This window comes from Vipera berus (assembly GCF_964194415.1).
Source record: "Vipera berus genome assembly, chromosome: 2".
Taxonomy (NCBI): Eukaryota; Metazoa; Chordata; class Lepidosauria; order Squamata; family Viperidae; genus Vipera; species Vipera berus.
This window is the reverse complement of record NC_138203.1, coordinates 137,155,778-137,267,063: the sequence shown is the minus strand read 5'-3', so window position 1 is coordinate 137,267,063 and position 111,286 is coordinate 137,155,778. Positions and strand designations below refer to the sequence as shown.

The 111,286-nt window shown below is 42.6% G+C and overlaps 2 protein-coding genes and 1 long non-coding RNA gene across 10 annotated transcripts; 1 reads left to right on the top strand and 2 right to left on the bottom strand.

Moving 5' to 3' along the window:
• Nucleotides 1-3,456: 3,456 nt before the first annotated feature.
• On the bottom strand, nt 3,457-6,047 carry LOC308662393. The gene is made up of 3 exons (XR_014025182.1): nt 5,891-6,047; nt 4,504-4,747; nt 3,457-3,531 (listed from the first exon to the last, which is right to left on the bottom strand). It is a non-coding gene; the product is annotated as an uncharacterized lncRNA (long non-coding RNA).
• Nucleotides 6,048-25,019: 18,972 nt separating this feature from the next.
• TSPAN31 (tetraspanin 31) lies at nt 25,020-53,173 on the top strand. 2 transcript variants are annotated; one of them, XM_081319915.1, is made up of 6 exons: nt 25,020-25,620; nt 38,519-38,686; nt 41,340-41,420; nt 42,826-42,966; nt 47,737-47,850; nt 48,630-53,173. In XM_081319915.1, exons 1-6 carry the CDS (start codon nt 25,558-25,560, stop codon nt 48,702-48,704), a joined length of 642 nt encoding a protein of 213 aa, XP_081176041.1. In that variant the 5' UTR covers nt 25,020-25,557; the 3' UTR covers nt 48,705-53,173. The 2 variants fall into 2 exon arrangements, with proteins under 2 accessions (XP_081176041.1, XP_081176040.1); XM_081319914.1 differs by lacking the exon at nt 25,020-25,620 and adding an exon at nt 27,502-27,583.
• Nucleotides 53,174-57,799: 4,626 nt separating this feature from the next.
• On the bottom strand, nt 57,800-81,402 carry CDK4 (cyclin dependent kinase 4). 7 transcript variants are annotated; one of them, XM_081318496.1, is made up of 9 exons: nt 80,340-80,553; nt 79,839-80,004; nt 77,526-77,775; nt 74,919-75,054; nt 74,629-74,796; nt 73,783-73,892; nt 65,652-65,702; nt 64,775-64,910; nt 57,800-58,691 (listed from the first exon to the last, which is right to left on the bottom strand). In XM_081318496.1, exons 3-9 carry the CDS (start codon nt 77,741-77,743, stop codon nt 58,599-58,601), a joined length of 912 nt encoding a protein of 303 aa, XP_081174622.1. In that variant the 5' UTR covers nt 77,744-77,775; nt 79,839-80,004; nt 80,340-80,553; the 3' UTR covers nt 57,800-58,598. The 7 variants fall into 7 exon arrangements, with proteins under 7 accessions (XP_081174622.1, XP_081174623.1, XP_081174625.1 ...); XM_081318497.1 differs by lacking the exon at nt 80,340-80,553 and adding an exon at nt 80,198-80,218; XM_081318499.1 differs by lacking the exons at nt 79,839-80,004; nt 80,340-80,553 and adding an exon at nt 80,601-81,402.
• Between the last annotated feature and the right edge of the window lie 29,884 nt (nt 81,403-111,286).

The window sequence follows — 111,286 nt, the reverse complement described above, 5'->3', positions numbered from 1 at the left end:
GACATTTGCCGCTCCAGGGAAGGGATAAGATGGCGTTTGTCTGTCCCACCTTTCAGGACCAAAACCACCTAGAGCAGCAGCAGTAGAATTTGATTTCAGGAGTTCGAAAGCACGTAAAAAAAATGCAAGTAGAAAAATAGGGACCACTACGGTGGGAAGGTAACAGCGTTCTGTGCGCCTTTGGCGTCTAGTCATGCCGGCCACATGACCACGGAGACGTCCTCAGACAAGCGCTGGCTCTTCGGCTTTGAAACGGAGATGAGCACCGGCCCCTAGAGTCGGAAACGAATAGCACGCATGTGCGGGGGAACCTTTACCTTTACCTTTAAGATATTTGCCACTCAAGGGAAGGGATAAGATGGCGTTTGTCTGTCCCACCTTTCAGGACCAAAACCACTTAGAGCAGCAGCAGTAGAATTTGATTTCAGGAAGACAATTTACTCTGTTGTACCTGTGGGCATCCAGGGGACACAGAGACCTTTCAGAATTTCACTGTTTCTTATTGCCGAGTTGTATGTAGAGGAGACTGTCTGTGTCTCCCCTCTATAGGCTGCCTTGCTTCTAAAAACAGGAAGTTCCTTTATGGACAGACAGACCAGTGCGTCTAGTTTGGTCCTGCTTTATTGGCAGTAGACCAAAAAAAGCCTCCCAAATAGAATTGCTTCTGGCTCATGCCTGATGATCAGGCTGGGATCTTTTACATGGCTTCCAAAAAATATTCAACCCCAGCACTCCTTAATCAATCAGCATTAGAATGTAAGAGCAGTCCTGCTGGATCATATTCGCAGCACATCTAACCCGGCATTTTGTGTCACCCCGTAGCCAAACCGAAAAAAGAAAGCAATAAATCTCTCTGTCATCCCTTCCTTATTTGAGGGCAGCAAACTCCAAAATTAAACGCATTCTATTAAGGTTAGCAAGCTTATATACACATCGGCACATAATAATGCACCCTCGTATTGTACAAAGAAATACTTCCCATTGTTGGTCCTCATCTCTCTGAGTTTAGTTTTAATGGATGATCATGAGTTCTGTTGTGAAAGATGAAGAAAAACCTACATATCTCACACTGTCCTGATTTGCCTTCAAATAAGAAGCCTTGGATGTTGTGCTTCTAATAATACTTAGTTTTTGTTTAAAAGAAGATTTGTCCAGTTCATCTGTAGTGGTAATACTTATTTAATGTTATAATTGATATTTGTGGCTGTATTTTCACTTTCCTAATATTTCCAAGGCCCAATACAGCTTTTTTTAAAAAAAAACCAATAGCCTGATGTTATATTGGAATTTTCATTGAGTTGTCCTCTGTTGAATTGCAATCTTGATAGAAAACTTTAATACCATCAACAAAACTAAACACCTCAGTGTTCACCTTTAATATATAATTTGTGAAACATTTAAAACATAGGTATCCAACCTTTCGGCTTACTTGGGCCGCATTGAGTGAAGTGGAATTCTCTTGGGCTGCATATAAAATATATAATTTATTTATTTTTTATTCCCATTTATATCCCGCCCTTCTCCGAAGACTCAGGGCAGCTTACAATTTAAAGCACAAATCAAATGTGCTTAGCAGTAGCCTTCATTCTATGTATATGCCTGCTTATTAGGGCTTTCGCGCGCCCCCAAGCGGCATTATTACAAAGTCATCTTATTGCCCCCAACAATCTGGGTCCTCATTTTACCTACCTCGGAAGGATGGAAGGCTGAGTCAACCTTGAGCCTGCTGGGATGCGAACCTGCACTAATTGCAGGCAGCTGGTGTTACTTAAGGAGGCATTAGCCCACTGCTCCACCAAGGCTCTTAATTAATGTATGTAAAGAACAAACTTCCTTTATTTTTTTTATAAATCTTGTGGGGCCACATTACTAGTTGTCTAGGGCCACATGCAGCCCACAGCCTGTGAGTTGCTTTAGAAGTATTAGTTCCAACCTCAATCCCTGGGAAAGCCACTTTAAATTCCTCTCCATTTTCAAAAAAAATTCCATTTATTCCTACTCTGTTCTTTTTCCTTAGGATTGCTCAGCCCTTCCTGAATTCTTCTTTTAGAAAGGAAACAGGTGCCCTTCATCTGAGGAAGAATCTGATGCGACAATACTGGCAACTGTTGCAATATTAAGAAGGCAGGGCAGTGCTGGGGGGGGGGGGAACGACCCTGAAAGCTAAGTCATTTTTTCAAAATTGTGCTTGGACTTTTTTAGCTTTGCTAACAGGCGGGCACATTGATAAAATTGCTGAGGAACAGATGTTCTTTCCAAAACCAAAGAATGCTGAGACTGGAGAGAATTTTCTTAGAATGGAATGGCCAGATGCAAAAGGATAGACGTCTCATGTTTTTAATCACAGTGAAGCAAGGGGAATTTCAGAAATCTGCTACATTTATGCACTTCCCAGAGTCCCTGCAGTATTTCAAATGAAAGCTGGTCAAACTAACCAGCAATACTAGCCAAAGAGATAAATAGGCATCCACCATGCCAAGGCTATACGTGAACTAGGACGGTCAGTTTTTCAGTTCTCCAATATTGTGTGCTTTAAAATGTTTCTTTGTTACAGGAATCAGCAGATAAGCATGCTTATCTCCTACTCCAAAAAGCTTCACTTGCTGATTTCTGCAAGTCATGCTGTTGTTAAAGATACAGTGGATTTATTTATTTGTTTGCTTTTGCTGCTCCTTTGGTAATCAAAAGCATGCACCAGAAGCCTGAGAAATATTTTTATCCTAGCATTCTGAAACATCAAAAATACAAAGAGAGAAATTTCAGCCAGTTCTGTAAAATGGGCCAAAAGCCTATCCTACTTTGCCTCTGATTACCCCAACAAAGATATCTGCTTGAATCTTGTTCAATGGTCTGGACAAAGAATACCACGCTTTTTTAAAACTTCCAAATGTCCTCCTTTTGTCTTCCTCTCAGTGAGATTAAGATGCTTCTTCTTACATCCTTCCTCTCAAAATTGTATGTATCCTTCATCTCAAAAAATATGCCATTCTTTGTCAAGGTGGTACCCAGGAATCTTGCACTATAGTAATAATTTTCCAGTTGCTGAACCTAGACTTAGAGTTTCTACATGAATAGAAACTGTGGTATTACTTAGTAATATCCTTTTCCATAGCCAAAGTCCTTTGAAAATGTTTACTTACCACTGAACAAAAGTTACCAGTATATTTATTAAAAATATCATTTTTGCAGATCCAATCTAATTCATTTATATTGTTAAATATGACAGAAGAATTAGTGGTGACTATTCTTCTTTTCTTGGACTAATTCCAGATAGATGGTTCAAAACCCAAGCAGTAAAGACATTTTGCAGCATTGCATAAATTCCTTCTTAGCATTCTTAAAAATAGAAACTAAAAGAAAATAGTGAGGAGAAAACACAGGCTAGTTTCAAGTAGGTATTTATAATTTCTATGTCACCCAAAACTGGAAGGGCACCTGCTTTCTTAGCCACAAGTTGTCGGTGTTCAGGAAAGTATGAACACAACTGTTAGTTGTGCTCCAAATTCAACAACTGTCCTTCCTCAGCTCTGCCTGTATGGAAAGAAACACTATAATAGTTGAAAAAGTTCCCATAAAAAATTTCTTTAACCCACAATACCATCTGGTGTGCATAGTATGTACTCAGTATTGCTTGGTGTTGCTCTTTGTTTCCACTTGGAAGACTGTTTCCTCTCTATCTTCCTTCTGTTTGTTTCACAATAGCAAGCTAGACAACAAGGCTTGGCACGCTGGAGGCAAAGCAAACTTTTGGTAATCTTCCAGCAGGTGGCATCTATGAACAACCCGGTTTTAATGCAAAGAACTCATACTGAAGAATTACCAAGCCAGTATCTTTAAAGAATCATGTTGTTCCCTTGTGTTACCTGAGAACAGCTGAGCAACAAAGATCGGGCAGGCAAATCATAAGCCGTACAAATGAGTGTGATGCTACGCACTCGTTTCAGTATAAAAATCAGGAGCCACCCTCTTCTTTTTATATGGATGGGTAAGTTTCACATTTAAACCCAGAGAATTATGACTGCGATTTGATCTCTACACTTATCTATATTAATACTGCAAATAAAAAAGGTTACAGACCATACAGCAAAGACTATCAGACAGTTGTTTAAACTAATTAATGAAGTCTAATAGACAGTGGTTAAAACACATACAAAAACCAGCTTGTATCCTTTAGCTCTTGCAACACATTCATGTGTTAAAGTTAGAAACTAACATTGGCTGTGATGCTTTTATTAGGATGTTTTTATTATCTATAAGGATGTGCATTGTATTTCACTAAATCCTGGAATCCAAGATCTGTCAGTACTCCTTTGGGATTCTCTCCAAAATGACATATCTGGGCCATCTCAAAACTTTGTAATTTGACACATTAGCATTCACAGAAAGTTGATCTACAAAAAAGAAAAAAAATCTCTGCTACTTTTTTCTATGTATGGGAAATAGCAAAATGGGGGAAATTATGGCACTGATAGGTCTACCTTAGCATCTCATAAGTCAACTCACCAAGAGTTCTCCATTCATAGCTTCTGAAGAACATTGAAGTGGCTGGTTTACTCAAATTGGCTTGGGCGTACTGTATGCGATTTCTGCCATCTGAAGAGGATTGCTGAAGAGCTTGATGAAGGTGTCGTGTGGTATAGCTTCCTAATTCTTATATCTGCAACTGATTTTTCCAGACAATCATTGCTTTTGTTTCCCAGTACTTTCTCTAAATTTTTGTCTTTTGAATTGTAGCATATTCCATCCTCTAAAACAATAACACTTGTTATTATTATTAGGTCTTATTAGACTTTAGATTGCATAGGTAATCTCATTTCTCTTCCCTCTGGCCTCTTTATATAGTTAAGACATAGACACATAGCATATTCCATCCTCTAAAACAATAACACTTGTTATTATTATTAGGTCTTATTAGACTTTAGATTGCATAGGTAATCTCATTTCTCTTCCCTCTGGCCTCTTTATATAGTTAAGACATAGACACCCAGATCATCATATTCCATTTCCAAAAATGGGAGTAAGCTGCTGTAGTTGTCTTAATTGTGCAAATGCATTTCTGACCAGTGTTTAAAAAGATACTAGTGTTCCTTGCTGAATTCAGGAACTTACACAACCAGAAAATGGCTATGGGAAAGCTAACAGGAGGGCAGAGATCGAGCTCGAGGCCTCTCACTTGTGGAGTCCCTCAAGGATCGGTCCTCTCGCCTCTCCTCTCCTATTCAACATCTACATGAAACCGCTAGGTGAGATCATTCGTGGTTTTGGAGTCGGGTATCACCAGTATGCTGATGATACCCAGCTTTTTATTTCGACCCCAAACCACCTCAGTGATGCCCTTGATGTGATGTCCCGTTGCCTGGAAGCAGTTCGGGTCTGGATGGGGAAGAACAGGCTTCAACTCAACCCTGACAAGACTGAGTGGCTGTACGTACCGGCATCTCGGGATATTCAGAACATTCCATCTCTTTCTATAGGGGGTGAGTTATTACCCCCCACAGATAGGGCTCACAACTTGGGAGTCCTCCTAGATTCACAGCTTTCCTTGGAAGACCACATAACAGCTGTGACTAGGGGAGCCTTTGCCCAGGTTCGCCTGGTGCACCAATTACGGCCCTATCTAGACCGAGATGCCCTACATACGGTCACTCATGCACTCGTGACCTCTCGTTTAGACTACTGCAATGCTCTTTACATGGGGCTGCCCTTGAGGACCACTCGGAGGCTCCAACTGGTACAGAATGCAGCCACGAGAGTTGTGTTGGGAGTCTCCCGATACTCCCATGTTACACCTCTGCTCCGTGAGCTGCATTGGCTCCCAGTTGCCCTCCGGGTAAGATTCAAGGTGCTGGTAATGGTTTTCAAAGCCCTACATGGCATGGGTCCGGAGTACCTTAGGAATCACCTGCTGCCAGCGTCAACGTCCCTCCGTCCAGTGCGCTGCCACAGGGAGGGCCTCCTAAGGGTTCCGCCGTTCGGAGAATGACGTCTGGTGGCTCCCAGAGGGAGGGCGTTCTCTGTGGGCGCGCCTGACCTATGGAACCGTTTACCGGTTGAGCTCCGGATGGCTCCTGACCTTCGCTCCTTCCGACGCGACCTAAAAACATATCTGTTTGAGCAATCCGGTCTGGTCTGACGGGTTCTGTTGTAATCATTGTTTTAAGGTAACTATCTTCTGCATTTGGGCAAAATTAGGGTTTAATTTGTTTTCAATATCTGTATTGTCCATTCTGTTATTTATGTCACTGTTCACCGCCCTGAGTCCTTAGGGAGAAGGGCGGTATACAAATCAAATAAATAAATAAATAAATAAATAAATAAATAAATAAATAAATAAATAAATAAATAAATAAATAATCTTACTACCAGTGTGCAAGATTGCTTATTTGTTTGATAGAAACTACTTATCATGTCAAACACAAGGCCCGGGGGGCCGGATCCGGCCCGTGAAGTGGTTTCATGTGGCCCGCGAAGCCATCCTGGAAACAGTGAGGGGAACGGCCCTCACTGTCTTGGCCCTGGCCCAGAGACCCTCCTTCCGCCAGAGACTCTCAGATCTGTCCCACTCCTGCCCAGGCCCCCATAGGCACCCTTGATGCAAACGATGTAGAGCTGGCCACACCCACCCAGTAGGCCATATGCACTCTAGCCACACCCACCCAGTAGGCCACGCCCACCCTGGCCATACCCACCCGGCCCCCTGAGGGCAACCGCAATGCTGATGCGGCCCTCAATGAAATTGAGTTTGACACCCCTGGCTTATCACATCAAAGGTAGGTTTATGGAACTATTTTTATTATCCTACAACTAGCCCAAAAAACTCTGAATCTCTGCCTGAAATTGGTCAGGATGTATCTTCACAGAAAATGCAACATGTGCTTTTAACTGGCATCTCATTTTTGCAAACAAACATGTTTTTGGCCCTTTCCTTTTATAAAAAAAAAATTAAGAGAGCTAAGCAATATTACTGTAATTATTTATCTGAAATTTCTCAGGATTCAGCTCTTTAACGAGATGCATTGCGCTTATACATTTAGTCAGTTCTATTAAAAATACAATTTATAGATTTTTCCACAAAAGTCTATGAAAGAAAGGAAAAGTAATACTTCCAATCTTGTTACGGACCTGGTCCCATGACAAATCAAGCAGTTTCCAAGTGGATATCAGTCAGGGCTGTTTTCTGCCTTGTCAACTTGATAAACAATTTTAATCTTGTTATCAGCAAACACCGTTGGTTCCTGATAGGTAACAGTACTATGAAAAGAGAATTGTATTTTTCTAATTACAGTATCAAATTTCCCAGGACCTCTTGAAAATACACTAGAAAAATCCTACAGTAAGCAAAGTATTTTGGTGATAATCTCTGACTGGCTACTCTACAGTTCTACTTTGCTCCTTTAAAATGAACATTTGAGGAAAAATGAGATAAATTGAAATGACAGTGTAAACAGCATTCCCCAGACCTGTGTTGAAATGTTTTTTTAATGGCAAATTAGAATACAGTACATGAAGATATTATGTCATTTGGGAAAACATTTCTAGCACTTTGTTTCCAGTAGCATTCATGATTTCAGAAGTTCCATTACACTGTCCAAGAAGAAACCTTTGAGGTTCTAGCAAAGAGCAAACCCCGTCTGAAAAAAGAAAAAGTAATTGGCTTAATTTCATTATTCTATTTAATTCTGAACTGGGATAGAGTGGGCCAATGACTTTCTAACCAAAAATGAACATTCTTAAGCAGAGAGTGGAATATTAAATTTCAGAGAGTCCTTGATGCAATTCTAAATCCTTTTGTGGAGCCACTATCTTTTAGATACGTTGTTCATGTGCAAAATTAGGTTAACGTTAGACCTATCTTACAGCGCTATTGTACTGATTACAAAGCAAAAAGCAATTATTAAGAGGGGGTGAACTCTTTATATAGAATAGAGCACAGGTGTCAAACTCGCCATGTCACGTAACGTGTTAATGACGTATAGTGACTTTTTTTGCATTGCCGGAGCTGGGGTGGGCACAGCCTCCATATGATGCAACCAGCCCATGGCAATTTGACACCCCTGGATAGAGAAACAAATGATATATACATTTGGTAATATGCATAAAAAGCAATAAATCAAACAATAAGGGACATTTAAATAGATATGAGAATTAAACAATAGAAAACATTGATCCTGGATAACATTCTCCAAATGGCAAATATGTGGGTTACAACCCCCTATTTTCCAGTCAAGTTTGTATATTGCTTAATTCTGTATTCAAGGACTTCCAGAATACGCTGCTTGCTGTTCAATTTCTGAAGAGATTAGTACTTTCATGTGAAAGAAAAAAATGGTTTGGGTTAAAAGGAAACATGTATTCCTCAGTTTTGAAAGGATGCCATGCTAAATGCTAATATCTCTGATTAAAAAGCTAATACTGAAGTCTAATATTCCGGATAACAAAAAGGTGCCTGTGCAACAGCCAGAAACAGGATTAAAAGTTTAGAAATCATGATGTGATCACCGAATGCAAATGAGACTTAGCAGTATCTTCAATCACAGTAAGTAAACAGGAAGTGTGATATACCGTGCTTCAATTTATATTGTATATATTCCAAACCACTCCCGGATTACATTCAGAAATAATAGAACAACTCCAGAGCCTTTTTGGTTGTGACTCTGACTCTGGAATAACTCCCACCCCCACCTGCCGCCCCAATATTAGAATGTCCTTTCCTTATATAACAACAGCAAAAGTTGCAAAATGATTGGAGGCAACTGTTTGAGGTTACAAGACGTTATATATTGGCCTGGGATGCTATTTTTTTTAATTGAAAAGTTTTACAATACATTTTATCTTTAACAATCCCTCCCCCCCCTCCCTCCGCCCACCCCTTCCTAACCCTCCCTAACCCTCCCCCCCTTCCCCCCTCCCCCCTCCCCGACTTCCCAGAGCTAAATACAAGGTATAAAAGCAAGAAGCAATCATAAACAACCATATGCTAACAACAATAAACTATTAAGTCTATCGCACTCTAGCTCATATGAAATGACTACAAGCAATACTAATATCACATTAAAAAAAACTTATTCAAATGCTAAGTGGAACTTTTTAGTCCCATATTTGTTCTGGATATAATCAATCCACTTTTTCCACTCCATAATATAACGTTGTTGCGAATGATCTTTCAAATAAGCTGAAATCTTTGCCATTTCCGCCAGGTCAGAAACTTTTAGAGTCCATTCTTCTATAGTCGGGAGTTCCTCCTTCTTCCAATATTGACCTACTAAAAGTCTTGCTGCTGTAATTAAGTTCAACATCAACTTGGTGTCCACAACAGTAGTATCTGTAATTATGCCCAATAAGAACAATTGCGGACAAAACTTTATCCTTTGCTTAAATATCTTCTGCATATTCCACCAGATTTTAATCCAAAAAGCCTTAACCTTTTTACAGGTCCACCATATATGAAAATACGTTGCATCTTCGCCACCACATCTCCAACATTTAGGTTGATAGTTCGGATACATACTTGCAAGCTTTTTAGGATCTAAATGCCACCTATAAAACATTTTGTAAAAGTTCTCTTTTAAGTTTTGAGCTTGTGTAAATTTTACGTTCCTCACCCAAATCTTTTCCCAAGTGTCCATTGTGATAACTTCTTGAATATTCTGAGCCCACTTTATCATACAATCTTTAACAAGTTCTGTTTCTGAGTCAATTTCTATCAATGCAAGATATATCCGTTTGATATGTGCTGGACCCTGATTTCTAATTTGCTTTACCAAATTTTCATCAGTCATTGAGAAACCAATTTTCTGGTCTTCTTTCCACCTGGCCCGTAATTGACCATATTGAAACCAAGTTTGAACAATCTTCTCATCTCGTAAAAGATTATACGGCTTCAAACACCATACGTTCCTCTCCAAACTTAAGATCTCCTTGTACGTAGTCACATCATGTTTGAAGCCAACATTTATGTTTTCTATTGCATGTTTCAGAATTGCCCACAAAGGTATCTTGTAGTTTAACTTATGTCTATACTTTTTCCAAACTCTCAGCAATTCCTGTCTTAAAATATGCACTTTAAACACATTATCTACCTTCTTATCATACAATAAATATGCATGCCAGCCAAATAACAAATCGTGGCCCTCAAGATTTAATAATCTCCCTTGTGTCAAATTAATCCAATCACTTATCACTGATAACGCAGCAGCTTCATAATATAAATTAAAGTTGGGCATTTTAAGACCACCTCTTTCACGCGTATCCTGCATAACCTTAAGTTTAACTCGTGGCCTTTTCCCTGCCCATACAAATTTATTGATACCCCGTTGCCATTCCTCCAAATTTGAATCTTTTTTAAGAATAGGTATCATTTGAAATAAAAATAAAAATTTAGGCAAGACATTCATTTTCACTGCTGCAATTCTTCCCAGTAAAGACAATTGCAATTTTTCCAACTCTCCAATTCTTTTTGAATTTTTCCCCATAGCTTTTCATAATTATTTTTATATACCGGTAACTTTGCATTTGAGGGTGACAAATACACCCCCAAATATTTAACCCTTTTAACAATCTCAAATCCAGTTAACCCTTCTAAAAGGGCCTTTTGCGATGCTGTCATATTTTTGGCTAATATTTTAGTTTTTTGTACATTAACCTTAAATCCAGAAACCTTCCCATATTGCATTATTATCTCCATCAGGTCCACAACAGAATTTTCTGGCTGGGTCACCATAACAACCAGATCGTCTGCGAACGCCCTCAGTCTATAATCCTGATCTCTAATTTGAATACCCTTAATTTTTTCCAAATTCCGTATTTTAATCAATAATATCTCCAATGTTAAAACAAATAATAAAGGTGATAACGGACACCCTTGTCTTGTGCCCTTTTCAATATTGCATACTTCAGTCAAACTATTATTTACTATTATTCGGGCAGTTTGTTTTTGATATAATGCCCTAATTGGTTGTAAAAATTTATCCCCAAAATTCATTTTATCTAAAACTTTCATCAAAAATTGCCAATCCAGTTGATCAAAAGCTTTTTCAGCATCTAAAAAGATCAACGCCGCAGGGATCTGGTTGTTCCTTTCCAAAAACTCCACCAAGTCTACTATATGCCTCACATTATTTTTCATTTGTCTACCACTAATAAACCCAGTTTGGTCCCCATGAATCATCTGTTGCAGAACCCTCATCAATCTGTTAGCTAAAACCTTAGCAAATATCTTGTAGTCCGTATTCAAAAGTGATATTGGTCTGTAATTTCTTACTTGAGTAACATCCTGATCTTCCTTCGGAATCAGGGAAATAAAAGCAGTTCTCCAAGACGGAGGCACCCTTCCTCCCCTTTGAATTGTCTGAAACAATTCCCTTAATGGCTTTATCACCTCCGATTGTAGATTTTTGTAATATACCGCAGTCAGTCCATCCGTGCCTGGCGCTTTATCCACCTTCAATTGCTTAATTGCTAAAAGAATTTCTTCTTCTGTTATCAATTGATCTCAATTAATCTCTTCCTTTTGTTCTTGTGTAAGAACCGGGATGTTGGCATTCTTCAGATATACGTCAATATCTACTTCATTAATCTTATCTTTAGCATATAATTTGGAATAAAAGTCCACAAAGGCTTCCTTAATAAGGTCCTGTTGATACACAACCTTACCTTTATGTTCTATTTTATCTATGTTAGAAGCCCTTTGCTTTTTCCTTAACCTGTAGGCTAACCATCTACCTGGTTTATTGGCATTGCAAAAAGTGTTATGTCTAGCAAACCGTAAGTTAGTTGCCACCTGATCAGCCATCAGCTTATCAAATTGTCCTCTTAACAAATTAATAACCTCTTTGATCTTCACATCCGATGGATTCAAAATTAGGGCCTTTTCTTTTTCCCTAATTTCATTCTCCAATTCTTTCCTCCTAACTTCCAAGTTACGTCTGTATTTATTATTCATATATATTAATACCCCTCTCATATAAGCTTTACTAGCGTCCCAAACCATTGTAAGAGTTTCATTTTAGGAAGGAAGGAAGGAAGGAAGGAAGGAAGGAAGGAAGGAAGGAAGGAAGGAAGGAAGGAAGGAAGGAAGGAAGGAGGGAGGGAGGAGATGGATAGATGTTGAGAGCTGTAGATAAGATAATCTTTATTGTCATTTTTTTACTGTGGGCACAATGGCACACATCAAAAATGAAATTTAGCTGCCCGCTCTCAAAGTGAAACACATACATGACACACACCAAAAACATACTCTAAACAACCTATGTATAGACCCACACCCCTACATATACACAACAATAAAATAACAGGGAGGGAGGCAATTGCTTGATCTGCCAAGATAACAGACTGCCTTTGAACTTGACTGTTACATTCACGATGCGCAGAAGGAAAGAGGATTTCTTAGCCATCATGCCTTCCTCCCAGCACCAGCCCTAAAATTCCGATAATTATCCGCTAGGTGTCAGGTGGGAGAGGCAGTCAGGCTGCCCAGCAACAGGAGGCAAGTAGCCAATCACCTCCTTCTCCCCAGAAGAAGGCTGTTTCCTTGCTGGTTCTGTGCAGCCAGCAGGAACTGGCTGTCGTCAGGCAAACCACCTCTGTGCAATAACAAATTAGACTTGCAGTGCAGGAGGAAAGACAACGACAGCCGGCAGATTTGAATGCAAGAAAGATGTAAATGCAGACCCTCCGCTCTGTGGCTCGGTCTTACTATGCTAATAATAAATAAACCTTTATTGTCAAAGTACAACATGTGTACATTGAGATTAGGTGAGCCTCCCCCTGTGTTCCCTTCCCCCAACACAGTGACAACAAACCCTCCATCCTACCACACCATGTGAACCAACAACACCACACACCGGCCTCCCAAGTCAATTCTGCATAAATTCACAGAGATTATGTCCCATTCAAAAGCCTAACAGCCCCCGGATAAAAGCTGTTTTTCAGCCTGTTGGTACGGCTGGCTATACTCCTATATCTCCTACCGGATGGTAGAGTAAAGAGATACCGTCCAGGGTGTGAGTCATCCTGCATGAAATCCAAGGGGCAGTTAATGTGAACAATGTAACAGGTTATTCAGGTGAGGTAGTTGAATAGTGCTGCAGCTGCCTAGGAATAAGTTATATTTGATGAGACTTGGCTTTTTTTTTTAGCAGATAGGAATGGGGTTGCTCTGCAGATCTCATCAGGAACAGCCAAACATAAGCAGGCGGGGACGCCCTTTCCTCTTTTTTTTCCTCCTTATTAAATCTATCACCTTCCTTCTCGGAGGCCAGAACTAAGCCAGAAGGATTAGTTTTCAAGACGCAGGAGTGAATCTCATAACGTGCTAGTAACAACAAAAGGAAGCACCGATCTGAGTCAGAGGCATAGTAATATACTTTTACCTACTGAACCAGTAGCATCCAGATCGCAGCCTTAACGGCCGGTTTTCTTGCAAGCTTTCAGATCCATACGCTTGCATGTCAGCATGGTGGTATAGGAGAGGGTGCTCGTTGTTACTGTGTATCTCAAGGGTACCTCTTACATTTGAGCACACTTTAAATTGGGAAGAAATGGCAGAAATTTGGGGGGGGGAAATGTTTCAGACCTCATATAAAAATAGCACCTTTTACCACACTTGGACAAAAAGATGCTTTAAGTTTTTGTTTTAACTATGATGATGTAATTAAAAGAGAAGATTACACACAGTGAGATAGATATTTGGGTTGCCTAGACCCTAAAAATAATTTTAATTTTTAGGGTTTAGGCAACCCAAATAACTTATCTCACTGTGTGCAATCACAGATATCACATAACTGGTCTTAGGTGAGAGCTTTTTAAAATTTAAACCCACAAAATGGTGTGTTCGACACTCTTTTCTGATTTCCATGTAGAAGTTGAAATTTGGAAATTCTGCAACTGTAAATATAGTTCATAGCAGAGAAAAATTGGACAACTTGATTAAGAAGTGACACAGATAAATTAGTTATATTGAATAGAACAGGTTGTCATAACGGGAAGAAAAGCTACAATTGCTCAAATTACTTTTCTATGCTTTTAATGTAACTACTGTGTTTACTGATATCTAGTCATACTAGAAATGCTCCATTTGGTTAATGTTCTGTCCTAATCAAGCATGCAGACTAAGATTAGGCTGCAACAATTTATTACATATGAAAGCAAAAATCTGCAGGCAGCACAAGCATTTGTACAATTGCGTGCACAGTTAGCAAAGTCCCAAACAGTGGCACAAACAAGACTGCCTGCAGCAAGTCTATGTCCATAACAGTAGCATTGTCAAAACAGTCAAGGAGCTCATGGGATAGTTATTCGCTGGTCAGAGTAGCAGAGCCTCTGGATATACTGGTAGTCCTTGACTTACAACAGTTCATTTAGTGACCATTCAAAGTGTCGTGGAAAAACCCAATGGAAAAGACAAGAGACAGCAATACAAAACAATAATTCTTACTTTAAGATTCAGAGCTTTATTTTGCTAATAATTTGGAACCTAGCATTATAACATAACATCACTTACGTTAACAACCCATTGCAATGAGGACCATATGATATAGCAAACTCCAATAGGACAGCTATAGGCCAATGGCAAATCAATCAGGTCCAGTCCCAACCTTTATACCCTTTCTTGTTGTAAGACTGTAGTCAGATGGTCCACTGACTTTTCACTGACTCCTGCTGACCTTCTGCTGAACATAACTTTCCACATACGGTATATCCATGTACATTGGAACCCGCATCCATCAGCTACTTTCAGTTCCTCTTTTCCCACGGTTATAATACTCATGTTCCAAATATAGATAGAACTATCTACTTTGCAATTTCATATTGCACAAAGCTCAGCAGATTACAAATAATACGTCCGTATTGTGAAACAGTATAGAGTTTGAGTTAAAAGCTTTGTTTTAAATCACTACTGTGGGGCCTATCCCAGGTGTGCTCCAGCCTCATCTTGTTATATGAGGAGGGGACTATATTTTCATCTCGTACAGAAGTTACAACAGCACTGAAAAAGTGACTTATGACCGTTTTTTATACTTACAACTGTTGTAGCATCCAAATGGTCATGTAATCAAAATTCAGAGGCTTGGCAACTGGCATGTAATTATTGACGGTTGCAGTGTCCCGGGTCCTGTGATCACCCTTTGCAATCTTCTGACAAGCAATGTCAATGGGGAAGCCAAATTCACCGAATAACCATGTTACTAAATTAAGAACTACAGTGGTTCACTTAACAACCGTGGCAAGAGAGGTCTTAAAATGGAGCAAAATTCACTTAACAACTGTCTCACTCAACAAGAGAAAATTTGGGCTCTATTGTGATCGTAAATGAAGGGCTACTTGTACTAATTCTGAAGAATGAGCACACTCAAGAGCCAGGGTGAAATGGCCATCTTCGGTGGAGAGGTACTGGCTAGCTGGGACCCTGATTTAGGGCAGCCACCAGGTAAGAACCAATAAAGGGATAATGGCACTCTTGCCAGGAACGGAAGTGTGCCAAGAGCCACTATTTTGTTCTCTATGGTACACAGTGTATCCCGTGGTTGCCTGGGATTAGTTCCTTTGTCATCAGACTGTCTAACCAGCTGCTTTGAAAGATCTGTGGCAGAATCTGCTTCAGGTACTTGATTCTTCCTGATTCCCAAGGCTATCATTCACCCAGTATGTCTGAGGCAGGCTCTTCAGTGTCAGATTCCTCAGAAACCAAGTCAGGCATGTCACTATTCCCCCTCCCGATTCCCCCAGGGCCCCCCTTCTTTCCTGACCAAGAACCTGGGCTTCAAGGGAGAGCGCCAAAGAAAGAGTTGCATCAGCCACGGGGCATAGACTTGTTCCATGTTTTCACACAAGGACTTCTCCGGTCTGTGATTATTAGCCCTACCAGGTAGTCCAAATAAGAAGCCCAACCAGGATTACTAGCTATATTTTTATTGTTGATTACGTTTAACAGAATCCTGCAAGACTGAAAGCATTTCTCCTCTCCTCTCCATTCACTCTCTGGAAAACTAGGGAGGGCCCCTTCTTGAAACATTTCCCATGCCATCCCTCCTTTTGTGGGCTGAGACACCTTTTACGTGCCGTTTGTCCAGTCTGCAGCATTTTCTCCTGTCTCCCAGAGTCATTCCCACATACCATTACAGTAGTCCTTCCAACCTATGAAGTACCCAATGTAGGCAGTCCCAATGATAGAAGGTCTAGAACAGTGGTGGCGAACCTAGGGCACGTGTGCCAAGGGCGGCACTCAGAGCCCTCTCTGTGGGCACGCATGCCATCGCCCCAGCCCCGCCTCTCCCTGCGACCCCCTCCTCACCAGCATCCCCCCCCCGGAGAATCATCTCCAAGCAGCCAAGGACATGGCAGCCAGGCAGCGGGGTCAAGACACTGCACTCACGCCCCGTCACACGCAGATGATGCTGCAGGGCGCAGGCAGATGGCATGGTTGCCATGGCACTGCTGGGCTGCCTGGGCAATCTGCGGTGGGCCTGTGGGCAGGTGGGGGGCGGGGGTGGGACAGGGGTGGTTTTTGGGCAGAGTCTCTAAAAGGTTCGCCATCACTGGTCTAGAATGTATATCAACTCGTATTTGAGTGCCTCCAGGATTAACACAGGTGGCACAAGTTGTGTAGCATGAGGCCATGGGCTCAAGGTAGCCACAAGAGTAATGAAATCAGAAATCTACCTTCAGCATCAAAAGCAGCTTGATCCTGTACACAGTGTTGATTACAGCTTCTATAGCAGGGGTCTTCAAACTTGGTCCTTTTATGACTTGTAGACTTCAACTCCCAAAATTCCTCAGCCACGCGTGCCAGGCTGAGGAATTCTGGGAGTTGAAGTCCACAAGTCATAAAAGGGCCAAGTTTGAAGACACCGGCTCAAAAGGAAACAATGATCTACTTTTAACAAAGGCCATTGCATTTTCATAGGCATTGTCAACATCCACACCAAGTGCTCCATTACCAGGGAAGCCCCAGACTGCCAGTGCTAATCAACAAAGCATTTGCAGACTTCTTGGCATTTTGGATCTGGATCTGGTGGCTTGCAATTCCTGTTTCTGGCCGGAATAGGGAATGCTAGTTGTTGTAAAGGGAAACATTGGGTTGGAAATCAACATTTGCCAAGAAGAGTGCCATATGACTGAACACATACTGGGCATTGTTATAACCTATGCAAAAATTAGTAGCTGCACTCAATTGTCCTATTGGTAGTTTCTCAAGAATCTCTATATACATCTATAAAATGGAAGATGGAGTGCCAATAGCTGGATACCCAGATTTCACAAACAAAATCTGCCTAAATCAGGTAAGTAAATGGTGGGCTGCAATTCATGCGGGCAAAAAATGTTCTGTAAAAAGAGCTGGGCCATCTCCTGGACTGAGCAAAACACAAAATGTGCCCAAGTAGTGTTCAGAGCTTCTGGTGTTTTGAAGGACCCTAAAAACTTGGGCTCTTCACTCAGGCTTTTGGTGAGGGTGACTGAAGTTCCCTTTTCATTTGTTGCCATCCAAATTAGTAATCTCTGCAATCTTTCTTTTTCTTTTTAAAATGTTTTTAACTATTTTATAAAATGTAAAGTGCCCAGAATCAATGCGGCATATAAATTTAATAGATAATCTTTTAAAATTGGCATTTAGTGTTTTATCTATAGAATTCTGGAATCTGGGCAGATCTATGTGGAGGAGAAGATGGAGAAGAGTGGGGTTACACAGGAAAATGCATCGAAAATAAGAGCCAGAACTCCAGTCACCATATTAACCACTAATTAACCTTTCCTCCCTCAAAGGGTAGGACAGATTGTTTTTATACCACAGGAGCTAGAAATGAGTGATCTTAAGTTATTATGAAGTGAACCCTATTCGTTTAAATTATGGGAGGGCAATTTGAGACTCTCAGGCTAATGTTGGGTACTCTTCTACCTAAGTTTAAAACCATCTGAAAGAGTTCTGTTCAGACTATTGGAGAGAGAGAGAGAGAGAGAGAGAGAGAGAGAGAGAGAGAGAGAGAGAGAGAGAGATTGCTCTGCGATCAAAAGAAAAAGGGATATAAAGTGGGGGGTGTAGGCAATGTTTAAGCAGTATTAGATTAAGCTTTTAAGGGTTAACCTACAGTAATATGAATTAAAGGGACGCGGTGGCTCAGTGGGTTAGGACGCTGAGCTTGTCGATCAGAAGGTCGGCAGTTTGGCGGGTTGAATCCTGAGTGCCGCGTAACAGAGTGAGCGCCTGTTACTCGTCCCAGCTTCTGCCAACCTAGCAGTTCGAAAGCACCTAAAAATGCAAGTAGAAAAATAGGGACCACTACGGTGGGAAGGTAACAGCGTTCCGTGCGCCTTTGGTGTCTAGTCATGCCAGCCACATGACCACGGAGACGTCCTCGGACAAGCGCTGGCTCTTTGGCTTTGAAACGGAGATGAGCACCGGCCCCTAGAGTCGGAAACGACTAGCACACATGTGCGGGGGAACCTTTACATTTACCTTAATATGAATTAAAAGTAACACATTTGGAGCATTTTCAAAATTCACGATGCACTGTGTATTTGAGGAAGCAAAATAAAAGGCTGATGTAAGAAACAATAATTCTATTTGAATAGGTGTGATTGATTAATGAGAGCAATCAAGTGTGCTGTAGCAGTTAAGGTGAAGGACTAAAATTGGGACTACTGGGAGCCTAATTTAACACAGAAAATCTCTGGTTGACTCTGGGCCTATAGTTGTGTCTCAGCTCAATCTATCTCACAGGATTGTTGTTGCGGAGGTGGGGGGGGGAAGGAGGGAGATAGCACATATGTGCTGCTTTGAACGCATGAAAAGTGGGCCATAAATCATCTAAAAAGAATGATTTCTTGTCCTCTTTCATTTCAAGAATATTATTGCAACAATTGGGTTTTTTAGTCTAATACAGTACCAGAAAACCTACTGCTATTAAAATAAACTGTTGGAATGAAAAATGAGATACATCTGAGTGGGAGGTGAGTTTCTTCCCTAAGGAGCCTCACTCTGCTGCAGTGAATTCAGGGATTAGTGAAATGAGGCGCTGAAAGGATATTTTACTGATGACACAATAAACAACTAATAAACCTAGTTATTTTGCCTATTCTTATATATTTGGTAGCAGGTGGAAATAAATATTCTCTCTATATATCTATGTGTATGTTCATGCGTGTGTGTATGCATAATCTCAGAAATGAATGCTAACCATTTATATAAGTTGTTAAAAAATGAAAAGCTGCACTTCAGCATATTACTGAGGAATGAGCCAAATTCATTTCTTAATTCTGGCTGAAAATCTCATCATTTTCAATGGGCCTAAACCTATCCTGAATACTAACTTAGAATAGAATAGAGCTGGAAGGGACCTTGGAGGTCTTCTAGTCCAGCCCCCTGCTCAAGCAGGAGAATCTTTACCATCTCAGACAAGTGACTGTCTAGCCTCTTTTTAAAAATCTCCAGTGATGGAGCGCCCATGATTTCTGGAGGCAACCTGTTCCACTGGTTAATTGTCCTCAATGTCAGGAAGTTTCTCCTTAATTCCAGGTTGCTTCTCTCTTTGATCAGTTTCCAACCATTGTTTCTCGTCCTGCCCTCTGGTGCTTTGGTGAATAACGTGACTCCCTCTTCTTTGTGGCAGCCCCTCAAATTCTGGAATACCGCTATCATGTCTCCCCTACTTCTTCTTTTCTTTAGACTAGCCAAACCCAAGTCCTGCAGCCATTCTTTGTATGTTTCAGTCTCCAGGCCTTTGATCATCTTAGTTGCTCTTCTCTGAATTTATGGTAACCAATATTGGCTGCAGTATTCCAGGTGTGCTCTTACTAGAGTTTTATAAAGCAGTACTTGCATTGATTCTATGCCTGTTTATACAACACAGGATTAATTAGTTTTTTTGGTGGTGGCTGCACACTGCTGGCTCATGGTTAAGTGACCATCCACTAGGACTCCTGGGTCCTTCTCACAGTTACTGTTTTTAAGCCAGGTCTTGCCCAATCTGTACTTGTACCTTTGATTTTACCTGCCTAAATGTAAAACTTTGCTTTTCTCCACATTGAAACTCATTTTTTGTTGGATAGGGTCCATTGTTCAAGTTTGTCAAGATCTTTTTGGATCCTGAGTTTGTCTTCTGGTTGTTGGCTACTCCTGCCAGTTTGGTGTCATCTGAAAATTTGATGAGTTCCCTTCAATTCCCTCATCTAAATCATTGATGAAGATATTGAAGAGTACTGGGCCTGAGAGGGAACCTTGTGGTACACCATTGCTTACTTCTCTCCATGTGGATGTAGTGCCATTGAGTACTACTCACTGAGTACGGTTTGCCAGCCAGCTACAGATCCATCCGGTGGTGATGTTGTCTACTCCGCCTTTTTCTAGCTTACCAAGGAGTAGGTTGTGGTCTACTTTACAAAATGCCTTACTGAAGTCTAAGTATACTATGTCCACAGTATTTCGTTGGTCTATTAGTTTAGTCACTTTGTCAAAGAATGAAATAAGGTTTGGCATGATGTTTTTAACAAACCCATGCTGGCTATTGGTTATAACTTTGTTTGCTTCTACTTGTCAGCAGATCTGCTTTTTGATTCTCTTTTCTAGGTTCTTCCCAGGTATTAATGCTAAACTGATTGGTCTGTAGTTTCCTGGGTCCATTTTTTTCCCTTTCTTGAAGATGAGAACCATATCAGCCCTTCTCCAATCCTCAGGTACTTCCCCGGTGCTCCAGGATTTTTGAAAGATGTGGCGCAATGGTTCTGAGATAACATCTGCCAGCTTGTTCTTCAGAACTCTGGGATGTAATCTGTCAGGTCCCTGTGATTTATATTTGTCAAGGTCGGATAGGTGCTCTGTTAGCATTTTCTTGCTTATTTTAATTTTTGTTTCTAATTTGTCTTTTGCAGTGGGTTTTTTTTTGGTATGTTGGGCTACAGTTTCTTTTTGTGCGAAGACTGATGCAAAGTATGAGTTAAGCAGCTCTGCTTTCTCCCTGTTGCCTGTTATTTCTTTGCCATCTTCTCTCTTTAGTGGGCCTACAGTTTCCTTGAATTTTTGTTAATACGTTGGAAGAAACTTTTTTTATTATCCATGATTTCTTTTGCAAGTCTTTGTTCGTTCTGAGCCTTTGCTTTCCTGACTTCATCTTTGCATGCACGGCTGGCTGCTGATAATTAGCCTTAGTTATGTGCCCCTTTTTCCACTTTTTGTATTTGTCCTTTTTGTCTTTCAGTTTGTCAGAGAGATCTTTATGCAGCCATGCTGGTTTCTTGTTGAATTTCTTTACTTTTTCACTGGTATTGTGCTGGTCTGGGCTTTTATGATCACATTTTTCAGTTTCCCATGCTTCTTGGATTGTTTTCCCCTTTAGGGTTTTTATCCATGGGCTCTTTCCTAGGTTCTCTCTGAGTTTGTTAAAGTCGGCTCTTTTGAAATTTAAGACATTGGTTGGATTGTTTTCTATTGCTAGTGTTTGTGTTATATTAAATTCCAGTATGATGTGGTCACTTTTGCCCAAGGTTCTGGCAACTTCATCTCCCTCTATCACTTCTTCTCTATTAATTATAATTAAGTCCAGTATAGCTTTTCTCCTAGTTCCCTCCTCCACCTTTTGGATGACAAAGTTGTCGGCTAGGTTGGTCAGGAATCTGTTTGATCTCCCGCTCACTGCAGTTTGTCTCCTAGTTGATATCTGGATAGTTGAAGTCTCCCATTACTACTGTGGTATGTTTCCTACATACATTTGTTAGCAAAGAGTTCATCTATTTCTTCTGATTGGCTGGTGGCCTGTAACATACACCTATGGTAATGTCACTTTTTTTCTCTTTTATATTGACCCATATACATTCTGGAGAGATTTTATCTTGGACCATGTGCCTTTCTGTAGATGTGTAGTGTTCTTACATATAGTACAACTCCTCTTCCTCTTTTTATAGACCTGTTTCTTTTGAACAATTTGTATTCATCAGTCCATTCCATTCATGGGTTTCATCCCACCAGGTTTTTGTAATGCTTATGTCATACCCTCCCTTGTGTACTATTGTTTCTAGTTCACCCTGTTTGTTCCCCAAGCTTTGAGCATTTCTTTATAAGCATTTAAGACTTTTATGCCTGTTCATGGGTACGTTTCCTGCATCTCTTGATTGTTGTTTGGGTTTTTCTTTTTTCTCATCTCTGCCTACCTCATTGTTTGATTTGTTTTCTTGGGATTTATGATTGTTTTTGGGTTCTAGAGATTCTAAAGATCGGTCGCCTTCCCCCCTCAATTTTAGTTTAAAGCCCTCCTGATGAGTTAGGCCACGGGTCGGCAACCCGCGGCTCCGGAGCCGCATGCGGCTCTTTGAGCCGTCTCCTGCAGCTCCCAGCCGCCCGGTGCGCGCGCACCTCTCCAAATGGAGTGGCACCGCCCGTTCCGAGAGGTGCGCGTGCACCTTTCCGAAGGGCGGAGGTGCGTGCACACCTCTCCAAGCCGCCGCCGTCCCGTCCGGAGACCTGCTGCGTTCGTCAAACATTGACGAACACGGCAGCTGTGCAAACGGGATGGCGGCGGTTTGGAGAGTGCGCGCGCACCTCTCCCAAGCCACCGCCGTCCGGAGACCTGCCGACGTTTGGGGAGGTTTGGGGAGGTGCGCGCGCACCTACGGTCGTTCAGAGAGGTGCGCGCGCACCTCTCGGAATGGGTAGCGGTGCCGCTTCTTGCGAAAGCTGCCGCAGCCCATCTGCAAAGCTGCCGCTTTCGGCAGATTTGCAGACGGGCCGCGGCAGCTTTCCCAAGAAGCGGGGCTGCTGCCCGTTCGCGCGGAGGTACGGATACCTGCCAACGTTTGGGGACGTGCGTGTGCACCTACGGTCGTTCGGAGAGGTGCGCGCGCACCTCTCGGAATGGGTAGTGGCGCTGCTTCTTGCGAAAGCTGCCGCGGCACGTTTGCCGGCTGCTGAAAGCGGCAGCTTTGCAGACGGGCCATCGCTGTCGCGCAACCGGGAACCGGTTCCATCACACATTAAAAAAAGGCAACCGCGCGCGTCCGCGCATGAAAAACCCGTTTTGCGCATGCGCAAATGTTTTTTGCGCATGCGCGTGCATGGACGCACGCACGCGGCTCCCACTTTTTTTATGTGTGATGGAACCGGTTCCCAGTGGCTCTTTTCCTTTTTCGGGTTGCCGACCCCTGAGTTAGGCCAATCTTTTTCTGAGTACATTTTTTCCTGTTTTCGTGAGGTGCAGCCCATCTCTTGCCAAGAGTCCTTACATTTTTTTTTTTTTAAATTCCATTTATATGCCGCCCTTCTCCGAAGACTCAGGGCGGCTTACAAGCTTAGCAGTAGCCTTCATTCTATGTATATGCCTGCTTATTAGGGCTTTCACACACACCCCAAGCGGCATTATTACAAAGTCAGCTTAATTGCCCCCAACAATCTGGGTCCTCATTTTACCTACCTCGGAAGGATGGAAGGCTGAGTCAACCTTGAGCCTGGTGGGATGCGAACCTGCACTAATTGCAGACAGCTGGTACATAGTATGGTAGAATATCAACAATAGATTTTTAAAAAGATAACTGCTACAAAGTATCTCTACACTTACTGTAGGTCAACAGTATTATCCCAATACTGCAGAACGCTAATACAGTAGAATACCTTTCATTCTGGACATACTAGGGGATGGAGAGAAAATAGTTCATGACACAATTGCACTAAACTATTATTTTTCTCTGAGAACTTTCAGTAGACAATTTTCATGGGAAAAATCCATGCTAAATGTTTTGGGAATGGACCCTTAGGGTTGCAAACTGTGTAAAACTGTATCACACTTGTGGTTAGGACACTGTTGTCATTTTTACCAATTCTTGTTAAAGGAAGATATGGGAATGAGGACCACAAAAAACGAAGCAACGTTGTCATTCCGTACGTTGCAGGAATATCAGAAAAGCTCAGGAGTCTCTTCAGCCAACACAACACACGTGCATACTTCAAACCCAAGAATACACTAAGGCAGAAGCCTGTCCACCTCAAGGATAAAATACCCAGACACAAACTGAGCAACACTGTATATGCAGTATACATATACAGTGAGCCATGTGCAGATCTGTACATTGGGGAAACAAAACAACCACTTCATAAATGCTTGGCAAAACATAGAACAAACCCATCAGGATAAGAATCAGCAGTCCATCTACATTTAAAAGACAAAGTCCACTCTTCGGAAGACAGCAAAGTCCACATTTTGGACAGAGAGGACCGCTGGTTTGAAGGAGGGGTCAAAGAGGCCATCTGAACAGCCCTCTCTCAACAGAGGGGGAGGGACATGACATCATCTATCTCATGTCTACAACAGCCTTTTCAACAGTTCCAAGAAGGCTCCACACCCATCTGCACCACTCAGGTGAACCTGATGACACAGATAAGCCTCTCCTTTCGCCCCGCCCCCCACCTTCCAGTCAGAGCTGAAGAAGCTTCTTGGATGAGAAGCCAAACGTCTTCAAAGAAAAACAAGCCCAGCTGCCTCGCGAAAAAGCATCTTTGGTATAAGTGGCTTACTCCCAAATCCAGGCGCAATGGATTTTATTTTAAGTATCTGCGCACTCCTTTCATTATCCTCAGCACTGAATTTATTCGAGGAATAAATTTATACAACTCGTCTTGTAACCGTATACACGAAACGCTCCCTTCTTTTCTGTAAGAACACCTTGAAGCCCAATATCTTTTAAATGTTTACAACTCTCTATTGTTTATATTTTTTAAAAAAAATATTAGCTCAAACATGTATTTCCAAAACTTCTTTAGATTTTCTCATTAACCGACTTATTAAATAGAGTTTACTGAGATGACGACCTACTAAAACAGTAAATGACTTCGGGTTTTAAGGCATCACAAGCATCTTCGATTCTGCTGCAAGAGACGCCATGGGAGCATTTCATCAACGTAGAAAATAATAATAATAATAATAATAATAATAATAATAATAATAATAATAATAATAATAATAATAATAATAAACCTTTATTGTCAAAGTACAACGTGTACATTGAGATTAGCTGAGCCTCCCCCCCCCCGTGCTCTCTCCCCCCAACACACAGCATTACAAAGCAAAAAGATGCTACTTTCCCGTTTGAACGTGTGGATACCACCTAAGAAACAAAAATAAACTCTTTCCCTATGCTATAAAACAAGGCGCGCTATAAAATTCCCCTTTCTCCATTAAAGGCAGCCCATCCTACTCAACAACCGCCCCGTGAAAAAAATGGCAGCTTGGAGCCGGAAGTAGCCGCGACGTCACCTCATTGTTTTTCAAAAGCTCTCTGAGCTACGCATCTTCCGTCTTTTTTTTTTAACTTCAGAACCCGGATGGAGACGACCGACTCCCCAGGGGCCGTAGTTGCGTCTTACTCCACAAGGGCGCATGCGCTTGGGGCGGATGAACGTAGTAGGCGTTCTAGCGAGAGAATGCGCCGAGCCGGCGGGCTGCACTAAGTGTCGGCGCGCAAGCGCGGCGGAGGCAGGCCGGGATTTAAAGGGGTAGTGTCCGCGGGTGCTGCCCCTTAGGGGGGGGGAGTCTGTTCGGCGTTTTCAGAGGCGAGCGGGCTTTGTTCCTCCTGTTTGGAAACATGGTTTGCGGGGGCTTCGCCTGCTCACGCAATGCTCTGTGCGCGCTCAACGTCGTTTACGTGGTGAGTATATGACAACCGGACGGCTGGCTGTTTCGCTTCTTCCCGGACGTAGCTTGGAAAGAAGAAGAAAGAGCGTGGAGTTCCTATGGAGGGAAAGGCGTGGGGGGAGGGCGGGCGCTAGATCTAGGGGGGGGGGTCGAAGGCTGGGCTGTGTGTGTGTGTGTGTGTGTGTTCGTGCGTGCGATGATGGGGGTGGGGAGAACCGTACCCATATTGGGGTTGCTGGGTGCCCCAGGAGGAGCTTAGATTTGGGGTGGGGGGGGCGAGAGATATTGCCAGGTCTTTTTCTGACTGTATTCTTGAGGCTTGGGCGGGCGGGGGGCGGGGGTGGGTGGGTTTAGGGTTGGAAGGAAGGTGGCGGTAGTTTTTAGAGGAAAATAAGTAAGAGCTAGGCCAGGGGTCGGCAACCTTGGCTCTTTTATGACTCGCGGACTTCAACTCCCAGAATTCCTGAGCCAGCATAGCTGGCTCAGGAATTCTGGGAGTTGAAGTCCGCGAGTCATAAAAGAGCCAAGGTTGCCGACCCCTGAGCTAGGCGAAGGGATGACCTCACTGCTACTGTGGCAGTTGCCCCAATCTGGTGACCTTCGTTTGGGTTGGAAGGCAGGTAGTCCTCGACTGACGACCACAGCTGAGCCCAGAATTTACCTTGCTAAGGGAGAAAATTTGTGCCAGCGAATTTTGCCCCATTTGGCAACTTTTCTTGCCACCTTTGTCAAGTGGATCGCTGCAGTTGCTACATTAGTAACATGGTTGTTAAGTGAATCTGGCTTCCCCACTGAGTGTGCTTGTCAGAAGGCGCCTCAACTGTCAGAAATATGAACCGGTTGTCGAGCATCCAAATGTGAATTATGTGACCGTGGGGATGCTGCAAGGGTCATAAGCGTGAAACATCATCATAAGTCACTTTCAGTGCTGTTGTAACTTCGGTCACTAAATGAACTGTTGTAAGTCGAGGACTACCTGTATAGTATAGTCTCCAGAATTTCTAACTAATATGGCTGGAAATGTTGAGGGTGGTTGTAGTCCTCTAGAGCAGAGGCCCCCAACCATTTGGGCACCAGGGACCGGTTCCATGGAGAGAGGTTTTTCCGCAGACCGGAGGGTGTGTTGTTTTTTGTGTTGCCTGCATCCCACAGATGGGGCTTTGCTTGTTTGTGCAGACCGGTTGCTGGCATGCCACAGACCGGTATTGGTCCACAGACTGGGGATTGAGGACCCCTGCTCTAGAGCAGAGCAGATGGAGGAAGACTAAGATTAATGGGTGAGAGAATGTATGGTAGGAAAGAGAGATTTGTTTTGTCTGTCTTTTTTGTGGGGCAGGAAATTATAGTACAGTGAGAAGAGAAGCTATAAATCCTGCATACTTTGTTTGCAAGCATTGTGGGGGAGGTGATGAGTGGGTAATGGGTTGGCCCCAGAAGAGTTGGACTAAAACATATGTCTTGTCAGGGTTGCATAGAATGGGAAGCTTGTGGTATTTATCAAAGAAAATTTGCCTCTGCAAGTTTGAAATCTTGCCTCAAATGTTCCCTTGACCACTGACAATGACTGAACCTTCGCTTCTTGTTTATTGACCTATGTTTTGTCAGATTTGGTAAATAAGTTACAAAGATTATCTGTCATTTGACTGGGTCCCTGGCTACACTGCAGGAACATCTGGGAAAGGTTGGAAAAATAAGAATTAGCAATACATAGCTCAAAAAAGAGCAGAACAGAAAATGACTGGTTTAGCAGAACTTTAATAGTTTACCTTGTACAATGATAGAAAAATTGTGATTTTTTATAACTATATTTTCTATTTAAAAATGCAAGACTGGCATTAGGGATACATAGGTTCTAAGCCATCCTCAGCCACAGAAGTTCATTGGGTGACTGGGCCACTCACTCGCTTGCAATGCAACCTACCTCACGTGGTGATAGGGAAATTGGAAAATGGAGTGCTATGTGTGCTGCACAGAAGGTGGGTCATAAACCTAACAAACCAATAAATGACTTTTCTCCTCCATTTGAGAAAGACAAGAGGCCTAAAATAGATTAAGTATGGATAGTAAGAATTTGTTGGAATTAATATGTACTGCTGTAAGAAGTCTTACAGTGTTGGAATCCTGGGTGAAAGAACTTTTTAAAAGCCCTGAGACTGATGGTTTTAAATGATGTAAGTTGCATTCAGCATCAAAGGACAGAATCTTTATAACTGAGCAATCCTACTTAAAACTGTAAGATGTGGGGCAGATTCTATGTTGGGTAACCCGATTCCATTTTCACAGAATAGACGACTTGGCTACATTTTTCATGCAATTAGAAATTTTTGAAAGCAGAGCTACTGCTCTCAAAGCAGATTGCGTATATTTATTGCTTTAGGTATTTGCCACCTAGATAATGAAAAGTCATGGCCAGAACATTGGGTCTAACTATAATTAATGCTTCATTACAAAACCATGGGATGGTATCTGCTTGACAATTTTTCTAAAGGTAATAGACAGAATAACAGAGTTGGAAGGGACATCGGGGGGGGGGGGGTTCTTGTCTGCTCAAGGATGAGACCCTGGAGATACCATTCCAGAGAAATGATTGTCCAATCTCTTCGTTAAAACCTCCAGTGTTGGAGAACTCGGAACTTCTGGAGGCAAGCCACTCCACTGATTAATTGTTCTCACTGTCAGGAAATTTCTCTTTTGTTGTAATTTGGATCTCACTTTGATAAGTTTCCATCTGTTACTTCTTGTCCTGCCTTCAGGTGCTTTGGAGAATAGGTTGACCCCCTCTCCTTTGTGACATTCCATTAAATATTGGAAGACTGCTATTATATTGTATATTATATAATATACAATACAGTAAGATGCTGTTCAGTACTGATGCAGACGCATCTTGAACTTGAAAGACGGGGAAAAAACAAGTAATGCTTGGTACACTATTTGAATAGGGAGTGACCTTGGCTAGAGGCTTTTTTCGGCATAAAGTTACACATTCTGATTAAGTGAGAAAGCACAGCTCATACATTTTGTTTATATGTGAGCCACCTTCCTGGATCACCCCTACCCAAATTGTCCACATGTTGGTTTTTTTTGAAATTTTAAAATATGCAAGTTCATTCACACAAAGACTGACCCATCTTAGTGGACAGGCCTAAAATATAATTATCAGAAAGTATGGTGAGTAGGAAATCTTTGAGATTATAGTGTGAGGGGAAGGGAGAGAATTAGATTTCTCTTCCCCAAAAATAGTTGTCATTCACAAGCCACAAACATCTTACTCAAGATGAAGGCATTTTCCTTTATGGGCATCTCTGCAGCCGATTTGTACAACTATACGCTCTCCCTCAATTACTTATTTCCTGCTGTCCAATGATAAAATTGAACTCCACCTCTCTGCTACCCAGAGAAAAAGCTAAAATAAAGAGAATGGGATTACTGTATTAAGGAAAAGTCAAAGAAGATGGCCCCACTGACTGCATTTGGACTGGTGACTTCTGTTCCCACACTCATGACAAATACTGAGTAATAACCATCTTCATACACAGTTCAGAGGCATTTATTTATTTATTTTTTAATTCCATTTATATCCCACCCTTCTCCGAAGACTCAGAGCGGCTTACAAGCTTAGCAGTAGCCTTCATTCTATGTATATGCCTGCTTATTAGGGCTTTCACACACACCCCAAGCAGCGTTATTACAAAGTCAGCTTAATTGCCCCCAACAATCTGGGTCCTCATTTAATACTTTTCAGTCAAATGAAGCTATTTGTAACCAACCACATACACACAGCTATGCTTGGGACAAGTTGATACATTGTAAAACTTCATCTAAGGGAGCATTCAGTGCCTTAGTTAAAGCTGGCCTCACCTAAGATTTTTGCAAATATTTTATCACAAAGGCTTTACATATTTCTGCATCAAAGTAAATGTGGTTGGTGTATTTCCCTGCACAGTTTGCTCGCTGCTTTAAGAAAGCAAGTTCCTAGCATTTGTTGTTGCAGTCAAACCCACAAGTAGCAAGCAGATTTTCCTGTCATTTCCACAAATCAGATGAATAGATATAGTCAGTGCTTTTTTTGTAAAAGAAAAAGGTGCCAGAACTCACACATGTCATCCAACCTGCCTTGCCTACCCTACAAGGTTCCATCCAAAAAAGGTGCCGGAACTCCGTTCTGAGCGTTCTACGACAAAAAAAGCCCTGGATATAGTAAGAAATAGTATAGATTATAGAATGTCTAACCCACTTCAGATTTCCAGGGAAGAAATGGCAAACTGAAGATGGCTCCACTAAAAGCAGATCTGACAATTGCAGCAGGTTTAACAGCTGGCGAGTAGACCAGCAAGCTGTAATTGCTTTCCAGATGAGAAAACTTGAGATCACCCACAAGTGCTCCGGACAGTTGCCCCTTGAGAGGAGAATGCAAGATAGGAGTCACCAGCTGATTTAGAGTTTTGGGAGACTAAAGGGAATAGTCATCCTTTTGCTCAAAGCACAGTTGGTGCCTTCAAAAGGACACTGGGTTTTCATACTTCCTTTTCTAATCACTTAAAGAAATTACTTGTTAACACTTTTCAGTTATTGGAAATCTTTGGATTAACAGGTTTTACAGCTCTAGGTGAGTTTCCTTCAGTCCTTAGCAAAAGAAATTTTAAATACGAGTTTAAGGAATTTTTAAAATATATTTTTGGAATAAACAGCCAAAGGTGATTAGAAGTTTGATTTTGGAAAGTTATAAATGGACTAACGATCCAGATGGATTTGAAATACGTAGGATTTTGAAATTAATTATACCAATCCTTCCCCGGAGGAAAATGCTCTTGTTTTGAATTCTCTTAAAAAAACATGATGGGTTCAGACGTTGAAGGTTGAACACTAGAGGAAATTAGAAGCAACTAAAAATTACAGTTAAAGGAGAAAAACATTTACATTTGACCTAATAACAATGAAGCAAAATATTTTAATATTGGAATATTAAAGGATATTTTTGAACAATGGAGTCAGAATGTTAATTTTAAGATAGTCTGCCTCTATAGATAGACTGAGTTTTATAGAGGTTATGAAAGAGGAACAAGTTTTACTGAACAGGATTAACACTGATCGGAAAGTGGATTTAAAAATGGCAGGTTGTAAGCATGATATAGAAAAAGATGCTGCACTGTCCATACAAAAAAAAAATCCTTTCAGCTGATGTCTTAATAACTAAAACGGATATGCAAATAATAAACCAAGAGAATGACCCAGATAATTTTCTTATATTGAATTACGAAAGAGACTTTTGTGATATCTGGAATATTTGTCACAAGGGACTTAATAACTAAAAGGGATATACAAATAATAAACCAAGAGAATGACCCAGATAATTTTTCCTATATTGAATTATGAAAGAGACTTTTGTAATATCTGGAATATTTGTCACAAGAGACAAGGAAAAAAATAAAAAGAAATCAAGTTCTAGGACATTAGGAACTAAAGACCAAGACTGTTAAAAGAAAAAGAAGGAATGTAAAATTAGTGTATTTGGTCAAGGTTAAAATGGACAGTTTTTGTCTCTGGTAACCTTTAACGCGGTGGCTCAGTGGGTTAGGACGCTGAGCTTGTCGATCAGAAGGTCGGCAGTTTGGCGGGTCGAATCCCGAGTGCCGCGTAACAGAGTTGAGCACCTGTTACTCGTCCCAGCTTTTGCCAACCTAGCAGTTTGAAAGCATGTAAAAAAATGCAAGTGGAAAAATAGGGACCACCACGGTGGGAAGGTAACAGCGTTCCATGCGCCTTTGGCGTCTAGTCATGCCGGCCACATGACCACAGAGACGTCCTCGGACAAGCGCTGGCTCTTCGGCTTTGAAATGGAGATGAGTACCGGCCCCTAGAGTTGGAACCGACTAGCATGCATGTGTGGGGGAACTTTTACCTTTTACCTAACCTTTAATGGACTTGCTGATCAGGACAGAATGACAAGGTTCTAAGGATTTGTTTAAAGAGATATGTGATAAGGGAAGAAAAGATCATTTGTTGACTTTTAACCAAAGGCGATAAGATATTAAAATTGGTTATACCTCTGATGAAGGGGAGAAGTAATTTCTTTATGTATTGCTTTTTCTTCATTATTTTTTTCTTTCTGTTTGGTTTTTCTAATTTTATTTGTGCATTTTCTATTTTTCTTTAATTTTTCTCTAGTTTTTATCTTTTAATTGTAAGTTTTAATAAAATTACTGTATTAAAAAAAGAAAATCTAACACATTTCTTCCCCTCTGCTTCCTACTTAGTGCAGAAATTTCAGAGCTGTTACATTCTTCAAAAGATGGCTGTTTTAGTAATAGGTTGAAAATCTCCCACATTGAAAAGAAGTTAGATACTGCTAAGATTCTTATGAGGTTCTATCAAAATTTGCTTGTCAATTGCCATAAGTTACCATAAGACTTAATACTACCTTCTAGGACTAGGTTGACATTTTGTGTATATAATTTATACAGCTACCCAATGTCACAGCAGTAACTCAGTTAATAGAGGATTAAAACCCACAACAGCAGTACAATAAATATATAAATAATCATTTCAAAAATGATATTATAACATGTGCAAGATTTAAAAATAATTCCACTATTCTGATTAAGTGGGTAAAGCACAACTTATACATTTTATTTTATATGTGAGCCTCTTTCCTGGATCATCTCTACTCAAATATCCACATATTTTTGAAATTTTAAAATATACAAGCTGATTTGCACAAAGACTGGCCCCTCTTAGTAGCCTGGCCTAAAATAGAATTATCAGACAGTTTGGTGGATAGGAAATCTTTGAGATCAAAGGTAGTCCTCAACTTATGACCACGATTGTGCCCAATATTTCTGTTGCCAAGTGAAACATTTGTGAAGTGATTTTGCTCCATTTTATGACCTTTCTTGCCCCAGTTGTTAAGTGAATCATTGGTTGTTAAGTGAATCTGGTTTCTCCATTGACTCTGCTTGTAAGAAAGTGGCAAAAAGTGATCACATGACCCTGGGACACTGCAGCCGTCATAACTACGAGTCAGTTGCCCGGCGTCTGAATTTTGATCACATGACTGTGGGGAATGCTGCAATGATCATGTGAAAAATTTGTCGTAGAACGCTCAGAACGGAGTTCCGGCACCTTTTTTGGATGGAACCTTGTAGGGTAGGCAAGGCGGGTTGTATGACACGTGTGAGTTCCGGCACCTTTTTCTTTTACAAAAAAAGCACTGGCTATAATTCGCATGTTTTCAGTGCCATTGTACTTTTGAACAGTCACTAAATGAACAGTTGTAAGTCGAGGGCTACCTGTATAGTCTGTGGAGAATGGAGAGAGTTAAATTTCTCTTTCCCCAAATAGTTGCAGTTCGCAAGCTGCAAACCTCTTACTGAGGATGAAGGCGTTATTTTCCTTTTTGGGGCATCCCTGCAGCTACATTGTACAACCGTACCCCCCCCCCTCTTACTGGTTATTGCATAATTACAATTAGTTGTTACATTAATTCTGTGAAAGTCATTAGTCTTGCCAGGTAAGTCTTACAGGAAATGGCAACCACATGAGCTAATTCTACATTGTCGTAAGGCTACGTTTACCGGTTGAGCTCCGGATGGCTCCCGACCTTCGCTCCTTCCGACGCGACCTAAAAACATATCTGTTTGAGCAATCCGGTCTGGTCTGACGGGTTCTGTTGTAATTATTGTTTTAAGGTAACTTATCTTCTGCATTTGGGCAAAATTAGGGTTTAGTTTGTTTTCAATATCTGTATTTGTGCATTCTGATATTTATGTCACTGTTCGCCGCCCTGAGTCCTTAGGGAAGGGCGGTATACAAATCAAATAAACAAATAAATAATAAGTCTTACAAGTCTGAAAGTACAAATATTGCATTATCCCACTGTTAAAAAGTTTTGAGAAGTTAGGGGGAGTTCCTTCTGGATTTATTTGCCAATTATGTATCTGCAGGCTCGGTCCTCTCTTATCTGATTGTTCCCTAGATAGCATCTTTGCCCCCTCCCCGCCTTATTCTCACATACCATTGCGAGTAGTCCTTAATTTACAGGTTTTTGATTAGTGACCATTTGAAGTTACAATGGCACTGAAAAAAAAGTGACTTATGATCATTTTTCAGTGCCCCCCTGGTCATGTGATCAAAATTCAAACATTTGGCAACTGACTCGTATTTATGACCATTGCAGTGTCCCGGGGTCACATGATTTCCCCCTTTGTAACCTCCTGACAAGCAAACTTAAATGGGGAAGTCAGATTCGCTTAACAACCATGTTTTTAATTTAACAGCTGTGGCAAGAAAAGTTGTAAAATGGGGCAAAACTCACTTAACAAATTTCTCACATGGCAACATAAATGTTGGGCTCAATTGTGGTCGTAAGTCGAGGACTACCTGTACCTCACCCTTGTTCTCTATCGTTCATTATATTTCCAGCATTTTTTTTTCCAAAAAGTGACTACTCATTTTAGGTATCAAAAACTGGAGCGGTACCCCAATGGTAAAGCATCTTGTACTAATTCTTTCTGAGTGCATAAAAGCCTGGGGCTAGGCCTTTAATGCTTTGTGAAAGTCCAGCAGAGTGGAGCCATCCATATCCTAGAGCAAAGGTCTCCAACCTTTTGGGCACAAGGGACCAGTTCCATGGAGAGAGTTTTTTTACGTGGACCGGATGGGGCGTGGTTTTGTGTGCTGCCTGCATCCCGCAGATGGGGCTTCACTTGCTTGTGCGGACCGGTTGCTGGCATGCCGTGGCCCGGTACTGGTCCACAGACCAGGGATTGGGGACCCCTGTCCTATAGAGATGCTGTTCCTTAGAACAGGCACTGAAACAGAGGAGACTCTTAGATCCCACAAGGTGACTCTGCCCGACAGAAGAGGCATGGAGCATGCCACTCCTGCTAGTTCTGGGAGGTGAGTGAGACAGGTGATTCCAAAATAACTTGGTGCTGTGCTGTGTAGGTGATAAAGTAAGTGATAGCCAGCACCTTGAATTGTATCCAGAAGTTTACTGAAAGTCATTGTGGCTCATGGAACAGAGGTCTTTCACGAGCATATTGTGATATCTCCCAAAAAGTCCATGGTGCTGCATTCTGGACTAGTTGTGAAACATCTTCAAGAGCAGCCATACACAGAGTGCGTTACAGTAAACCAACCAGGGGACAACTAAGGCATGAATCACTTTAAGTAGGGCATCTCAGTCCAGAAATGGGTGCAATTGACACACAAGGCAAAGAGTTGTGAAAAGGCCCTCCTAGTCAGAGAAGCCTTCTCTTTTAGCAGAATCCTTGAATCCAGGAGGACCCCCCAAATTGCAATTCCACTCAGAGCCAAAGATGGAAAATCTCAGGATCTGGAAGGTTAAGGTGCTAAACTGTAGCTGCTTGATCTTGCCAGGGTTGAACTGAAGCCTATTCTTGCTCAGACATGCCCCATGGATCCAGAACATTGGGAAAGAACCTTGACGGCGTCACTTGATCAGTCTGGAGCAGAGACATATGATTTGGTATCATCTGTATGACACAGTATAACCCTGTGTCGGCAGCTTCATGTAGATTGTAAACAGAAACCAGAGATGGTTAGAGCTCTGATGAACATTACAAAGCAAGGGCATCAGGCTCAATCTTCCCCAGCCCATCAGCACCAAGAGAAAGGAGGAAAAAAAACCATGTTAACACTGTGCCTCTCACTTCCAGTCCTCTGAGCTGCTCCAGAAAGATGACTAAAACCAATAGTATTGAAAGCTGATGAGAGATCAAGGAGGACCAGGATGGATGTACTGCTCCCATCTCAAGCACAGCAGAGGTCATTGACGAGCATAATCAGTGCCATCTCAAGGCTGTAACCAACCTAAAAGAGGGAGGTTAGAGACTGGATGGAAGACGGTCTGCTCTCTTCTGTGTTCAGTGAATGCTTTAAAAAAGTTAACGTGTCTCTTATGCTTCCTCACTTTAAGCAAAACCTGCTTGCTTCTTTTTTCTTCCTAGGCCTTGCTTGCCTAGGAAGACTAGATTAATAGATGGTTAATTCCCGAGTTGCCACTGCTCCTATTACCCTCACAGTCACCTACACATTACTGTTAGTGTTCTAATTAGCAGTTTTAATTGATTTCAGTGGCTGTTATTTCTAAATTTTGTTGTTTTTAATTATGGAAGCTGCCCTGAGTAACTTAGGTGAGTTAGGCAGCAATATAAATTGAATTAAGTATAAGTTATTCAATAAGTTAAACAAAGAAAGTAAATAAACTTCAAATATTAGTCTATAATGTTTATACTTCAAATAGCAGTCTGTCATTTTGGAATATATTTTTGTGTGTTTAGCTCCTGCTCTTAATTATATCGAGTTTTACCAAACCTGCAATGTCAAAAATATTGAGAGAATTGCTAATAGTGAGTGAAAAATGGGATAACTTTCCAGCCCACAACGTGAATCAAATTTCACCCCTTTTTTTAATAGCCTCACCTATTTCTTTGCAGAGGCGTTTCCGAATGTGAGTTCTAATCTAAGTACACTGTAATAATTATATAGCTCATAACTCTACAGCAGTGTTCTGATATCTGAGGGGCTGCTACAAAGAAGAGGGGGTCAACCTATTCTCCAAAGCACCCGAAGTCAGGACAAGAAGCAATGGGTGGAAACTAATTAAGGAGAGGATCAACCTAGAACTGAGAAGAAGAAAAAAATCCTGACAGAACAATTTACCAGTCAAGCAACTTGCCTCCAGAAGTTGTGGGGGCTCCAACACTGGAGGTTTTTAAGGAGAGATTTGATAACCATTTGTCTGAAATGGGTTTCCTGCTTGAGCAGGGGGTTGGACTAAAAAATCTCCCCGGTCCCTTCCAACTCTGTTATTCTGTTATACTCCATCTTTATATCTAGATCGGGGGTAGGCAACCTTGGCTCTTTTACGACTCGTGGACTTCAACTCCCAGAATGCCTTGTCCTTGTTGTGGCAAGTGTGGACCTGTATGTCTGAGCCATATTTTCTCTTTGTTATACACCTAAAAGACCTTACACTTGGCAACCTTGTTTGAGAAGTGCATTTGCCACATTTCCCTTCTGTGTCCTTTCCCCCTTGTTTGGACAACTTCTTGTGGTTAAAAAAAAGTTTACCTAGTTTCTCAGTAGAAGCGAACCAAGACAGTAGAAGGCAATCAAGCTCAGAGAGCACGAAGGCCTACACAGTAAGATAGCTTACATTGGAAAGCATTTGAAATTGAGTACGAAGTATAGGCAATTGTCAGTTAACCCTAGTAATAGGGGCTGTAATTTCTATCGTTAAGCAACGTGGTTGTAAAGAGCTATATCACATGACCCACACCACTCCTTAATTGCTGCTGTTAAGTGAGGATTGCAAGTCGTTAAGCGAGTCCTGCTGGGTGGTTTGCAAGCAGGCAAGTAAGACGGGCATCTGGTGCTGAATGGGAAAAGGTGTGCAAGTGGCTTGTGCGACACTAGTGCAGTGGACTGCTGGCAGACTGGAGAGAGTGTGAGCAACTGATCAGAGCAATCTGTGAGCTTTCCTGCCGACTTCCTCATTGATTTTGCTTATGGGAAGCCAGCAGGGATTTCCTGAAATAGTGATCGTGTGACCGCAAGACGCTGCAACGTTGTAAGTCTGAGCTGGTTGCCAAGAAGCCAGATCACGATCACATGACATATTGTTATGAGAGCTGGAACTTCAAGAACCAGTTGTCTTCCCCCTCCCAATGCCTTCATAACTTTGAACAATTGCTGATCCAATGGTCAGTAAGTGAGGCTGTAATTCTCTTCTCTTTTGTGGAGAATAGCTGGGTTTGGCACTCATTGGTTGATCCCTTTATAAATTGGAAAGTCTCTTACCCCTATACCCATGGATGGGTGTGGAGGAATCCTTCAGTCTTGGAAGTTAACACCAAGCAAGCTAAGATACTGGAAAAATTAAGCAATTAAGAATGTTCAAATAGTGTAAAACAACTAAGTGTTTTCTTCTCAGCTCTAAATCACTCAACAGCCTTTGTCTAGCTTTCCAATATTCTTTTGGAAACATTTTGAATAATTGAAACATAACACAGTTTGGTGAAAATATAATTTTATGGGTATACGGATGTTAAGGCTGTCCAAATAAAGTAGGGGTGTGCGTGTGTGTAAAGATTGGTTAATGTGAGGAGTCACTCTCTTAATCACTTTGTTGTAATGGAAGAAACTCTACTTTTTTCTCTCTATCTGGGGTTAGCTTGATGTTCTTCAAAAAATACAGTGAGGACAATTAACCAGTGGAACAGCTTGCCTTCAGACCTTGTGTGGGTGCTCTATCACTGGAGGTTTTAAAGAAGAGGTTGGACAGTCACTTGTCTGAAATGGTATAGGTTCTCCTGGTTGAGCAGGGGGCTTGACTAGAAGACTTCCAGCTCTATTCAGGTCCCTTCCAGCTCTATTCTGATTAATTATATTCTGATTAATTAAATGTAAAATACAGCAGCAATAGAGGGGAGACAACGCGGTATCTAGTTTTGTCATGAAAGATTTTGAATGAACAATAAACTGAGAAAAACAAATCCCTGTTTTCATTTCAGATCTCTTTAGGACTCCTAGAATATTTGTGGCAATTTTGTAATACACTAAAACTATTTTATATGATGTGGCCAGTTTTTCCACAATCTGGTCGATGAGAAAGTCTGGTCATGATAATGATAACCGAGCAGACACGTTCAGGCCAGTTCACTGGAATTGGGTTAAATGGATTTATAATCCAAAGGAGGGTAGTTAGTAGTTGCAATGCTATGCTTGAGCTGAAATGAAGGCAGCAACTGCAGTACAATATGTAGCATTTGGGAATGGAAATAATGCACATTATTGAAGAGAAAAGAAAAGCTAAATAGATTGGAATTGTTTTCAGTGTTTCTGATTTTTGCATCTTCTTCCTAACCCAAATCTTCCTTGTTTTCCAGCTGGTTGGTCTACTGCTGATTGGAGTGGCTGCCTGGGGTAAAGAATTTGGAATTGTTCCCAGCCTGAACATCACCGGAGGGGTCATTGCTGTGGGTTTCTTCCTGCTTATCATCGCCATTGTGGGACTCATTGGTGCTATCAACCATCACCAAGTCATGCTTTTCTTTGTATCCTTCTGTGCTGTTGGCAAAGGAGAATTCATGGCCTGTCTCTCAAAGTCTACCTTGCAAAAATAGATACGTGAGAATTCCACCAGATGTGTCGTTGGCATGACTGGAGTTGAAATTGCCAGTTGTAATATTGTGGACTGCCTACGGTGTTTCCCCAAAAGTAAGACCTACCCCCAAAATAAGCCCTAGCTTGATATTTGGGGGTGGGCCTAATATAAGCCGTACCCCAAAAATAAGCCCAGGGAAACAAGGTATGTAAAAAGCGAGAACTTGTGACTGTTTAGATCAGGGGTGTCAAACTGCCGGCCCGTGGGCTGGACGCATCATCCAGAAGCCGTGCCCACCCCATTGCCGGCAATGGCAAAACCGTCCCGATACGTTGCGCGACGTCCCATGATGTTGCGAGTTTGACATGTCTGGTTTAGATCTCGATGAGCTACAATTCCCATTGCACCACTACTATGCTAGATGAGAGTTTATTTAAGGGAGTGGCAGGGAGATAGATATGTTGATGAAATATATTTGTAGGTTTTTCTCACTTTCACTTGGGCGCTTGAGGCTACCAAATAGGTAATATTTTTCTTCTGCATTGAGAATAATAGCTAGCCTTTCCTTAAGTCCATGGCTCTGCTCCTGGAGCTTTCTTCTCTTTTTGTCACGTTACGGAAAATGTGAATGTTGATGAAAATGAGTAGTTAAAAAGTTCTGCCTTCAGGCATGAATTAAAATTTGATGATGATCGAGTCCCTTCCAGCCCTCTGATCATTATAACATGAAGATAAATCCTGTACATATAAGTTGATGAATAAATCTGTGTCTGGGTACAACAGTAGAGCATTTACAGCAAAAAATGTATTATAAAACAATGTATGTAAACTTAGGGGGGGGGGGGAAAGAGGCCACAAGTAAACCTTAATGTTTGAGGTTGCAGTTTTGCTGAGTGGTGCAGTTTTGTTTCTTTAAAAGACTGGGTTTTGTTTTTGTTTTTTTAAGAAAAGGACTTCAAAAGTCATTGAAGTATTTCGAGTATTTCGAGGTCGTAGCATTTGTCTGCAGAGCCTGGTTGTCAGCATTACTAAAACCACAAAAATCTGGGAAGAAGCCCTTTGAAACATTGTGGCTGGTTGTTGACCATTCAAAACCTGCTTCAGAAGCGTAACTCACCTTGTTTTATCCTAACAACCTCCCACACTTCCAACAGCCAATTTCTGGGGGGGGGGGGGTTGTGGATTTCTCAACAGAATTAGGCTGCTCGTGAATGAAGGAGAGGCAGCGTAAGTGGTATCAAGCAACTTCCTTATTTGCCCAGAAAACTTGAAATGAGAAATACTGATGTAAGGCAACAGGAAATGTTGCGGAGACATCGGCACTTTAAACCAAAAATAGTCACCTTTGAGTTCAGCTCAGCAAATAGTTAACCAATGAAGGGATAATCAAGAAAGGGTCCAGAAAAGCTGATGCCTTTTTTCTTTTGCAATAATGGTGGAGAGGAAAATGTCAGCTGCAAAGTCTGGATTGGCTTCTGGATTTTCTGGATTCTGATTGACACACGAGACCCGTGATTGATTTAAGAGTTTACTAATCAGTGGGTTAGGATGCTGAGCTTGTCGATCAGAAGGTCGGCAGTTTGGCGGGTCGAATCCCAAGTGCCGCGTAACAGAGTGAGCACCTGTTACTCGTCCCAGCTTCTGCCAACCTAGCAGTTCGAAAGCACGTAAAAATGCAAGTAGAAAAATAGGGACCACTACGGTGGGAAGGTAACAGCGGTCCGTGCGCCTTCGGTGTCTAGTCATGCCGGCCACATGACCACGGAGACGTCCTCGGACAAGCGCTGGCTCTTCGGCTTTGAAACGGAGATGGGCACCGGCCCCTAGAGTCGGAAACGACTAGCACGCATGTGCGGGGGAACCTTTACCTTTACCTTTACCTTAATGAGTAGGGCAAAAATATCCTCTTGCTGCCAGCCTTAAGAAACTGCTGTCATTCAAATTAGCACTCTTAGCTGAACAGTAGGGGCGGTCCTCGGCTTACAACAGTTCATTTAGTGACCATCAAAGTGACAGTGGCACTGAAAAATGTGACTTACGACCATTTTGAACGTTTACGGCCTTTGCAGCATCCCCATGATCATGTGATCAAAATTTAGATGCTCGGCAACTGCTCATACTTACGACAGTTGCAGTGGCCTGAGGTCATGTGATTCCCTTTTACGACCTTCGGACAAGCAAAGTCAATGGGGGAAGCCAGATTCACCTAACTTGTCAACTGCAGTGATTGATTCACTTAACAACTGTGGCAAGAAAGGTCATAAGATGAGGCAAAACTCAAATGTCTCACTTAGCTACAGAAATTTTGGGCTCAGTTGTGGTCGTAAATCGAGGACTAAGTGTAGTTTATGCTCATGAACAACTTTGATTGTTTAAAATATCTTGTGTACCTGGACTCCTAAGGTCAAACAACGGCATTCCTAATCTTTAAAAAAGTATTCCCAATTTTATAGCCTTCTTGGAAGAATCTATACTACTTTTGAGAATATTTTGCTTCCTGTTAATTTTCTTCATGTAAATATCATTTTATCTGTAACTCAAGTTTTATTTGCTGCTAAGAAGCTCTATATTTTCCCCGAGATGTTCCTTAATTGTGTCTTCAGTATATGATAATTCTAGGGCTAATCTTTGTTTGCCAGTTTGGAATTTCCTGTGCATGCCTGGCACTAAAGACACATAAGCAGGTAAGTCTGCCTTTCTGTCCGAGTTTCATTCAGTTTTTCTGGCATATTTAGTCTGCACCGAAGCAAATTTACTTTCAAAAAACGCCCTTCGTGTTTATTCCCATCGTTTAAACAAACAAAGGGACAAAAAAATGGAGCAACTTGCAAGATATCCCAATCCCATGAGCCAGGCTGAGGTTTGTGACTTCCACCCCATTTGCTTTGATCTCTTAGACCTCTGATACAAATAGAGATGCTGAATGTGGAAGTTGTGATTTGGCAACTTTAAGGAAGGGAACTGTTAAAACCATTCCTTGTTGGGTCAACAAAAGTATAACCATAGGGTAAATTTCCTCTTTGTTTTCCAAGCTTAGTAACAGGAAGACTTTTTTCTTGGCCCAAGCAGCATGTTAATCTTGCATTTGTCTCTGTGTACTTGCGTGTGTGTGTATGTGCACGCTCAGCATGTCCTTCAGCCCAATTGTGTAGCTGTTTCATTGTCTACCCAGTTTAATGCACACACACACACACACACACACGCGCACACACACACACACACCACTGAGTTTCCAGCAAAGGTTCAAGTTGCTGAAAAGATCGGTAGATTAAACCTCATCCCGTCCTTTCCCAATAGTGTTGTTGCATGTTGCATTCACACGGTACCCTGAATCTAATACCTGGGTTGTGAAATATAGTAGTTCTATTCATGGAATGCGCTGTGGCCAAACAAATCACATTAAGCAGAAGATCAGATTGGTTTGTGTAACATGTTAAGGTAATGACTGACTTCCCAAAACATAATGAACAGTAAACTACTGAACCACATTTATTCTAACATGTGGGTGGAACAAATGCAGTCAGCGAGTGTGCTTACTTTCTTTACATTTAATTTCACTTTTGTTATTTGATCCAATTAGGTTTAGATTTTGCGCAAGTGTTCCATAACTTCCTGTTCTTCAGATGCATTAGACAGTTCCCGGAATTTCTTGTGCTATAACCACTTGGAAATTCTGGAGCTGTGCAATGCATCAGGAGGAAGACAGGTTGGAGAATATGCCTGATATGCTGTTTCACAAACATTTCCCTCAAGGTACCTAAGTCATACAGGTGGTCCTCAATTTACAACCATAATCAAGCCCAGAATTATGGTTGTAGGCCGTGCCAGTTGTTAAGCAGGTCACCATGTGACTGCCTGTTTTTGCGTCCTTTTTTTTTACTTTGAATTCAGATCATACATAGTCCTGGGGAAGTCTGCTGTAAATTCAGTTGCTAAGGGACTGGTTGTAAATCGAGGACTACATGTAGAAGATCAAAATTCAGCTTCCTTGGCTATACGGACAAAAATTAAGAAGCCCTTATGTCACGTCACTGAAAATTCCATTTTATGACACTGGCTTTCCAAGTCTTTCTCTCTCTCTTCTTCCAGGAAAGTCTTTTGAACAGTACCTGGAAATTACTGAATGAAAACACCAGGATATCATTGGAAAACAGCTTAAATTGCTGTGGGTTATTCAACAACACTGAATCTGCTGAGCTATTTAAGAGCGATGTTGACAATTGCAGTGCAGTAAGTGTACACTCTGGGATTCTTTGCCTTATGGATGAGATATTTAACTTGTAAAAGATATATGCTCTAATTAAAGAGGTTTAACATGCTGGAAATGATAAGTAAGGATTAAGGTGCACTTGAGGCTTTGAGCATCCAAGGCTGATACAAATCAGCTGTAGCACCCAAGATAATTTTTCAAAATGAGGTTCCTACTCACTGGAATTTGGCCATATCTGTGGCTCAGTAGGGATGCGGTGGCTCAGTGGGTTAGGACGCTGAGCTTGTCGATCAGAAGATCGGCAGTTTGGCGGGTCGAATCCCGAGTGTAGACATTTGGAATTTTGAAAGTATGCCTCATATTCACTAATTTCTGCTAGTACAAAGTATATATTTATCAGAAAGACCTTCCTGCGGGCCCAAAAGTCTATAATAATGAGAACGAAGCATCGGCACTCATGGATGGATGCCAGAATCTGAATTCTCCTCCCCTGAACACATTGTATCATACACAATTCCCTCCCTTAATTACACGTCGTAGATCACATTCTCCAATTAGTTTAACATGCAAAGTTTCACTTCCTTTCTGTAGCAGGGCCATTCCTTATCTTATTAAAACAACCGAGTTAGCATTCTTCTCTCCCCCCCCCCCCCCCCCGGTTCATTGATTGAAAGCAAGGCAGTTTAAAGGAAAAGGCTGCCTCTCATATTGTCAGAGCAAAAACATCCAATGTTTGCAGCGTTGACATATGTAGCATGTGTATGTGTGTGTTATGTGTATGGGTGGATATATTCTCTCTCTTGAGAGCAGGCAACAGAATTTCATTTTTAATGTGTGCCAGTGTGCCTACAGTAAAAAACATGACTTAAATCTATTGCTGCATTAAAAGATGAAGCTGAAGGGTACTGCCTTCCTTTGCAACATGCTATCCTTCCTTTTTCAGGAGCTTTGTTTTCAAGTTAATTAGGACTAAGCAGCTTGTTGTCCAAGACATTACCTTCTAATCCATAAGAAATGGGTTTGTTCATGTAATTACTTTATTTATATACTGTCTATTCCCAAATACTCTGAGTGGTTAACAGTCCAATTATAAAAGCAAATGACATCCAGAAAGGGGAAAAAATAGTCCCAAATTATACATCAGCAAAAATAACAAAATCAGAAATATATATAGAAAAAAGAAAATAAAAATTCATGTAGTTGCAATCCTCACCTTATTCAGAACAGACAGGAGTTGTTGTGCTCCCCCAATTCTAGTTACTCCATATCATTCACAAGTGCAACCAGTGCAGTTTCCATGCTGTACCCTGGCCTATAACTTGACTACCTAGAGTCTAAATAACATTTTCTCTAGATTCTTTGGATTTTCAGAGCCACTATTTTCTCTAGAATCCTTCCTAGATTACAGATCTAAATTATCCAAATCCTTCAAATCAAGTGAAAGTTCTTTGAACAGAGGGCATACCGCACCCTTTTTTCCCCAAGGTTACAGGCATGGGGCCTTACTTGGAGAAGAATTTATTACTCTTCAGATCCAGCTTTCTGCCCCTTTATGGGATAGGCATCCAAATAAGAAGCGGTGAAGCTGACATCCCAGATATTTCCTCAAGGTTCAAAATGATCCCAGGTCATATGACAAGATAAAGTTCAGTCATCTCCATTCTCCTACTGAAATATAACTGCTCTGGAATCTGGTTGGCTATCTACAAAATACCATAAGAATTCCTCAGAGTAGCCATTGAAATGGTTGTGACTACTAAAAGGATCAAGTCAGATTTATTTTTATTTATTTTAAACACTCTGCAGCCTCCATTAGGCCCTTGGGTTAATAGGCCTTTCCCCACTGAGGTGGTGGTTCCATCGTAGAACTCCCCACCAATCAAACAGCAGGTTCTCCACAACAGGCAAAGGTCATGGGTCAGATCCTATTGAGACAAAGTACAAATCTAACGTGATTTTTTTCCCATATGCATTAGGCCCTGATACACGGGGTCAGGTCCATAATTGTCATGGCAGCCATTTACTCCTGACCCGTACCATGAACCTTGTCAAGGAAAGGCAGGCTGAAATCTCCCAAAACTACCAGCTTGGGGGACTCTTACTTCATTTCCACCCCAGCAATGAGGTCTATTAGCTCTGACATGGTTCCTGCTTTGTAGGAGGAGGAATGGTAGAGGAGGAATAAACTCATTCAGCTCAAACAAGGATTGGTGCCTGGCTATTTGCACAGTAATGTCACTTGATACTGCTAGAATCTACCTACCTTCCTGCATGTCAGGACTCTCGCTAGTTGCAAACTCAAAATCTAAGATTGGCAGCTTTCCAAGAGAAGAACACGACCTCCTCCTCCCACTTAGGTTTCAGTGATGCAAACGAGAAGTGTCAGGCATCCTTAATTTATTTATTAAACTAATTTATATATCTGCCCGACTCTCTCATATACCAATTTTAATAGATATTAAATAATAATGGACAGACCTGTCAATAGCAGCAGCCAGAGCCTGGGTTCCAGCAATCTGGCTTTTAGAATGAGAGTTGGAAGTTGGAAAAGGGAGAGTGATGACTGAAGATATCAAGCATTTCTTTCCTGAGTGTGGTTCATCATCACCCTCTTGCCATACTCCCCTGTTGCCTGTCACAACTGTAATCTCATTTCTCCACAATACTCCCACACACAGTGATGATGATTAGGGGACTGGAGGCTAAAATATGATGCTGAACTGTTGCAGAAAAGGATATGTCTGGTGCCAGGGATAGGCAACCTTGGCTCTTTTATGACTCGTGGACTTCAACTCCCAGAATTCCTGAGCCAGCCATGCTGGCTCAGGAATTCTGGGAGTTGAAGTCCACGAGTCATAAAAGAACCAAGGTTGCCTACCCCTGGTCTAGGCTAACGAAGAGAAGAAGCAGGAGTGACATAACAACAGTCTTCCAATATCTAAGGGGCTGTCTCAAAGAAGAAGGGTCAGCCTATTCTCCAAAGAACCTTAGGGCAGAATAAGAAGTAACAGATGGAATCTTATCAAGGAGAGGACAAACCTATAGTTAAGGAGAAATTTCCTGACAGTGAGAACAATTAATCAGTGGAGCAGCTTGTCTCCAGAAGTTGTAGATGCTCCATCACAGAGGGTTTTCAAGAAGAGATTGGACAGCCATTTGGCCAGAATGGTATAGGGCACAGGTCTGCAACCCGTGGCTCCGGAGCCGCATGTGGCTCTTTCAGCCGTCTCCTACGGCTCCCAGTCCTCTGCCATGTGCAGTTAAAAAAAAAAAGTGGGACTAAAAAAGTTCAACCAATCAATTCAAATATGTAGGGTAAGTGCATATCTCGCCTTGGCTCCACTCTTCAGTCAAACCCTGTTCTGCACATGCGCGCATGTACACGCATGTGCACACATTTTTTGCAGCTCCCAGTTTTTCCTTTTGTGAGGGAACCGGTTCCGAGTGGCTCTTTCACTGTTTCAGGTTGCTGACCCCTGGTATAGGGTCTCCAACATGAGCAGGATGTTGGACCAGAAGGCTTTCAAAATCCCTCTTATACTGTTACCTTTACATTCACCCTGGCTTATATCCCCTGATGCAAAAAAAAAACCCTCTGCCATCTATCACAGAACCATAATCAACCACAGTAACCACAGTAACTGTGAGCTGATTCAACCTCCCCAATACCCCATTCATTTTCTACTATGTCCACAGCACACCTACATATCTAGCCTCCTCCCCATCTGCTCCCACAACCTATTCTCACTGGAGGCAAGGAGCTAGTCAAAAATTAGATGCCCTATTGACTAATATGAACCTCACCCAAATTCTAGACCCAACAACATCTCAACAGTTCTTGCGTTGGGGGGAGGGCAACTCTAAAGGAGCTTCATGTTGATGAAAGCTGATTTCTAAATTGTTCCAAGTCACATTCTTGTTCTAGTCTCTCTTCAAAGGTCCAAATCCTTTTAAAGAATCGTTCTCTTCCAAACCAGCCTCCAGAGCAATGCTGATGGTAGAGCAAGTTCTCACATCAAAGTCCAACTTGCAACTCACACTTACTACTGTACCATCGGTTGCCAACTCTGATCACCTACAACTACCACAGTACCTTCTTTGGTGGTCCTCTTGGCTTCTGCTGTCATAAATTTGGGCACCCCAGAGATCAATAAGGAAACTTATCCAGTACTTGAAATTAAGCAGCCCCCAAGAGACTGAGAAAGAGTCCCCTAGGGCTAGGTTGAAAATTCAGGTTGTAATGTTGTATTCTGTTTTGAATAATATCAATAGGTTCATTCTTAAGACAAAAACCGTGTTGCTGTGTTATTTATGAATCCATATAGTGTACTTTCTGTAGTTTTAAAAGTATTTTTCAAACCAGCTCATCTTATTTAGAGCAGACTAGCAAGGATTAAATTCAAAGCAGAATACATACGGGATGTGAATTCCCACAAGCATTTTTGATGCAGCAAATGAGTATGCCTGAAGTGCTTCTTCCAATGTGGTTCTGTTCAGACGTGCTGAACTACATCTTTTGACAATGCTGCCAGGGTGTTGCACAGTTGAGAGTCAATTTTGGCAGGACTCTGTCCATTGTATTTTATTTATAAGTATGCAACTTTCTTCTGTGTAGAAATAACTGGGTAGGATCATCTGCTATTTCACCGGTTAATGGCTCCAAAGGAAGAGCAATCCAATTTCTAATGGGAGTCCAATTTTTGATTGCTGCTAATGGTGTCTGCAAATTGGTAAAATTTCTGGTTGTCTGGAGAATACAGAGTTACACTGCATTTTGTCACCTCATGCAGCTGTGCACAAAATCAAAGTCTGGATGCTACAAATGTGGTGTTGTGCTGATGGAACATGCAGATGAGGCTTTGAAAATCCTTGGTGGAGTTGGACTCTTCTTCAGTTTCACAGAGGTAACCATGTCTATGAAACTAAACAAAAAGTAGGGGCTACTTAGCCTAGGTCATTTAAGTCCTTCAAATATCCCCTGATCTCGGGGAAAGATTTTATTTACTTATTTGTATCCTTGCCTTTATTATTATTAATATTATTATTTACAAATAACTCAAGGCGGCAAACATATCTGGCATTTCTTCCTCCTCTTGTTTTCCCCACAACAATCCTGTGAGGTAGGTTGTGCTGAGAGAGTGTGACTGTCCCAGAGTCACCCAGCTGACTTTTCATAGCTAAGGCGGGACTTGAACTTGCGGTCTTCTGCTTGCTAGTCTGGTGCCTTAACCACTACACCAAACTGACTCTTGATACAACTGGTGGGAGATACTTAAGTCATCTGAGTAACATTAAAATCTAGCCCTTTGATAATTACACATCCAGGATAAGCTATAGTAGTTCTCACATCTCTAAAGGTTTGGTTGGATAGCTACTTTTTAATTTAGTGCTGAAATGGAAAACAATATTTGAATTAATTTGGCATGCTGAGGCAGGGCGTTTTAGGGCTGACAAAGAAAAAAAGACTTCTTTTAGAGCAATGGACCACAACTCCCCAATTCTCAGAAAAGATCACGTTGCCAGGAAAGTTCTATGAATTTAACTCTGAAAAGGGTTCTCACCGCATGTTTGAAAGAGACAGCTTTGATCAGGGCAAACCATTTCCTAACCGTTCGTAAGATAAGCATGTTGGGATGAAGGAATGAAATTTTGTACAGTAATTGGATTTTCCCCTCCCTTTTAGATCCTTGGAGTATGGCTTGCAATGCGCTACAGAAACCAGAAGGATCCCAGAGCTAACCCCAGTGCCTTTTTATAGTTCTCCTACCATTTTCCAGGTTCCCTTTTTAGTTAGTCACTTCTTGCTTATTTAAGACCTCCCATTTCCATCACTCGGTTGCCGACGGCTCTGGCAGGCCCTAAGGAGGGTGAATTTTGCCTTTATGCCAAAATGCTGATTGGATGAAACAGCAAAGCGGAGATCTCATCCATGACATGAAGCCTTGGTGGCATGTGGCAAAGGGATCCAGTACTGGAAGAAAAAGGCAGACATTAGTTGGTACCGCATAAGATAGTGAAAAATCATTTTGTTGACTCATGTGATTGCTGCTCCATAACTACAATCATTCTGGTGTTTTTAAAATTTTTGCATTATTGTACCCGTGTTTTTTTTTAAATAAGATTTTTCCCTAAAGCTGCTTCTCTCCCCCCCCCCGCCTCCCCAAAAAAATTTGTCTTCATCTTGACAAGGTAAAGTGTTTTGTGTTACCTTTTAAGCAGCAGAGGCAACGATTGCCCCATAAAATTACTTTCACCTGGTTTGCCAGCTCTTCCCAATTTGTGTTTCCTACGGTCAAACGCAGTAGACACAAGTGCTAAATAGGAAGCAGCTCTGGGGAAAGATTTAGTTTAAACAAGCATGATGATGTCTTATTTTAGGATTATTGTTGTTGTTTTTTACAAGCGGAAATTGGAAATTTATCTAAATTCAGAATTTACAATCATATACTTAGGCTGCCTCTTTTTAAAGGAGGAAGGTCGTAATCCGCCTAAAACTGACTGGAGAAGTCACTTGCTCATAAATAGTGTAATCACAATTACATCTTTAAAACATCTTAAACTGGCTTGAAAATGATTTCACTGAAAACTTAACACACCTTTGGAACAAAACGGACTTGAGTGATACCAGCCTGAGATTTGGATTCCAAGTTCCTTTGCAATATTTTTTTTCCCTGTGGTGGAGGATTAAGACTTGAAACTGTTGTATGCTGGTGATATAGGTATGTGTTCAGTCGTTTCCCCTATATTCAATGGTTGTGAGTAAGGATGTATGTGAGGATCTTAGCTAAACCCCATTGGGGATTCCATTGTTTGAACACTAGCCTGCCTATGTAGTAGCCCCCCCCTTTCCCCCGCTTCCGGTTTCAGCCCGCTATAATTCTCATATGCAATTTCTTTTGTTCTATTTTTAACAAGGGAAGCTGCAGCTGAGCACAAGCATGTTGTTGCACATTAGCACTGGGCTTTGTATAGTATTAACTGATCTAGATGGCAGCCTAGGAAAGAGGGTTGCAGTGCTGTCGGTCACTTGTCAAGAAAGGTACTAGTGACACTCCGACAGAGGCGCCCTTTCAGAGCCAGATCTTTTTGAGGACAGAGATTGGAAGGACCCCCGGTGCCTTCCAGACGAAAAGCAGAAGCTTGTTCCCTTTCGTGGGGAAAGAAAAACCGGACTGCTTTCTCTTTGATGAGTTATGAATGTCTTCTAGTGAAACCTTGAATGTCTTATATGCTTATTACACGCACCCAGTACTATTTATTTATAGATTAGGAAAGGTCTCATAATCCGTGGCATATTTTGCAAACAAAGTATTTCATTATATAAGGCAGGGGGAAATAGCTTGGCAAATTCTCCTCAACTCCTAAAGCTACAGGCGGCCTCTGAGGTTATCATCCCGGGTGTCGCACAGTCTTAAACGGCACAGGTAAGCCCCCAAAGCAGTTTGCTGCCTTTTGGAAAAACGGGTGTGGATTGAGAAAGATGGACCTCTCAAAACTGCGTTTTTGAAGCTCAGATTACAACTCCAGTCAAATGTTGAGATGGGAAAAGTGGGAGAAGATAATTGTAAACATTTGATTTACGTACTCCGTCCTTCTGAGGCTCATAAAAGAGGGATGATAACAGAATGCAAATGCGAACGAATGATAAAATTCCGAAATCATCATCAAAAAAAAGCAAATAACATGGTAAGAAATGCCTCTTTACAGATTTCCTAAATGCAAAAATCAGGGGGAAAAGGTGGCCATTTGCAGCTCCCAAAGGAGCATTATCTGAGAGTAGTACCCCCCAAAATAAGAGCTGGAGTGAGTTGCACAAGGGAGACATCAGGAAGAGAACCTGCCCTCTAGATCCCAACAACTGTAAAAGTGTAAATCAGGAGACAGATTCTAAGCCATTTCAAGCTGTAAAGGTTAACATTAACCCCTTAAATTACGCTCAGAAAGCAACTGGCAAGCCAGAGAACTTTTAGTATAGGTACCATGTGATCCTTGAATCCTAGCCGCCTAGTGGCCGCTTTTTGGAGTAAATGCAGTTTCTGTACAGTCTTCGAGAGAGTCTTGATGGAAACGTTGCAGGAGTTAAGATGTGAAGTAACAAAACATTGAAAACTGTCATCAAACCTGGCCAGCCTGGGAAAGCTGCAATTAGTTTAGACGTAACTGCAAGGGTGCACCTCACCTCACCTGGGAATCCAGTGACATTTGAGGCTCGAGGAGTACACCCAGTCTGGGTACTTGCTCTTTCAGAGAATGTGCAACGGTATCTAAATTAGGCTGATCTCGGTCTCCCATCTTCGGTTTCCCATTTGAAAACTCATCTGGATTTAATTTCAGATGGTTCCTCTCCATCAAGTTTCGTTATTGAATTGACAGTGTTCAAAGGAACTAGTTTCTTTCTCGGAATTGAATGATAAGCAATAGAGCTAGGTTAACATCAGCTGGAAATGCCCTTCCAAAACACTCTCTCTCTCTCTCTCTCACACACACACACACACACACACACACACGCACGCACACACACATGCACGCACACACACACACTCAGGGGTTTTCTCCTGACAGCATAGAGCAAGAGGAAGCCTACCAGACACCAAGAGGCAACCCCAATTAATACCTTCTGGATTATAACCATGGTAAAATGAGATTCCGATCTTACCCAATAGTCTAAAGAAAGTCTACCCTATCGTCCACTACACGCTGTAGTGGTGATAGTAAAAGTGACAATGTGTCAGGACCCACCCCAAACCACGTCTTAGGAAGACAAAATTCTTGGAGTCAAATCTATTCCAAAAAGAATCTTTACTATGACATGCTTGGTTGTAGGAATGAGACAGGACTTAATATTATTCCACGAAGTAAACCCTTATAAAGAGTTCCCGGTTTAACCCCCCTTAACCCCCATTTGGTCAGTCCCCCATCCTTTCTCTCGTCTCGTGGGAAAAAGGAACTTAGGACTCTTCCTGTTTATTGCTGTCTTCCGTGACAAAAACCAGATGCTAGCCCCCCCCTTTTGTTTCCCCCGTTCAAAAGGCTTCTCCTTTCCTTTGAAATGCCTATTGCCGGTTCAATACACATCTATCCTCTTCTCTTCGGGAGATGGCAGAATCCATAGGATATGTTTGAAACATTCCATTTATGAATATGATATAAATGGATTCTGACACAATGGGTACAGAACTGGTAGGGCTATACTCGTCCCATCAAAGTTCCAGAAGAGCATAGGACAACTTGCTATGGGACAAGAGTTACACTAATATCAAAGAACTGGTGGAAGAGAATCATTAAAGAAAGAATGCAAAAGGAGGAATGAAATGGAATGTGAATGACAAAAATTAAAATATTTTTTTTAATTTTTTTTAAAAAAATAATTGAATAATTGTAATTGTAATTGAGTTTAAATAATTGTTGAATTGTCCCATGGCAAGCAGGCTGTGGTGAGTTGTCCCGTGCTGAGTTGGCCATGCTGAGTTGATTGCGGCAAGTTGGCTGTGGCAAGATGACCGTGGTCAATTGGCCGCTGTGAGATGGCTGCAGCAAGTTGTCCCATTTCATTCCAGAACAGGTGAAACACCCAGGTGACCCAATCTGGCTGAAAGCTTGATATTCATCCCAGGGGAAAAAAATCAATATTATTTAGCTGCATCTAGAGCTGCAGGACTACTACATTCTTCATCGCTATACCATGAAATGGAATATTGAGTCTGGCCTGTAATTCTACAAGCCTCCTGGGATAAGAGCGTGTTTCTGCTATAAAAGATCTTACAATGGTTACCATTACGTGCGAGGGCAGACATTTTTAAGCAGGAACTGGATACCATTTTTAGCAGCCTTTACACACTGGGCAAGGTGCTTGGCAGTCTACCTAGCTGCGTTACTCACAGGAACTGATTGAAGCAATTCAACATGCACTTTATATAAGGTGGCAAGTGAAAACTGGATTGTAGCCATGATTTTCTTATCCTGTTTACCTCAGAGGAAGGGCTAGATAGATGCCACCATGCATTAAACACATAAAATGGAGTTTGCAGGCTATTTCTTTCAATCCACCTTTTTTGGCCTTGCAGTGATGGTTGATGGAGAGGGTGAGGGAAAAACCTATCAGAAAAGAGCAATTTTGATGTATTCAGAGCTGCCTACAGCTTTAGGATCTACATACATTTTCCATCATGTACACATGGAACTGCTCCTGTTGTGACAGGCAATTTAAATAAATTCATTTCTGTCAAATGCAGACCTTTAGCGTTTTTCTTTAGTACTTGCTACTTTACTAGCTGGGGGATAGGAATGGCAGCAGCATTAGCAAGGTTAGGTGGCGATACATTCCGGTAAAGCAAAATTTTCTCTAAGGCAGGGGTGTCAAAACCTGCAATGTCATGTGATGTGTCGTGACGTATCACAACTTTTTTACCATTGCCGGCAATGGGGTGGGCGCGGTTTTGGTATGACACATTCGGCCCGCAGGCCGGCAGCTTGACACCCCTGCTCTAAACTATACCATCCTCGTTGTTGTGCTACAAATAAAAAAGCAGCCTTCTGACAGAAGTCGACTGCTCTACTAAAAACTGAAATCTTTTAATGTTAGAGCTTTTGAAAATTCAACCCTACTTCACTGTTCCTCCTAGTAAGGAGTAGCGGCATCCCCCTTTGACTTAGAGCTAATAAAGAGGCCGACCAAGAATTAACCCATGGCACTGAAGGGCAGGTGGCTTCCCTGTGATCTATTAGGAGCCAGTAGATTGGCCTTACTAACTCAAACCTTGGATTCCTACAACCCAGCATTCTTATTTTGTCAGGCAATGGTGAGGGGTCCTCCAGGAACGTAGAAGCCAAGTAGGAAGACACCATGGCTTTAAGCTTATTTTTCACCCTAATTATCAAACACCGGGATGTATTACAAACATGTGATTGATCCTAAAAGGAGATTGTGGTTTCTAACCAGGAGAAAAGGTCTCTTTTTACTTTACAGTAGCCCTCGAATTACAACAGTTCGTTTAGTGACAGTTCAAAGTTACAACGGCACTGAAAAAAGTGAGTTATGACCATTTTTCACATGCCTATTGTGGCATCCCGGGGTCATGTGATCACCTTTTGTGATCTTCTGACAAGCGAAGTCAATAGGGAAGCCAGATTCACTTAACAACCCTTGTTACTAATTTAACTCCAAACTTAACAATTGTGGCAAGCAAGGTCACTGGGGCAAAACTCACTTAACTGGGGCAAAACACAACAAATGTCTTGCTTAGCAATAGAAATTTTGGGCTCAGTTGTGGTCATAAAAGATTACCTGTACTTTATTATACGCTGCCTATCTCACTGTGTAAGTGACCGAGTGGCTGCCAAGTAAAACGATTAAAATCCTTACCAAAATTAAAAGGCAGAGGGAATATTTTCAAACTACCAACCATTCCCAGGGCTACATACCACTATTGCAGACATGTCAAACACAAGGCCCGAGGGCCAGATCCGGCCCACCAAGTGGTTTCATGCGGCCCGCGAAGCCATCCTGGAAACAGTGAGGCCCCCAGTGCCTTGGCCCTGGCCCAGAGACCCTCCTTCTGCCAGAGACCCTCAGATCTGTCCCACTCCTGCCCAGGCCTCCATAGGCACCCTTGATGCGAACGATGTAGAGCTGGCCATGCCCACCCAGTAGGCCATACGCACTCTAGCCACACCCACCCAGTAGGCCACACCCACCCGGCCCCCTGAGGGCAACCACAATGCTGATGCGGCCCTCAATGAAATTGAGTTTGACACCCCTGCACTATTGGGTGCCCATGTCAGCAATGCCAGATTTTATTGCTCTTCCAGAAGACCAGATGAGTGGGGGCCAACTTCACCTCTTGGGGGGGCAAGATATTCCATGGGGCAGGGCAGTGGGAAAAAGGCTTTTCCTAAACTCCAGGAGTCAAAATTCTTTAGCTGATAGGGTCTGTGACATGCCCTTCCTTCTGGACTGGGTGAGACGGGTCATTCTAATTGGGTCAAGACAGTTCCTCAGATAACCTGGCTCCATGCCATAACAGTCCTACCCAACTCTCTTGAATTGGACCCAGCATCCAATGCAGCTCACACAGCAGATGTGTTACACACACAGCCCTTACAGCAGAGTTCCCCAACCTTTCCGGCTTCACAGGTCGTGGAGGGCGATCATTCTGCATGAGCTCAGCTCCATTTGCATGAGCACACACGTGCTTGCCTGCTGGTTGCACAAGTGGGAATGTGAGTGCTTGCCCCCACTTCCGCAGCCTGGTTCCGAACGGCTCAAGGCCTGGTAGTGGGCCTCGGCCTGAGGTGGGTGGGTGGGATACCTCTCCTGGACCTAGAAGTATCCATAATGCCTGCACTGCTACATTCTGAGCCAGCTGCAGCTTCCACATACTTTACAATGGTAGCACAGTGAAGAGTATTGTAGTGGTTCACATGGGGGATGACCAGGGAATGAGTGAGATATCCCGGAGAAGGGACAACTGGTGTACAACACAAAGTTCAACACAGGCCCTCCTAGCCATGTCTGCTACCTGCTCCTTGAGTAGCAGTCATGAGTCTTGGAGGACCCTCACGTTATGCACTGGGACCAGCTGAGCCAGTTCACTCCCATCCAGGATCAAAAGATGATAAAGTCCCTGATACAGAAGAACTCCACAGCCACTCTGTCTTCCCAGGGTGTAGTCGAAACCTGTTGTTCTTCATTCAGGCCTCCAAGGCACCACAAAAGAATACCCGTGGCATCCCCTAGTAATCAGGGGTAGGCAACTTTGGCTCTTTTATGACTCGTGGACTTCAACTCCCAGAATTCCTGAGCCAGCATGGCTCAGCTTGGAAACCTCTCCCTTTCCCCTCAGCATGGCTGGCTCAGGAATTCTGGGAGTTGAAGTCCACGAGTCATAAAAGAGCCAAGGTTGCCTAACCATGGCCTAGTTCATGTACAATTGAGCATCATTCAGCTGCTTATGATACCTCATCCTCTGGTGATGGGTAACTTCACCCACTGGTTTCATGTAGATGTTAGAAAGGAGCCAAGACAGCACACATAAAGCCAAGAATAGCAACCGAAAACGAGAGCAGGTTCATCTATGATGCTTAAAATATACTTTGGCTTTGATTCTGCATTTCCTTACTGAAGAAAAGCTCAGTGATAGCCATGCTATCGATTGTATATTTCTTTTATCAAAATAGCAACATGTAGATGGTGTCTTGAGCTACATAAATGGAAGTAAACTTCAATCTATAAGGCACATACAATAGCTGCCCGAGCATACATTATGTACCAGAATCATGTATGTTTCAAAGTATACATATGAATTACTGTCATTTCTGAATACAGCAAAATCAATTATGAAGCACAGATCTTTGAACAGAATACATAAGATATGCCCCTGAATTTATTACAATGCAATGATCATGCAGTTTGCTTGATCTTGGATACATCAGAACTACTATTAACTTAGAAATAGCTTTGATTTGTAAAAGAAAAAAAAAGCAGCCAAATCTCTCCAGTTTGTCTCTTCAGTTTTGAGTACACACAAATCAGGAAATATATTTTTATGAGGAACCCCTCTAAAAAAAATATTTCGGGTTGGAGAAATAGTTGATTAATACAGCAGCAGGGAAGAGACAGAACACTATTCAAATGAAGCAGTTACAGCTTACTCCAAAATTTAGCTAAAACAAGGAAAAATGGAGGAATGTATTAGCAAAAAAAGATGGTTTTTAATGGTAAGCATGATAATTCTCACAGCATGGTGAACATAAACCGAGCTCCTAGTTGAGTTTTAAATTAAACATGAATGGCTTAGATTCCAGGTTGTTTGTGATGTGGCATTTCTGTCAAGATTTTTTTTTCTTAAAATAGTCACTCCCTTCTCCCCAAGAAATAGCAAAATGCACTAAACATTGTTTGAATTGGCTATCCGTCCCATGCAGCCAGACTCCAGCTTATCTTGGCAAAACCGGAACACACAAAAAGCAGTTTGTTGAAGTTACCTGGAACTTGACGTACGAGCTCCCACATAAACCATTTCCTTCAACTACCCACTTCCATCAGCGAAAGCAAATTATTTAGAACAAAGGCATATTTTTGCAAGTAAAAATGTAAACAAAGTGCCTTTTACTTGGCTAAATCATACATTCATGAAGCATTGGCAACAGTTCTTTGGGGTTTCACATCAAGATTCCTCAGGCCCTTTCTTAGAAGTCCTTTCAAAGCTTTAAGAGTTGAATTAGGGGATTTATTTATTTATTTTTAAAGAAAGAGGTGCACCTCACCATGGCTATCTTCCCTGTCCCAACAGGAGAAAGAGTTGGCTTTTCACCCTTTTCCAAGGTATTAAGGCAAATCTGTATGTTGACAAGAGCTTCTACCACATCTAACATACTTCCTAAAGGAGTTTGCTAGATTTGGTGGAATTACATCAAGTTCGTAAGACCAATAGCGAAAGGGCAAAGTTAGCCCTCAAGAAGAAAGGAAGATGTGAAAAAAAAGAGAACTATGTAATAGAAAGTAAAATATGTAATGAAAGGGAGAAGGGAAGAGAAAAGAAAAGGGGGAAGGGAAGGGAAGGGCACTAAGCAAAGCTCAAGAATGTTCCAGAGAGGCTACTGCAGAGTCAGATTGTCAGGAACCTCATGAACAGATCAGGCAAGGGGCAGGACTTACAATAGGAAGATTCTGAAAAATCAGTACACAGCGCAGAACACACAGCGTAAAGCACCAGATTTCCAATTTGTAAAGCAAAAGGTTCGGCAATATCACTTTCTGTTCCGGAAAGCCCTTGGGGGTGTAGATGAATCAACACTTGAGCAACCCAACCCAGATGATAACCATTCACCAAACTAATCACAACACGAGACAACTTCAGGTGACAAGAAAAGGGAAAGACCAAACTATACTTGCCTGGACCTCGCCCTTATCCTTTATTGAAATGTTACCATTTTTAGAAGCCTTTAAAAATGTTTCACATTAATATCTGGAATCAAACAGACAGAGAATCTCTCTCATCTGAATGTGTTCCCCATGCCGAGATAGCCAACAGCGTAGGTCTGTCCTGACCAGTGTCTTGGCAATTAAAAAAAGGGGAAAAAAAAGAATTGTGAAGACTTATACAAAAATAATCTTCTGCTCCCATTTTTGTGGAGCTCTGCAACATGCTAAGGCAAGGCTTTAGTGTCAAACGGTTAGCCAAAGGAATGTGATAAGGCAGCAGTATTATTACGTGTAAACTGTTACAAAATTTTTATTAGAGGAAAAAGGGGCTATCCAAGAGAGACCTTTGGCAAAGAACCCATAGATAGATGACCGAGATGCCTCAAACTGGGCTGTCCCAAATACAACGGACCTCCAAGAACGTCAATGGAGATCAACCCAGGAATACAGAATGCACACTGCACAGTGACAGAGAGATGCCACTACAAAGTCCTAACATTTTCAGGGTGGGAAAGGATTTCCGTGGTGCATTTCCTGCAACGTGGCCCTTTCTTGTTTTCATGCATGTTGTCAAAAGCTTCGTCCTTCCCACCCCTTCAATCCTAGCACAGCCAGGACAGCTTGGGGAGTAGTCTTGAGTGTATCCACTTGATGGGGTTCAGGTTATACGCATATTCACAAAGTCTTTTGTACAGTCTCTTCCCCCGTGCTTAGGGACTCGCTGGGGTGCTACCCTTCACCTGCGTTCTTGTCCTGAAAGTACTGATGATGCAATGCTTGGAAGGCAGATATACGCTTCAGTGGATTGAATGTCAGCATTTCCTAGAGAGGCACAGAAAAGGAAAGCGATTACCGTATATACTTGAGTATAAGCCGACTCAAGTATAAGCCGAGACCCCCAATTTTACCCCCCAAAACTGGAAAAAGTTATTGACTCGAGTATAAGCCGAGGCTGGGAAATGCAGCAGCTGGAGGCTGGATCCCCCGAAAGACGTCTCTGCTGAGATGAGAGAACGGGGTGGCAAGCCGCCGAGAGAATGGGGCGGTGGAGTGCTCCGCCGAGAGAATGGGGCGGCTTGCTGTTCTCTCGGTGCAGCACGGCAGAGGCTGGATCTCGCGAAAGAAGTCTCCGCTGAGCGAGAGAATGAGGCGTCTCAGCGCCCATTTTCTCGGCGAAGACTTCTTTCGGGGGATGCAGCTTCTGCCGCCCCTTTCTCTCAGCTGCCCAGTGGAACAGCTTGCCACCAGAAATCAAGAGTGCTCCATCACTGGAGGTTTTTAAGAAGAGACTGGACATTCACCTGTCTGAGATGGTATCGGTCAGTGGTGGCAAAACTTTTAGAGACCGAGTGCCCAAACCGCAAGCCAAAACCCACTTGTTTATCACAAAGTGCCAAGGCAGCATCGGCATTCTGGTGCCCTTGGGGGAGGGGACAGGGAGGCGCCTCTGAGTGCCGCCTCTGGCACGAAAAAAAAGGGGGAGCAAAAAATGGGCCACCGTACCGCAAGGCACAAAAACGCCAACCGCCGCGCCGCAGGGTGCAGATACAAGGCACCGCACCACGTGAGAACGGGGCTGGGCTAGTGAGTATCACGCAGGCACTAGCCCCGCCCCCTTTGCAGCATGTGCCTGCTCGTGGCCCCGTGCACACATGCACGCATGTAAAATGCTTCCCCCTCCCTTTTCTTCCAGTCCACCAACCGACAAGGACCTGCTGCTGGCAGCGGTGGTGGCGCATGTGCCAACAGAGAGGGCTCTGAGTGCCACCTCTGGCAGGCGTGCCATAGGTTCACCACCACTGGTATAGGTCCTCCTGCTTGAGCAAGGGGCTGGACTAGAAGACCTCCAAGGTCCCTTCCAGCTCTATTCTATTCTATTCTATTCTATTCTATTCTATTCTATTCTATTCTATTCTATTCTATTCTATTCACTTTCTATGTTTCTATTCTATTCTATTCTATTCCATTCACTTTCTATATTTCTATTCTATTCTATTCTATTCTATTCTATTCTTATTACCATTCTCTATTCTATTCTATTCTATTCTATTCTATTCTATTCTATTCTATTCTATTCTATTCACTTTCTATATTTCTATTCTATTCTATTCTATTCTATTCTATTCTATTCTATTCCATTCACTTTCTATATTTCTATTCTATTCTATTCTATTCTATTCTATTCTATTCTATTCTATTCTATTCTATTCTATTCTATTCTATTCTATTCTTATTACCATTTTCTATTCTATTCTATTCTATTGTATTCTATTCTATTCTATTAACTTTCTATATTTCTATTCTATTCTATTCTATTCTATTCCATTCACTTTCTATATTTCTATTCTATTCTGTTCTGTTCTGTTCTACGTTCTGTTCCAATCCATTCCATATTTTCTATTCCATTCTGTTCCACTGTCCGAGCCCATCGGAGGCAACCCAGTCAGCCCACACAGGAGTTACACTAAGGCTACGCAGCCTCTCCTCTCAACCTGAACCCCTCCTTACCTTTCCTTTTATCTGCATCCTATTTTTAACTGCCGGCTCTGCCCAGCCCTATGGCAGGGCAAGATCTGCAAGATCCCCATTTGCATTTGACTTTGCCATCCCATCTGGTTCGAGATAACACACGAGAGAGAGAGAGAGAGAGAGAGAGAGGAGAGAGAGAAAGAGAGAGAGAGAGAGAGAGAGAGAGAGAGAGAGAGAGACACCTCAGCAAAAAAGAAAGAAAGAAAAAGTAGTAGAAGAGGCAGAGAGCCCCTGTGGGTAGGAGTGAGGATGGGGAGAAACAGCAAGAAGACCGGGTGGGGTGGGGTGGGTTAATCACTAAACCTTCCAGTGTTTAACCAAAGCAGCTTTTGCATTTGTCAAGCTCTGCTAGCAGGGCACTGGACGGGCCTGGCGGAGCTGCTGAAGGTGAATGGGAGAAGGTGAGTCTTCGCCGAGAAAATCTCAGCGCCCATTTTCTCGGCGAAGACTTCTTTCGGGGGATGCAGCTTCTGCCGCCCCTTTCTGTCAGCTGCCCAGTGACAGAGGCTGGATCCCTCGAAACAAGTCTCCGCTGAGACGAGAGAACAAGGCGTTTCTCTCTTCCCCCCCCCCGCTTTTGCCGCTTGTGTGTGTGTGTGTGTGTGTGACAGAGGCTGGATCCCCCGAAACAAGTCTCCGCTGAGACGAGAGAACAAGGCGTTTCTCTCTCCCCCCCCCGCTTTTGCCGCTTGTGTGTGTGTGTGTGTGTGACAGAGGCTGGATCCCCCGAAACAAGTCTCCGCTGAGACGAGAGAACAAGGCGTTTCTCTCTCCCCCCCCGCTTTTGCCGCTTGTGTGTGTGTGTGTGTGTGTGTGACAGAGGCTGGATCCCCCGAAACAAGTCTCCGCTGAGACGAGAGAACAAGGCGTTTCTCTCTCCCCCCCCCGCTTTTGCCGCTTGTGTGTGTGTGTGTGTGTGTGACAGAGGCTGGATCCCCCGAAACAAGTCTCCGCTGAGACAAGAGAACAAGGCATTTCTCTCCCCCCCCGCTTTTGCCGCTTTTGTGTGTGTGTGTGTGGGGGGGGGCAGTCAAGCGTTGTTTCCCTCCTCGTGCCCGTTTCTCAAGAGAAGCCCCCTGATTCAGCAAAATTGTGGGGGGGGAGGGAAAGGAGGGAAGCGCAGAGAGCCAGGCAAATGGGAAGAAGGCTCAGGAGCTTCAGCCTTGCCTCAAGGACAGCGGAGTCCTCTCCGCAGCAGCCGCGTCCCCGCCCCCTTCCAAGCCGATGCCCCCCACTCCGATCCCCAATTCTCCCTTGCCATCAACAAAGCAGCTAGGGAGGCCTGGGGGGCGCAAAGAGATGCACCCCTTCCGCCCCCAAATTCACTCCCCAGCGCGCCTGGAGCTGCCTAAAGCCGGGAGTAAACGGAAGAACTGGAGACGGTTCGCTCCCGCGGCCTCGAAAGCGACCCGCGGAATTCTGCCCCGCCGCCCAAGCTCGTCCGCTCCGTCAGCCCCCACCCCCACCCCTGCGCCCCGCTCTTCTTCTTCTTCTCCCCTCGAACTTGGCAGCGACGCCGGGAAAGCCGATGGGGAGTTTGGGGCCAACGTGCCGGGAGACGAGGCTGGGGAGAGAGATGAGGGGTTTTTTTACCTCTCGGGCTGCTGTCCGAGAAATACGGCGGGGCCATCGGAGTCACATTGCCCGAACTGGGCGCTGACAGCAGCGTTCATCCACCCCGTCAGCAGCCATGACTCGGGCACTAAGCGGGGAGCGAAGGGAAGGGACCGGCTTCCTTTCAGCCCCGCTGCGCCAGTGTGCGCGTCGCCAGGCGGCGGAGAGCGGGGGAGGGAAGGCGCCGGGCGGAGCGCTGCCCAAAGGGGAGGGAGGCGGAAAGGCCTGCGAGCGGCGGCTGGCTGTGGTGTTGGGGCGGCGCGGGCGAGGCAGCGGGCGAGCGGGGGGCAAGCGGCGGCTGGCGGTGAGTTGGGGCGAGTTCGGGGCTGCGCGGGCGAGCGAGCGATGGGGGGGAAGCAGCGCCTGGCGGTGAGTTGGGGCGAGTTTGGGGCTGCGCGGGCGAGCGAGCAATGGGGGGCGAGCGGTGGCTGGCGGTGAGTTGGGGCGAGTTCGGGGCTGCGCGGGCGAGCGAGCGATGGGGGGGAAGCGGCGCCTGGCGGTGAGTTGGGGCGAGTTTGGGGCTGCGCGGGCGAGCGAGCAATGGGGGGCGAGCGGCGGCTGGCGGTGAGTTGGGGCGAGTTCGGGGCTGCGCGGGCGAGCGAGCGATGGGGGGAAGTGGCGCCTGGCGGTGAGTTGGGGCGAGTTTGGGGCTGCGCGGGCGAGCGAGCAATGGGGGGCGAGCGGTGGCTGGCGGTGAGTTGGGGCGAGTTCGGGGCTGCGCGGGCGAGCGAGCGATGGGGGGCGAGCGGCGGCTGGCGGTGAGTTGGGGCGAGTTCGGGGCTGCGCGGGCGAGCGAGCGATGGGGGGGAAGCGGCGCCTGGCGGTGAGTTGGGGCGAGCTTGGGGCTGCGCGGGCGAGCGAGCAATGGGGGGCGAGCGGCGGCTGGCGGTGAGTTGGGGCGAGTTCGGGGCTGCGCGGGCGAGCGAGCGATGGGGGGGAAGCGGCGCCTGGCGGTGAGTTGGGGCGAGTTTGGGGCTGCGCGGGCGAGCGAGCAATGGGGGGCGAGCGGTGGCTGGCGGTGAGTTGGGGCGAGTTCGGGGCTGCGCGGGCGAGCGAGCGATGGGGGGCGAGCGGCGGCTGGCGGTGAGTTGGGGCGAGTTCGGGGCTGCGCGGGCGAGCGAGCGATGGGGGGGAAGCGGCGCCTGGCGGTGAGTTGGGGCGAGTTTGGGGCTGCGCGGGCGAGCGAGCAATGGGGGGCGAGCGGTGGCTGGCGGTGAGTTGGGGCGAGTTCGGGGCTGCGCGGGCGAGCGAGCGATGGGGGGCGAGCGGCGGCTGGCGGTGAGTTGGGGCGAGTTCGGGGCTGCGCAGGCGAGCGAGCAATGGGGGCGAGCGGCGGCTGGCGGTGAGTTGGGGCGAGTTCAGGGCTGCGCGGGCGAGCGAGCGATGGGGGGGAAGCGGCGGCTGGCTGTGGCTTCGGGGCGGCGCTGAGCTGCGCGGCCGCCCTCCCGCCCTGCCTGCCCCCTGGCCTTCGCCCCGCAAGCCCCCCCGACTTGCCCGGAGGAAGCGGTGGCGGCGCGGCGCTGCGGGCCGGGAGGGGAGGGGGCGCAGCGGGGGCTGCCCCTCCTGCCAAGGAGCCGAGCCCGGCGGCATGTGTGTGTGTGTGTGTGTGTGTGTCAGACCCGCAGGAATGGCTAGTAAAGGTGGCGGCAGTCCGGCATTTGCGTTTCTCTGTGTGTCAAGCCCCGTGGGCTCGACACACAGGAAGGGGGGGAATGCCGGAATGCCGCTTCCCTACCAGCCATTCCCGTGGGTCTGACACACACACGCACGCACGAGGGGGAGAAACAACGCTGGACTGCCGCCAGCTCTGCAAGGCTCTGCCGCTTCCTTCTCTCAGCAGCCTGTTCCGAACGAAGGGACAGTTCTTTTTTTTTTTGTTGACTGGAGTATAAGCCGAAGTGGAGTTTTTCAGCCCAAAAAGTGGGCTGAAAAATTCGGCTTATACTCAAGTATATACGGTATATAAAGCTCATAAAAACAGATGTGCACGTACCTGTGTTTCCCCCAAAATAAGACTGGGTCTTATATTATTTTTTTGCTCCAAACGACACATTAGGGCTTATTTTCAGGTTAGGGCTTATATTTTGGGGAAATTCGGTACTAAATGTGTCCGTCTGGCTGAGGATCTTAACGTGAGGCTTATTTTGGGGATGGTGCTTATATTACGAGCATCCTGTAAATCATCCAAGGGCTTTATTTGCCAGTTGGGTCTTATTTTCGGGGAAACACAGTCTATCCAGCATTACAGTTGTGTTCCGAATCTCTCCCGAGCAAGACTCACGAGGGAGGATCTGAAGGCAGGCAAACCAAGAACTTCAGCAGTTCTCGGTATCTATAGCCTAGATTCTCTGGTCTGCCTCTTAAAACTTGAAATCAGGGCTTACTCTGAAAGCACCGCCTCACGCTATTCTATGATTAATGTTGAATTCACACAGTACATTATTCAGACGCCAGCTGTAATTGTCACCAGCAGCATGACTGGATGAAAATTAAGTCACTCCTGGTTATCTAATACTGAGTCACCAACTCTCACTGCCTCTTCGCTGCCGAAGACAAATGCCAAGAAGACGGGTGCAAAGAACCGATGACTTGGTGATTACTCATGTAAGCTACCTAGATAGGAAATCTCTCCTTTGCTCCCTGTTTCCACCTTCAGAATAATACCAAGCCTCGGGCTCTCAATGATCATTCAATTCCCAATTCTCAACTCCAAATTTTTGCTCTCGTTTGTGTTGTAATTAGTCTGGTATCTTGGAACGTACCAACAGCAGCTGAACTCCCAGGACCTCAATTTCTGGCACAAAGTTCTCCACCGGCTGTGGAGAGCGAGCAGCGAAGGCACAGCGTGGTAGAGAAACATCCAAAGGCCAATCTTCCTCTGAAGGGAGACCGATCAGGCTGAAGGAAAGAAGGTGGGGTGGAGAACATGAGCTAGATCCAACTCAGATTGGTTTCAAGGCAATGGGGGCGAGCCTGTTAATGCACTGCAACTCCAAAGGTTTCCCAGCCACAGCACCAATCTTCAAATTACATGACTGAATGGTTTCTCATCTTGTAATTGTTGTTCTAATTCAGGGTTTCCGAGAGCTTGTAAGTGTAGGACAAGATTAACCCCTCCTAAATAATACTTCCCCTGACTAGTATGAGGGTCATGCACTCCAACTGAAATCAAGCACAACTAACCATTAAACATCAACAATAAAATGGATGAGTTCGCATAGATTCTCACCATCTTTTTAGCACATGAACTGGAAATCTGTGTTCCCCAGATATTGTTCAACTACAATTCCCAGCATCCTCCACGAGAGGTTGTGCCCTTTGAATGTTACAATCCAGCAATGTCCCTGCTTTTAACTCTCAACAAAAGCCAATGGCCAAAGCCCCGTTACTTGTGGCCATTTGCTCAATTAGAAAGATCAACAAAATTAAGACCTTGCAGCTATAATGAGGCCCTTCCGCTTTCCCTGGCTCACAAAACCCAACTCACAAATCTTTGTTCTGCATCCTTATGTAGAGCAGAATCAGTCATGCTACCTCAAGTCATGCTGAGCAAAACCAAGGCTCTAAATAAGAAACCACCTCTTTGTGATAATTTACTGACCCGCAACTTTTGGCATATTATAAGAAGTTAAGACTCACTCAAAAATCTTGCCCAGTTGGTCAGCTTCTGATTTGCCACAGAAGAGAGGTCTAGAAAGAAGACAAAGGGAAATGGTGATCATGGCAATGGATGACGCTCACAAATTCTGTTCTCTCTTAAACCCCAGGGCTGCTCTTTTCTCATTCTCTCCGATATCAAAACACTCAGGTCAAACATGGGGCTTGGTTAAGGTTGTATTATTCAGGGGGAATAGGAGGAGTCCATCACAGGGTTAACTATTTCAGGGCAGCTGTGATTCAATACACTGAGCTGAGAAGAGTAATAATTAGAAAGGCTTAACAGAGCCTGGCTTTGAATTATCTGAAGATAATGTAGGAGTCAAGCCAGACAACTGGAATTAGTAAGCAATGGCAATTGGGGAAGGCCTGGCCACAGATGGGAGATGAGTGTACCTATTGATGGAGCTTATAGACAAGGATACATTATGCAGGAAATCCCAATTCTTCATCAGATTGCCCAAACTAGTATTTACAATTCATCAGTATCCAAGGTTCCAAGAAACACTGCAAGCTTCATGAATCACAGTGACACCTTTTTGCCAAATTTCTAGTTCTTGGCCAATGAAATGTTGAGTTTTAAGAAATGTATAAAAGATCTAGGAAAACACTTCACGAATCATTAGATGTTACCTCCTCTCTCAAATGAAAACAGTAGCTTTAGACAGCTCTTGTATAAGGTGCAATACCCCTTAAATAGGCTACTACAAAGCTATATTCATAATCAATGGAATCGGTGCCTTTAATTAAAAAGACAGATGACTGACAACTGTAACTAGGTTCAGAGCTAATACCGGATTGACTGCAGTATCTAAAGACCACACAGCTTAGAAAGAAAATAAGAGAACAATGCAAAAAAGATGCTGTACTGAAAAAAAACTTGAAAGAAACTGATAAATCCTAGACAGGGTGTGTCCAATCAGCAGCCTGCAGGTCACAGGCAGCCTTGGACAGCTAGCAATGTGATCCAACAGGATCATACACCTTTAACATTATACAAGATATATATATACATATATACATATATATATATATACATATATATATACATATATACATATACATATACATATATATACATATATATATATATACATATACATATATACATATACATATACATATACATATACATATACATATATATATACATATACATATATATATACATATACATATATATATACATATACATATACATATACATATACATATACATATATATATATATATATATATATATATATATATATATATATATATATACACATATACATATATACATATATATATATATACACATATATATACATATACATACACCTTTTCGTTTTAGGCCTCCACCACCGTGTGCAAAAAAAAATAGGTTCAATCAATCAATTTCAACTTCTCGGGGGGAAAAAGAGATCTCACAAAGTTGGAATTGATTGATTGAACTTTTCGGTCCCACCCAGTCTGCTATTACCACCGCAGCCACGCCCACCCAGTGGGCCACGCCCACTCGGCACCCAATGATACATAAGTGGGTTTTGGGTTGCAGTTTGGGCACTCGGTCTCTAAAAGGTTCGCCATCACTGTTATATACTTTATACGTAGCCTGAGACAATTTCTCTTCACTCAGTGTGGCCGAGGCAAGCCAAAAGGTTGGACATCCATGTCCTAGACCAGTGATTCTCAACCTTTCCTTTACCAAGGACCCCCTTTAAATACCTTCTGTGGCCATGAATCATGGCCACAAACTTCCGAGACCGTAACATTTCTTCAAGCCTTCGCAAACCCCGTGATGACATTGTAGGCCCCCTCCCAGGGGTCTGTGGACCACAGTTTGAGAACCACTGTCCTAGATCATCCAATCGCCAGAATTTATGCTAAGCACCTGACATTCTATGTAGAAAAGGGAAGTTTGGACATTCAGCATGGCTGGCCAAAGCCACAAAGCACAATTGGCTTTCACTGATAAGCCCCATGCCACGTTCCCTTCCTCTCCTACAACTGCATGCCAGGGGACCAGTTAAGAAAGAGCTCTTGAAGAAAACCTCTCAAAGCTGGTGAGCACCTCTCTGTTTTTTTGCATCCACCTTCTATTATGCTACTCCCTCTGCTGGCTAAGAGCAGGTAGAACAGCTGAACATTGCTGAGATGCTGCCAAAAGAAGCAATTAAAGACTCCGAAGGACAGGCTACTCCAGTATAATATGCAACAGGAGGGTCAGCCACTGTACTATGCACAACGTGTTTACGGGCACGTTTAGTAAATCTACAGCAGCAAGAATTGGGAGATCAAAAGAAGTGAAAGCCCTAAAGGAAAAGTTACGGGAAAATAAAGAAGAGATTGAGAAATGTAAGTGATCCCCGTTACTGCAGCCATGGAAAGCTGTCAAAACAGAAAATCGGCAGATGCAAACACAATTACATGTTTGCAAAAACAGGAAAATCAAACATCAGCAAAAACGGAGGTAAATTTAGTCTGGCAGTCCAAAATTTAAACTTGAAAACAGGTTTGAGCTACTCGGTATGGGGATATGCCAACCATAGAGGTAATGAAAGAAGAATGGATTAGAAAAGATTACAAAGTTACATGTATGGGAACAGGAAGTTCTCAACTGCTGTCCCTGATGGGCCCCTTTATATACTGAACCCCAACAGCATTCATTAACAATGCTATACTCGAAGCAACACATTCGGAGGACACTAGCAGAATTATAGCTGCTCCGTTGTTCATTATAAATACTTTAATGGAATGATGAGCCAATTTGAATCGCTAAGGCCCTAAGGTATAAAACCAGGAGACGCCGAGTTTTAATCTTGCTTTAGGCATGAAAGCCAGCCGGGTGACTTTGGGCCAGTCATTCTCTCTCTGGCCAGCCCACTTCACAGGGTTGTTGTTGTGGAGAAAATAGGAGGAGGAAAGAGGATTAGGTAAGTTGCCACCCTGGCTAATTTATAAAAAATAATAAAGGTGAGAGGTAGATAGGTAAGTAGGCAGGTAGGTATATAGAAGGATGAGATAGATAGATAGATAGATAGATAGACGATAGATAGATAGATAGATAGATAGATAGATAGATAGATAGATAGATAGATAGATAGATAGATAGATAGATAGATAGATAGATAGGCAGTCAAGTACGCAGACAGACAGACTGGACTGCACTGCACAAGGAAAAGTAAAATTAATTCTCAACATGAACTTCTACCAGTAACAATGAAGAAATGTACCGCAGTCATTTATTTCCCTGCCAACTTATTTGAATAATCAATATAGCCAATATTTTGCAGAGATCATTCTGGAAGGGTCTTAAGCTAAAGATACTTCCCAAATGACCAGGACTGACCATTTGACACCAAAAACAGGTTTTTTACACTCAGGTAAGGGTGCCTCAATCTTCAGATAGTTCAGATTTGAAACTCACTACATCCTTGGTATGACAGTAACAGTCAAGAAAATAATATATTAGAAAATAAATGCATTAAATATAAATTCTATCATGACAGAAGTACCCAACTGCCTTTTGAGCAGATATAAAATATGATTCTCTTTCTTGATTTAGTAGAGCAAGAACTGATGGAAAGTGGGCACTGAATAAACTAGACCCAAACCTTAAAAAGAGCACAATTGCTAAATAACACAAGATCAGGCAACACTACTCTGCGGCCAATCAGAGAAAACATTGTGGATGTAATGTTTCTAGTTCTGCTGGAAATTACATGGACCTCGACAGATTCATCATATCAACAATAAAAGGCTATACAGGTAATCCCTGGGTTACAACTACTCGTTCAGTGACTGTTTAAAGTTACAATGTCAACATCCACCTACCCAGCAACACTAGTCTCATCTACCTACCCGCCTGCTTGTAAGCTGTCTAAGGCGGAAGTCCCCAACCTTGGCCATTTTATGACTTGTGGACATGCTGACTGAGGATTTCTGGGAGTTGAAGTCCACAAATCGTAAAGTGGGCAAGGTTGGAGACCCCTAGTCTAAGGCAACACTTGTTGTGCCGGGTACTTGAAAATTCCTGCCAGAATTTCCCATTCACATTACTTTTTGGAAGCCAGAAAGAGGGAAGTCACAAATCATTATCAATGAGATACTCATTTAACGTCACACAATTCTCACTTAACAGTAAACCAGGATTAACATCGCTAAGCGATGTAGACACATGTCATGCTTTATGACCATAATAATGCTTAGTAACCAAAATTCAGATCCCAATAACCATCACTGAGGAATATCTGTAAGTATACATGCTTACTGATTATAGTTTCTGACAATGAAAAGTATTCAAAATATAAATGCTGAATAGATTTCATTTTCAGCTGGATATAAGAAAACAAATGTCCTGCTTTTCTAAGAATGAGGATAGTGCCTCCTCCTCTGGAGAAGTAGACTTATGAAAGAGAAATGTATTTTGAATTTGCTTGATCTAGTTATTCTTTGGAAAATTATGTTAGTATGATCGTTTTAGATTGCCAGAAAAAAGTGTCTTTCCATTTTCTTTATAATGAAGTTTCAATCAAAAACAAATCATAACCAATGAGAAACTAGAAAATGATTTATATTATGTATTTATATTGGAATGGACTTAAATCAGAAAGAAACACTGGAATCCTTCTGTAAAAGTATGATTTAGTTAACTATTATTTACATAAAATTATGTATGTCTCTTTCACATCCACCCCACATCCCAGAGGGTGGGAACCTATACAATATTTCCATATCCCTTTGTCTAGACCAGGGGTAGGCAGCCGTGGCTCTTTTATGACTCGTGGACTTCAACTCCCAGAATTCCTGAGCCAGCATGGCTCAGCTTGGAAACCTCTCCCTTTTCCCTCAGCATGGCTGGCTCAGGAATTCTGGGAGTTGAAGTCCACGAGTCATAAAAGAGCCAAGGTTGCCTACCCCTGGTTTAGTTCAAAGTGTAGTTTGTGTTTAATCCTTGCAAGCTGCCTAAAATCAACACTGGATATTTATTTATTCGTTCAATTTCAATTACCCATCTCAGTAAATGACTCTGGGTGGCTTACAATTCAGTATATATACCGTGTTTCCCCAAAAATAAGACCAGGATTTATATATTTTGGGGACCAAAAGACCCATTAGGGCTTATTTTCGGGCAATCTCTTATTTTGCGGCAGCCCGCCCACTCCATCCCATCTGGTTGTAACAGGGCAGGATAATCCGAATCCCATCTTGTTGCTTGTGGCCGCAACAAGGCAGGAGAGTGCACGTCGAACGGTGCCACTACCACGAAGGGAGGTGAGGCAGGTGGGGGAGGCCCCGCAGCACTCTGTCTGTTCCCCGTTCGCCGCCTGTATTGTATGGTTTCAATGGCAGCAGCTCTGGAGGCCGATGGTAGGCTCTCTGCATCATCCTTGGGCTGCCAGTTTCGGCCACTGCCCCCCCTTTGCGGCTCTGCCTACACAGCCACGGGGAGAGTTGGTAGCTGGAGTCACGGCAGCAAGGTCTTCAGAGTGCCCCGCAGCCAGCCCTGGTATAACTCCCATGGCTGTGTAGGCAGAACCACAAAGGGGAGCAGTGGCCGAAACTGCCAGCCCAGGGACAATGCAGAGAGCCTACCACCGGCCACCAGAGCTGCCATCATTGAAACCATACAATACAAGCGGCGAATGAGGAGCAAGCAGCGTGAGGTGGTGCTGCAGTACCCAAGTGGCAGGCGGTGAACGGGGAGCAGGCAGAGCGACGCAGAGATGCAGGGAAGTTATCTGCGGGGTGGGGCCAGCGGGGACCAAAGAAAGCCCCTCCAGCTTTTACGATCTGTGAACTTCAACTCTGAGGATTCTTGAGCCAGCATGGGAGTTGAAGTTTTACAGATCGTAAAAGGGCCATAGTTCCCCACCCCTGAGGTATACCATTAAGATTTATATCAACATGCAACAGAAATACTTTCAGTTTTGCATTTGGGTTATGTTTTAGTGTAATTTTTAAAAATTATGTAGGAAAAATAAAGAACAATATTACATAAGAAAAAAAGCTTACGAAGGAACAAAAACAGACAGGACCAATGTTTACAGACTTTTAGTTCTTGAAAAGGACCAAGTAATATACTGACACAGAATATGCATACTGAAAAGCGGGGGAGGGGAAGCCCTGCACCATTTACTTCCTGATTTAGTATCTCTGTTCTGTCAGGTTATATTCTCTTGATTCTGACAGGAACAGAAGATTCTAACAGCTTCCTAAAAAAGCCAATATATGATGGCATAAAGACCATCCTGTGAATCCACAAACTGAATAGTGAAATAACTTCATTGTGTTGTTTGCATGTTAAGAATAGCATAAGAAGTACAGTTTCGCCAAAAGAGGCCCACACTGTATATTATCTATTTACTAACATGTGGAAACTGCCAGAAAGACAGCTATTTTGGTAACAATGCTTTCCGAAATGCCTCAGAATAAGGCAGGGGGCTGCTCACATGTGGTAAAAGAGATACATTTGTTGAATTTTAAGAGCATAAAAATTGGGCTATATGACATTTGGAGGTGCATTTTTCTAAGTCTCAGGAATGGACTAGTATTATATCGTGTCTATATTTTATATTTATACTTCGGAGAGATGCTGTCTGAAAGTAAAGGAGAATATCCTAAGTGTAGAATTTTGGACATCTGCTGTGTTTTACAAAATACACCCCCCCCACCTCAATAAAAACCCTTAGCATCCAAAGATGTAAATAATACCGTCTGTTGCAAAATCAGCTAAGAACTTTTTTAGTTTAAGTGGCAGTGAACTGAAGATTGTTGGATGAAATCCAGTAATGAACTATTCATGTGGTACGTGCCTCAAAGGAAGCCTGTCTGTTGGCTACACTCTTGAATCTGCCAGAAGAAATTTATGGGAGGAAATTATATAACTAGTGAGAAATACACTCCCAAGTTATGTATACCTGATTGAGCAATCCTGGTTTGGGAAAAATGGTCAAAATAATCAGGTCCCGTTGGATTCCGGAGCAAACCTGCACACTTAAATATCACAACCTATAGAAATAATGGCCAGGCATTTTTTTTTCTCTTACGCAAATGAAGACAGCAGTACTTTAACTCACTTAACAATGGGGGGGGGGGGGAAACTGGCGGAACCCTGCTTAATTAAAATGGTTTTTTTTGAAAAGCTGAATTGTTTTCTCCTCCCTCCAACCAGAATGTTTTTAACCTCCACAGTGCAAGGCAGTGAAGTGATTAAGCATGTGAATCTGTGTGACTTGTGATTTTTTTTTCTTTTTGGTTAACTAATACTCAAACTTCAGTTACATGCAAGACGATTTCAAAACAGCACGTGGTGCATTTAGTCTTGGTAAGTCTCCCTAATCCTATCTTCTGTTGAAAGGGGAGCCTAAGGAGAACAAGGGGAGGTCACTGGCTCCTCCCTATCAATCCTTAGCCTGAAAGATAAGCAAGACAGAATTCTGGCAGGCCAAGCCTTAATCTATTGTTTCCCAGCTGTGCTGCCGGCTGTGGTCACGTGCTGGCAAAAAGTATATTCACCAACACTGATCTGACACAAGGACAGCAAAGGAGGCAGAACAGCAAATGAGGCAGACCGCGAGTCTCCTTTGAAGACAGAACATGCCTGGGTCAACCCTTGCCTTGCTGCCCGCTTCTTTTCCAGCCATTCTTTATTATCCCCTCTGTATCAATCCTTCCCTCTTATTTCAAATTACCCTAAGGCTGTGGAAGAAAAAAAAAAAGGAAGCGAAGCATTTAACCTCCACAAATGCCAACCCCCACCAAAGGCTTACACAAGCACACACAGAAAACTCATTCCCACCCAGACTCAGTACGGTAAACGTCTATAATGGTATTCTGAGGAAACTCCCATCTCATGAAATATTTTTTAGAAATAGAAAACGTTAAGACTCAAAACTGGGCAGAAGGGGGGGGGGCTGCATGAAAGTTAAGACTATTGCAGGTATTATGGGGACCTACACAATTGCTCCGGAAAGTTAAGCCTATTGCAGGCATTATGGGGACCTACACAATTGCTCCAAAACAATCTGAAATCAGCTAACTGAAGCTCTGCCACAATCCCAATGATTTGTTTTCCCAACTGGAAGGAGAAAATCCTCCTTCCTCTTCCTTCCCCTCAACCGCTTACTTCCTTCGGAACATCTCTGCAAAGATACATCCCACACTCCACAAGTCCACGGGAGTAGCATAAGTTGACTGGAGCAGCACTTCTGGAGCACGATACCAAAGGGTGACCACCTGGATGAGAGGAGAATACAAGAAAGCATGAAGATGGGAGAAAAGCCACAGAGGGGAGACTCAAGCTCCATGCTGGAGATGAGGCTAAGTTCCATAAGAAACATTCTGATGCTTTCTATTATTTCCCGGGCTCCCGTCCGTCACAATTCCTCCTCAGTCTGAACTACCCATTTTCCCATTCCTATCAAGACATCCGAGCATCTAGTTTTGTTTGGAAATAATATTGTCAATATTGAATGTAGATCTGCAGCTACCTATTAGGGGCACAGGGCTACTCTCCTTTACACCCACCAAGACCACACAGGTTATGGAATACCCCTTCTCCACTGTCAACAGTAAAAAGAAGCAACAGAGTAATCCCTTCCTATTAGCTGCAAAGATCTCTAGAGGTAGAAATAGCTACCTGCTATTCTCCAGGTGTTATAACCCAGCAGCCCCCAAGCTTTTGGGCACCAGGGATCAGTTCTGCGGAGGGCAGTTTTTCTGGGTCCCGGAAGTGTGTGGTTTTGCATGCACAGGGCCTTTGTTCTCTTGCACAGCCTGGTTCTTGGTGGTCTGCAGCCCAGGAGTTTGGGACCCCTGTTGCAACGTAACAGTCTGGGATTCTAGTAGGTGGAAGTCTATAACATTGGGATAGAATGAGCTGGTTTACTCCTGTCTTCATGAAGGTCCCAACTTAGCTGTGCTAGTGAGAACAGGCCTTGTTTCTTTCTCATAAGATCTGGACAGCGCTCACCAATGGTGTCAGGGCCATCTGGCAGCTGTAGATACGGGCCAGTCCAAAGTCAGCCAGCTTGACTTGACCAGAGCTGGTCACCAGGATATTCTCTGGCTTAAGGTCACGATGAACAATGCAATTCGAATGTAAGAAATCCAAGCCACTCAAGAATTGACGCATCATGTCCTGGAGGTGAGAGGTAGAAGAACATGTGACATCAACAGCTCTGCTTAGGAGTCCTTGTATTCTTACCAATCTGGAGGTCAGCCCAGAATAGAGTACTGGACGTCAATCTAAGTTTGATTTACCTTTATTACTTCTGAGGGTAAGCCAGGAGGTGGTGTTTTTTCCAAATAGGCTTTCAGATCCTGATCTACATGCTCAAAGACCAGAGTCACTTTGGTTTCTCGTTCAGTCCGTGTAGTTGTGCAAACATCCATTAGTCTAAAGAGGAATGAAGGAAGAGACACTCAGCAAATGTTCCACTACTGCCAAGAAAGATGGAGACTGGTAAAATTAAGAGAACATCTTAAATCAAAAGGATTCTTGAATAGAATTTCGCTGATCCTGAATTATGTCCAGGCACATCTAATGTCCTGAATAATGAGACAGGCTGGAAACCTCACAGCTTGCAAGAAATAATACAGATCTCTACATAATAGATTTAATCTATTGAGCTCTTAAGAGTCCAGGCCATCTGCCCCATACGCTTTTTTCTGTCTCACTAGCCTACCAAGATACTTCTATTCCAGTCTCAAGATCCTCCTATTAAAAAAATGCATTGATATACCCCTTCCCCCAATCTCTTCACTCCCATCCCATGTTTATCTCCCATTCTGACTCTCAGTTCACCCAGTTTCTGCTGTGAGTCATCCTTAAGACAAACACTGACCATGTTGTAAATTATCAATAGAGCCAAGGCCTCCTCTCTGCCTTTGTCAACACAAAAGAGAGCCAAGTAGGAAAAAAAGTCTCTGAGCCCCCCCCAGATTCTCCTACACCCAATTTCAGATCTTATTTGCTAAGGGTGATCCTTTATAATCAGCAGTCTTCTCTAATCTGGCTCTCCATATACATTAGATCTGCATTAGATGATGACCAGTCTCCTGTTGCCCAGACACTGCACTGTAAAGGCGATGCTGCATCTTTCGGTGAAAGGTGAAAGATCTAACCAAGTTATAGCCCCTGCCCTTAATTGGCCTGCTCCACACAACAAAGGCAGATGAAAGTGCCCACTGTTATTGGAGCGTGGGCCTGGAAGAAAGAAAGGAGGCGACCAAATAAGTCAAGAACTATAATCGGAGACCAATTATTCTAAAATAGCTCTGACAAATTTAGATCACCCGCTGTACACAAAGTCAGATAGTTTCACTTTAGGCTCAGTCTGATTCAGTGATACAATTAACATGGCTTGTAAATCATGGTTGAAAGTTTAGCATAATTTATAAACCCAGGGAAATTGTGGTTTATTCAATTGACAAGCCATGCCTTAGTTGGCTACCCTCCAAACTCCCATATTCCTAGTGCTATCTACTGCATATACCTGAAGAGGGCTACTACCGTCTCCACAAGTAGTTATGGCAATTATCAATATGCTCAGTCCTCTTTCAGATTGTGATTATCCTAACCGAGCTAGGAAATGCAGCAGCATTGTGCTCTAGATAGACAGCTAAAAGGCCAACCCATACTTATCACACTATCGGCTTAGTCACACATAGATTTTCCTTCCAGTGTTTCTTAGATTGTGTGATCCCACTCTTCAAATCAGCTTTCCCCAACCAGGAACATTTTTTTCTGTGTACAAAGGCCACACTGAGCAAAGACTGTTAAAGCGGTAGTTCCACCTGTTCCAGTCCAATCTAGGCCACCAGTTTCCAGATCTAATCCAAGTCACTTAAAAGAGGCACTGAATGTAGAAAAATGCTCTACCTGAAGACAGCCCCGTTTCCCAATTCTCAAACATTACAAACTAAACTCAAGCAGGAATAAGGCAGACTGCTGAATAAATTCAAAGCACTGAATCCCTCACGTACTCCTTCTATTCAGCCCTTGATGTGAACCAAGTCTGGTCCTGTTTTTATCTCAACTCTATAATCACAACAGAGGTGGAACAAAAAGCCCATTGAAGAAAAGCTTTCCGGTGAATTACACTTTGTTTAGAAAATCAGTTCAGAGTCTGCGTAGAGATAATGGTTTCCGGTCCCCTTGTATTAATTTACTTAAACGATGATTGAGTTAACATAAACTTCTGTTCTTTTGCATACATGGAAGCATTAACTGAACTGTCCAGAGACTGGGTTTTATGACTATATTATTCCATTTAAGCCCAATTACACACACACACACACACACACACACACACACACTGTATGTGTTCATATATATGTTGATTTGATGGCACATTGTATATGAGGATTACTTATCCTCAGATGAAATCGACAAAGGCTTATACCACAGTAATATATTTGCACTATTTGTATTTGCAAAATAACTACTATTATCTCTGCAAAAACACAGAATGTGCAATTTGAGCCATAAGGTAAAGGTTCCCCCGCACATGCGTGCTAGTCGTTTCCGACTCTAGGGGCCGTTGCTCATCTCCATTTCAAAGCCGAAGAGCCAGCGCTTGTCCGAGGACATCTCCATGGTCATGTGGCCAGCATGACTAGACGCCAAAGGCGCACGGAACGCTGTTACCTTCCCACCGTAGTGGTCCCTATTTTTCTACTTGCCTTTTTACGTGCTTTCGAACTGCTAGATTGGCAGAAGCTGGGACGAGTAACAGGCGCTCATATCTTTACATAATTAACTCTCAAAAGGCTGCAGTTCCAGGTTCCCAGTCCTGCACCAACTGCAAATCTATCAACCCTTAAACCCCACCCTGGAAGGCTTGTAGTTACAGATGAGGCCCTCACCTCACAATGTTGGGGTGGTCAAGGTGCTCCAAACGTTTCAGCAGGGCCACCTCTCGGACGGTTGACAGAGGGAGTCCATTCTCACTGTTCTGCACTCGTACATTCTTGAGAGCCACAAATTTGCCACTCTGCAAGTCCCGGGCCTTGAAGACGGTGCCATAAGCTCCAATACCAATTTCAGCCACAGGCTCATATTGTTCTTGCACGCCCATGGCCATCCTGGCAATCCCTTGCTGGAGTCACTGAAGTTCTAAAAATGCAAGGAAGAAGAGAAAGACCGCATTTACTTTTACCTCTTCTTATACCAAACTCCTTGAGTACCCCAAGGCCAATCATTTCGTTTTTTAAACAAAGCAGTTTATTATTCCTCTTTACGTCAGTGTGTGGCCTTCAACTCTCAAGAATTCTGAGCTGGCTGGGAAATTCTGTGAGTCGATGTCCACACATCTTAAAAGTTGCTGAGGTCGACACACACTGCCCAAGATTCCACAGCACCTCCATTCCTTTCTGCCCTGGGCAGTTTCTTTCTGCACTTCACTAGACCAGGGGTAGGCAACCTCGGCTCTTTTATGACTCGTGGACTTCAACTCCCAGAATTCCTGAGCCAGCTGGCTCAGGAATTCTGGGAGTTGAAGTCCATGAGTCATAAAAGAGCCGAGGTTGCCTACCCCTGCACTAGACTATACCCCTCCAAGGGAGCATCCTGATTATTCTGATAACGAAATGGATTATGGAACTCTTTCCATCTGCATTCGAGTGGGTAGTGGATCTGTTTCAGCCGACAGTGCTAGCAGGTTTAGATATAACAAGATGTAAATAATTTGTGATGCTTTTAATATTGAAGCAGGAAGAGGGAATTTCAGCAGGTGCTGTTTTGCTCAATCTTGCATGAAAATTGGCACCTTGGGGGATACCCCCTTCTAACAGCACTGCTAGGGATATCAATCAATAGAAGGAGGAAGACATAACTTGAAAGCCTGAGAGCGCTTATTAGGCTTCCCACATAGGCCCAGATGATTCACAGATACTCACCCATTCAGTCCTTTTATTTGCAGTGGCATGACTGGGGTGTATTCCATTAAATAAGATTACTATTTTGACCGACCCAAGTTGCCATAACTGTGTACTTTTCCACATGCTCACTTGGCAACAGGGGAGAAACAAACCAAAAATCCTAAACTTTATCTACACATCTTCAATAAAGTGGCTACACAGATACTAAGTGAACACCAACGAGCAGTAACAACTTTCTGCATATACCCAGAACTATATAGTACACGTACAGATTGCACTCAACAATTATTCCGAAAGGTTAAAGCAGGCATATAAGCTTAGCTAGGCTTCCCCAATTCCCCCTTGTCCTCCACACAGATCCTGAGTAGGCACATTAAAGCTGTCTAAAAAAACAGCCGCTGTATCATAATCATAATTGGAGGAGGTCACATTCTATGAATGGGGTAAAAAGAGATCAATTACACAGGGCAGATTTCAAGGCACTGCATCATATGTAACTTGCTCAATTTTTAGACAGATCGGTCCTCCTTTATCGCAGGCAGGTAGTAATACAATAAAATCACGCTTACTTTTATCTTTCAAGCAGCCCATTTGCTAGCCAGTATCGACCACTTGCTGTGCCCAAACTCTCCACGGCCATTTCTCTGGGCCACAGATGGCGTTTTGTTGTGTTTTTTTTTTAAACTCTTATCGCAAACAATCTCCACGTGGCCCCGAACAGCACTAGAAAAACTTTTTCCCACACCCACAGCAAAAGCTGCTCAGCAGCAAACGAGGCCCGACATATTTCAGCGTCCTTAAAGGAAGAAAGGGGTGGGGGCGGGGAAGGGCTTCTCGGGGTTTTCAAACAATTAAAACACGCCGCCCGGTTACGGGGCCGGCGGCTCAGAGCCCGCGGGAAAACGTGGAAAAAAACTCAGGTCGTCGGAATGCAAACTCTTGCGAATTAAAAGCTAAGCCCCGCCTCCTTCTCCTCTCCCTCCCCCCCACCACCACCAGCGCTTTGCTCTTGTGCATTTCCTACAGTTACGCCAGGGGTCTTCAAACTTGGCCCTTTTATGACTTGTGGACTTCAACTCCCAGAATTCCTCAGCCAGCAAAGCTGGCTGAGGAATTCTGGGAGTTGAAGTCCACAAATCATAAAAGGGCCAAGTTTGAAGACCCCTGCGTCTTGTGCATTTCCTACAGTTACGCTGTTGCGCTCCGGACTCCGGGCGAGAACAGTTACATTTCAAACAACGCCCTTATTTTATCCCTCGCCTCCCATCCCCGCCTTGAGCCTCCCGATTCCTAACTCACCCCGAACAAAAGCCGAGGGGGGGGGGGCGGCTAGGCTTCCAACATCGCCAAGCCGCTTCCTCTACCGCCTTCCTCCTTTCGCAGCCGCCTTCCAGCACAGAGACGGATCGGAGAAGGGGGGGAAGCGTCCTCCCCGGAGGAGCCTCATTCGCCGGGTAGTACGAAACTGCAAGACGTGATTAAAAAAAAAAAAACCCAACAGTGTTTGCAAACATTTAAACCCCCCCCCCAAAAAAACCCACCCCCCTCTTAACCCACCCACCCACCCACCCACCCCCTCCCTCCCTCGGCGATCCAAAGACCTCGCTCGCTTCCCGCCGTCCCCAACGATGCCCCCCGCCCTCTCCCCTCTGACTCACTGCCGGCGCCAAAGCTGCTTTGGCGGGATTAAGGCATTCCCCGCTCTTGCGAGCCACGCGGAAGAAGCTTCCCCCTCCCCCTTCCTTTCCCTCCCTCCCTCCCTCCCTCCCTCCGTTCGGAAGAAGCAGGGCCCGAACTCACCCCGGCGAGGAGCCGCGACGGGGGCTGCTCCGGCTCAGCGGCGTTCAAAGTAGCAGGCTGGGTGGGTGGGGGGGGGAGGAAGGCGGGGTTGGAAGACCCGGCGAAACCAGAGAGGCGCTACAGCCAGAGTGGCTACCAGAAGGAAGTGGGGTCTCCATAGTTACCAGTCTAAGCTTAGCCTCCCCTCCCCCCCCTCTCCTTCAGAGGTATATGTGCGTGGGGGGGAGGGGGAGGGGGAGGGGGGGAGGGAAAGGCGCTTACTTCCTCTTTGCTGCGGAGATGCTGGAAGGGGCCAGGTGTCTTCCTCCTCTGTTTAAAGGACAAAATGTTGCCATGCACGTATTTGCAGGGAGAGAATGAAAGCGTGAGAGAGAGAGAGAAAGAGCTCACGTTGGCCTTGGACAGCTTTTAACCCTCAAGGGACGTCAGGGCTCCAGTGCCTTTTATTTATTTATTTATTATTTATTTATTTATTTATTTATTTATTTATTTATTTATTTATTTTCTAGACCGCCCTTCTCCCGAAGGACTCAGGGCGGTGTACAGGGCAATAAAAATACAATAAAAATACAATATACAAAAGTTAAAAATAAAATTAAATAAACTAGCCCATTACAATAAATAATTAAAAAATTACTAAATAAAATACCCCAAACCTATTAGACCAGGCCGGCTTGTTCAAATAGGTAAGTTATCATTGACTTTAAGCGCGAGTTACATACAGCAAAGGCAGACTTTCTTAACTCCTACGGCCCACGCTTGCCATTTTTCTTTTTTTTTTTCTTTTCTTTTTGCTCCAATCTGAGATTTGGATTTCATCTTTGGTGCTTATTTCCCCCCCTCCCACCCACCCCCACCCCGGTCCGTGTTTCCAGGCGTGTGGAAATTATGGGATCTGAAATCCAGCACACATTCAGAGGGGGCCAGAAGTGAGCCCATGTAAAATACAAGTAGTCCTCAAGTTGCAACCACGATTGAGCCCAACGTATATGTTGTTGCTAAGGGAGACATTGGTTAAAGTGAGCTTTGGCCCATTTTACCACGTTTCTTGAGAGAATGAATCCCTGCGGTTCTCTAAATTAGTAGCACGGTGGTTTAAGTGAATCTGGCTTCTCCATGGACTTGGCTTGTCAGAAGGGTCCCCAAAGAGGATCACGTGATACTAACCTGGATGCTAACCATCTTAAATGGGAGTCGGTCGTCAAGCATCCAGATGTAAATCGTGACTATGGAGATGCAACGGTCGTAAGTGTGAAAAATGGGTCATAAGTCACTTTTTTCAGTGCACTGTAACTTTGAACGGTCACTGAATTAACTGTTGTAAGTCAAGGACTACCTGTATATGGTAAAGGGAGCATTTTCTTGAATCCAAAATAATTTCTGGTGATTATATGGGTTCAAGGTGTTAGTGATGACTTACAAAGCCCTACATGGCATGGGTCCGGATTACCTACGGCAACACCTGCGGCCAGCGTCAACTTCCCTCCGTCCAGTGCGCTCCCACAGAGAGGGCCTCCTCAGGGTGCCGCCGATCAAAGAATGCCGATTGGTGACCCCCAGGGGGAGAGCGTTCTCTGTGGGCGCGCCAGACCTTTGGAACCGCTTACCAGCTGAGCTCCGGATGGCCCCCGACCTTCGCTCCTTCCGGCGCGATCTCAAAACTTTCTTTTTCGAACAAGCTGGCCTGGTCTGACGGGATGGGGTTGGGTTTTATAACAGTTTCAATTTTAACATGTATTAATTTTATGGGCATAATGGTTTAATGGCTTTTTAATTTTTGTATTCTATTTTTAATTGTGTATTGCCCTGTTCACCGCCCTGAGTCCTTTGGGAGAAGGGCGGTATACAAATTAAATTATTAAATTAATTAAATTAAATATACCCATGTTATCTTGGCAAAACTGGTTTGCTATTGTTGCCTTTGGTTGTTTTCTTTTTTTTTTTTAATTTTCAGATTAGGCTACAGCCCTGGAATATCTTGGTGGTTTCTTTCAAATTTTAATCAGATTCTAGATAAGGCTACTTAAGTTTTCGTTCAGTCTTTCCATCTGAGTGGACAGTGAAAGTTGAATCTCAATTCCCCCTACAATTGCTTTCAGTTACCTTGCCACATAACATCAATATTTGGGGAAACCAATGTACGGATCTTCCCAATCTGCTCACAAAGCACCATTGTGGATCTTGGAGAGCCACTGCAAAAATTTCCAGTGGTTTCCCACAGTGGTTATAGCGAAGAGAGGCTTTTGCAGAACTTCTACTGTAGCTCCTCCTGTGTCAGGATCAAAATGCAAATACCAAAATACAAGGAAATGATGCATTTCAAATCCATAAAAAAAACCTACTAAATTAGAGGGAAATAATAGTGAAGTTAAGAAGTCCCTAAAGGAAGGACTTGCTAAAGCCACAGTTAACACAGGCAGATTTGGGATAACAAGACTGTTCCTTGAGTCTGGTCTCAAATGGGAATGAGTCAGTGGATGGAACTCAATGCCTCTGCCTCTTCAGGCCTTACTCAGCTGAAAATGTGACCATGAATATAAGGTTGTTTTTCTCCGTAGGAAGACAACCCCCCAGAGAAGGAAATATTAAAAGGGCAGAAAAATATATTTCCTCAAAGGATCTTAAAGAGGCAGAAAAGCATGCCCAGTTTTTCTTAATAGTCCCAAGTCTGCCTCCCCCATTGAAACTTAACATTAAGAAAACCAAGATCATGGCATCCAGCCCTCTCAATTCCTGGCAAATAGATGGGGAAGAAATAGAGGTAATGACAGATTTTATTTTCCTGGGCTCCAAGATCACTACAGATGGGGACTGCAGCCAAGAAATTAAAAGAGGCTTGCTCCTCGGGAGGAAAGCCATGGCAAATCTAGACAGCACACTAAAGAGCAGAGACATCACCCTGCCAACAAAAGTGCGTATAGTCAAGGCTATGGTCTTCCCAGTTGCAATGTATGGCAGTGAAAGTTGGACCATAAGAAAGGCCGAGCGCCAAAGAATTGAGGCCTTTGAACTCTGGTGCTGGAGAAGACTCCTGCGAGTCCCTTGGACTGCAAGGCGATCAAACCGGTCAGTCCTAGAGGAGATCAACCCTGACTGCTCTTTAGAAGGCCAGATCCTGAAGCTAAAACTCAAATACTTTGGCCACCTAATGAGAAGGAAGGACTCACTGGAGAAGAGCCTAATGCTGGGAAAGATTGAGGGCACTAGAAGAAGGGGACGACAAAGAATGAGGTGGCTGGATGGAGTCACTGAAGCAGTAGGCGTGAGCCTTAATGGACTCCAGAAGATGGTAGAGGACAGGAAGGCCTGGAGGACTTTGCAGCTAACAACAACTGCCTCCCCCAAGCAGAAACCAGCTCTATAGAAATGCAGATATAAATCCAGGAAGGTTGGAGCTAGAAGATTAAGAAGACAAAGACACCTAAAATCTACATACCCCACCCAAAGTCTAAGACTGGACATAATAGGATTAACTCACAGATGCCAAAGGGACCCAGGTCAAAATACATGACATAGGAAATACAAAGCCTCAAAACAGGAACAGGAAACAAGTCCAAACAAAAGGCTCCAGAGGGTATAAAAACCCACTCCTATATATGCACAGACCTTTTTTTTCTTTTCTGCCAGAGCCATCTTTCGGTCTGGTTCTCCTCTTCAATAAACTGCAACCTTCTTTCTAAAGCAGTCGCCATGTTTATTCCCACCTTGGACTGAACCACGATGAAGACTTTTCTTCCAACACCTCTTGTCTCAATTTACTTTTGAAAGTGTCCCTCTAAGGTAATGTGTCTTAGTTAAAAGATATAATTCTTATTTCTACTGAAGGAAACATTTAAATCCTTCAATCATATTAAATAAAAGTTTCTCTTTATTGTATATATTACAAGAATTACAAGACTATAAAAGACTGTTCCTCCATCTCCATGAAGGTAAAAACTGTTACATTTGATGCCCAGCAGGAGCATAATTAGTAAGACAACTTGATAATACTATAATTAAATCATTCCAAGCTTAACGAGCTAGGACCTGACTCAATCATACAACAATTTACTCATAATAGGAATGCTTTCACTGTTTCATGCACATTTGAAGTGCTTACTTAAGCAGAATTTTAAGGGAAAGTTCCAGAATCAAGACAGATAAGGTCCTACCGTCAAATCTGAAAGCTTTTTAAACACAATGTGAGTTATTTTAATTAAGTCCATATATCAGATTTCATTCCTTTTTCTTTTGGGAAAAAAGACATTCAGCGAACTATTTGTATAGAACAGGATTAATCATTTTGTTCTTTAAATGCCTAGATTTCAGAGGTAGACAATGCCTCTTTAAAATCTTTCAATAGACCTGAAAGGGGAGGAATAGCTAATTGGGACCAAGAGAAGAGCTGAGATAGTTGATAGGTTAGACCTGTGGAATGTGAATTGCTTCCTAGATGCTTGCTTAGAAAGGAGTTGCACATTATATGCCGTGGAAGAAAGCATTAAGGTTATTTTGATTGTGACAAATCATAGAATATATGGTGGGGGTGTTGGGTAGGCTGTTGCAGGAGAAGACTAACAATCTATTGCTGGTCTCCACCTCTGGCCCAGATATCCCACTGCTGGGTCAAAGAGATACTTGCTGGAGACCCCGGCCTCAAGTCTTCATAGGGAACACCAGGTATGTGCAACATGACTGCATTGATCCATAATTTGAGCATGGATGAGCAAACAGTATGTGTTTAGGTGAATTCATCACCTTTATATGAAATTCCAATGTACCGGTATTTTATAAAACATCTTCTCTGTTGGACAACCCTAACTATAAACTCAACAGTTCCAATGATTAGATTTATGTTTTTTCCCCTGAAGGAAGTAAAATATTTTTTACGCATACACACCTTTTTTACAATTGCTGCTCTGCTTACATTTCCAGATACAATTTGAAGTGTTGGCTTTAACCCATAGTACTGTATAAAGTCCAATATATGATTTGGCAGTAGGACACATAGAAGACAAGTCTTGCTTGTCCAGAAACAGCTCACTCATTTCGTCCAGTGCAGACTTGACGGACATCTTTTAATGGTCCCCCAGTTAGGTGAGCTGAAAGGGGCCTGGGCCTTGTGGGCGATGTTTTGTCACTTGCAGCCTCCAATTCCCCCCCCCCCCTGGAAATTAGTCTTTCACTCTCACTGCTGGCCTTCTGGAAATTATTAAAGACACAGCTGTTATGGAGGTTCTTTGGGGAGGGAATGGCCACTATTGTGCCCGCTGTATTACGGCAGATTTCAGCTTTCATTGGTGTTTAGGTTTTTATTATGTTTTTTATGCTTTTCATGATGTGAATTGCTGGGAGATGTTTTCTAAGTCCATCAGTATGTAAACAAAATGATAGCTAGTTATATATAGTTAACCAGTCTGCCAGCCAGCTAGAGAGAGTGACGGTACAATTTGCTGCCAGCAGCTATGGGCATGGCAGCCAATATAGGTGCTATTAAAGAGACACTGGACAAGTTCACGAAGAATCAGGCTATCAATGGCTACTGCTATTGATTGTTGTTTACTACCTCCTTAATTATAGACAGCATTCTTTATATCCTGGTTGCTGGAAAACTACAACAGAAGGGAGGAAGCACCCTCCAGTCAAAATATTGGACTCGATGGATGCATGGTTTGATCCAGCAGACCTTTCCTTAAGTAGCTATCTCAACACGTTTCTTATTTGTTTTTCCATTGTAGAAGGATCTGCAGTTTTTATGCTTTTAAAGCAACGTCTTCCATCCGCTTCCCTTTCCTTGCACTGAGGCATTTTGCATCAGTTCCACACTTTCACCAAAACCTTCTCTTGCCTCCGCACAGCTTTTTACTTTTCCTGAGGAAGCACTTTGTAAACTCACTCTGTACTACGTTTATTCCTAATGAATATTTTACTGTCTGAGGTTTTGCTTTTAAAAAATACTGCTAGGGATTCCCCATCCCCTCCTCTTTTTTTAGATTCATAAACGTGTGATAAAATAGTGAGTTTAGGGTTTTTTCTGTTTTGCTTTGGAAATTTTGTAATAATTGTCCCAGATCCCGGCTGTACCTGTCTAGGTTTGATGTGCTTTGGAATAATGTCGCTAACCGTTTATGCGACTTGGTAGTGTTTGTGAATATCATGTACAGCAGGGCTTTTATTTTATTTATTTTATTTTATTGAATTTGTATACCGCCCTATTCCCGTAGGACTCAGGGCGGTTTACAGGGCAGTTAAAACCATGAAATACAAAAAATTAAAATCAATTAAAACAATTAAATTAAATTCAAGCCCCAAGAGTAAATCTAAAACCCAGTTAAATTAACAACCCCACAGTCTGGACCAAACAGATCAAAGAGCCAAGTTTTCAGGTCCCGGCGAAATGAGCGAAGGTTGGGGGCAGTCCTTTTTTCAATCTTTTCACCCATTGTACCATTTTTAGAATATGGCAACATCTGAGTACCACCAGTCGCTTAGCAAGGTGTCAAAAACTTGATGACCAAAAAAAAGGGAAAAGTGATGAAGTACAGGTAGTCCTTGACTTACAACAGTTCGCTTAGTGACTGTTCGAATCGAAGTTACAATGGCATTGAAAAAAGTGCCCCCCCAAGCCACAGCTGAGCAAGACAGCTGCCTGCCTGCCCGCCCGGCGGCGCTCTTCCTCCTGTTCGAGGTTTACATTGTTGTGAGCATTTCTGTTGAGGATTGGCAGCCGGGATGGGGTGGGGGGTGTTTGGTTTTTATTCCCCCCCTCTGCTGGGTGGTTGCAGCAGGTTTTGGTCACTTCACATGACCCTGGGACACTGACCGTCATAAATATGAATCAGTTGCCAAGCATCTGAATGTAAATCACAAGACCCTGGGGATGCTGCAACATTCCAGCTGATCGGCAATTCTTCTGGGCTCAGCAGAAGCACCAGGGTCAGTGCCGAGCTCTAGCTGGATCCTGGCGCTTCCACTGAGCACTGACAGCCCCAAAGAAGCACCGATCAGCTGGAAAGCAGCACTGATCCTGGTGCTTCCGCTGAGCCCTAACAGCCCTGAAGCTCCAACCATCTCTCGCTCAGGCTTGTGCGGTGCTGCCACCCATTCAGCTCATTCCCCTCCCCCCGCTACCACTTTTCTAGGATGGTCACGTACCACCTGCCAGCTGCCAATGTACCACAGGTGGTACCCGTACCACTGGTTGAAAAGCCCTGCTGTACAGTATTACATTATTGTATGTGCAGTATTAACTATATAGCCTAAACAAAGTTGGCGGCACAGTATTCACTTGCATGTACCTTGCATCTTTTAACACGCCAGCATCCCAAATTACTTTTAGGTTTTTCACTGCTCAGCCTAAGTCTCCTTTGTGTTCTGAGTCTCTTTTGTGCCTCTCTGCAAAAGCATCCAGTCTGCTTCCTATTTGTGCACATTTGGCTGGCAGAGAGGAAGGGAGAACCAATTTATTCTTTGCTGGTCCTTGATAAGAAAAGGTTGTCCAACCAGCCTGAATATGTTATGCCTCTTCAATAAGTATAGGAAGAGCCCTGCTAGATCACTTCAAAATCCACGTAGTCCAACATTTGGTGTCACCCAGTGGCTGACCAGATGCCTCTGGAAACCATCAAGCGGGATTATGAAGGAGGCCTTCTCCCTCCAGGGTTTCTCCCCTAAAAGCAACACAGCGATCAAGATGGGCAGCCAATGATAATTCTTCCCTGGTCCCCCTTTAAAGTCTCCCATCACAGAGCACAGAATTGGAAGAGACCCCAGCGTAGCCTTACTTATTATTTCCTAGCAATACTTTTAAGAACAAATTCCTCATCTTGTATGGTCCTTTTGGGTTGGATGTAGGAAAAATTTATTAAGGGGGAAGATGAAATACCTAAGACTCAGCAATACCCAGACGACATTCGTGACCGCCCTAATCAACTGTCTGAATGTAAAACAGTGCACTAACTCATAATGTGATTGGTAAAAAGTAGTTTTTGGATTAATGTGATAAGTTGCAACGTGCAACTGAGATAAATTCAATAAACCAGGGCTTAAAATGTTTTTGATGTGATGCAAAGTGTGATTCCCAATCACTGAGCAGTTGAACTGGGGAGATGCCGTTTTAAATTTGCTACAGTACCTAGCAGCCATCTTACATATCTGGAGTCATGATTTTTCCTAGCCACTCACCAAACAATGGAAAATGGAGTGTCCACTATTCCTAGATTATCCTTTTCCAGGGGCACCTTCTATATACCAACACTGTAATCCAAGAAGCCAGAAAGGCAAAGCTTCTCCAACCAGAAAAATATAGCTACTATCAGGATAGTTTTGGTCTGCTGCTTTTTTGTTCCGTCTGGCTGGATTTGGAAGGAATCTATTGTCATTCTCTTCCAATAGTACCAGTGGGATTAATATTATACTTTATGGATTTTTATGTTCCCTATGCAGGAATTCAGTGTAATTATCTGAAAGAAAGATAATTCTGAATATTAAACCCGCTTCCAATTTTCCCATTTTAAAGGTAAATTGAAAATTGAGGGAGGGAGGGAGGGAAGTAATCTTTTTTCCAGATCAGTGTATAGCTAGTCCTTGACTTACAACCACAATTGAGCCCAAAATTTTCTGATGCTGAGACACTTGTTAAATGAGTTTTGTCCCATTTTACGACCTTGCCTCAATTGTTAAGTGAATCTCTGCAGTTAAGTTAGTAACTCGGTTGTTAAGTGAATCTGGCTTCCGCATTGACGTTGCTTGTTAGAAGGTTGCAAAAAGGGATCACGTGAAACCCGAGCTATCATAAATATGACCCCGTTGCCAAGCATCTGAATTTTGATCACGTGACCAAGAGGATGCTGCAATAGTCACAAGTGTGAAAACAGTAATAAGTCACTTTTTCCAGTGCCATTGTAACTTTGAACTCTCTGCTGTAGTCACTAAACAAACTCTTGTAAGTTGAGGGCTCCCTGTAATATACGCAAGGGTTCTTAGTGCTTTCCTTCTCCAAAATTTGAATTAAAGGCAGGCTGTCCAAAAAAATATGTGAGGTTAATTCAGCCATAGTATGTTTACTCTGACTGACCATAGTTCTTGAGGGGGAGGCATGCGTTTTTCTCATAATGTGTTAGCTGATCATTAAGTCGCCTAGAATGCCATATTCTTCCAAGCAAATGCTTTGCCACTCAGCTAGTCTCTCCGTAGGGAAGGTGCTTATAGTTCCTCTCTAGCCGGCCTGACAAGGGATTTTGAAAATTAGCAGGGCTGGGGTTGAACTGGCTTTGGCTCAACACTAGGACGACAGAATGACTCTGGGGTTTATATTTCTTCAGCATCTGGCAGAATTGGACACAGTATTCCAGCTACAATCTGATCAGTCATCATAAAGTTTGCCTTGTTTGCTGCATTATATCTCTGCTGTCGTCACCAGTTTGCACTGGTTGTTTTGGCAGCTGTAATTTGTAATCTGTGGTTTACCAGGATGCCCAGATCCTTCTCATAGTAGTACTGCTCAGCAGGTACTTGTATCTTGCACCTATCTTTCCTACATAAATGTAGAACCATACATTTATGGTTCTATACATACATACATACATACATACATACATACATACATAGCCTACAAATATTGAACTGCATATTGTTGGATACCATTCCAAGTCTTTTGAGGTGTTAGTAACTCCTCTTCCCCAGCCTTGTGTTGTCTGCAATATTGATGAGCGTTTCCTCCATTTCTTTATGACTAAGGAGGTGTCTTAAGTCATTTTCAAAAATATTCAAACACAATGGGCCCAGGACAGAGCCCCTTAGACCAGAGGTCCCCAACCTTTTGGGCACCAGGGACCGGTTACTTTGTGCTATTTACACTCTGCCCATCGTGGCAAAGAAGTGTTCTTTCACATTTTATTTCTTTTTAACTGAATTTCTCCCATTCTTTGCTTCATGCTTTATCTTACTGTTGCCTGTATAAATATGTTTGAATATACTATAAATAAATATACAAAGGAAAAAGGCCATAGATACAAGTATACTTGACCTAAAGAATTACCAAATACACGTCTCTCTCCATTTTATAAAATTTGTATCTACAAACCCAGTCAATTGTCTCTCCGTTCCTCCACATTTTATTAGGACACTATATCTGTGGCCCTTTCCTTTCTTGCCTCTACTGAATTTTTTTTCCTTTAAAAAGTCAAATAGTTAAATTTTAATAGGTAAAGGAAAGGTAAAGAGTTCCTGTGGATTTTACTTCGCTAGTAATTGCCAGCCGTATGGGGTGGTGTTCACCTCCATTTCAAAGCCATTGAGCCAGCACTGTCCAAAGACATTTCCGCAGTCTTGTGGCCAGCATGGTGTCATGGAACACTGTTACCTTCTCACCCATGGGGTACCTATTTTATCTACTTGCATTTGCCTGCTTTCAAACTGCTAGGTTGGCAGGATCTAGGGCCATGGTGGACACACGCGCCATCATCCCAGTCCTAGGCCTTCAGCTGGGTTTTATAAAACCTTTTTGCTTTAGGCCTCCGCCTAATGCTGCTGAGATTTATGCAGGCTGTTTTGACTTCTTGTCACTCTGCGCTTTGCATAATATAACAGAGTAGCAGAGTTGAAAGGGACCTTGGAGGTCTTCCAGTCCAACCCTTTGCTCAAGCAGGAGACCCTATACCCGTGGTGGCAAACTTATGGCATGCGTGCCACAGGTGGCATGCAGAGCCCTCTCTGTGGGCATGCGCACCGTCGCCCCAGTCCTAGGCCTTCATCTGGGTTTTATAAAACCTTTTCGCTTTAGGCCTCCACCGCCGTGTGCAAAAAAAAAAAAGGTTCAATCAATCAATAAATTTCAACTTCTTGCGGGGAAAAAAAAAGATCTCGCAAAGTTGTTATTGGCTGATTGAATTTTTTAGTCCCACCCAGTCGGCCATAACCACCGCAGCCACACCCACCCAATGGCCCACGCCCACCCAATGGCCACACCCACCCGGCACCCAATGATACATAAGTAGGTTTTGGGTTGCAGTTTGGGCACTCAGTCTCTAAAAGGTTTGCCATCACTGCACTAGGGTGGAATGGGAGCTCACCCTGTTGTGTGGTGCTTGGATCTCGAACCTGGGCTGGCGGCTTTCCAGATGACAAGGCCCAGCTTCTTAACTGCTGAGCCACTGTGCCGCCCAAACCTTAACAGAGCTGTCTAATGATGCGATTGGTAGAGGACAGGAAGGCCTGGAGGAACGTTGTCCATGGGGTCGCGATGGGTCGGACACGACTTCGCAACTAACAACAACAATAATACCATACATTAGTTTTCCAATGCAAACGGTTTCAGTGTGAACAGCACTTCTGAATCCAAAATAAAAGTGATTCAGAAACAGCTAATATTTTGAATTATTTCAAATATGAATATTTGAAAAGGTCTACCTTCTGGTTTGTGTTAATGATATCCATTAGGGAAAAGGCCCCGAGGAGAGGGTTTTTCTTCAAGTTCCCTAGCAAAAATGAGGTTTCGGTTTCCTAACTTTTTGAGAATTTTGTTTTGATGACCACCGTGTCACTCAGTCTCAGGAGGAGGCAGGAGTCTTCATAGCACGATCTGTTCATCCTGGGTGGCTGGTCTTGCTCCAGATTTTCAACCAATACACCTGCTAACGGGGGTGGCTTACCAGTTTGTGCATCTGCTTTGAGGTCCCCAACAAAAGCTGAAATTATGGTGGGCCTGACTCAGCATGGCATGCTTGTGTGGGAGACAAACTCAGCTCTGCCAAGGTTCTGGGAATGGGCTTTAGTCCCAGCGAAGGCAGGAGGGAGGTGACTGTGGTAGAAACGAGTCTTCAGAACAAATATTTTCTTTCCGAATAATTTTGCCAGTCTTGAATTTTGAAACATTTTGATATGTAGATCTTATGGCTGCCCCCCTTCTTCTCAAGGAAATGTTTACTGGAAAAATTGTCACTTGATTGATAGTATGCTGACAGCCATTCTGCAAAGTATTTCTTCATTTATTTATTTTTTGCAGCAATAAAGATGAGACAATTGATAACAAAGTTAGGGCAACAGAAAGGCATGGTGTAAAAAAAACAACAACCCCTGTTACTAGGTTTAGAGCTGACAGGTGGATAGAATAATACACAAGAGTGTGACACAATGTGATTCATTTTTGTACATCAATAATTACATTGGTCTATTGGTAAGATTCGATTAAGCCTATCTTGCTGTTTAAAAAAAGATAGAATTCTATCCCCAATTAATGTGCCAGCTGTAGATGAATTTGGCATCATATGACTATTTATGAATTGTTGGCAAGGTTGTATTTTTGTCTATATTTTTCAGCATTTCTTATGCAGATTCATATTTGTCTTGGTTTTACTAATCAAGGGTAAAGGAACAAAAGAAATATGTAAGACTTAGAAACCTTTAACTGGATTTCAAATCTTACTAGTCTTTCTAGATCTTATTAACTTCCTTATTTCTAAGAATATGGCCCATCATATGCTTTCAAAAAGATTTCTACAACTATAGCTCTAGTCTAGGGACTTTTTTAAAAAAATGAAGATTTACTGAATGCTGAAAACAATATTAACATTCTTTGTTATGATTTACTACGATTCTGGAGAATCTATCTTGCAAATCTCCACTTTTAAGAGATGCAGCAGTATTTGTCTGCTTGTTTCTGTCACATCTTCAAAAAAGGGGAAAAAATGGATCCAGGAAACTACAGACCTATCAGCCTGATCTCAATACCTGGGAAAATTCTGGAAAAGATAATCAAGCAAAGAATCAGTGAATACCCAGAGGCAAACAAAGCCATTACCAAAAGCCAACATGGGTTTGTCAAAAACAGATCATGCCAGACAAATCTTATTGCATTCTTTGACCAAGTGACAAATTTAGTGGACCAGAGGAATGCTGTGGATATAATTTACTTGGACTTCAGTAAGGCATTTGATAAAGTAGACCACAACCTACTACTTGATAAGATATGAAAATGTGGGTTAGACAGCATCACCAACGTATGGATTTGTAGCTGGCTAACCGGCCCTACTCAGTGTGTGGTCCTCAATGGAACCGCATCTACATGGAGGGAAGTGTGTAGTGGGGTGCCCCAGGGCTCTGTTCTAGGCTCAGTGCTCTTAAACATCTTCATCAATGATTTGGATAAGGGGATAGATGGGAAACTCATCAAATTTGCAGATGACACCAAGCTGGCAGGAGTAGCCAACACTCCAGAAGACAGGCTTAAGATGCAGGAAGATCTGGACAGACTTGAACACTGGGCGCTATCTAACAAAATGAAATTCAGTGGTGAAAAAAGTTAGGTTCTACATTGAGGCAAGAAAAGCCAAGTGCACAGGTACAGTATAGGTGGTGCCTTGCTCAATAGTAGTAACTGTGAGGGATCTTGGAGTCCTAGTGGACAATCACTTCAATATGAGCCAGCAGTGTGCTGCAGCTGCCAAAAAAGCCAACACAGTGCTAGGCTGCATTAACAGAGGGATAGAATCAAGCTCATGTGAAGTATTAATACTTTACACTATCTTGGTAAGGCCACACTTGGAAAAAAGATGTTGAGACTCTAGAAAGAGTACAGAGAAGAAGAACAAAGATGATTAGAAGACTGGAGGCTAAAACATAAAGAACAGCTGCTGGAATTGGGTATGTGTAGTTTAATGAAGAGAAGGATGGTGGGTGACATGATAGAAGTGTTCCAATATCTCAGGGGTTGCCACAAAGAAGAGGGAGTCAAGCTATTCTCCAAAGCACCTGAAGGCAGGACAAGAAGCAACGGATGGAAACCAACAGAAGACAGAAGCAACCTAGAACTCAGGAGAAACTTCCTGACAGAACAATTAACCAGTGGAACAACCTGCCTCCAGAAGCTGTGACTGCTCCAACACTGGAGGTTTTTAAGCCTGTCTGAAATGGTATAGGGTTTCCTGCCTGAGCAGGGGGTTGAACTAGATGACCTCCAAGGCCCCTTCCCCGTCTGGGGATTATGGGAGTTATCATTCAAAATAATTGGCACCAGGATGAAGGAAGGCGATACTGAAAATAAACAGGTATGTAGCCCTCCTTTGAGTTCATGATCTTACCAAGAGTTAGTGGTGTGCAGGTTGGCCACAGAAATTGTTAAGTAAATAAATATTGCACCTGAGCTTTAATCTTTCAGATGAAGAGCGTCTTTGCCAAATGCATGATCTGATAGCACAAAGTTCAGAACCGTTCAAGGCATCCTAGTAGTGAAGTCAGAGGGGGTTAACTATTCCCATTGAAGCCCTTTGTTACAAAGCAGGCTGACATATTCAAGCTGGAGGTAAGTAACAGCTTTCCCAGGCCACTGAAAAAAGATGTGACAGAACCATCCTTGCCTATGATGTAGTGCAGAGTTATGCTTTTGTTATTATGTGGAGTACGGAATTGGGATTTTTTTTTAAAAAAACCCAGAAACATGGGACAAACACTTGTCCAAAGTTAATAAAGGTAAAGGTAAAGGTTCCCCTGCACATGCGTGCTAGTCGTTTCCGACTCTAGGGGCCAGTGCTCCTCTCCGTTTCAAAGCCGAAGAGCCAGCGCTTGTCCGAGGACGTCTCCGTGGTCATGTGGCCGGCATGACTGGACGCCAAAGGCGCATGGAACGCTTTTACCTTCCCACCGTAGTGGTCCCTATTTTTCTACTTGCATTTTTACGTGCTTTCGAACTGCTAGGTTGGCAGAAGCTGGGACGAGTAACAGGCGCTCACTCTGTTACGCGGCACTCGGGATTCAACCCGCCAAACTGCCGACCTTCTGATCGACAAGCTCAGCGTCCTAACCCACTGAGCCACCGCGTCCCTTCCAAAGTTAATAGTGTCCGCTAAAAAGCCAAAAGGGCACACACCAGCAGTAACTGGTTTTATTGTACAATGTTCTTCTAAACAATCTCCTGTCTCCTGGTATTGCCGTTGCTACTGATTGATTTCTACTTTGCCCATTGAGTGAAGTTATTTCTTTACTTTGCTTCTTTCATCTCCTGTCTTTTCTCTGGCAGCTCAAGATACTACAGTATATGCATGAGAATCTTTTCTACTGTGATTTCCCACAGCAACAATCTGCCCAGCTGAGGTTGGGCTGAGGGACAGCCCTTGACTCAAAGTCACGCCATGAACTCCATAATGAAATGGGGAATTTGAATCTGGATTCCACCCCAGTCCCCATTAAACTTTCTTGGAGTGAGATAATCTCCAGAAGAGAGTCCCTCAATTGAATTCAGACTTTCCTTTGGATTGTTGATAGCTGCCACCGACTTCACTGCTTTGCTTCCTTGGTTAAAAACCCAACAGGTTGAGCTTTTCCCCTTTCCTTTCACTGCCCTGATTCATTCCTATGGGTGAGGTAGCTTATAGAGGCCAAGCTATACATTATATAATTGGAACACTCAATATTTTCTCTTTTTTTTTTAAAATCAATAGCTACAAGGGTCTGTCAATTGTATTAAATCAGCAGCGGTGTGGTGTGGGGGAATGGTTCGGAGCCATTTTTCTGCTCAGTATTTGCTTCTCCCACCTGGGTCCTTGTTCCTAGCAGGGGAGAAAAGTATGTTTTCCTGTGGGCTAATGAGATTAAGAGAGTTTTCTCCCTGTGTGAAGGATTTTGTTCTGAGAAACCTATCAAGAAAAGAAAAAACCCTCAATCTCCTTTCTTCCTTATTCAACTCTGATCCAATTGGCAAGTTGCCCCACTTCATTTTATAAAAAAAAAAATAATTAAAAAAACAAACAGCCAGACAATCCATTATGCATCCTCATATAATATAAAATAATTTGATCCCAAGTGTCAACCAGACCTATTATTAATATAATATCAGACTTCAGGGCCAATACTAAAGCACAGGATGGAACTATGTCTATCCTTTTGAAACAACCATAATCATTTGTCTCTTTCAGGAAGAGAAGATTTCATTATCACTGTTGCTCTTTGATGTCTAGGAGAGAGTCTGACTGTTCACTTAAAATCAGCCCAAATAGCTGCATCCTTTTTTTTTTAAAACTGATATAGAAGTTGGTGTTAAACCTTAAGAGCCTTTTAACCAGTCCTCCCACCCACCCCAAATATAGTTTACCAGTTATGAATTCCAATCTTTTAGTGGCTTTAGAACTTTTTTTTAATTAGATAAAAATCAAAGGAAGGAAATTGATTGATTCCTGTATGGGCACCCACAGACTGGTGAGTTTTACTTGGCTAGACAGGTCAACCATTGTCTTTATGTGCACTTTATCACCATGGAGTAACAAATGGGGATGTTATAGCCCTGTGCTATAATAATAGCTCTGTGCCATCATCCTTTAGCACAGCCTTCCCCGTTGGGTATCTATAGATTTCCCATTCTGTAGTGATCATCATTCTGGAGAAAATTGTTATACTAGCATGAATTATCCTGTGATGTCTGGGCTCTTTCCTCAATTTCATAGGCATATATAAATGTCAGGTTGAACAGATCACTACAGGTAGTCTGTGACTTACAGCAATTCAGTTAGTTAACATTCAGAGTTATAAAAAAGTGACCTATGACACTTTTTCACAATTACAACCATTGCAGCATCCCTATGGTCACTTGGCAACTGACTCATATTTATGATGGTTGCAGTGTCCCAGGGTCATGTGGTCACCTTTTGCAACCGTGGCTGCAGTGTCCCAGGGTCACGTGGTCACCTTTTGCAACCTTCTGGCAAGCAAAGTCAATGGGGAAGCCAGACTCACTTAACAGCCATGTTACTAATTTAACAACTGCAGTGATTCACTTAACAACTGTGGCAAGAAAGGCCTTAAAATGGAGCCAAACCCACTTAACAAAGTTGTTAAAAGTTGTTGGAAAAGTTTGAGAGGAATGAAGGACCAGTTATTAATTGATAAAAGGGGTTTTAAATAAATTGGGGAAAAAAGGAACAAATTTGTTTACGGCTTGGATAGATTATAAAAAAGGCACTTCAGAGTTGGATTAAGAAATGTCTCAGAATTTATGGAATCATCAGAAACATTTAAATTTATGAATACTTCAATGAAAGTTTAGCAAACGAAACTGATGGCTAATGGGGAAAGGTTAGAAACCAAAATCAAACATGGAATTTCCCAAGGTGACTCATTATCGCTTTTACTCTTCATATTGTCAATAGCCCACTGACAACAGTTTTGAAAAAGACAAAAAATAATCACACTTCTACTCTATAAGGATGATTTACACTTATCTGGAAAAACAAAGGCTGAACAACAAAAATAATTCAGTGAAGATATTGGAATGTGATTTGGCATCGACAGCTGTGCAACCATAGCAATGAAGACAGGACAAATTGTTGAAGATGATGAAATATAGGTCAACAGTGAAGATTTGATAAAGACCGTAGCACTAGAAGAAGGCTTCAAATATTTGTAAAATTAGGAAACTTCCCATTATATAATCAAGTAAAAAAATACTTTTAATAGATAAATCAAAAGGTTCAGAAAATTTTGAAATGAAGGCTAAATGATGGAAATCTCATTAAAGCAATTAAAACCCAGGCAGTCCCTGTTATTCAGTATGTAGTAGGCATAGTTGACTGCTTTCAGATGGAACTTGATAGCTTGGATTAGAAGACAGAAAAAACTAATGACAATGCACCACACTTTGCACCCAAAAAGTGCTATTGATCAACTATATTTTCCAAGAGCTGATGGGGGTGGAGGATTTCTACAGGTGAAGCAAACTGTAGAGGAAAAAAGCATGGCCTGAATAACTATATTAAGAAAAGCCAAGAATTCTTACTGAAAGAATTCAATCAAATAAAGCTCTTGAAAACAACAAAGATGAAGGTTGAATACAGAAAAAAAATTGAAAACCAATTTGTTACTTGAGCAAACAAGCCAATGCAAGGTCAATACTTGAACGATATAGAAAGAAAAGCCAATTAAAAAAAATACCCACATAGAGTTGGTTAAGATCAGGAGTGTTAAAGAAAGAAACTGAAGGCTTATTTTAGCAGCTCAAGAACAAGCTTTTGCCAACTAATTTCATGAAGGCAAAAAAGTTCAACATATAAAAACAATGAATGTTGCCTTTGTAGTGAAGAGGATTGAACAATTGACCATTTGGCTGCAGCAAAATTTCACGAACAAACTACAAGCAGTATGTAATATCTGCAAGAAATACCCTTCGCCAGCAAACAAGAATTGGTAGGACTACAAAATAGGCAGAATAATAGAAAATGAAGAAGCAAAAGTGCTCTGGGACTTTAGAATTTCAACAGACAAAACACATGCCACATAGCACCCCAGATTAACAATTGCTGATAAGAAAGACAAAAAAAAAGCCATAGTGAATGTTGCAGTATCTGGAGACAACAGAAGAGAAAGAACTGGAGAAAAAAAATCCCCAAATACAAAGACCTGCAAATAGTAATAGAACGGCTGTGGTAAAAGAAAACAAAGATAGTACCAATAGTGACGGACATTTGGGTGTAATCCCAAAACATCTAGAGCAGCACTGGAACACCATCAGCATTGACAAAATCACCAGTAAATTGCAAAAGGCAGCTTTACTTGGAACCGTTCACATCCTGCGACAGTACCTTTAACACCATCAAACAATGTCTGCCTATCCCAGGTCCTTGGGAAGGACTCAATTAGGGGTTAAAAGTGCCAAATCCAGTCATAATGTGACCAAATAATAGCCCTGACGTTACCTAGCTGTCAATCCTCCTAAAATCAGGCAGATTAATTTTCCATGGGTAAGATAGGTTGTAAGAAGAAATTATGGGAAATAGTTCTACGGATCCTGCCAATATCTCTAGTCCCAAAATATGATCAGCAAATACATGCATTTGCTTCACTTTCCTTTTCCTCACTTCTGTTTTCACTTGTAAAAGCCGTGTGCTCTCAGATCTTCAGCAAACGCACATCAATAGTTCCCTGCATTTATATATCTAGCAAGCTTCCTATTATCTGTTTGGGCAGCTAGCTTAAAAGCACTTAGCCCCTCAGTTCTAAGTGAAATGCTCCATTAACTAGAACACTTCTCCATTGATTGTTGATCTCCAGTTCTGCTGCCATAAAGAGCGAAGATTGAGTTCTTGAACTTTTCGTGGAAGAATTAAGGCCATAAATGTGAAAAAAATATATACGGATGTTGATTAAAAAAAACAAAACCCTAAATCTTACGGCTTGGAGAAAGGATGGAATGCTGGTGAGCTCAAATCAGAATAGATTTTTTTTCCCCCAAAGCAAATCAGGATTCTGATTAAAGTTTCCAGATAAACAATTCTGGAACCCTGCCACTAATTCTCCACCCATTAGGAGCCTACTCCTTTCAGGAGGAATTTCAGTTTCCAATACATAAAGAGCAGATGTAGGTATATATTCAAAAGGGAACTGCCAACAAGGTTGCAAAGATCAGGCAGCATTTGCAGCTTGAGGAGAACATTGCTTTGAATCATTCTCAAGGCAGATTTCACAGACTTCTACAAATTTGTCTAATTTCCTTTTAAAGCCATGTAAGCCGGCATTTTATCGCCAGAGAGTGAGATCTAGTAATACATCCCCATCAAACATTTAAGACAATCTCTCTTCCCTTTGGAAAAGCGAGAGAAAGTCAGGTCTGAAATTGCAAAGCTAGGTGAAGAACCTAATATGAAAGTTCTTTTAGCTGCTCTCCTTCCCTGCCAGTCCTTCTTTGACTGCCCTTCTCATCCCTCCAGCTGAGCTTCAACTCTGTAGGCATCAACAGGGCCTTCCAGAACCAGATTAATCTTTCACTTTTGCAAAGCTCTGCTTTCCACCTGCAGGTGCTTCTGGCTTAGCAAGCACTTCATGAGCTTATCCCATAAATAAAGTTGTAAGGAAGATTAAAGTGCAAATTTGCTGCCTTATCATAAAGGTAATCTTCATCTCATGACAGCAGTCGAAATCTCAGTTCCATAGCACAATTTGGCGAAAAGTTATGAGTTTCAAGTTTCTTTGTTAACGTTGGTTTTCTTCGTGTTCTCTTCCAAGGCATTCTTCTTTACCCCCGATTCCTCCAGACTTCCCACTTGGGGGATACAGGACACAAGAAGATAACATTATAGAAAAGAAGCCTCAATGTATATTTCCACAGTTGACAACTTCCATTTTAGTTCTTTCCCATGATTAACAAATCAGCCTTCTCTCCTACAGAGACTTGTCCTTGCAATTTTGTTTTATGGATTATTTTATTCTGCTCACCCTCCAGTCACTGGGACTGTTCATAATTCTAGTTTCTATCCCATTTTATCCATGCATCAGCCTTATGTGACTTTAATTGGGCACAATGATCTTCTTGGCTGAACTAGGATTTTCCTATATCAATACAATAAAAAGGGGGGCGGGGTAGTAACTTCTGGCTTTAGTATATTCTGAGTTTGGATAAATGTATATCATTAGTGCACGGGACTGGTCTACGGTCTCTACCATAGTATTAAGCACAGTAAACAAAAACGAGCAAAATTGTTTTAGCATATTTAGTTGAAATTCCCAGTTCACTCACTGATGTTACGTGTGGCATCTCTTGCAAGCCATTTAATTTTGTACCTTTGTCTCCCACCCTGTAGCATTCAACTGTAGTGTTCTATCTCCCCACAGATTTGGGGATGTCAATAAGCATATATTAAAAACCTTGCAGGACTAGTTAATTAATTAGAATTGCTTAAGCAATTAGAAGCTAATTAAAGGTTACCCGCACAAGGGTTTTCCCTGCCACTCCTTCAATGGGTTAAAAAACGTAAGGCTCTTCTCTCAGCTCAGGGAAAATTCCTTCAGTGGCAGTTCTGGCCACACTTTTGCCTTGTCCATTACCTTGATTGCTTTGGAATGTGCTAATAGGAGTATCAAGCCCCTGGTAGATCTAATCAAAGTTGTTGTTTGGAAAGACAGGCAATAAAGGTGCAGCTGTCTCCTTCCAGTCTGTACCTTTACCTGCATCTCTGACTTCACAGCATTAGTTAAAACTCCCAGGTTTACTAGGTTGATGGGTTTCCACCTGAACAGCCATGCCAAGAGACGAGTGTTGAATTGGAGTAGACAGGTTACTTCAGAAAGGGTTTTGTGATTCCAAATGGATTCCCAGGTGAGAGAGCTGGATTTGAGGGAAATTACATCCATCCAGTTTTTCATCTGAACTATATTCGTTGTGCATCAAAGATTCCCTGGACTTCCTTTATTGCTCGCAATCCAATTTGATCAAAAATCAAGCACTGATTAAAGTCATAATGCCTAAAACCCTCGGTGTGCCTTCTCCAGTTCATCCCACCATTGGTTTCTCAGGGCAGGCTAAGAACTCCATTTTAGCAATGCTTCCAACTGCTCTTCCTCAGAAGCAGCAAAATCAACTTCAAACGAAATACAGCTAGTCCTCGACTTACAACAGTTCATTTAGTGACTGTTCAAAGTTACATCATCACTGAAAAAAAGTGACTTATGACCATTTTTTCACACTTATGACCATTGTGGCATCTCCGTGCTCATGTGATTTACATTCTGATGCTTGACAACTGATTCATATTTATGACGGTTGCAGTATTCTGGGCTCATGTGATCACCTTTTGTGACCTTCTGACAAACAATGTCAATGAGAAAGCTAAATTCACTTAACAGCCGTGTTACTAAGTTAACAACTGCAATGATTGACTTAAAAAATGTGGTAAGAAAAGTCATAAAATGGGGCAAAACTCACTTAACAAATTTCTGAGCAACATAAATTTTGTGTTCAGTTGTGGTTGTTAAGTCAAGGACTACCTGTAAAAACATTATATAAGGATAAGAATATAATTGCAAATAATAAAGGAAGCAAAGCAGCAGCAAAAGCACTAATATAAGTAAAAAACAAAGCAACAACTAATAGGAAAGGGGATATCAACTGCAACAACAGAAAAAGGAAGTGACGCTTTCATAAAGCTCTGAAAAGACAGAGGTATTGAAGGTGAAGCAAGTAAGCAGTATTGGAAGCAGATGGGCTTCCTAGGAAAAGACATATCATAGAGTTGGCTCCATGTTCGAAAAGGTCCAGGTCCTTGTAGAAATGTCATTTTGAGTTCAAAAAGAGAATTATCACCTGCACCTGGGTTGCTGCGGTTTAAGATGAATTATACTACAGCCATGTTTCATGGATAAAGAAAAAGAGGAAAATGGTTCAGTAAGAATTTTTATAGCACTTAAACCCAAAAGCATTTTCAACTAAAGCATTTAAATAAAGGAGTTAAAACTGAATATTAATCATAATCAAAACTATGTTATTTCAACCTCTAGTCTCCATCATCCATATCCATTTAAAATGTACTAAGAATGTGTATGATCACTCAACAATTAAGGCATAACTCATCTTTACACATCAAGAGGGACCAAGTTCCAAATATTGGCCTTGTGTTTTAAGGCCCTAACTTTCTTGAGAGCTGATTACTTAGACTTCTTTTACTCTTATTGCTCACTGAGGAAAAGCCAGATTGCAACTTTATTCATCCTAAGTGCATATGAACCATATCTAGTAAACAGGTAGGAAAACTGCTAACAATTTTCCCTTATTTAAGCTCCAGATTACTACTGCCTAGGCCTAGGGTAAAGGTAAAGGGGAAGGGGGAGTATTGACTTCACAGTAGAATAAAATTTATTAATTTATATGTTTGCCATCCATCTTGCTGCAAGGCAACTGTGGGAGGAAATAATAACATTACAGTCTCAACTTTTTACTTTTGCGTACTTAATATGTTTTGCCTTTTGGTACTGTAAAAAAAAAGGTTGCCGGAAGAAATATCAACAACCTAAGAGATGCAGATGATACCACTTTAATGGCAGAAAGTGAAGAAGAACTAAAGAGCCTCTTGTTGCAGGTGAAGAAGGAGAGTGCAAAACTTGGGTTGAAACTTAACATTAAGAAAACCAAGATCATGGCATCCGGCCCTCTCAATTCCTGGCAAATAGATGGGGAAGAAACGGAGGTCGTGACAGATTTTATTTTCCTGGGCTCTAAGATCACTGCAGATGGGGACTGTAGCCAAGAAATTAAAAGACGCTTGCTCCTGGGGAGGAAAGCCATGGCAAATCTAGACAGCACACTAAAAAGCAGAGACATCACCCTGTCAGCAAAAGTGCGTATAGTCAAGGCTATGGTCTTCCCAGTTGCAATGTATGGCAGTGAAAGCTGGACCATAAAAAAGGCTGAGCGCCAAAGAATTGAAGTCTTTGAACTGTGGTGCTGGAGAAGACTCCTGCGAGTCCCTTGGACTGCAAGGCGATCAAACCGGTCAGTCCTAGAGGAGATCAAACCTGACTGCTCTTTAGAAGGCCAGATCCTGAAGCTAAAACTCAAATACTTTGGCCACCTAATGAGAAGGAAGGACTCACTGGAGAAGAGCCTAATGCTGGGAAAGATTGAGGGCAATAGAAGAAGGGGACGACAGAGAATGAGGTGGCTGGATGGAGTCACTGAAGCAGTAGGCGTGAGCTTAAATGGACTCCAGAAGATGGTAGAGGACAGGAAGGCCTGGAGGAACATCCATAGGGTTGCGATCGGTCGGACACGACTTCGCAGCTAACAACAACTTAATATGTAGTATTTCTATAACAATAAACTTATCATCAAAACCCAAAGTCAAAATTTTATTATTTTCCATCTCAAGCAAAAAAATCTAGAAGTGGTTTCCAAGTACAAACCAAGTTGGATGTATTCTTTTCTTTGATTTGAGCAGTTAATTTAGCCATCTCTGATCTACTTCACAATTATCCTATCTGAGGGGATTTAATACTTTTTTTGTCCAGTCAAGGAATTATTGCAATCATAGGTACATTTTAAATGCTAATTTAAAGCAAGGAAAGATTTATATCTTTTTTTTAAAATTACCCCAGCAATGTGTTGGTAAGTAAGTATGAAAGGAGTCTTCTGAATAGGAGTTTTCTTCTGTCTTGTGTTTACCGTACCATAATATATTGCCCCTTGTTAAAAGATATCAGCATCACAAATAGGGTTTGTGTTCTCTGTCTTTGCTCATTCTAGTAAAGAACTGGTGGGTCAATTCTGTACTGTGATTTATAAATACAATATTTATAACAAAAAACAGTTGCCCTTACGTGCTAAAGGTTTGACTTTTGTCCCCATCTCTATTCTTCTTCATTATCCTTTTCTTCCCCGCCCCAATGCAATTTGTCTCTCAACCATGCAATGTGACTGGGACTTGCAATGAAGAAAATGGAAGTTTAGATGCCTCCAATGTTCTCAGAGATGACAACTCAGCTTGTTTTGCCCCCTGCATAAGGGGTAGGTGGGTCTCTTTCTTCCTCCTGATTTAAGAAGGAAACCACTTCCTCCTTAAATTGAGCCACTTGACCACAGAACTGTCGCTTCTCATGAATAAATTACAGAAATGGAGGGTTTGCTTCATCAGCTTGTGAGTTCAACGAAAGGGAGTGAGGATTTCCATTGGGTTCTGTCAGGCTCAAGGAACCAAGACAACACAGGTAGTTGATCAGAGTGCTATGTCTGTTGCTACTCGCTTATTGACAGGAATCTGTGCTCACAACAGAACACCTAGATAAGCACTCCAAAGTTTAGGGAGGATCTGCTTTCTGCCCCTTCCTATCCCTCAGCAATTCCAGGCTAGCTAGTCTTTTAACTCCACTCCTTACCTCAGCCCAGATTCCACCACGGGTTCACAGCTGCACTGTAGCCCACTTTATGGACACTAGAACCAACCACCATTTCTAAATCGCTTTTTGGATTTATTCATCTTTGTAGTTAAAGACGTCTGTCTTTAGACGTTAAAGACGTCTTTCTTTGGAATATATAAGTGCTTCTCTGGAGATTTTCTTTCTAGACTTATATTTATATTGAGGTAAGTTATATTTATAAGTCAATAAGTAAGTTATATTCATATAGAATTTGTTTTCCTGAAATTTGTCTAACTCACAAAACTTTGGAAACAAAAGCATTTATACAGAAGGGCTGAATTTTTATTTTTAAGGGATTGTAAACTGAAAACTTTTTTCTTTTTCTTTTTTGACAAATCTGCATTCTGGAATTACAGCTTGAAGCTTTGAACTGGCTAGGCTTTTTTTTTTTCTATCTACACTCCCACCCATTAGTCCGATGTATAAACAAAGACTTCTTCCTTTGAATTGAAGGCTTTTAACGTTTCTTTTACCAGGTAAGTGTGCCGCAGAACATGGCTGCAAACAGAGGTAGCAGATGAGAGTCTGGAAAGGAGCAACAGATTCTGCTGTTTCTTACAAAGGCGATGTTTGACTCTGATAATACATTAACACAACCTTTAGAAATTTAAGTTTGAGACTTTGGGGGGGGCGTGAAATGGATAAAAGACTGGACAAGATTTTAGGGGAAATTAAGCAAGTTTATGACAGGATGGAACTGTTTTTAGAGAAAAAGTAATTTGAGAATTGGACTTCAAGAGAGGGCTGGACATTTGGGCTATGCTGGAACTCAGAGAGAAGAGATTCTGTCTGAGGTTTAAGAGAATTCCGGAGGACCTTTCTGAATACATATGAAAAAAGCTCGTTCAGGAATTAGCTGATTTGTTGAGTTGGGAAGAGGAATAGATGGAGGGAGAGTTGGACAAGGTCTATCGCTTAAATACATGTTTTGCTGCAATGAGGCGAGCACCAAGAGATCTTTGGGTTCCTTTTCTGAGGAAAAGAACAAGGGATCAAATTTTTGCAATGTCATTTCAAGACAAGATTGATGTAACTGTTTTAAAGGAGATTCTTATTAGGGTCCCGAGTAAGAGGAAAGATTACTTCTTCCTAACAGATATTTTGAAGCAGAAAAGGATTCCACTTCACTGGGATAAGGTGGAAAGAGTAATTCTTACTTTCCGACACCAAAGATATAGACTGATTACTGTCCAAAAAGCTAAAGATTTTCTGGAAAAATGTAAGGCGGAACCAGACCATTTTCCTACGGGGATTTTCTGGTAAAGATTCGCAAAGATTGCAAGTGACTAAAGATACTGAGAAACAGAACTACTTTGGGAGTTACAGTTTTAAAGACTTCAATAAAATCTTCTCTTGAATATGGTTTGTAAAATTTTAATATAGAATATAAGTGGAGCAAATGCTCCTTAAAAAACAAAAAAGACTTTCCACTACAGGTAGTCCTCGACTTACAACCAATTGTTTAGTGACCCTTTGAAGCTACAACAGCACTGGAAAAAGTGACTTTTGATTCGTCCTCATACTTGTAACCTTTGCAACATTCCCAACGGTCACATGATCAAAAATTCAAGTGTTTGGCAACCAGCATCTATTTACAATGGCAGCAGCATCCCAGAGTCAAGTGGTGGGTGGCTTCCAACAAGCAAAATAAATAGGGGAAGCCAGATATACCTAATCGCTGCGTGGTTCACTGATCAACTGCAGTGGTTCATTTAACAACCATGGCAAAAAAAATAATAATCATAAAATTGCCCGTGACTTATTTAACAACCACCTTGCTTAATAATTCCAGTCTCAACTGTGATCATAAATTCAGGGCTATCAATATTTGAGAAAATTTAAGTAAGATATGTTTATATCTTGTTTATAAGAAACACATATATGAAAGAATGTGTAAAGGTTTGATCTCTAAGACTCTGGGTGAAGAATTTATATCAGTAGGCTTAAAAAAGACTAGTGAAGCAGTTGACACTGACGTCCAAGGAATTAAATCTATAATTGTTGGTCCTTATGTTCCAAAGGAGGATTAAAGCAAAGGTTTTTTAAATTATGGACCAACTGTTTTTCATATGTGAACTCATGTATGATGGGGTATTGGAATGGAGCTGTTGCTCCACACAATTTGATAGAGGTTCATGTAAGGAAAATAAACTTAACCAAGGCAGTCTTTAAATATACCCTGACAGTTTGGTACTTAAAAAAAAAAACTACAACTTTTAGGTGGAGATTAAATGAAGTGTTTTTTTACAAAAGATTTGGTGATGGATGACTGCAGGAAGAAAGTAACTGAATTCTTTTGACAACTACCTAGATCATAGGTCGGCAACCCGCGGCTCCGGAGCCGCATGCGGCTCTTTAAGCCGTCTCCTGCGGCTCTCGGTCGCCCGGTGCGCGCACACCTCTCCGAACGGGCGGAGGTGCACGCGCACCTCTCGGAACAGGCGGAGGTGCGCGCTCACCACTCCGAATGAGGAGGTGCGCGCGCACCATTCCAAAGGTTTGAAGAGCTGCACGCGCACCTCTCGGAATGGGCAGCGGCGGTACCCGTTTGGAGACTTGCTGGTGTTTGGGCGGAGGTGCGGTTTGGAGACCTGCTGGTGCCGGTTTAGAAAGCTGCCGTGGCCACAACAGCTTTCTAAACCGGCACCAGCAGGTCTCCAAACGGGTGTTCGGGCGGCAGTTTGGAGGTCCCGGGGGTGGCTTCAGCGGCGCCCGGGCTGAAGGCGGCGCCGCAACCCAGCGCCCGTCACCAGGGAGACCTGTCGCCGCTGGCGTGCAGGTGCGTCCACATAAAAAAAGTGGAACTGCGTGCGTGTATCCATGCACGCGCATGCGCAAAAACAAAACATTTTGCACATGCGCAAAACATTTTGTTTTATGCGCATGCGCGTGCGTGGATGCACACACGCGGCTCCCGGGTTTTTTTATGTGTGATGGAACCGGTTCCCAGTGGCTCTTTTGCTTTTTCAGGTTGCTGACCCCTGGACTAAACCATATGATATTCGGAAGGGGACAAGACAAGTTAGTTCTCTGTCCTCTTTGTTGTTTTATTTCGGTTCTTGAAATTTTACTTAGAAACTTTGTTTTGCAACAAATATGTTGGTTTAGAGCATGATTACAAAAGATCAAAGTGTTTTGATGAAGAAATCTGGTTTTAAAACTGAGAAAAAAGTTAAAAATTTGGGGGTTATTTAGTAATATTGAATTGTATGTGGTTTTGAATAACTATGTGAAGGTATGGAATGAAGTTAATAAAAGATATGTTGAGATGGGAAAGCCTACAATTATATCATTGTTGAGAAGAATTTCTGTGATTAAAATGAATGAATTAAAATGCACATTCTTTACTTAGAATGGTATTCCCCCCCCCCAGACAATAGAGGTTAGAAGTAGCAAATTTGAAATTTATTTATTTATTTAATTTAATTTTTATACTGCCCTTCTCCCGAAGGACTCAGGGCAGTGTACAGGGCAATACAATAAAATACAATATATAAAAATTAAAAAATATTAAATACAATAGCCCAGTTTAATAAATTACAAAAAGTTAAAATACCCCTAAACCCATCAGACCAGGCCGGCTTGTTCAAATAAATATGTTTTTAGGTCACGTCGGAAGGAGCGAAGGTCGGGAGCCGTCCGGAGCTCCAACGGTAAACAGTTCCACAGGTCTGGCGCGCCCACAGAGAATGCCCTCCCCCTGGGGGCCGCCAGTCGACACTCTTTCACCGACGGCACCCTAAGGAGGCCCTCTCTGTGGGAGCGCACTGGACGAAGGGAAGTTGATGCCGGCAGCAGATGTTCCCGTAAGTAACCAGGACCCATTTCACAGCTTGTTGTTTACTTTGGATAAAAGAGTGAGTGACCTTAAGAAACAGGTTACTGGAATCGGAGGGACATGTTTTAAAATTAAGATACCATGGGTATCTGTGGCATGACAAAGAGGTAAGAAGACACAGGGGAACCAGTGAACATCCAGAATTACATGCTAAATAAAGATTGTGCATGCACAGCATATTCTTTGCTGTGGAAGGAAAAATTATATACATGCAAAGAAATATGGACATCCCTGGTCTATAGGATTATGGAAAGCCCTACCAGCATGGAACAAATATCACTCTAAAGAAAACCAGAACTTAATAACAGGGAAGTTTTGTTGGCTATCAAAACCAAATTTAAATAAATGTTATTACTTTATTTTGCTTTTATACCACTTCAATGATTGCCAACTGTAAGTGGTTTATTTACACGATATTTGTTAACCCCTCGGAGATTAGAATGGTCCCAACCCTGTTGGCCTTTCACGAGGCTTTAAAAACTTGGCTGTTTTCCCGAGTCTGTGAGGCTGAATGTGTTAAGGGCCCTTTCTTGGCTTTACTGGTTAACTGTCTTGGCTGCTGTGTATATTTATTCTGGATGGTTTTTTTTATTGTTTCCTATATTTTTGGTTGTTTTAATTATTTTTATAATTTTGGAACTGTAAGCCTCCCCAAGCCATTGATTGAGATGGGTGGCTGTAGAAACTGAATAAATAAATAGAACTAAAATTAAAAAGAATAAACCAGAACCAACAAATAACTATCCACAATGCACCAGAGAACAATTTCTCCCCCTACACATTCCAGTACAAGAAGAAACAGCCGCATCAGATAACCATGGTCCAAAGCTTCCTGATATAGGCAAGTTCCGATGGCTTTCCTGAATCCCTGCAGGGTTGGAGCTAGTTGGATGAGGAGGTTGAGATTCCAAAGAGCGAAGGGGAAGGAAGCAGCTGAGAAGACCTACTTCCTTAGTTCTTGCTGGCAGCATGCTCTGCTCATTTTTTATTTCATTCATCAAGCAAAAACAATTGGGAGAAGGTGATTCTGAAGATATCCAAATCCTAATCCAAGTAGGGTTTTAAAGTTAACAACCGGTACCTTATAGCCAGAATCAACTACTAACCAATGAAGATCCTGAAGCACAACATGCTGTTGAGCTGAAATAAATGTGCTCATAGCGTAAGTATCCAAGCTGCCACATGCTGGACTAGTAGTAGCTTCCAAGTAGTCTTCAAGGGTGACTTCACATAGAGTGTCTTGCAGTAGTCCAGACTAGAGATGACTGAGGCATGAGGACAGTGTAATCAACGTAGAGAAGTATAAGCATACTGTTGAAAAAGTATGCAAGGGCAGTTACCTGAACATCAGCTTAGCCCTCTGAGAGTAGGGGGTTAGAAGAAACTCAAGGTTTACCTGCCTTGATTCTCCTTACTTCAGAAGAGGGGAAAGGTGAAACTCTGCTGACTTTGAAGATTATCATTTTATCTTTAGTAATAGAGTTCAAATACGTAGGATTATTCACTTTAGAAGAAATTAATCTTGGAGACTTTTTCCCATGCCCAATACATGAGCATGTGAGACATACATACATAAATGCATGCAACTTGTATGCACTTATGTTTGTACACATACATATTATACATGCACATTCATACAGTATATATACATACACTCTATAGAAGAGCAAAGTATGATTAAACAAAGCTTAACATTGAATTAATAATTACCAATTCAAATTAATTGACTAAAATGAGGTACCCTATTCTCATATTCCAATCATTCTCTCTCATATGCACAAACCATTGTGACACAGAAATACACAGGTGTACATACATATACATACAGTCATCTCCTTAAGATTTACACGCTTATAGTATATCAGAAATTAGGATGCAAGTAGTGACATCCACCAGAATGTTAAAGGGTGTAGATTAAGTAAATCAGTGTTGTGGGATTGTGGTGTAAGCCCTGTCCCTTTTCTATGAATTGTAATGTTGCTTGTTCACCCAGAAGAGTCGGAGCTTGTGATGTGACTGCAATTGTGGTGTGACACCACAATTCTGATGAAAGTAACAAGATCCTGTGGAAGACCCTGGTCACAATACAATACATAATGGTGATACAATATTTGCATGACTTTATCATTGCACAAATTTGTCTGCTTGGCAAGAATTTGGCTTGCCTCAAATACTGCTGCCCCGAATTCATAATAAATTATTTGAGAATAAATTTCTTCATGGTAAATGAAGAATCTCAGATCTTTTAGAGAATCCATTTTTCTAGCAGTAGAACATCATCTAGTTAATATTGAAAATCACATTTAAGTGGCCTTCAGCACTCAGTGGTGTATCTCTGCTGATAGGAGCAGCCATTCAATCTTTACTGACAAAAGGAAACAAAGCAAATCTGATATTTGACAAAGATCCAGGTCTGATGGCATCCAATGTAGTAACCTTCTTGCAGCTAAGCAGGTCTTGGTTGCAT

Excerpts from the sequence above, each read along its gene's own strand:
- TSPAN31 (XM_081319914.1), top strand. The coding sequence starts at position 27,518 with ATGCAACCTACCTCACGTGGTGATAGGGAAATTGGAAAATGGAGTGCT. Across the intron at positions 42,967-47,736 it reads ATGTTGACAATTGCAGTGCA|CTGTGCACAAAATCAAAGTC; the intron begins GTAAGTGTACAC and ends CACCTCATGCAG. Across the intron at positions 47,851-48,629 it reads TCTTCTTCAGTTTCACAGAG|ATCCTTGGAGTATGGCTTGC; the intron begins GTAACCATGTCT and ends CCTCCCTTTTAG.
- CDK4 (XM_081318499.1), bottom strand. The coding sequence starts at position 77,743 with ATGGCCATGGGCGTGCAAGAACAATATGAGCCTGTGGCTGAAATTGGT. Across the intron at positions 73,893-74,628 it reads AGATGGCCCTGACACCATTG|GTGGTCACCCTTTGGTATCG; the intron begins GTGAGCGCTGTC and ends CCTCTCATCCAG. Across the intron at positions 58,692-64,774 it reads TGGGAGTTCAGCTGCTGTTG|GAAATGCTGACATTCAATCC; the intron begins GTACGTTCCAAG and ends GTGCCTCTCTAG.